Raw genomic sequence first — 144,179 nt, forward strand, 5'->3', positions numbered from 1 at the left:
GTGGTGGGAAACAATAGTAAGAAAGCAAACAGCATCTAGAATCACTAAGTCATTAAATCATTTTAAGTCTGGTGACTATCACCCTTTCAATTGTCTTTACGCACAGACATATGGTTTATGTAAAGAGAAAATTTTACATGCTGCTTCTCTGTTGTTTCCCTTCCCCCCATTGTGGGGGCTTCGTTTATATCTCTACATTGCTCCATAGAGCTCCACTCGCCCTCCTGCTGTGTATGCACACACGCATGCTTGCACACGCGGTGTAAACAAAATGGTATGTGTACTTCCACACTTTCCTCCATGTTGTCATACAGAGAACATTTGTTTATGCAAAAATAGGATCATACTATAGATACTTCTCTGCAGCCTGCTTTTCTCATTTAACAAGACCATGTGGAAAAATCTTCTAAATCAACTAGTACAGATTAGGTGGTCAATGTACAATTTTTATTCAACCATGCACCTGTTCACCATTGACAGGCATTACCTGTCTTTCTAGAGTTTTGCTATAGCAACCAATGATGCCTTCTGTCTATCTATCCATCTGTACACACACACACACAGATATCCCAATATATTTGTCCTTCCCCATCCAAACAGTGGGATTGCTGGGTCCAGGAGAATGTGTATTTGATTGACTGATTGATTGATTGTAGAGACAAGGTCTCACTATGCTGCCCAGGCTGGTCTCAAACTCCTAGCTTCAAGTGATCCTCCTGCCTTAACTTCCCAAAGTGCTGCGATTAGGGGTATGAGCCACTGCACCTGGCCAAGAATGTGTATTTTTAATTTTAACAGATTTTGCCAGGTTGCTTTCCAAAACAGTTATAACAATTCACATTTCCTTCAGAAATACAAGAGAACTTCCTTCCCATCCCTGACCCCCATTCTTTCTCAAGAGTCTTAGCCTTTTGAATTTTTGCCATCAGGGGAGAAATGCAGGCTCACTGTAACATCGGCTTGTATCTTTCCCACTGCTGATGAGGCTGAGTGTCTTAGTAGATAAGCACTGGATTCTGAAGCCAGTCTACCCGAGTTTGAATTCCAGCTTCAACACTTACTAGTTATTGTGACCTTAGGAAAGTTATTTACCCTCTATGTGCCAGTTTCCTCATCTCTATAAAGAAGATAATAATAGTTCCCATCTCATAGGGCTGTTGTGGGGGATTAATTATTAGAATAGTTCCTGGCATGTAGTAACCACTAAAAAAATAATTGTTTTAAATGTTTATTGTTATATATGTTAAATATGTTTATATATTTAAATATGGCTATTCGGATATGCTCTTTTGTGTAATGACTATATTCTTTGCTCATTTTCTATTGGGTCATTTGTCTTTTTTCCTCCCTATCAAGTTTCAGACTGTATTTCACCTCTTTCATTAAATATTTTAATGTTTTCTTCACGTAGGTCATGTACTTTTCATATTAAATTTACATAATTTTTTCCTAGGTCCTCCTTGAAGGGAAAAAATAAGTGAATAAATAAATAAATGTATATAATTCGTCACTACAATGAATAGATTACTTTTTATTATTTCCATTGCTAACTGATTATAACTATTATAGAAAGGTATTGATTTTTAAATATTTGTGTGGTATTGAGCCATCAAATTCTCTTATCTGGTAAAGCTTGTTATGAATTTTGGGTTTTCTAGTTATATAATATTATCTAAAGAAAGGATTTTATTCCTTTTTTCCCAGTGTGTATACTGGTTATTCTCTTTTTCTCTTTTGATGTCAGAACTTTCAAAACAGTGATGAACTGCAGGTGGCCCTGTCTTGTTCTTGATTTTAGTAAAGTAAGAAATGCTTTGTGGACAACAGCTTTGGTCTGTACCCATGAAATTCCATCTCACTTGTGATCTTCTGTTCTGGATTGCCTGTGCTGTGGAGTTCAGACTTGTTTAGCCAGTATCCACAATCCAATAAGCCATTCTTTTACAATAAATCTCTTTACGCACACACATGCATGTACACACACACACTGGTTCTGCTTTTCTGGTTGAACTCTGATACAAATACTAATTGTTTAGAAAGCTGTGATAACATTTGGACAAAGCAAGGATATTTTGAGCATCAAAATCAAATTTTAAAACTTAGAATTAAAATTTAGAACATCAGCTACTCATTTTTAATATAAGATTTACATTTCACATGTGATTCTACCACTAGAAAAACTAGAAATCTGTTTAAGGCAAATTATTTAAATCCACACATTTTAAAGTCCTTTATACATAAATTAACTACAGCCGTATAAAGTTTCATATGAAAAGTTCTGTGCAAAATAATAATATTTGACACATTTATACATTTTCAAAAATTTACTTTCATTCTTAGGACGGATTGCAATAGCCAAATTTAGTTTGTTTGTTTTTTAATGCCATGTAAGAGTACATAGAGTACCTTTAAAATGAATGCAAACATATTAAGGATTAGTTTAATAACACACAATATATATGAAAATATTTCTATTTGGGGATAATTTCAGAACATTTTTCAGATCTTGAATTTGGTGATATATGAGCTTATATTTAGTATTTCTTGGTCAAATACACACTCTCAATATAAGTATATATACACACTCCCTCTACACACATGTATTCATATAATCAAACTTTCAGTTTTCCTTACTTCCCTTTGGTTTTGGAGGTTTGTGAAGTGGTTCATAAATATGTCGTCTGTAAATATTCATATACCGGAAGTAGCTCAAAACAAGAAGAGTGAAGAACAGTAGCATCAGGATAAAGAGGAAAGCAGCTACCAGGTAGGCACCTGGACTGAAATAAGATGAAAAAAAAAGTCGTTAGAAGTCATCCTTCACATTCTGGTTGTTAACTTACTTATTCAAACAACTTTTAAATAGCTAGCTACTATGCCTGCAACAGAGAACAAAGACATGATGATTAATAAATGAGACATGACATCTACCCTCAAAGTGTTTACCTCTTAGTGTTTGAGGCTGACCAGGGAGGAAAATAGAGAGTGTGATCAACACAATGAGACAAGGAAGCGTAAAGTTTTGTGGGAGCCACCATCATGGAACGCCTTCCAGGGGAGGGGACCTTTGACTTGAGCATGGGTAGGAGTTAGCTTGCCATGAGAAGGAGTGGGAGGAGTGAGCTGGGACTGGAGGAAGAGACTAAGGTGGGAACAGTGTTTGGGGCAAGGGAGATATACATACAAAGGCATTGGAAGCATGAGAACCTCAAGGCCACTCCCAGACATTGTAGAACTGAAACTAGTACGGTATGACCAGGGCTCAGGTCCAGCTGGAGCAGTGAGAGGTGAGGAATGGTAGGTGGGCAGGGGCCAGAGGAGAAAGACAGCTGAGAGCAAGCTAGAGAGTATGGGTTTTAGCTTAAAGGCAAGAGGGAGTTTCTGAGGGATGGTATAGGACTGACATTTTAGAAGGATGATTCTGATGGTAGCGTGAAGAATGGATGAAAGGGAAGCACAGCTGTGAAGGCAGAACTACCCTCTCTTGCTGGTGGGTACTTGGGTGGACGTACCTTACCACTCACCTAAATCAAATATACCAACCTAATGAGGAAGAGAAGTCACTGCAAAGGGCTACATGCATTTCCAGAAGTTACTTAGAAACAACCCTCGCTTTATCTCATTTGCAGATTATTCACCCCATTAACCTTCCATTAGCACAAAAAACCCAGGAGTCAGGAATATTTATAGCAGAGCCATGAGCAACTTAATTGATTTTCTTCCACTTTTGTTTAACATTTTACAAAATAAACCCAAATCCCAAACACCAGGCCGGGGGCAGAGAAGCAAAGTCATTTAAGGTGCTAATTTTAGTAGTCAGACTTTGAACTCTGTTCTCCAAGGGAAGAGAGCAAAATGGGCATTTTCTGAGGCATTTCCGAGTCCAGGGAGATGCCTTCCCCAGCTGTGTCCCCGATGCATCAGAATGACAGTCGGTGGTTGGGAGCTGACTCAGGCTTAGAGCGGAGGGCACAGCCACTGTCACCTCCCAATCCCCACCGCTGCCTTCTGCAGGCGGAGGTGAAAGACACGTTTGATAGGAAGACAGTGGCTTTGAGTGGGATGGAACAAAAGGAGACTCTTGCTGCTGTAACAGTTCTTAGGAATTCCTTCCTGCTGTATCCCTGGTATAATACACACATATAACTTTTAGGATGTCTATATAGGGCAGAAGGAAAATAGCAAGTTTCTGTCATTCGGGAAGACAGATTTCATAGATAGTGAAAAAAAATCTAAACATAGACATATAAAAGCCATTGATTTTGCAATGAACACTTCATGCTAATTTTATTTTGTTTTGAGCCTTCATTGCCATTATATACCATGTAATAATATTTTTTATGCTAGGATTTAGGCTGGGGGACCCTGAAGAGCCATGGCATGGGCTCTGTTTTTAGCGGCCACTCTCCTTTGGACAGTCTCTCCTTAAAGCCTGGTGGGTGCTGCTCGTTACCTGGGAATCACTCCAAAGGTCTCTATCGCAAATACAGCTGTTAGGTTACAGAAACTGCAAATTAGAAAAATAACATTCAAGATTAGATTAAGTCCCATGTATTTTAAAGCTCCCTCCGCATCCCTATGGTAACAATCCAATCATAGATAATCTTAGTTAAGGTGTCATTTTCTTGACAAGGGACAGAATTAATAGTATCTATTTTCCCACTTTTCCTAAGAGGAAAGATGGCCTGGGGCATAATCATGGGCAGGGGCTAAATGTTTGGCTGCATGGCCAAGACTTGGGAAAAAAACAAGAGTTGGTGTGAAGAAATTGTAGGGAAAATGTATGTAGATGAACTTCTTGGAATGAGATGAGATTATTAGAATATTTGAGTCTCATATGAATTTTTTTTTTTTTTTTTTTTTTGAGACAGAGTCTCACTCTGTTGCCCAGGCTAGAGTGAGTGCCGTGGCGTCAGCCTAGCTCACAGCAACCTCAAACTCCTGAGCTCAAGCGATCCTCCTGTCTCAGCCTCCCGAGTAGCTGGGACTACAGGCATGCACCACCATGCCCGGCTAATTTTTTCTATATATATTTTTAGCTGTCCATATAATTTCTTTCTATTTTTAGTAGAGGTGGGGTCTCGCTCTTGCTCAGGCTGGTCTCAAACTCCTGAGCTCAAACGATCCGCCCACCTCGGCCTCCCAGAGTGCTAGGATTACAGGCGTGAGCCACCGCGCGCGGCCTCATATGAATGTTTATCGAAAGACCTTTATCAGAGAGGAGGCTCTTAATTTATCACCTGACCACCATATGGTTAGCCTCTTTCTCCAGCCACTCAAATGCTTGCTCATTGTTTATGGGCTCATAAACAACGTGGCCATGGTGCCTGGGATGGCTTTATACGCAGGGCTTTCCCTCACCAAGGGTGACCTGGATACTACCACTACAAAGTGCCATGCAGTAGTCCTCCTCCCTGACCCTGGGGGACACATTCCAAGACCCCCAGTGGATGCCTGAAACCACGGACAGTACCAAACCCTATGCATGTTTTTTCCTTTACATACATACCTGTGATAAAGTTTAATTTATAAATCAGGCACAGTAAGAGACTAACAACAGTAACTAATGATAAAATAGAATCATTATAACACTATGACGGCATCACTACTCTGTGCTTCGGGGCCATTGTGAAGTAAAACAAGGGTGACCGAACACAAGTGCTATGATACCACGACAATTGATAACCAAGAGGGCTACTAAGTGACTAATGAGTGGGTAGCGTATACAGCATTGATATGCTAGACGAAGGAATAATTCACATCCCAGGCAGGACGGAGCATGATGGTGCAAAATTTCATCACCCTACTCAGAATGCTGTGCAATTTAAAACTTATGGGTTGTTCATTTCTGGAATTTTCCATTTAACGTGTTTGGGCCTCAGTTGACTGCGGGTAATGGAAACCATGGAAAGTGAAACCGTGGATATGGGGGATACTCTATGCAGGCCTACCTGTTTTATTCTGCTTCGCAGATACTGTGTTTTTTCACACACTGGAGCTTTGTGGGAACCCTGTGTTGCGCAAGTCTGTTGGTGCCATTTTTCCAACAGCATGTGCTCACTTTGTGTCTCTGTGTTACATCTTGGTAATTCTTACAACATTTGAAACTTTTTCATCATCATTATATCTATTATGGTGTTCTGTGATCAGTGATCTTTGCTGTTACTATTGAAATTGTTTCTGGGCGCCACGAACTGTGCTCCCGTGAGACAGCAAACTGAATCGATACATGTTGTGTGTGTTCTCACGGCTCCGCTGACCCCATTCTCCCGTCTCTCTCCCTCTTCTCGGGCCCCCCTATCCCCTGAGACACAACAATATGGAAATTAGGCTAATAAATAACCCTACAATGGCCTGTGAGTGTGCAGGTGAAAGGAAAAGTTGCGTGTCTCTCACTTCATTTCAAACGCTAGAAACGATGAAGCTTAGTGAGGAAGGCACGTCAAAAGCTGAGACAGGCTGAACGCTAGGCCTCCTGCACCAAACGGGAATGCAAAGGAAAAGTTCTTGTAGGAAATTAAAAGTTCTACTCCAGTGAACACATGAATAAGAAAGTGAAACAGCCTTACTGCTGATATGGAGAAAGTCTGAATGGTCTGGATAGAAGATCAAACCAGCCACTACATTCTCTGAAACCAAAGCCTAACATGGAGGAAGCCTCTTCGTCTCTTCAATTCTATGAGGGCTGAGAGAGGTGAGGAAGCTGCAGAAGAAAAGTTTGACGCTGGCAAAGGTTCGTTCCTGAGGTTTAAGGAAAGATGCCATCTGCATAACATAAAACTGCACGGTGAAGCAGCAAGTGCTAATCTAAAAGCTGCAGCAAGCTATCTAGATGATCTAGCTAAGATCACTGATGAAGGTAACCACACAAGCAACAGATTTTCAATGTAGATGAAACAGCCATATGTCTGAAGAAGATGCCATCTAGGACTTCCATAGCTAGAGAGGAAAAGTCAATGCCTGCTCTCCAAGCTTCCAGGGACAGGCTGACTCTCTTGTTGGGGGCGAATGTAGCTGGTGACTTTAAATTGAAGCCAATGCTCATTGACCATTATGAAAATCCTAGGGCCTTTAAGAATTGTGCTAAATCTCCTCTGCCTGTGCTCTATAAACTGGAATAACAAAGCCTGGATGACAGCACATCTGTTTATAACACAGTTTATTAAATGCCTTAAACACACTCTTGAGACCTACTATTCAGAAAAAAAGATTTCTTTCAAAATATTACTGTTCATTAACTATGCACCTGGTCACTCAAGACCTGTACAAGGAGATGAATGTTGTTCTCATGCCAGCTAACACAACATCCATTCTGCAGCCCGTGGATCAAGGAGTAATTTCGACTTTCAAATCTTATTATTTAAGAAATACATTTCCTTAGGCTATAGCTGCCATAGATATATTTCATTCCATTCCTTGGATGGATCTGGGCAAAGTCAATTGAAAATCTTCTGGAAAGGATTCACCATTCTAGATGTCATTAAAAATATTTGTGATTCATGGGAGGAGGTCAAAATATGAACACTGACAGGAGTTTGGAAGAAATTGATTCCAACCCTCATGGATGACTTTTAGGAGTTCAAGACTTCAGTGGAGGAAGTAGCTGCAGATGTGGTGGAAACAGCAAGAAAAGTAAAATAAAGTAGAATTAGAAGTGGAACCTGAAGATGAGACTGAATTGCTGTAATCTCGTGATAAAACTTGAACAGATGAGGAATTGCTTCTTAGGGATGAGCAAAAGAAAGTGGTTTCTTGAGATGGAATCTATTGGTGAAGTTGCTGTGAATATCCCTGAAATGACAGAGGACTTAGAATATTGCATAAACTTAGTTGATAAAGCAGCAGCAGGGTTTCACAGGATTGACTTCGATTTTGAAAGAAGTTCTACTGTGGGTAAAATGCTATCAAACAGCATTGCACACTGCAGAGAAATCTTTCATGAAATGAAGAGTCCATCGATACAGCAAACTTCATTGTTGTCTTATTTTAAGAAATTGCCGCGGCCACCCAGCCTTCAGCAGCCACCCCCCTGATCAGTCAGCAGCCACCAACATCAAGGCAAGATTCTCCACGAGCAAAGAGATTATGACTCAACAAAGGTTCATAGGATTGTTAGCATTTTTTAGCAATAAAGCATTTTTAAATTAGATATGTACATTTTTATTTTTTTATTTTGTATTTTTTGAAACAGAGTCTTGCTCTGTCACCCGGGCTAGAGTGCCGTGGCATCAGCCTAGCTCACTGCAACCTCAAACTCCTGGGCTCAAGCCATCCTCCTGTCTCAGCCTCCCGAGTAGCTGGGACTACAGGCGCGCACCACCATGCCCAGCTAATTTTTCTATTTTTGGTAGAGACAGGGTCTTCATTCCTGCTCAGGCTGATCTCAAACTCCTAAGCTCAAGCGATCCTCCTGCTTCAGCCTCCCACAGTTCTAGAATTGCAGGCGTGAGCCACCATGCCCGGCCTGTTTTTTTAGACATAATGCTATGGCGCACTTAACAGTCTACAGTATAGTATATACATAATGTTTATACGCACTGGGGAACAAAAATATTTGCGTGATTTGTTTTATTGCCACATTCACTTTATTGTGGTGGTCTGGAATTGAACCAGCAGTATATCCAAGGTGTGCCTGTATTTGCCAGCAGCAGCAACGGACCATAAAGCTTCCATAGGTAGATAATCCAGTGGTATCAGATAGCTACCGGCTGCCAGATTGACTATATCATAGAAGGGACGGTGATTTATTCTTCCTGTGACATGTCTGGCATTTGAATTTGCCTTTTCTGTATAGCTTTTCCCTGCCAACACCATACATGGACACACTAAATGTCATATATATTGTCATGTTATCCCACATAATATTGCTTCTAACCAAATAACTCAATTTTATAGCAAAAGAAGGCACAGGGCTGATACTCATGGAGTTCATTGGTTTCATAGAATAGTAGCATGGATTTTCAAAGATTCTACTTATTATTACGGTTACCTAGGACACCTGTTGTTCTGGTGTAAATATTAATAAAGTTTCATTTACTCTCAGAAGTGTTCTGGTTTGGATGATAAATTATATAGCAATAAAAGCTCTAAAGCTAGCAGAAAAGGTCACCTGTGAGGTTGGAGAATTCTCCTTAGAATGAGGTAGATACTCTGAGTCATAAACTTAGTCGCTGGTGTTTCTCCCACAGCCAGAATACGTGAGTCTGAGCATCAAAGTGATACACCTGAGAGTGGGATTTCACTTGCTAAGAGCTCAGATTCCTTAGGAATGAAAATTAAGGTCATTCTGCTGGGAAACAAACCTGAAGTGCTGGCTAAAGACATAGGGAATATAGGTTGGGAAATGGAGAAAGTGAAAACTACCAACTATAGCCTCATGACCACATACAGATATTCAGAATATAATATCTGTACCTGTCTTCTACCTTGCTGTCATATATTTGAACTAATTTTCAGCTTTCCCCTTATCAATAATACTAATGGGCCGGGCGCAGTGGCTCATGCCTGTAATCCCAGTACTCTGGGAGGCTGAGGTGGGCAGATTGTTTGAGCTCAGGAGTTCAAGACCAGCCTGAGCAAGAGCGAGACCCCGTCTCTACTAAAAATAGAAAGAAATTATACGGACAGTTAAAAATATATATAGAAAAAATTAGCCAAGCATGGTGGCGCATGCCTGTAGTCCCAGCTACTCGGGAGGCTAAGGCAGAAGGGTCGCTTGAGCCCAGGAGTTTGAGGTTGTGGTGAGCTAGGGTGATGCCACGGTGCTCTAGTCCGGGCAACAGAGTGAGACTCTGTCTCAAAAAAAAAAAAATAATAATAATAATGATTATATCTGAAAAATATCTCACGTATTTGCTCTGATTTAACCTTTGTTGTTTTGTGTGTGTCCCCCCTCAATCCTCCTTTTCCAAGCAGCTTAATTATAAGTACCCAGAAGGTTGAGATTGTGTTTATATTTGGATCTATCATGGCAATTGAATATAGTAAAGTATTCAGAATGTAATTGCAAATTGGTTAATTAGCATTTAACATAAAATCTTCTGCCCCCCTTGAATGTTTAGTGTGATCGCTACGAATTGAAAAGGCAAATATGTAAATAACAAGAATAACAAGAATTAGACATCCAGGTGGCATCAAATTAAATTTAAAAAAATAAAAATTTAATTTTGAGGAACTAATGCTAAAACTACTATAATAAAACATTTACGCTCACCTGTAGTTTGGATCCAGGATCTTCACACGAAACACATACATTCCAGAATGGCCGAGGGGCCAAAATATATGGTTATTATTAGAACTGTTGATAATCTCATATGGTTGTGTTAAGTCTCCTGGTTTTCCAATAGCATAAGAAAAACAGTGTCTATAGTTCTGAACAAGAGACAAAGACAAGAACCTTAAAGTCATTTTCTGACTTTAATAAACAAAATTATAATCTCATATATTTGTCTTGAAAAATTATTTGAAGGTAATGGCTATTTCATCTATTCTATCATTGCAGTGTTCTATAGCATTTTTAGAGGCTATACTGGGTAAAAGTTTGGTAAAAAGTGAAGCTTAGTGACAGCAAATGTTGTATTTATTAACAAATTAGGATGTCAGGGGTATTTCAGTATATTATTTTCCTAAAGCATAAAGTCCTCCAAAACTGCTTAACTGGGGACAGAAACTATTTTGATCATAAGGTATGGACATAACAGTCAAGATGGTATATCCTTAGGTTTTTATCTTCCCCTAGGACTTTTATTTACCTCCACACCACTACTGTGTCTCTCTGTGGGCCTCAAGATACAAACTCTCTCCTGTTCCCTTTTTAAAATGCCCAGATGAAACAAGCCTATATATTTTTTAAAGTCACTATATTAAAACTAAGAAAATGAAATAAAATATTGTTAAAACTTGCAGATATCTGACCCTACTATTACATAGCATTGCTTCTGGGTTCTTTAAGGCCCATATTTGCTTTCAAACTCTACTTAAAGGACTCCCCCTCTACCACTTCTGCTCACTAGAAGCTCCTCCTTTGAAGGAAACAAGAAGCCTTGTGAGGCGGTTACTTTGGATGTGTCTGAGCTTTCATCTATCTACATCCTTCCTATTTGCTATGGTTTGAATGTGTCCCTCAAAGTTCATGTGTTGGAAACTTGATCTCCAATGTGAAGGTGTTGGGAGGTGGGAAAAAATGGATCCCATTAGCTCTTTGGGTCATAGGGGCATCATCCTCATGCATGGATTAATCACGTGGGTTCCTTATAAAAGGATGAGTTCAGCCTCTCTTGCTGGCCCTTGCCCTTGCCCTCACCCTTTCTTGTCTTTTGGCAAGATGAGGTGATGCAGCAAGAAGGCCCTCACCAGATGCCAGTGCCTCAATTTTGGACTTCCCAGCCTCCAGAATCATGAGCTAATAAGCTTCTGTTCATTATAAATTACTCAGTCTCAAGTATTCTATTATAGCAGCATGAAACAGACTAAGACAATGGTATTTTTCTTTTTTCTACCTTGAAGTATATCTATCTCTTCCATGAATAACTTCCCAGTCAACAGAACCTTAGGATCAATCAGCTCTTGTATAGTTTCAAAGGTACAGAAGAGACCCTTTAACCCCATGGGAAAAAAATATTATCATGATTAGATGGTGACAATGATAAGCTCCAGAACAAAGCTTACTGTTTATTGTTGTATCCCCATTCTGGCAAACAGTAGGTGGTCAACATACATTTGTTGAATTAATGTTGAGCCTTAATTTGACACGTTGTTAAAGTTAGGGTTTTTTTTGTTTTTTTTTTTTTAATATTTGTGATCCAGGTGCACTCTCTGTATCTCCATCTTTCTCTGTACCTAAGTTGAATGACCTGATAATAGGTGTCTTGGGTTAGCTTTATCCACCCAAATAAAAAACTTACTGAGAGTTCTATTTCTTTTTTTTGAGTCAGGGTCTCGCTCTGTTGCTCAGGCTGGAGTGCAGCGAAGCGATCATAGCTCACTGCAGCCATGACCTCCTGGGCTCAAGCAGTCCTCCTGCCTCAGCCTCTTTGGTAGCTGAGAGTATAGGCTTATGACAGTATTATTTCTGATCCACTCCTCATTTGGTCAGGCCATTTGGTATGCTAGGCAACCATTCTCTAGCTTCTCTGCAGGCCTTTCTATTGACCATACCACCCAGAGTTTTCTCTGAAATTTTTCAAAACTGCTTTATTCAGATGTGAAGTACAATTCTGATTACACTTGTCTTTGATTCCCTGGATATCATGAAATATGAGGATATGGACATATCCCACTTACTGTTACTTCCATTCCAATAATCAATAGCAGTCATGCACTGCATAATGATTTTCCAGTCAATGACAGATCATATATATGATAGTGGTCCCATAAGATTACAATGGAGCTGAAAAATTCCTATTGCATAAATACTTACAACTGTGTTACTATTTCCTTACACTATTCAGTACAGTAACATGCTGTACATGTTCATAGCCTAGGAGCAATAGGCTGTACTGTCTAGGTTTGTATAAGTATACTGTATGATGTTTGCACAATGACAAAATTGCCTAACAAAGCATTTCTTAGAACACATCACCATCGTTAAGCAATGCATGACTGTATTCCTCATTTCTCCTAGGAGATGAAATTGTCATCAAGGTCTGTAGTTAGAAGTATACTTTTAATTAAATGAGAATTCCAGCATCACCTCTTCCTGAGAGCAGTGTTTGTAGATACTTGCCTTGTTTTTTGGTCTACCCAGAGTCCATTAACATTTTCAATAGAACCTTGATTCCTTTTGGGTATCATCAGAGTGGGAGGGTAGTTCCAAGTCCTCACCTTTCATTACAGAGGCTGATAGGCACAGATTCTTTTGCTCCCTACACTGGGATATAGGTGGGCCCTGGTAGGGGCAGCTCATAATCTGAATTCTATCAATCAAAGTTCTCTTCCAGGAATTTGTTTTTTTTTTTTTTTTTTTTTTTGAGACAGAGTCTCACTTTGTTGCCCGGGCTAGAGTGAGTGCCATGGCGTCAGCCTAGCTCACAGCAACCTCAAACTCCTGGGCTCAAGCTATCCTACTGCCTCAGCCTCCCGAGTAGCTGGGACTACAGGCACGCGCCACCATGCCCGGCTAATTTTTTCTATATATATTTTAGTTGTCCATATAATTTCTTTCTATTTTTAGTAGAGACGGGGTCTTGCTCTTGCTCAGGCTGGTCTCGAACTCCTGACCTTGAGCGATCCACCCGCCTCGGCCTCCCAGAGTGCTGGGATGACAGGCGTGAGCCACCGCGCCCGGCCACTTCCAGGAATTTGAATTAACAATGAGGGATGCAACAATGGGAGTAATGTTTCAAGATAATTCATCACAGTGGCAGTGCCCCAGCCAGGTTGAAGGAGAATTGTCTGGAGTCATAAAATTTTAGGCTACAAGGCATTTCAGGTAAAAATGCAATGTGTTACAAACTGAAGTTAGACCACCAAGATGAGGAGAAGGATATAATGCTTAATTTACATAATATAATCCCTACCATTTATATTCTGCTAACCACAAGTATCAGTAGCCAAGGACTTCTCAGTCTAGTATTTTCAGCCAGATCCAGAAACTCAAACCCCATCCTGTGTTATATGTATGTAGCCCACCGCTTGGGCCCCATTTTCTGCCTTTCCCTCTCAATCTCCAACATCAACTTGGAAGAGCCTGTGAAAATGCCACTTTTGCTTAGGAATCCTTCAGTTTTTTTCCCTGAGAATTTATAGTCTCTAGAGCTACTCCCCAGATCTTTTATGCAAGTGTCATTCATCCTTGTAGAATCAGAAGGACTATGTAGCAATCAGCGCAGCTCCAAGAACTGGAAGTCTGTTTCATTTCCCGTGTGCATTTCAGGAAGAAAGCACCCCTGATGGCCATGCTGAGTTAATATACAGTGACACCCTTCAGTGAGAGTAGCCTGATTCGCTAGGATGTAACTAGTCGTTGCGGGTACCTGCTTTCTATGATATTCAGAGTCCAGACTGAATTTACCTTTTTGGCGGTGAGCTTTGTGTTTCTAATACAGTAGTATTGAACATCTAGGCACTGGCATGGCACTCCAGAATGTTTCTAGAATGTAAGCCATTATTTCAATGATTCTTAGATATAGTTCCTACATCAGCGGTATCACCTGGGAACTTGATAGAAATGCAAATTTGGGGGCCCAACCCCAGATGTGCTGAATCCGAAACTCTGGGGATGGGACTCAGCAATCTAACAGGCCCTCCTGGTGATTCTGATATGTGCTAAGGGTTGAGAACCACTGTGCTGTATCACGCTGATGGAGGCAAGCTCCATGACTGTTCATTGCCCACCTGGCTCATTGCTCTTTTGGAGTATGTTATTTTGGCAGAATCTTAGGCATTGAGGTGCCCTCTGTAAGATTTTGGGATGTAGAGTATATTTACCCTATCCCCAACTCCAGACCCGTGGATGCCCTTCAACAAAAAGTCAGCAGGTTAAGTTTTGTTTTAACCGATTTCACTACTAGTTTAATTCCTTATGATTTTTAAGCAGTGGAATGGTACTGTTTATAACAGGTACATAATCTACAATTAATTAATTAGTTCCACAAATATTTACTGAGCACCTAGAATGGGTTAGATGCTGGAGATATAGCAGTGAACAAAAACAAACAAAATTCCCATCCCTCATGGAGCTTACGTGAATCAACGGAAGATGAAACAGAAATTAAGGTGAAGCATTTTGAAATACTATAATATAATTCAATAGAAAAATCGGTTTTGATTTAACAAAACAGATGTAAATCCAAAGCGTTTTCATCAAGTTTTTGTTAATACCAAATTCATTATTTGAAATAAAGCATTTGCAAGCTGAAGTCACCTTTTCATACCAGAGATTGTGACTGCAAAATTGGTTATGTATCTTCCTTCTCCATCAGTTATTGCCCAGATTTCTGAATTTGCAAGGTAATGTTTTTCTTACCTGAGGTCCCCAGACTTCTTCTAACGGGAGGTGCTTGTTCAGCTTAATCATTGACTTCCAGGTCTGTGCTTCATTTAAACAACCATTCTGTCAAAAGATTGCATATATGTGGCTATGTAGAAGTTTTCACATCAATTTATTCCTCAGTACTTAATATATTTTGATGCCTTTGAAAATCTTATGTTTTTAAAAATTTCATTATTTAAATGTTTGCTGTTATACAGGGGACAATTAACTTTTGTATGTGGACCTCGTATCAAGGGAACTTGATAAACTCACTTATTAATTCTAATTGTTTCACATGAACAGTTGCGTCTCCTGTGAATATGAGTTTTATTTCTTCCTTTCCCATCCTTATATCTTTTATTTATTTTTTGCCTTATTACAAAGATCTTCAGAAACAACGTTGTATAGAAGTTGTGATAATAGCCACCCCTTGTTTTGTTCCTGGTTTCCGAGGCAAGGTTTTCTAATTCTCACCATTAACTACATTTGCTGTAATTTTTTTCTGTTTATATTTTATTAGGTTAAAGAAGTTACTATTTATTTATAATTTTCTAAGATTTGTTTTTTACATGTTATGTGTAAGTGATAAATTTTTAGTCAAATAACTATTCCTCAACTATTACAATAATCTTATGCCTTTTCTTCTTTATTCTGTTAATATAGTGAATTACTTCGATTTTCAAAAAATATACCAACTCTTCATTCATGAAATAAAACTTGGTCTGGATGTATTATTCTTTAATATATTGCTGCATTTGATTTGTTAATATTTTGTTCAGAATCTATGTTTATAATTTTTCTTCTCTTTTAAGGTCTTTAAGAGTCACAAAATGAGTTGGGAAGTCCCACCTTCCGCCCACTCAATTCTTTGGAAGAGTTTTTACAAGGCCAAAGAAAAATTTTCCTTAAATGTTTGGTAGACTTCAGGAAAATCATCTGGGTTTAGAGTTTTCTATTTTTTTTTTTTTCTTGTAACACAAGAAACTTTGGTGAGTTGTGTCTGATGACGCAGGGAATGAACCTGGGTCTGGTCAGTCCTCTGCACCCAGGGCCCACGTGGCAGCTGTCCTTCCTTGGCAAGACTTTGGTGGTGGTGCAGTCTTTGATCAGGATGTGCGTTAATCTCTGATTTTCTCTTAGTGACGTTACCAGCTATTGATGCTCAATGTCTATATCCAATTAGTTCACTGGGGTTGTAAAATGGGATGTTCCAATTTTATCATTTCCTTTTCATTTATCAACTGGAATAATTTTATAAAGAGATGCTTCCCCTCATCTACTATTTGGTTACCCCATAGTATAGTTCATAACAACAACAACAAAAAAAGATAATTTCAGCTAGACACGATGGCTCCCGCCTGTAATCCTAGCACTTTGGGAGGCTGAGGTGGGAGGTTTGCTTGAAGCCAGGAGTTCGAGGTTGCAGTGAGCTATGATGAGGCCACTGCACTCGAGCCTGGGCAACAGAGCGAGACCTTGTCTCAAAGAAGAGAAAAGCTTTAAGACTTTCACTATTGAATATGATACTCTCTGTGATGATAATCTAATTTTATTTCCCTTATATACTGCTTGCGTCTTTGCCTAGATGCCTGATTGGGTTAGTTGTTCTGGTTTGATATTCTCAAGTACATGGTATATTCTTTCAAAATCTTTTTTAGGAGGGGATGTTTTGTTGAATTAAAGTGTTAGTATTGGTTTCATTCCTTTGCTTTGTTTTTCTTTTTCAGGCATTCCACTCATCTGTGGATTGTCTATATTCAGTATTTGTCAATGGAAGCCTAATGCATGTCCATTTGATTTAGCACACGTGTAGTAAATGTCCTAAGGCCAAAGGCAGACTCATAAATAATCAAATATTAAATACAGTTTGGAGGGAAAAGAAAATATTCATATATAATTGCATCATCCTACTATAAACATTTTATTTTTTCTGTCTCCTTTACGGCTGTATTATGTGGCTTCTTTTTTCATAAATGAATTTTAGTAGTCATAGAATGTAATATAGAGGTTTCTATATTAACAATTTAATATAGAAAAAACATGTTTTTTCTACCCACTGCTGCCTGGTTCTATTTTCTTTAGATCATTTGTATATAGTTTTAAATTTGAAAGACATGTCTAACAGCATGCTAAATTCTGTTAGATTCAAAGACGTCTTACCTGCTTCATGGTAGTATTAAAGCTATAGTCATCCCTGCCATGTATTTCCCACACTATGAAATTCACTTTGACATCTTCAATAAAGCCGTCATCATTGAATCTGAAAGAAACAACAATCACAAAAATAATAGTTTCGTGTAAAATAGAGGGGTTGAGAGTTCAGCTTTTGAGTTAAATGGGCTTAAGTTTAAATCTTGTCTTTGTCACTAAATAGCTTTGTGACTCTGGGGACGTCTCATTTTGCTGATCTGTCAAATAAGAATAGTGCCTACTGTATGGTCTAATTTTGACAGCTGAATGAAATAACAGGTGTCAGAATAGGTGCACTAAATACCTAATAGTAACAAAGTAGAAAATGTTCGCTTTTTTAACAGTTGGAACCGTACGTTCTCTGCACTTTGATAGGGACCATAGATTGATAAGGGGAGGGTAGCCTGAGCCCTGCTGTTCTGGACGTTAGCCAGGAGAAAGACGGAAGGATGTCATGAATGGAGAAAGCTGTCATTTGATCAACAAGTATTCACTGGTTGCTTCTCATGTACTAGAGAGTGAGATCACTGAATCACCACAGTGAGAACTGAGATGCTGGCAGGTCCCCTGGGAGGAACGGGCTGGAAGATGTGGCTGAGTCTCAAAGGAGCAGCAGCTTTGGTAAGTCGAGGCGGGGCTGAGAAGCAGTAGTGTTGCTGGGGCGACAGTCATGCACAGCCCTTGCTCCCAGAATGGAAGGTGACTTCTACCAACGGCAAAGAGTGCAACATGGACACAATACCCCTCCCATGATCCTGGGACTGGATACGTAAGTCCCACTGAGCTTAGACGATTTACCTCAATCAAACTCAGTGGGTTTTAAAACACATGTGGTACTTCATATAAGATTATTTTTTTCCTGCTACCATATGAAAATAGGGACTTGAGACCCAAACTAAAGTTCAGTGATTGATAAAGTCATACCTTTGCACACCAGAACTTGTGACTGTAAAACTGGTTACGTATCTTCCTTTTCCATCAGTTACTACCCTTATTTCTGAAGGAAAGTGTCCCCCACACCTCTTGGGAGGAAATTCTCATTGGAGACCTTGGTCTCAGGCACTTGGCTCTAGGCTGCTGACTTTTCGACTGTTGCCCCACTTTCTGATATAATTTCTTGTTTCACAGCTCTGTGTCTATTCGTAAAAAAAACAATAGGCTCTTTACAGTGTCTTGTTTGTCACTGCCCAGATCTCTGCTTCCCCTTGTAGTAGTTGTATCTGGCTTTTAGGTCTCCTACTGCTTGCTACCGTCTAACCCTGGTTATAAGAAGCTGTTATTGTCCCAGTCTCACAAATTGGGTACAAAAATTTTAAATGTCAAAAAGTGATATCTGAGAAGTTATTTTATTTCCATCCTAATTAGTTTGGAGAAATCATAAAGAGATGGACTCAGAAGGTGAGTTCTCACATAGGCATGACTAGGTAGGCATTGGGTTATTAGTGCTTTACTTCTTTCTTGGTGGCGGAGGAGGGTCACAGGGAATTCTAAAATTCAAATGAGAGCTCTGCACAGAAAAATACACCTGTGTGTGGGCACGCACACATTTTTGTATATAGTTTCAGAGATTGGGTCAAGCTTTTAGCAAAACTCTAATTCTAGCAGCTTTGGAAGAAGCAGGATGTTTTATTGCATCTTCCAAAAGTCATCAGATTCTTGAATTCTTGAATTATTAAGAAGTACTTACAACCCGTACGTTTTACTTAAAAACAAAAACATCTTAATTGAACTGAACTGGCATCTTCCTCAACTCTCACAAGAGAAGTAAGCTACAGTGCCATCTAGTGGCAATAAGGAAAAATTGCATGACTCATAATTGCTGGGCTTATAATCATCTTTGGTAATGTTTTATTTATTTCATTGAAAATATAGGACAAAAATACAATCTATGTAGGCATACTTTATTTTCATTAATGTTCATTAATGTAAAATATGATACTAATTAAACCTGAGAAATTCAGAAATGTCACTAGTTGGCAACTCTTCCCTACAATTTGTAATTTCTCCACTATGGCAGTTTCACTTTTGACACTGGGAAGGAGAGAACTCTCTGTTGATCTACAAATCCACTAGACACAATCCTTGTGGAGAGCCCACTGTATTAACCATGTCTTTTATTTTCTGCATTTCGATGCTTTAACGTCTGGGGCCTTGCTGACCCTAGAAGGACTGCCTGGGTTAGCCAATTCCTAGAGATAGTAAGCAGCTCTTCCAGGAGCCCCTTTCCCATGGAAACCCACCAGTCCAGAGCCCACACCCCCAGCCACCTCCTTTATGGGCTCTCATAGTCTGGGCTGCTATCCATCTGCCCTAATCACCCCAGAACCAGATTGCAGACAACTAGGGATAGCTCCTATTCCCCAGAGCCCCCTGAAATTATTCAAACGAGCCAACACCAAACCTACTTATCCTACCTTGCCTATTCTTAAACTACAAAAGGCATCTTACCCACACTTTCCCCCTCACTCCCTCTGCCTCTGCCCGACCCCGGTGTTTCCCCATGTGGCCCTGTGTGGCATGGCCTTACCTCCGGTTTCTAGGGATCTGTATGTATAATAAACTTCCTCCTTCATGACAGTCATTTCTGTGTCTGTATGTCTTACCACACCTGATCTAAACAGATCCTGGATACCCTTAAAACACCCTTCATACTTGCTCTTGAACTCCCTGCGTGGTAACAGAACAATTGCGTTTCATTGTCTCCTCTGGGGTGGTTTCTGTGGCACAAATTCTAGTTGGGGACAGGACAAAAATACATTCATCATCAAATGCGAAGTCCTGGGACCGTGATCCACCTGGGATCGTGGGACTTACGTTCCCAGCTGGATCACACTCCCAGGACTTGCTTCACTCTTCCGCGCATTTGATGGTGAAAAATTCTGTCCAGCTGTTCCTGAGCCACTCCCTATAGAGGTAAGGCATTTATTGCAATCCGGAGGCCCAGGCTACAGACGAATTTCCCAACAGCCACCCCTGCCACTGATTCTCAAAGCTTAATTAATTGAAGTCTGCCTGATTCTCAAAGCTAATTAATTAATTAGCACCTAAATTTTGCTTCCAGTAATTTATCCTAATGGCATAACCGGACCAGTGTCTGAATATGTACATAAACAGATATTTTATAAGATAATAGCAAAACATTTAGAAACATGGGTCATTTATCACTTATATTTTTTCTATATTTTAAATTTTGTGATGAGCCCTGTTACTTTTATAACCATAATCCAAGAATTAAAAAGTCACAGAGGAAAGCAAACAAATATAAAATTACTTGGAAAAGTCTTCCTATTAGCATTTTATTCATATTATTGTTACGAAATGTTTATAAGAATTAGGTCAGGGATGTTATTTTTGGATCTCCTTAATGTACGTATCAGCAATCTAGTTTTTTTCCTTACAAGCTTTCATTTATTATTGGCACAGAGAAAGAAAAATCGTGTCACTTGGGGAAGATAGTTCTTAGCAAATAGGCAGAGTTCTGGGAGAGATTTGGAGAGGGTTAAGGAAGAGCTCAGATGTTTCCAGCAGGCCTGAGAAGGCTCTCAGCTCTCTCACCCATTTGAGTCTCAGCTGTTAAATTGCAACCTCCTCCAACATGTAAAGACCAGGGTTGCCCAACTTGGTATAACTAGCACTGAAAACCAACATCTTAAGTCCTCAAAAATTTATTAATAAATGCATGATTAATTAATGCTTTTATCTTGAAACTTTTAAAATAAGTTGAAAATTTTGATGAGAATATACTTACAGTTGAATCACAGGTTGAAACTTTTCTGTGAACTGAAGTTTTAACGGGCAGCCATATTCTTCCCAATCATACCTTACTTTCTAGAAAAGGAAAAGTGCTTTAGTTATTTTATATATTTGGTCTATTAACAAAATTATAATTTTCTGTTAAAATTTTTTTTTCTTTAGTGCCCAGCCTCAGAAGCTAAAAATTGTAATCTTCTTACCAAGTTTTGAGATGGTCGGTGCCTCAGATATGACCTGTAAAAAAGATATTAATTATTAAAAAAAACCGATATTCATTATTTATGTCTCTTTCCTCTTTTCAAACTTAAAAACTAGAACGATGACTTTGTCTAGGTAAGGAAGTATCACCAAAGTCAAATAGATAAACATAAGTATAAAATACTGAGCGCTGACTATGTTTCAGGCACTTTCTTTCTACACCTATTTCCATACGTAGTAATGCATTCTTACAACAACCGACACGGTGTGAATTATTGTCCTCCGTTCGTAGATATGGAACCATTCTCAGAAATTGTTCAAGGCTACAAACCTTGCTTTCCTACCAAGAAGGATGCGTGATCATAAAGCCCAGGTTCACTGTGCTATTCCAATGCAGTTCTTTCCAGAATATTAACAGATGAAAGAATAAGATCCTTCCAGAGTCAGTAACAATAGATGCATACTTTAGATTTCTCACTATGATGGAATCCTTCCCCTTCATGAACTCCCGGGTTTATTCCTTCACGTATTCCCTTCATATTATTCCCTCACATGTTTCCTGTCTTGTCAGTCCTCAAATTCGAGTCACTGTTACCAGCCACAAACTCCGTATGTCTCATCATGCTTCAGGGGACAGACTCAAGAAATTCCTGCCATCGAGGATAGAGTCTGTCTCATATTATTACCCTCGAGGCCCAGCTACCACACAGACAATGAAAGGTGGTGCCCTCACCAACTATTAAACGTTTTCTTCTCACCCCTTCTCTGTCACCTACTGACTCCACCAAGCATCGCAGTCTGGAACATCTAGGCTCTTCCATCCCTCCACCCTGCCTTAAAGTTTAATGAAATCACGTAAGGGATACGCCTAGTGGTTAAACATGCTTTAATTAGAATAAATAATTTAATTGGAATAAATAAATTCTGTTTAATTAAATGGAATTAGACAATTTCTTAGCTTTTCAAAGGCTCATGTAAATATTTCAGATGTGGACTTCTATACCTTTGACAGCCTAATATTTTAAATTTTTTTTAGAAAGATCTTTATCTTACAAAAGTAAAAGTCAGATTTTGTTTAGTGATATCGTTAACAAATTGCACTATTAAAAATAAATGTGTATAAGATTAAATATAAAATACAGAAAAAGATGAGTTAGTAGAATATTTGATGTCGGGACTTTCCTGGTAAATGTATAACTTCTAACTAGCTTAACTATAGTCATGCAGAATTTGTGAAGAATTATGTAGGGAAAAAAATTCTTGTGTTTCTTCCTTAAATGAGAGGGAATAATATAGGATTTGAGGCTACACATGTGTAAATGAGGCTTACTTTGTTTATCCAATTAAATTGAAGGAGGAGACTAGGGCTCTCTCTTTCTCTTGCATGTTTCAGAAAAGTTAGTTATAGTGTCTATGCATTTTGCTTAATGCTAAAACTGACTGCACAGTGTCAAGCCAGACACAAGGATGCTAACAGGAATTCAATGAATGAGTAACGATTGTAAATTATTGGTACTACATTAATATAAAACTCAGTCTTATGTTAAAAAGTTTTCTTACTTTTCAATCACGTAAGTAAAATCGTGTTGAAGACATCCTTTTTTACTAAATCTACAAAACATAAAACATAATAAATTTGTAGTATCATTCCTTATATATTTACAAAAACATTTAATCATTTAACAAAGTGATTCTCCAACTGGAGAGCATCACAGAATCATCATTTACTGAATTGGAATCTCCAGGGTTAGTGTGTGGCCCCAGCATTTCTATTTAAAAAAAAAAAAAATCAATTCCACAAATGGTTCAGAAAACACCAGAATTTGAAATCTGCTGATTTACCTCTTATATTTGATACATGTTTATTAAAAATTCATAGAAAAGTGGGGGGTGGGCAGGGAGAGGATGCTCAAAAGATACAAAATTTCAGTTAGAAGGAAGACATTCAAGAGATCTATCCTATGACATAATGACTATAGTTAATAATATATTGCATTCTTGAAAAATGCTACAAGAGTGGATGTAAAGTGTTCTCACCACAAAAAAGATAACAATGTGAGGTAATGCATATGTTGATTAGCTAGAATTAGTCATTCCACAATGTATTTTAAAACATCATGTTGCACACTGCAAACACATGCAATTTTATCTGTCAATTTAAAAAACAAAAACACAAACAACAACAACAACAACAAAAAAAACCCAAACAGAAAGCAACGAATGTTGGCAAGGATGTGGAGAAACTGGAACGCGCATACATGGCTGGTGGTAATGTAAAATGTCACACTGCTGCGGAGAACAGTGTGGTGGCTCCTCAACAAGGTAAACAGAGGATGACCACATGACTCAGCAATTCCACTTCGAGGTACATACTCACAATAAGTGAAGACAGGTGTTCAAACAAAAACTTGTACACAGATATTCATAGCTGCTCTGTTCACAAAAGCCAAAAGGCAGAAACATCCCAAATATTCATGAACTGATGAATGGATAAACAAAATATGGTTTATCCATACAATGAAATATTACTCAACCATAAAAGGGAATGAAGCACTGATGCCACAGCACAGGTGAACCTCAAAAACGTGCTAAGTGAAAGAAGCCAGACACAAACGGTCATATATTACATGATTCCATTTATATGAAATATCCAGAATAGGCAAATCCGTAGAGACAGTAGATTAATGGTTGCCAGTGGTTCGTGGAAAGCGAGTATGAGGAGTGACTGCTTACTGGGTACAGAGTTTCCTTTTGGGGTGATGAAAATACTTTAGAACTAGGCTGGGCGTGGTGGCTCACACCTGTAAATCTAGCACTCTGGGAGGCTGAGGTGGGAGGATCACTTGAGCTCAGGAGTTCGAGACCAGCCTGGGCAAGAGTAAGACCCCCGTCTCTGTTTAAAAAAAAAAAAAATTAAATTAAAAAGAAGAAGAAGAAATACTTTGGAACTAGATAGTGGTGCTAGAGGCACAATATTGTGAAGGTCCTTCATGCCACTGAATTGTACACTTTAAAATGGTAACTTTATGTTGTGTGAATTTCATCACAATTTTTAAAAAGTCACCGTTCTAAAACACACACACACACACACACACACACACACACATAAAAATTCACAGAAAATCTATCAAAATAAAGACAAATTTCTTTGGACTGTTTTATTCCACATAAACTTTTTTTAAAAAAAAAACAAGATTTCTAGTTGCTACTAGAAACTCAGTGGTGCAGGTTAAGGATTCATGTAATTTCTAGTTAGGGTTCATACAGACAGAGGATATAATGATCTATGAAATTACACAGTTTTCAGTTAAAGTTATCCAGTTCACCACTTTAGCTTGCTGCTTCCAGCGTAACTTAGAAGGAACCCTAGTCACCATCATTTCTAGATTGATATTAGAGGTCTAGACCATCCCCCACTCTGAACCCAAATTGGATCCCAAGAGATGACAGCTCTCCTTCATCAACAACTCTTCTGAAGGGCCATGGACCCCACACTGTTCCAGGTCTCCCTTGGTGACTATGAAAATCACGGGCCCCTTGCAACCTGAGTCCAAGATATTAAAGCTGTTTTTAGAGTTCCAGAGCAATGGGTTATTGACTAAGAGGCCCACGGTAAGGTCTTGAAATCTGTGTTTTTTAAACATGCTCTCCAGGTGATTCTGATGAGCAGCTAAGCTTGACAATTACTATCTGGAGCCTCCCAGAAATAGGTTGGTTCAAGCTGCTTTGTCTCCCACACTGGAAGGAATTCTGCATGCAGTGGTGCTGGGAATTGGTTTTGGCAACATGTTGCTTACAGCAGACGTCCTCAAACATTAATGCCCCTACTAATCTCCTGGAAATTTTTAAAAAATGCAGAATCTGACTCAGCAGGTGTGGGATGAGGCCTGAGATTCTGTGGTTATAACAAGTTCCCAGATGATGCCATTGCTGCTCCACAGGCCAAATTCTCAGGAGCAAAGATGTAAATAATCCTAGAAATAGGATAATGGGAGGTACAGGCTATATACATTTTTTTTTTTTTTTTAGACAGGATTTTGCTTTGTACCCAGGCTGGAGTGCAGTGGCATGAGCATAGCTCATTGTAAACTCAAATTCCTGGGCTCCAGTGATCCTCTTGCCTCCTCAGCCGTCCGAGTAGCTGGGACTGCAGGTGTGCACCACAATGCCCGGCTTTTCTCACACACACACACACACACGCACACTTTCTTTCTTTTTTTTTTTTTTTTGAGAGGGTGTCTAGCTGTGTTGCCCAGGCTGGTTCTGAACTCCTAGGCTCAAGCGATCCTTCCATCTCCGCTTCCCAAAGTGCTGGGATTACAGGCGTGAGCCAGCATGCCCAGCCCAGTTAGTCTTTTTGTGTTTCCTGGAAAAGGAATTATGAATGCCAAGGTGTTAGGAAATGCAAATTTAGCAAATGCTAAATGAGATGCAAATATGTAATTATTGATCTAGCAAGTGATTATTAACATTCAGTAATAATCAGAAGATGATCAGTATGACAGAGGAATGGATGAGAGCAAGTCATTTCACAAATACTCAGATGAGAGTTAATGTTCCCCCCCCCCTGCAACCCCACTCCCAACCAAAGGAGAGGAATCACAACAAATTGCTGTCTCCATTACACATTTAACCGCAGCTACACAGATTAGCACATATACACGCGGCCCGTGTCTCTCCCATGTAGAAGACAGAGCGCCATGGCCGATGGAAGACACAAAATCCAGTGTGCTCCACTGTGAACCATAGCAGGATCGATGAAATTCACACCGTGGGATTCCCTGGAGGAACCACTGGTGGTTCTGTTAGGTTTGCTCTAAAAAATTTCCCATAGCAAACGGTGCAGGAAACTGAGGCTCCTCTGCTCTGGGGGTAGCAATCCTCCGACGCAACTGAAGTTACAAGTGGTTTGAGTAGGGCGGAAACCAGAGGTCGGCGTTTCTCCCTCTCATTTCTCTGGGAATGAGCTGTACGCTGAAGAGCTGATGAAATGATGAAAGATAGAAACTGGCTTATTAAAAGGAAAGGTGGAGAGAAATGCTGGCAATACAGAAAGAGCTTTTTTTTTTTTTTTTCCTTTTTAGTATGATGCGAATGTGTTTGACTTGGCAAAAATTGAAAGTGGACATAAATGTCAATTTAATTCTGGATTTCATTGTGGATGTGTCCGTCATTAGGCTAATATTATCACTAGTAATTATCGTCGAGTTCACCATTTGTCTTAAAACCAAAAGCGTATAAGACAGGTCAAATGGAAATATACTTGCCCTTTAACCGTAATGTATTTATAAATATCACATCCAACAGCCATTTGGAACACCTAAAATGGAGTAATTTAGGTAGTGAGTTCAGTTGTTCCGATTCATATGATCCAAAATCTTATGACAGCTAAAACTAGTTACATTTTAGATTTGAGATAACCTTTTAAATGTAGGGCCCTGTTATACTACTGCTCTGTGCTGTTTTCTTTCTCTTTGAGCGCTTTTTCTTTGCTACCTTTGTCTTTACTGCTCATGAGGCCCAAAGGTTGGATCTCTGCTTTCTTACCTATCCCAGGGAATTGACCCAATCTCATCTTTTACTCACCTCTACAACCGTGACTCCTGACTTCATGCTTCCAGCTTGCACCTCTGACTCAGTTGGCGGGTTTTATTCATTCATTTATTAATTTATTTTTTTTTTTTGAGACAGAGTCTCGCTCTGTTGCCCGGGCTAGAGTGCCGTGGCGTCAGCCTAGCTCACAGCAACCTCAAACTCCTGGACTCAAGCGATCCTCCTGCCTAAGCCTCCCGAGTAGCTGGGACTATAGGCATGTGCCACTATGCCCAGCTAATTTTTTCTATATATATATTTTTAGTTGTCCAGCTAATTTCTTTCTATTTTTTTAGTAGAGACAGGGTCTCGCTCTTGCTCAGGCTGGTCTGGAATGCCTGAGCTCAAACGATCCGCCCGCCTCAGCCTCCCAGAGTGCTAGGATTACAGGTGTGAGCCCCCGTGCCCGGCCTCAGCTGGTGGGTTTTAAAATCTAGCTACTAATTTGACATTTTTCCCTACTTTAGTAGACCAATATTTTTTCAGGGTATTGAGTAGCATCATGTAAAATAGCAGCCTACCCTTGTTGTTCCTGCTTTAAGCAGCACTACCCTGTATTCAAAGGAGCACTGGCAGCAGGCCAATTATTTAATATTAACCCCCTGTCCTAGTTCAATGGATATTTATTTTAAGCATTACTCGCAACTAACTGCTTGTTTAAAGAAAAGCACATCTGTTCTTTGTTTGAAAACAAACTACCTGTGGATACTATAGTGCAACGTGCAAGAAGTTAGACATCAGGCTGCAGCATCTGCCGCAGGTGAGACGCCTTGTTAACACAGCCCGTGCTTCTCTGTAAGCAAACTTGGGGGCACAGTGAGGAAGGCAAGCGCAAAATCCGACAATAGCATCACACAGACATGCTGTGCCATCATGCCTTGTTTCATGGGCCGGAAATGCCCAGGAAAGGCATTTAATGTGGAAAAGGCTAGCATTAAAACAACCAAATAGGCCGGGCGCGGTGGCTCACACCTGTAATCCTAGCACTCTGGGAGGCCGAGGTGGGAAGATCGCTTGAGGTCAGGAGTATGAGACCAGCCTGAGCAAGAGTGAGACCCTCGTTTCTCCTAAAAATAGAAAGAAATTAGCTGGACAACTAAAAATATATAGAGAAAAATTAGCCGGGCATGGTGGCACATGCCTGTAGTCCCACCTACTCGGGAAGCTGAGGCAGGAGGATCGCTTAAACCCAGGAGTTTGAGGTTGCTGTGAGCTAGGATGACACCAGCCATGGCACTCTAGCCCGGCTGACAGAATGAGACTCTGTCTCCAAAAAAAAATCACCCAACCAAATAAAATCCCACTGGAGTCTGATGCAATAAGTATATTGCATTTACCTCCGAAAACACCTCTACTGTTAGTAGCAATATTGCCTTTCTCTTTTAACAGATTCAATACTTTTGCAGTAAGAACAGAGTAGAATAAATATTACATACAAAAATTAAATTAAAATAGAGTTTTGTGTAGCTGTGCTAAGAAGATAGGTTATATCCAGTAGCTGGAATGTAGCAAAAATTTCAATCTAAAGTGGAAAGACTATTAACTTCATTAAAACTCTGTTATTAAGAAAATGAACTTGCTATAACCAGTGAGTATGAAGAAAAGACAAAAAAAAAAAAGAAAAAAAAAAAGAAAATGAACTGTTGCAAAATGCCAAATGTCTTATCCTGCCTGTAAATGTTTAGGCATGTCTTGCTTAAAATTAATATACAGTTTATATAGAATAAAAATACAATTAATTACTATATAAACATGAAAGGAAGGCTTACCAAGATAGCAAGTGTTAAAAATAAAGTGGATGAATGCTTTAGATTTACTTACAAGAACTGCCAATGTTTCACTCAGGGGTTCATGGCTTCTTTTTAACCAGTCCTGGTTCTCCCTCAACTGGGTGGCTACATCTCTGTCTGCCTGGCTCCAGGACCCCTGCCCCTCCACTAGGCTAAGTGGGGTCTAGACGCTTGCATTCTGGCTTAACATGTCCCTGTATATCACACATGTCCACAAGGCACCTCTGGAAGAACCCTAATACTCCTGACCCTGTGAGAAGGACTAGGAAGTCAGGAAGACGGGGATGGAGGAATGACGTCCAGCCAAGTTCAGTGGATACGAAGAGTCGTCCCTGCTAAACCAAGACTTTTCAGGCTTCATTTCAAAGACATGCTCCACACTGGGAGTTCATGGATCTTATTTCCTGAATCATCTGATTTTACCCACGGGACTTGATTTGTTCTCTTAACAACTGCACCCACAGTCCTCACCACCCATTATCATTACATCTTTGCTTTCCCCTCAAATGTGTTCAGAGAGATGGGCCTGCCCTTTGTCTTTATTAAATTATCCATATAACCTACAGGATTGGCTCAGGTCCTCAAATCTCTCATAGTCAGGACCCACCATTACCTGATGACCTCACTTGTAAAATTTCTTCTCTTCCTCGTCCTCACTGACAAAAATAACCCCCAGACTCAGAATCAACAACCTCGGCTAGGATTAAAAATATGAGTTGACCTGCAGGTGGATGTTGAAAAGGAGTTGTAGGTATGGAGGGTGGGAAGCATGAATAAGCCTGTTTTCTAGAGTACCTACTGCTACAGGGCCGACACACGCTTCCCAGGACTGGACACCTAATTAGAGAGACTCTGACGTACAGCCTAAATGAAAACATTTCTCTTCGGTGCAGAGACAGGGCAGGACAGCTCCTGCCTTAGCTGAGAGTCTGACATAGCAAATTCTCTCTAACTGGACTGAACAACTGATCCGAGACAGGGATTCTGAAGTCCCTCAACACAAATGCTGGTAGACAAGAGTTGTAGTCATCCCTCCCAGGGAAAATTCATCCTGGAAGGAATTAATAAGGCCCTCTGGGGGCTGCCTGCCTTTCTGCATTTCCAGTTCTTGGTGCATGGTTAAACCAAGAACTTGATGCAGCCTTGTTGGAGCTGCCGGTTCTACTTGCTGCTCTGCTGCGGGCTGTGAAGACTAAGTGACAAAGACAGCAGCTCTTACTCAAAGAGCACAGTCCATTGCCATTTGATCCAGCAGGTTTAACAAGGGCCTAACTTCCTCCAACTGGAGCAGAAGTCTGTAGGCCTTGGTTCTGTGGACATACAGAGCTGGGCCCTGTGTCTCTACAATGTTTATCTGGGAGGCTGATGACTTGTACGTATGAGAGCACCAAGAATGGAACCTGTGGTTGAAAGCGTATCTTGTGATTACGTACAGGTTTTGATTTCTTTGGCTAGAGGACCTGCCTCTAAAAGACCACGTTTTCCTACTGTCTAAAAGGGCTATTGCATATTTCTCCATTCTATTTCAGTTGGTGGGTCAATATAAACTACCTGCAGTGGGCCCAGAGGGTGGCTGGATTTGAACTGTCCTTGTCTGCAGGGTGCCAAAGAGGAAAAAGAAGGAAGAAACCAGTAATGTCAGATAATTACTCTGTGACAGGCACTGTTTTGGATACTTTGCATAAATGATCTCATTTAATACTCTCAGCAACCCCATAAGATAGCTGTTATGTTTCCCTTTTTACAAATGAGGCTGCTGAGACTCAGAGTGTTTAAATAGTTTGTCCAAGCCAGTACGTGGTAGGGCTTGGATCTGAACTCAGGTTAGATGGACTTGCCTTTGTAATGCCTTGGCTGGGCAGGATAGAGTGAATAGGGATTCCCTAACAAATCTAGAGATTAGAGAGGGGTAAAGAAAACCACAGTGCTTTAGGAAGGCATCCATAAAGAAATAGGGTCATGCATTTATAGATAGAAAACCTAGACTTAGCCTAGGGCAGGAACTCCTGGGGTTGCAGTTTCTTGCTTCCTAACCAGTTACAGTGGGTGGGTGGCATGGTGGGCAGACTGGAGTTATTGACATGCCACTGAAGGCAATTTCCTGGGGAAGCAGTGTGTGTCAGCAGTCCTCAGGGATGGATCACATCTGCCTTAGTTCAAGGCTCCCTCTAAACTCACGGAACCTTGCTCTGGTAGGAACAGGTTCCTTGTGCTGGCGTCCTGGAGAGGAGGGACTAAGTCCTATTTCACTTAGTATTCCTTATGTATAACACAGTGCCTGATAAACAGTGGGTGCTCAATATATGTTTACTGAATGTTAGGCTGAGAAGGAATAGAGAACAGGCATCCCCAAATATGGAACATAGACTCAAAGGAGGGAGTTGTTAAGAATGTGTGTTTAGTTTCATAATACTCATGGTTACCTGAACACCCTGATGCTATTACATACCTCTGTGCTTTTGCCTGTGCCCTTCCTGGAATTCCCTTTGCATCTGCCTGCTGAACTTCACTTATTCTTCAATAGTCACATTAGGTATCCCTTTCTTTTCACCTTTCAATTGCTCCCACTTTCCTCTGGGCAATTTGATAACTGTGCATCCCACATTCTCTTAAGGTAGCTTACGTTTGCCTCTGGGAGAGGTAGTCTGTCTTTCCATCTTTGTAACTCCCGTTACCTAGCACTCAGACTGAAACGCAGAAACATAGCAGGCAGCAATACATTGTTTCTGGATGAATGACATTTTGAATGAATGAATGCAGGATAAATAATGAACATGACGGTCGGTCTTCTTCGACAAACTGTATCCAATTTAAATTGTCCCCATTAATTTCAGTTTTCCTTTACACGGTTTTATTTATCTTCAAATCTTCAAAAACTAACAGTTTTACATTTTTCTATGTGTTTATAGAGCCCACTTTAGATGATAAACTCACGGAAGGCAGAAATCTTATCTTCCGTCTGCAACATGAAATAATGCTATCTTTACAGTGAAACATGACAAAATGTTGCTAAGTAGTAGGGGAGTGGTATTGTATGGAGATAATAGGAATTATTTAGTTTACCACCTATATACTCTTGGAGGAAATTGTTGGTCTTTACTACTATGTCACTTACCTTGTGGGCTCTTGTGCACGTTTTTGAATATGCACTAGGTCGAAGTTGGATAAGCAGGAGGCCGGTGTTCTTGTCTCTAGGAAAAACAATCCACACAGGTTATCGCAGGGTTAGGGGAGAAGTAGACCTGACTCTGCCTTTCTGTGGAGCAAACGAAAAGTCCCACGTACTCTATGTCATTGAACCACCACGAGGAAGTCTAGAGGCCTGGTGCTGGTGGTAACTGCTCGCTGCTTCTGTTAAGGCAGCTAGCTCTGCACTGTGGTCACATGGCAAAGTGGCTCTCACCTCATGGCACCCCAGATTTTGGCCACCACCGGGTTGGCACAATGGGAAACAGAAATGAGCACTATTTTATAAAGACCCTCAGTCCCTGGACCATGGGGCTCTGCTGCTGCTATTAATATCTTGACCTACTGGCTTCCTGATGGTATTGCAAAATGGTAGCCGCGACGTGTGTTCTTCCTCGATCCCCTACGGATTTTCCCCTTCTATCTATCACAACTTTGGAACCATAAAGAGTAAGTTGTCAAATTAGTTTTCTGAACCACATAAAGCTGCATAATTTGATCTGGCTGGAATTGAAAGGGAGGTCAGACATAATGCCTTTCTCAACTAAAAAGTACACACGAATCGTTTCGTGCTCGGGCAAAATGTCAGGGCTCAAAATGAACACAAGGGGAAATTTTGAAAGCTTGAGTCATACTCCACCCCTGCTAAGGTTTTTAATTTTTGAAAACACTGGACAGAAACAAACATGAAAAAAAAAAAAAATCCTGGACAACTTTATGTGCATTCTATAGCAACAGAAATCTCAGTAAATATCCACAAAACCAAAAATACTCAAAGGAACCTACACCATTAGAAATATAAAGCAAAAAGTCAATGGATGAAGGGGAAAGGAACAAGTTGAGCCTACTCCGTTTAGACTACTGTGTCTAACGTGGCATTTTCTCCCTACCCTTCCAGATCAGACTCTACGACGTCATTCTGTTTTCTTAACAGCACTTGTCAGTATTTGGAATTATCTTGCTTATTTGATTACTTGCTGTTTGTCTTCTCTCACTGGAGATATGTTTCATGACACCAGTACTTTATGTTCCTTGTTCACCGTGTATTTGGAACACCTAAAAAGCGCTTGGCATAGAGCGGATATGCAAATTCACTTGGAGTAGCAGCAGACTAAAGAAAAATGGAACTTTTTCCTAGGGAAAAAAAAATGCTATTTTCCCGGAAAATATTGCCAGGCTGTAATGGTAACCACATAAATGCCTTAACACAGGACTCCAAGTTGGTTGTCTCCCTTCAGAAATTAAATGCTTAAGTGCTACCTTATTCCAGCAGTCAAACATGATGTTTTATCTGACTTTACTCACAGTTGAAGACTTTCTGTGATATTAGAGTTCTTGTTTTTGCTTAACGATAGTATGCAGAAACTTTCAGATGGGAATTAGTGACACAGCATGCTTGAAAATTATGGAATTAATAAATGGCCCATTTTTTGCATCTTCCTTTGGATGAATGAGAACCTTCAGATGGGTCATGTTTCCATTAAACTACAAGGAGTACTTTACATTTTACACACGTAAATACTAATTTTACATCTGTCCACTTAAAGGAATTTGAAATTTGGATATTTAAACAGATATGAAGCCATTTAAATAAATACCTACAAATCAATAACCTAAGTAGCATATTTAATACTGAGTAAGCTCTTTGAAAAGTCATACTTACTGCAAGTGGAAGTAATTATCTACTCCCTCATAATTTATATTCTGAGAAAAGGTTAGATTCTGAAAAAGAGAATTAAAAAGTTTATTTAAAGCAGGAAAATTAGGGATGGGGATCTCACTTTAGTAGCATTTGGTTTTCCATATCCAGGCATGTAAAATGCCTTCACTAGGATATGTAATAATGTTGAACACTTGTAAAGCAAGATTGATTGGTGGATGGACCGATGTATAGATATATAAGAAAGCAACTATAGTAAAATGTTAATGGAGAATCGAGGTAGAGGTGTTAATTGCAAAATTCTTTCAACTTTCTGTATGCTTGAAATTTTTCATAATAAAATGTTATAGAATTATAAATGCAATTTACATCCTCCCCAAGAATCTCACATAAAAGTTAGTAATTCTGATAGAAATATTTATATGTATTTGTCAAGAGGTATAGACTAAAATATTCATTGTAGCATTATTCAGAGTAGCCCCAAAATAGAAAAACCCCAATGTTCACCAACAGTAAAATAAATAAGTATATATTATAGTACATTCATACAGAGGAACACTATAGGGCAGTGAGTATGAATTACAGCTACACTAAACAACATGGACTTTCACAAGCATAATAGTCAAAGAAAAAAAGGAAGACATAAAAACATGTATGTGTATATTATGTATGTATGTGTGTTTAACATATATGTAATGATTCCATTCATATAAAGTTCAAAAATAGACAAACTTAAGCTATATTATTTAGTGATGCATACCTATTAATAGACAAAAGTCAGACTGGTGTTTAGCTTTTGGAAGAGGGAGAAGATTATGATCAGGGAAATACGAGGGGACGTTGGGTGCTTCTAATATTCTATTTTTTTATTTGAATGGTGATTACATGGGTGTTTTGTTTATGATAATTTGCTAAATTATTCATAAATGTTTTATCCACTTTTGTATATGGGTGTTATATTCATTTTTTTTTTTTTACAAAAAGGAATGATGATGCTTATCACCATGCTAGACAATAATCTGTGAAGTCTGTAAGTTCTAGTGACCCAATCTGCATCGTATAAACAAGGTGCTATAACAATAATATGATTCCTTAAATCAAAAATGCCATCGATATAAGACTCATCCTGATTTCAGAGATGTTAAATGTAAAAAAAAGTGCCTTAGGGTTGATGAAATATGGTGGTGGTAGTGGTAGTAGCAACAGGGGCAACAGTGGTGGTAGCTGCAGTCATGATACACATACTGTATGTGCCAGGTGCCTTCCTAGGTCCTTTATGTATATTAACTCGTTTAATCCTCATAAAAACCTATTATGCCCAATTTACAGATGAGAAAATTAAGGCACAGAGAGATTTAAAAATTTGCTCAATGTCATCAGGTAATAAATGATAGAGCCAGCATTTTATTAAAAATGCAAATTTTGATGTTTCATAGTCATTGGTCGTTTACGTATTTTGATGGGTAACTAGTGTTTTGAGGGGGGAAGTTGCAAATGGACAAATATACAGTTGACCCTTGAATAATACTAGTTTGAACCCCAGTGGTCCACTTACACGTGGATGTTTTTTCAATAAATATATCAGAAAGGTTTTTTTTGAGATTTTCAAAAATTTGAAAAAAAAAAAAACAAAACCTCACAAACCGTGTAGCCTAGAAATATTGAAAAAAAAATTAAGGAAAAGGTACGTTATAAATGCATAAAGAGACTCTGCCACGTGAAGAAGCCAGGTCTGGAGGATAAGAGGACGCATGGAGCAGAGACAAGCATTCTGTCTGCGGCCCCTCGGACTAATGAGGCTATCTTAGACCATCAGTTGCAGAAGAATGGCCAGATCACCACAGCCACATCAATGAATCCAGATGGAACCAGCAGAACTGCCCAGCTACTCAGGGCCCAAATTGTTGCCCCATAGAATTGGTCGTTGTGTAAAGGAATTAGGTTTTGAGGTAGTTTATTATACAAGAGATGACAGAAGTCTACAGAAAAGCCATGCATTAAAAAAAAAAAAAAATAGGAAATGAACAATGCAATTGACAATCAAGGAGTTTTGAAGGAATGTGTTTTTAGGTGGCAAAGTAGCCTTGGATATCAAAAGCAAAAATTGTGACTTGAGAATTAATGGCTTATTACATTATTATTTATTAAAAACTCATAGGTGCCGGGCAGGGTGGCTCACGCCTGTAATCCTAGCACTCTGGGAGCCTGAGGTGGGAGGATTGCTTGAGCTCAGGAGTTCGAGACCAGCCTGAGCAAGAGTGAGACACCTGTCTCTACTGAAAATAGAAAAATTAGCCGGGCACGGTGGCACATGCCTGTAGTCCCAGCTACTTGGAAGGCTGAGGCAGGAGGATCGCTTGAGCCCAGGAGTTTGAGGTTGCTGTGAGATAGGCTGATGCCACGGCACTCTAGCCTGGGCAACAGAGTGAAATTTATTTAAAATTAAAATTTTATTTAAAAATAAAAATAAAAGCATAGTCCTCAATATTTCCCCAGCTGAACCTAGAAGGGAAATCAAATCCACTTATTAAAAATGTTTATATTATACTTTTATATTGATTAAAATTAAAGAAATTAAAATATCAAATTACCAGAGTTTTAGTGCAGTGTCCAAAGGCAATTTCATAGTGAGTGTATTGGCTTATTTGCAATACTTCTGGGCCATAGAGTTCCACAATAGTGTACAGACCAGTATTTTCTGGATAAACTAATTGACTCCACAGATTCAGCATATCTCCCTTGTCCAAAAAGTAAAAAATGCGACCAATATCATTATTAAATGCAGTGAATGGGCATTTGTCTTTTGTCTTGAACGCTATACTATGTGCTTCCAGCTTTAAGGGATATTCCTGTGCATGTATTGTGCCATTGTCGAAAGCATACAGGAGATATATATGACCAGATGTATTTAAGAGAAAGGTGGATCTTATCATGCTGTTTACCCACACGTGCAGCTTGACTGCATCTGTAATACTAGTCTTGAAATAAAATATTATATTATTTTCCATTTTCACCACGATATTTCCAAAATAATCTGGAAAAAAAGAGAGAAAAGTTTGGGTGATTCTAACCAACCATAAACCACGCTGTTTTATTTAAGTGTACTTTTAACCAAAAGAATTTCTTTTATAATGAAGTAAGTACTTATGTACTTTGAGAAAATTAGAGTGTGCAGGCACGAACCTTCACACTAAATTGGAGAACTTCTCACGTCAGTGCAGAGTATTATTTTCTTAATGAATGCATTTTCTCCTTATACTTACTATATCACTTTTACATATCACATCATTTACACAGAGAAAAGAGCTAGAATAAGTGTATTAAGTAATACTGAGGATGAGCATGGCGGGAATGGTATTATTAGAAAGTGTTGGTTATGGACTAAATTGGGTCCCTCTCAAATTTTTATGTTGAAACCCTAATCCCCAGTGACCACATTTGGAGATAGGGACTTTAAGGAGGCAATTAAGGTTAAATGAGATTGTAAGCAGGGGGTCCTAATCCAACAGGACCGGTGTCCTTACAAGAAGAGGAAGAAACACCGGAATAGAGGCCTCACCCCAGAAACCAATCCTGACGGGACCTTAACCTTGGACTTCTAGCCCTCAGAAATGTGAGAAAATAAATTTCTGTTGTTTAAGTCACCCCAGTCTGGTATTTTGGCATGGCAGCCCTAGCAGACTGACACGATTGGGATGAAGAAATAGGGGTGACGGGGGCAGGAATGGTGTGAAGCACAGCCTACCTCTGCAGCTTCACTCAGAGCAGACAAGCAATTTTCTCCACCTGATAATTCTGCCTTAAGTCTTAGTGGCTCATAGAGGGCAACTCTCTGAACCTCTTTGGCTTTGTAAAACGACCAGTTGGACTAACTGACTTCATAGCTTCCTTTCAAGCTATGACATTCTCTGTGTACAGCCTAGGGGTACACCCTCTGTAATTTTCAAAAGACAACACTCAGAGAGGACTGGCGGAAAGGAGGAAGGTGAATTCATAGAGTCAGGGAGGTTGAGGTTGTGTGGTGCTCACACATCTTACATGTGGAATCTGAATAAATCAGCAGCCTCTTTACAAGTTACCACAAATTATATTCTACTCAAATCTAACCTAATCAGAAATATGTGCAAGTGGATTGCAAGGTGGAAAGGGAGAAACATGTGGGTGGAGGACATAATAAAATATATCTCTATGTTGAATGAAAGAGTGATTGCAGGATAGATACAGTGTAATGATAATATAAAATGTAAAACCTCATGAAACAAAACAATATATTGTTTCTGGATTATATATAATGTCCAAATTGCTTCACGATGTGATCTCTCTTTTCCTTACCAAGGTTTACTTCTCACCACATTTTGCCTTACACTCCATTATCTGGTCATACTGACCTAATTTCGGTTCCCTAACCTTGCCATGTGCTTGCTCACCTCCAGATCTTTGCACATGCTGTATTCTCAACTTGGAATGCTACCTCAATCTCCTATCCTAACCAGTGAAATCATTTTTCTAATATACAGACTCTACCCCTGGTTTTCAGTTGAGAAGTAATTTCCTCCACCTTCTATTTTTCAGAGCCCAATAAATCTGGATTTGATGCTCCTTATATATATACTTACATGGCACCTTCTCTTTTGCTGATCACATCGCTGGTTAAAAACATTATTAAATGACCTTTGGATTAAATATGAAGATTAGATGAAAATTAAGAATGATTTAAGGCCGGGTGTGGTGGCTCACGCCTGTAATCCTAGCACTTTGGGAGGCCGAGGCGGGTGGATCGCTCAAGGTCAGGAGTTCGAGACCAGCCTGAGCAAGAGCGAGACCCCGTCTCTACTAAAAATAGAAAGAAATTATATGGACAACTAAAAATATATATATAGAAAAATTAGCCGGGCATAGTGGCGCATGCCTGTAGTCCCAGCTACTCGGGAGGCTGAGGCAGGAGGATCGCTTGAGCCCAGGAGTTTGAGGTTGCTGTGAGCTAGGCTGACGCCACGGCACTCACTCTAGCCTGGGCAACAAAGTGAGACTCTGTCTCAAAAAAAAAAAAAAAAAAAAAAGAATGATTTAAAAGATAATGACAATAAGATCACCGTATGTAAAATTTCACGGGATGCAGCTAAAGACATACAGAGAAGGTAGGTCAAGGTGCAACTTTCTTCGGTCGCCCCAAATCCGGGTTCATCCGACACCAGCTGCCTAAGTTCGACCCCAACGAGATCATAGTCGTTTACCTGAGGTGCACCGGTGGCGAAGTTGGTGCCATGCTGGCTCTGGCCCCCAAGATTAGCCCCCTGGGTCTGTCTCCAAAAAAGGTTGGTGATGACATTGCCAAGGCAACCGGTGACTGGAAGGGTCTGAGGATTACAGTGAAACTAACTATTCAGAACAGACAGGCCCAGATCGAAGTGGAACCTTCTGCCCCTGCCCTGATCATCAAAGCCCTCAAGGAACCACCAAGAGACAGAAAGAAACAGAAAAACATTAAACAGAACAGAAATATCACTTTTGATGAGATTGTCGACATTGCCAGACAGATGTGGCACCAATCTTTAGCCAGAGAACTCTCTGGAACCAGTAAAGAGATTGTGGGGGCTGCCCAGTCTGTGGGCTGCAATGTTGATGGCCGCCACCCACATGACATCATAATCAACAGTGGTGCAGTGGAATGCCCAGCTATTAAAAAGTACAAAGGAAAATATTTCAAAAAAGGATCATTTAACACCCCCCCAAAAAAAGACGTACAGAGAAAAGTTCATAGCCTTATGCTTGTTGATAGCGTTAAATGCTTAGAAAACAAGAAAGACTGAAAATAAATGAACGAATCATTTAACTTAAGGAGCAGGCAGCAGACCGCTAAAGTTAGAAAAAGAAAGCAGAAGTGAAGAATCAACAATGACAAAAGCAGAAATTAAGGAATTAAATAAAAAGTAGAGTTGATAAATAAAATGAAGATAGCTTTTTAAAAGGAAAACAAAAACAAAAACCCCTAAAAATAATAAACAATCTCTTGCAAGCCAAACTAACAATGGGGTGGGGCACAAACAATATTATAAATGAGAAACGGGATATAATTACCGGCACATAAGAAATCTAAGAGTTAACAAGGGAAATTTTGGCCAATAAATTAGAAAATCTAGATAAATGATTTCCTAGGAAAATACAAATTTCTAAAATGGACTCAAGAGGGAATGAATAATAAAATCAAGAATAACTACTATTAATTGAAGGTTTACCACCTGTCAAGCATTGTTTCAGTTTTTTACATACAATCCCTTACCTACTCAACATGCCAGTCCTGTATTGGAGATTAGAAAACAGAAGCTCGGAGAGATCAAATGACTTGTTCGCAGATTTCAACACAAACCTATCTAAATCTGCTATGGGTTGAACTCTATGTCCCCTCCAAAAGATGTGTTGCAGTTCTAACCCCCAGGACTACCTCAGAATGTGGTCTTATTTAGAAACAGGATCATTATAGATGCAGCTAGTTAAGATGAAGTCACATTGGAGGAGGAAGGACCTCTAATCCAGTATGACTGTTGTCCTTATAACAAGATGGTCATGTGATGACAGAGACGCAGGGAGAAAGCTGTGATGACAAGGCAGAGATTGGAATGGTGCAGCTGCAAGCCAGGAATGGCAAGGATTTGCCAGCAAGTCACCAAAAACTGGGAAGAACCAAAGGAAGATTCCCCTACAGGTTTCTGAGGGAATAAGGCCCTGTAAACACCGTGGTCTCTGACTTCTAGCCTCCAGAACTGTGAAACAATAAATTTCTGTTGTTTTAAGCCACCTGGTTTGCGGTATTTTGTTATGGGAACCCCGGGAAACGAATACAATAACACAGCAATAACATCAGCACCTGGCTGATGTACGTATAAGTTGGTTAGTTAGAATCTGCTGATTGACCAAAGTGAACCACCAAAAAAAAAAAAAAAAAAAGAAAAAGAAAAGAAAAAGAACTTGAGTTTGTGAGATCATAGTTAACATCAGTTGAATTTAAAATCTATTCATTTTTTCTCAGCTTTAACTGTTGGCAAAAGTAAGCAAAAAAATTATAAAAAAGAATAATAAAAATAAAATCTATTCATTTTTCGGTGGTTAAAAAGTAGACCTTTAACAAACAAAAGCACCATATATTGGTGCATTAAGAATTGTTGCATCATTTTAAGGAAGATGTCTGCAATAAAATCTAGAATAACTGTAGCAGAATGAGAATTGAGAATGCCTTACCTACAAAAACTTCATGAATAACACTCTCATTTGATAACACTGATAGATTTCCATTTTCTGTAGGTGTCTGTAAGACCCCAGTAAGAGTGAAATTATGATAACAATAGTAGATCCTATGCTTGTCATACAGTACCAATTCCGGTGTTGCGGAAAATAGAAAACGTGGAACTAAAAAACTATCAATAGGGACATCTAACTTAAAGTCTTGGAACACCCACTGTTTTGTATCTTCATTGTATGTCACTATAAAAATATTTTTGGTGACAGTACACGTAACGCAGTAATTTAATAACACGGCAAGTTCCAGAGGGTGTCCCGTGTACTCCATATTGTGTACAGTCAGAGTAGCAGATGGTGATAGCTTTAGAAGTATTTTCAGTTCTGCAGTAGTTATTATTCTGACAAATTCAAGAGGAGTATATCCAAGGTAAACTTCGTTTTCTGTCCAGATTACCATGGTGCTTCTTCTTCCTTTATTCTGTGACAAAATTGAAAACAATTAGAAACATTTTTGATTTTAGAGACAAGTCTAACAACTCCTGTCTTCTAATTTGGCATCTGTAAAAATAAAAGGTAGTAACTACTAAGATTCATTTATTTCAGTATATTTTTGCATAAATTCTTCAGGCATAGAAATAGAGTAAATAGAAATATATCATATTACATGTAATCATAAAAATAAATTATGCCAATAATTTTATTTTCTTTTTGTCTGTCTGTTTTTTGAGATAGGTTCTCACTCTGTTGTCCCAGCTAGAGTGCAGTGGCATGATCAGAGCTCACTGCAACCTCAAACTCCTGGGCTCAAGTGATCCTCCTGCCTCAGCCTCCCAAGTAGCTGAGACTTCAGGCCTGTGGCACCATGCCCAGCTAATTTCTTTCTATTTTCAGTAGAGATGGGGTCTTGCTCTTGCTGAGGCTGATCTGGAACTCCTAAGCTCAAGCGATCCTTCTGCCTCAGCCTCCCAGAGTGCTAGGATCATAGGCCTGAGCCACCACACCCAGCCCTGACAGTTTTCTTTATTGGGAAGTTTTTAATAACAAACGCAATTCCTTTAATTGATATGGATATTCATGTTGTCTATTTCTTCTTGAGTAAGCACACCTTGCCCACTCCGGTTCCTCTCCATGCCCATTCCTCAGTGAAAATGATAGGTAACCAGTAAGACCTCTCATCTTGCATTCCAACATCAAGCAGTCTGGTCTGCTGACCCCACCTGCAGGGCTGTGTGTGGGCCAGGCGGGGTGGGGGACAGAGACCAGCCCTGGCCTATCAAACCCGAGATGGCCTGCTCCATAAAAGGCGCCTGGTGTCTGGATGGGAATGAAAGAGACACCGGGTACTCAAGACCTCAATCCCCAGAATATGACTCCTTGGTATGAAGAGTATTTTGAATTAAAGGCCCTTAGAGATCAACAGGCCTTGGAAGGGGCTTCCCCTCTATCTGCATAAACCAGGCGGACCTCTCAATAAGAACAATTCACTTCCCTTCCCCTCCCTGTTATCTCAATATATTGCAGGAAAGAAGATCAAGAATGCGACCAGAACTGGTCCAAATCATTTTAAGTCTCTCAGGTGAATTTACAAGTCCATCTGTTTCCCCCCATCCATTCATTCTCCCAAGTATCTATTCATTCTCCCTAGCAATCAGTTATTGTCCCTAAACAGAATTACCTATATTCCTCATCTCCTCCTCCCCTTAAAAGGAGGGTAACTAAATTTCTGGACCCCACTGGGATAGGGGGTAATCACTCTATGACTCTCCCTGTGTGCATGGTAAATAAACTTCTTTCTCTTATTAATCTGCCTCAATTGTGCATTGATCTTTCAGTGAACTTTTGGCGGGAAAGGGGAAGATTCCCCTCACCTTCACAGTACCAAAGAGAAATGCATACAGCTCAGATTCATCACAAAGCAAAAGTCTGTGCAATGACCATACAGATTAAAATATAGAATATTGCCAAAACTTCCAAATTACTACTCCTGCCCTCTCCCAATCACTACCTTTTCTTTCTAGGATAACCACTATGCTAAATTTTATAGTAAAAACTTCCTTGCTTTTAGTTTTACTATCTCTTGCCATTTGATAGACTATGTTTTTCCTTATTTCTGTTTTCTGTTTCATTTACTTAAATCTATTAAACACATTTTATGTTCTGTCAATTCCAATACCTGATGTCTTTACGGGAATGATTCTGCTCTTTGTTATTTCTGCCGACTCCCATGGTACCTTGTTTCTTTGCATGTTTTACCATTTTTGAATGTGGCTTCAATATTGTGGGAACATTCTTTATAGAAATTTTTCAAAGCATGACTTGAAGATTTATTTTTCCAGACAGGATTTGTGTTTTCTTCTTGCTTGATGCTTGGCTTAATGTTTTTTTTTAACCATGTACGTACTGTGAATTTGGGCTCCAAAATGCATGCATATGAGTTGGCATCTCCTCATGAATTCTAAACAGAAACTTTTCCCCCTCCTAAGAATTAAATTTGAGATAGACTTAATTGTGTTGGAAACTCTTTGAAGGCCCTTGCTGTATGCAAAAAATTATCATCAGATGCCCTACTTTGCTCAGGCCCAAGGCGTGGTATCCTGGCACCAGAGGTCTACTTACCTGGAATCAGCATAGGACCTGAAGGTAGCCGAGATTTCGGAGTTTGCCTGTGCCTTTGGACTCGTGCTCAGGATATCTTCCTTTCTTCCACGATTTCCCTTACTTTCCACACACAAGCTCAGAAATGTACTTAAAAGAAGGTTTAACATTTTACACAGCATTTTAGGCGTTTTGTAATAGGAAAGATTCCAGACATCTTACCACCACATTTGTTGGACGTGGGAGATTTAATCCATTTTTGAGAGCTTCTGGAGTCTTTGGGGAAAGTAATTTTTGGGGGGCCTTTTGGCCATATGAAGGTAAAACAAAGCTTCCTTAATATGACAGAACTGCACGATAACATACAAGATTAATTTTAGTTTTTGTTGTTGGAGGTGCATCTCTACTATAAAGAGGCCTCTGAGAAGCAGGGTCAGAAACATCAAGCTGTTTATAGCCTTAGATAAAATAACTGTGCAAAAGCTACATAGCAGAGTCTCTGATACATTACTGAATAAATGGTATGGTAAATATATATAAATGTGTATGTGTGATATACATATATATAATCTTTTACTAACCTTGAGTAAATATTTGATCCAACACCATTTTCTTGATGTCACGCCCATAATTCCACCATCAGGAATATTTTCATTTCTTCCCAGTCTTTTAAATGCATGAAAAGTTTTTACGTAAAGAATGCCATTTATTACAAAATATATTCCATCATACAACAGGGTCACACGAGTCACACTCTGTCTTTCATCGTCACTCAGAACGTTTGGAGGCACTCGGATTCTAGTCCAGGTACGGAAGGAATCATTTGTTTGATAGGTCTCCGTATCAGATACTACAACAGCTAGTGAAGCAAGACAAGGGTTCCAGGAAGATATTAACTGACTACCAGTTTGTGAAGAGAGGGGTAAAAAACCAGGAAACTCAGGCGTGGTCAACAAAGGAGTAGTCAGCAGGAAAAAAGTATCTGAAATAAAGCAATCTTGAAAAGTCACTTTATTTCCTCTAATCTCCTTTAGCACATCATCTATTGTCACTGGTACCGTGATACGCCAGGTCCTATGCAGAGGAAAAAAAAAAAAAAAGAATAAAATGATCTCTCCCTCCTCTGATCCGTCTTGCACAGTATTGACACTTACCATCTTAAAAAAATTTTTTTAATCAACATAAACCTGGGTAAAACAAATAAAATAATACTATAATGCTACCGCTGCCAGATCTTGACTCTTACAGCTTTCTTCTGCAATATCTCCACATTTTCAAATAAATACTCTTTTTTCCCTCTTTTTTTTTGTGTACCAATCACACAGAATCAAATACTCTCATACTGCTCTTTCTTAACATAGAATTTTTATACATCATCTATAGCCTTCTCACATGGCAGATGAAGCTGTATCTCTCATATATCATGCCTACCCATACATTTTCTTCCCATCTCTCAAATTAATTATATTAACTTTTTAGTTAAATCAACGGAGTGTTTATATTGTTACAACCACGTTAAATATTGCTTACTGCTGAGCCAGTTCTACTATGATTATTTTTTCTTTTTTAAATTTTTCCTGGAGTTAATAATTATTTCATTAAAAATTTTTAGTTTTCTAATAGGTAGTTAAAATAGTGTTTCTACTATTTCCCCTGTGATGAACAGAGAGGTAATCTAGTACTTGTTTCATTACTCTCTGGGTCTAAGCCACCATTTACTGATCTTTCTTGTTTTGCTAAAGCATGTTCTTCAGTACCTTCCTGTGAAAGGGTGTATGAACATACATTTTTTTGGAGACCCTGAATATCTGAAAATATCTTTATTTCACACACCTGATGGAGAGTAGGTTAGGGATGTAACAGAGGGAATGGCCTGGAAAAAAAATGGCAAAAATATTTTCTGTCTCTTTAAAACATCCTCCACTCCTTGTTGAGAACTAAAGCCTGTGTCCCTGCCTCACACCAGTGGTTGGGAGGGGCAGGATAAATCTTTGTTTATTTGTGTGACAGGAGATGGCCTAGCAGGACCTGGTTAAGGGAGGTCCTGGGTGGAGGTCACGAGATTGTCTTCAGTGGAGATGGGATGATCAGAATTATCAACTGTAGTTAAACAGTAATTGCCTAAGAAGCTGAGAACCCATCCTTTAAAAGGTCTGTATTTCTGCAAATGTGGTGGTGGGTTAAGTCAAGAAATAAATGTTTATAAAGCCAAAATTGTAAGGGGCACCTCCTACCACCATGTAGTTCAAAAATAATCACCAATATGGTGGCTCCTGAGTGCTTTTATACTGCATGGTTTATTGTTGTGCATTTGTATGATTATTGTATACTTTACAGATTTTATTTTATAATAACTTGTATTCATTCATTCATTTTCAACCGCACTTATTCCAGTTCAGTGTTGCAGGTGACTGGAGCAGCAGCTGAGGGCTCAAGACAGGAACTAACCCTGGAGACACCACTCCATGGCAGGGAGTACTCACACTGGGGGAGGGACCATGCGGACATGGCAATGAGCCTCACACACACAGCTTTGGGATGTGGGAGGAAACTGGAATACCCAGAGAAAACCCACACAGACGTGAGGAGAATAGGCAAACTCCATACCGACAGTGCCCTTGGATGAAAATCGGTTTTTTCCTCCTCAATATTATAAAGAAACAACATTATTTGTATGTCACCTTCTCTGCTTGGAATACTTCCCCAATTGGCAAACTTTTATTTCTTTTCAATAATGCAGATATCACCTCGTTAGGAAAGTCCTCCCTGATGCCCTCTCCTCTAAACCAGAGTTTAGAGGTGCGCACTCTTTGAGTTCCACCAAACCTTGGGCTCACCTTTATTTGTTTGCTTTTCTCTCTCAACTACTGTAAGGTCACTGAACACAGAACTTTGTCTTTAGCTGTAAGCACCTTACCCTTTGCCTTACTGCTCAACAGACTAAGAAAAGCTGGCTACCCACCTTGTGATAACCTACCAATTTTAACAGTCACAGATGTTACTTCTCAGGTAGAATTTGTGGTGCGTGTGTGTGTGTGTGTGTGTGTGTGTGTGTATGTGTAGGTAGAATTTGTGGTGCGTGTGTGTGTGTGTGTGCGCGCGCGCGCGCGCGCTGTTTTGGCAGCAATTGAGACATCCGTCACACCATGTGGCTCACTATTACGAACCAGCAGGAAACGTTCTGAGATATTGACAGGATTGCCACCGTTCAAATGAAACTCTTGGACTGAAGTTTAGGTATTAACACAAACTGTAAAACTATAATCCAAGAGTGTGATTGCCATTTTCCTGAATTGGTAATTAATTGTGATTATCACAATTTTTTTGTATGTCATAAAAGAAGGCACTTGTAAATTACATATAAGCTATATTCCATAAAATTACATAAGGGTTTTTAAATCTCTTTTAAGTTGCTGATTTATTTTTTTGAATTTGAAATCTGAATTTTATATTTGAAATTTAAAAATTAAATACCCATCATTCATGTTCCTATCTGGGAAATAAACTTTTTTCCTCAAAATTGTATATATTGTAGGCTCCTGTCCCAACGTAGCCAACTGTGTGGAGAGTACCATGGAATTCTGTAAAAACAAAATAAAATTTTTCTTTTAACTCTTTCCATAGCCAAAGTATTCTGAAATTACATCATGTGTTATTTTAGTTACTATATTTTCGTATTTGTAAATTTACCACATTTTCAAGATTCAGCTTTGTTTTTACTACCATACAGCCTCCTCTCCATTAGAATTTTATGAATTACAAATAAGGCACAATATAGTTTCCAACATGCCAAAAACACCATTCACAATCAGAATCTTGAATGAATGATCTGAAACTATGGGAACCCTTAAATAAATAACCCTAGTTATTTGGGAGGCTGAGGCAGGAGGATAGCTCGAATACAGGAGTTTGAGGTTAGTGAGCTATGGTGTCGCCATTGTACTCTAGCCCAGGCAACAGAGCGAGACCCTGTCTCAAAAATAAATGTAAGATTACATTATGAAAAACCTTATGCCAAAAATTGGAAAATTTACTTAGAATAAACAAATCTCTTTTTTTAAAAACAGTAATATATCACAATGACTTTAGAAAAAAACTAAAAAATCCCAGTGTTATTATCCTTAGAATGGACAAATTTCTAAAAACTTGCCAAAGTAGCTTACCAAACTGACTCAAGTAGAAATGGGAAATCTGCCTAATCCTACAAGCATTAAAAAGTGTAAGAGTCTACGCTGTTGGTAAAGGAAAGACATTAGGAGGTTTTAAGGAAATGATATGGTCATGAAAAAACAGGGAGACATGAAAACGTTCAAAGCTTTAAAATTTGTAAACTTTAACAACCTAAATATTCATCAACAGTAGAATGGATAATTTGTGGTCTACTGAAACAAATGGAATGCCATACAGCAATGAAAACAAACAAATTATAGGTATACACAACACGGATGAAACTTACAAACATAATGGTGACCAAAAAAAAAAAAAAACAAAGCAAAATGTAAACTGTATATAAAACATGATTCTATTTATATAAAGTAAAACAAACAAAAACTCACTAAACTGTATTTGCTTAGGAATGCATGTGGTAAACTAAAAAGAAAAGTAGAGCAATTATTACCACAAAATTCAGAATAACAGTTACCTCTAAGGCAGAGGTAGAAATTATATTCATATAAGCACATATGGGGCTTTCTGTACTATTGTCAGTGTTTTATTTCTTGATAGTGGTTATATATCTATTTACTTTATGATTATTCATTAAACTGTATACTTAGCTTTTATGGTTTTTTCTGTATATTATAATTCACAATTAAAAATGGCAATAAAAGGAAAATAAAGCTCTGAAACTTTTAATATTTTTTAACCAAACTGTACAAAGCCGTTATCCCGTACCCCACCTCTGAGCCTCATCCTACTGCTGGTCCTCTTTTCTTTGGTGTGGACACTGGCAACCGGGTGAGGCTCAGAGAGAGAATGAAATGAAAAGGGAGGACAGGTTGAGGTTCACAGATGGACTAAAATACAGGAATGCGTTAAAGATAAGAGATTATTTGGTGTTCAAAGTCTGGGATGGTTAAGGAAGAGAATGAAGAATGAGGAGTCAGGGATAGAACCAGGGGTTGGGTGTCTGTTACACACATTACTGGACAATTTACATTTTGCCAGAGCTACTTTTTGATGATTGGTCAACACTGAGGCATCAAAATAACTCCCTCAGACTGCTCACATGAAAAAAATCCTGATTTGGTCATGGCAGGCATCTTGGAGGCAGTGATACCTGACTGGAGACCTATAGCACGAGTAGAAGTTACCTAGATGGAGAAAAGCAATGGACAATTGATGCAGAGGGAAGAGCACAGGCAAAGACACAGATAAACGGAACAGCAAGCGTGTGCAGAGGGCAGAGTCCAGTTGCTGGAGGCAAGATACGTGGAGAGCTGAGGCCAGAGAAGGTTGGTAGAGACAAGTATCAAGGGCTTTGTATGCCATGTTACGAGCTGAGGAGTTAAAAGTCTATGCTGTTTGTAATGGGAGCCATAGAAAGGTTTTAAGGAAATTACATGGTCATGGATAAACATGGAGATGGAAAAACAAAAGTATTAGTTATACATGAATTAAATAATGTTCAAATTGCATATTTTCACTTTAAAAGATTAGAAATTAAGTTATAATCATGCTTAAAGTATTTAATTATCATCAATTAATTTTATTCCCTCTAAAGTTGATTGCCACATAAAATAATTAATTGCTTGTCATTCTGATTTATCAGTCCATCTCTTGTGAATCGGATTACCATGAGTCATGATAACATGCTATTAAAAATCAGACAGATCTTGACTCATTAAGATGTCAACAGTCCCGTGAAAAACTAATAGCTAACTGCTCTTTTTAGATTTATCTTTAATATATTTTAATTGTAACAAGATAGAATTTAATTCGTGAAAGATGTAAATTTGTAACAAATAAAAGAAAGGACTTATTTATTCACTGTGTTGCACCTTTAGAAAATTGATTTGTTTCAAGTGATAAAGGAGTCAATCAGGAATTAGACCGATTTTTGAAGGAAGGCTTCAATACAGATGCTCAAAGAACATCTTTAAAGTATTTGAATGCTCAGCCCTCCTTCATAAACAAGGTTCACAGAAAATATAAAATATACTCAATAAGAATTCTAAAGAAAGGTTTATAATTATAGTGATTGAGCACAAGTTCAAAACCATTATAATGGCAAAACCAAAATGGATAACAAAAATGTAGTTAGTTAGCTCTGCGCAGCTTAAAATCCTATCTACTGATGATAAATTATTCACAGTCCTTAAAAAAGAAAGGCAGCATACTATTTTATCTATGACAATAATCATGTTTCCACCTACTCGTGAAGGTTCTTCTGCATTCCTTAGCAACTCATCAGGATTTGCATGTTCTGGATCGAATACCCATATAATGATAACCTATAAAATAAAATATGTTTGCATTTCTTTATATTTTGTACAAATTTCATTTTTAGTTGTGGAAAAACATAATGATAAAAATATTGTTTATTTTAAAATTTTTTATTATCCCATTTTTAAAAATGAAAAGCCATTTTCCGTAAGTGAAACCATTCAAAGACATATGAAGACTTAGTAACATCCCCCTGCACTGCTTAAGTAACTAAAGTTAAAATTTCATATGAATGTTTATATATCTTTCTGTACACACATAAATAGGCACAGCAATGTTTGGAAGTTTGGGGAACTTCCCCTTTGGTCCCAGTAGCTACTGCTATTGTGTTGTGCAAATCTACTATAACTTCATCAATTTTTGTTTGCTTAATTCAACACATCCTTGCTAGAAAAGTAAGCCTTAAAAAAGCCTTGCACTGAAAACACTTATCATACCATGTTGGCACAACTAGAGAATTCTCATACGTTGCTAGTGGGGGTGTAAAATGCTATGAACCTTTTGAAAAACTGTTCCAAGATTTCATTTCTAGGATGTTCAAGAACAGGCAAAACTAATCTTTTATCTCTGAAACAGGGAGCTGTTAGACTAGGAACTTTGTAGAGTGATGGAAATGTTCTGTTTCTTGATCTGTGTGTGGTGGTTATGTAAATGTGCGTGTGTGTGTGTGTGTGTGTGTGTGTGCGCGCGCGCGCGCAAAAAAGAGAGAATTCATCAAACTTTATACTTATGTACTCTTCCATATTAAAAAAAATCCTTGTTTTAGGATCACATTATCTCAGTTTTCCCTTGTACTTCTTCCAGTTTCTGAATTGTTTATTTTTAATAAATACAAACTCATTCTTGTATCTTTCGGCATTTTTATTCTTTATATCATTATATGGCAGCCTTCTTCATCCTATTAAACCTGTTTGCTTCAGACTGTATACTGTCCTTATATATTGTCACACTAGCTTCCTCCCTTCTTCTCGCCCTCTCTCCCTTCCTTTACATTTTCTTGTATGTTTGTAAGAACTCTTTGTTTTGCTGGACTTCAGGTACACAAGTACAGAATCAGAATAATCACAATTCTTGGTTCATGACACATGACCCTCTTTTATGTAATTATTTAAATTTTACACTAAAGTGAAAACCAGGAACTCACTACCCAATGCAAGAAATAAAACCTTACAAGTATCTTTCATTCACCTAGGTAATGTAAATTTACAAGATAATGTGGAATCATTTCTAAAAATGGTTGCAACAATTTACATCCTCACCAGCTCTTTCAAAATAGCTGTGTAGTGTCATCTAGCTTGTGAAAATTTTTATAGCCTTGTTGTCAAAACTGACTTTGTTTATAGTATATTTGCAATATGAAAATTTTTAATTTTTATAGTATCAATTATGACTACATTTTATTTATAGATTCTGGGATTTCCCTTGATTGTATTAATATAAGGTTCTCCCAGCTTCAATATTCTCCGGAAATTTTTTTTCTTTTTACTGTTAAGTCTTGTATGCAATTGGAATTTATTTTTTGTATATGGTGTAAGAGACGATTCCACTTTTATTTTCTTCCAGGAGGATAGCTCATATACCATATTACTCCATATAAATGTTAAGATATTTTTACAAGGCCGGGCGCGGTGGCTCACGCCTGTAATCCTAGCACTCTGGGAGGCCGAGGCGGGTGGATCGCTCGAGGTCAGGAGTTCGAGACCAGCCTGAGCAAGAGCGAGACCCCGTCTCTACTAAAAATAGAAAGAAATTATATGGACAACTAAAACATATATACAAAAAATTAGCCGGGCATGGTGGCGCATGCCTGTAGTCCCAGCTACTCGGGAGGCTGAGGCAGTAGGATCGCTTAAGCCCAGGAGTTTGAGGTTGCTGTGAGCTAGGCTGACGCCACGGCACTCACTCTAGCCCGGGCAACAGAGCGAGACTCTGTCTCAAAAAAAAAAAAAAAAAAAAAAAAAAAAAAAAGACATTAACAATGGTAATAGTAAGCATATATGTCTACTTCCTGATTTTAATTGAATTAGAAATATTTCATAATTTATAATAATTATTGTTAGCTATTTGGGAAATAAATGTTTTTATTAGAATTAAGTAGTTCCTTCTACAATAATTTGACTTAGTCTATTCATTAGGAATGGCTGTGGAAATTTTATTGATATAATTTTTTTATTATGTTGATACAATGGATATTTTTGTCAGTTTTCCTGATATTGAACCAATGTTGCATTTTTGGCAGACTGGTCCTTTTGAATTTTTTCATTTGCTACAGTGATGGATTCCATTTGCTAATATTTTATGTAGAGCTTTGCACCTATATATACAAGTGTATTGGTCTATAATTTTTTCAGCCCTCCCTCCTTTCCTTCCTTCCTGCCTTCCTTCCTTTTTCTTTGCCTATTTGCGGTATTAAAGTTGTGTTGGATTCAGAAAATGAATTGCTGGAACTATCCATCTTTCTTTACGATGGGGGAGGGATATTGCATATGGGGAATAATACATCCTCACACAGATATGAGCTTGGAAAAGGGTGAACATCATGGACCCCCTGAATAGGTCTTATGGAGCCCTAGAGGTCCTCAAAATATACCTTGAGTACCACTATTCCAAGCAAATTTTATTGTAAAGTTAGTTTGAAAAATTCCTTATCTGGTAAATATGGAAGATAAGAAGGGAAAAATATAGTAGCGATATATGAAGGATATACAAAATTTTAAAAATACTTTACGTGGGTTAAATTTTCAAAGAAAGGTCTGTTGGGAAAAAGAGGAAACATATTTCAGTAAACAGTATGTTCAATGTTAGTTGAATATTCTACTTTCAATATACATGTTTCTAAACTTTTGAATATTCTCTTTATATTCCATTACAGATATATAAACAATTAAAGACTAAATGTAAAAAACCCTACATATGTCTATTTATTTATCAATATATGTATTGATTCTCATTTTTCATCACAGAAGGCTGAGTGGCTTGAATGTGCATGCTTCTTTAACCATGCTGCAAATTCACATAATCAAAGTTGAATGATATTATCATTCCACATGAAAAAACCTACATGTTTTAATTTATGTCAAATTCAAATTCATCTTTTAACACTACAAATCTTTCATTCACCATCCCTGAAAGAAACAATATTCATTTGTATGTTTAGTTGTATGTTTTTTAGTAAGTGGTTTTTTCACTTTAAAGTTACTTGTACTTTTTATCATTTATAATCTCTAGGAGTCAATACCTCAGGACTATGCTCTTCCATTTGCTGATTGCTGCACAGTGCCTGGTACATTATCATACACAAAATGAAAATATTTTTTGAATCAGTAAATGAGCATGCAGTGATTTTCCGAAACCATATAGTGAACATAATATATGTTCAATCTGATATGTCAGAAAGCTCCTAAACATAGGTACTATAAATCTTCAAAGGTAAACTGTGCCCAGAGTTCAATGAAGTCCAAGGTCTATCAAAAAGACCCCTGGCTTTAGGGCTGATATGTCCTGCCTTGTGTTATGCTACTTGTCAGCGGCCCAAGAAAGAAAAGAAGTGAGTCAAGAGTGGTATTAGATGAGTAGTGAAGGAAGGAAAGACTTTCAAGAAGAAATGAATGATACTCACTATTAAATGTGGTACAGAAGTCAAGTAGTAAGAGGTCCAAAAAAAAAAAATCCATTAAATTTGGCAATTAACTTCTCCAAATTTTTACCATCCAAGTTCATGTTTTCTCATCTATAAAGAATTACACTTACATGGATATTATGAAAATTGAGAAAGATAATGTACATAAAAATATGAACACATATCAGTACCGCTAACCGACTGTACCACTAGAGCTCCAAAATATGAACATATAGACAAAGTATCTGTTCAAATGATGGTTGCCACTGTTACGTTTACTATTTGTTCTTCAGTTATTTCTTTGGCAATATATTTGTGAATATCTTGGTTGGTGAATGAAAGTTTGTATGGAAACCATAATACAGATAATCCGTTTGTGGTTAATTACAAGTTGAAGCTAAATACTCTTTAAAAGCATTAATTACCTTTATATTCAACACTGCTTTACTTACATAATTCTATAATGCCACATAAAGCAAGTATGAGAACTGTCCACATATAAATAGCGTTCTTCTTCATCCTAAACGAACATGCAAAACAATTATGATATATTACCTTCAAAATAAATACAAATGTGGATATAGGCATAAAAGTCACAGAAGAACTAAGTTACTTATCTAATATTAGAGGAAGAATACATAAATTTCAGAATATAATTTAAAAATATACATATAATATTAGTTCAATTCTTTAGTTATTCTCTGTAATTAAGAATGTACTATCACGAGTAACAAATTTAGAAGCTATTTTGATGGCTTACTATCCTTGTTTCTATTTTATTTGTCTTCCTCACTGAAATACAATTCAATTCATTTTCTCATTCATTGGTTCTCAACTTGGGTAATTTTGCTCCAGGACTTGTGACAATGCTTGGAGACGCTTTTGGTTGTTACAACTGAGTGCTTTTGAGTATATTTTAAAAGTCAGATGTACCTCCTCAGCTGGTTGTAGGATCTGATGACACTGTACATAAATGACAAAAATACTCCCACATATATGCATGTATGTGTATTTTTTATATAATATTACACATTTACATGGGCTTCTAACATAAATAAAAAGGAAAGGAGTCCTCTACTTCCTCATGAGTTGTATTCTTGAAACTGGTAAAATACTAATAGACTCAAAAAGACAAATTCAAATACTTTTTACTCCATAGGGCTTAAAAAATGAATTAATATTCTTCTGGTCTCTGCCACATCACTCTGTCTACTTGTGCCTTGAAAATAAAGTTTTTTAATTAAAGAGAAGGCACAAGCCCTAAGTAAAGGAAGGATTTGTCACATGGAATCTCTCTAGCAGTAGCTTCAGACACACTTGTGTGGGAACATCAGCTGTGAGGTATGTGGCCAGTACTTTGTTACAAATTATTAAAGTGCCAATGTCTTAAAAAGCTTTACTTTGGTTTTGGGTTTCTGGCTCTTTTTTTTTTTTTTGTAAACTAGAGAGGATTCAACATCACTGTAGTTCATTTGCATTCACATATTTTCTAGAACTGAAGAAAATGCAGTAGAGTAAAAACAAATCTGCTAGAAATTGCTCTTGATCCTGGGTACTGGCATAGGAGTGTATGATATAAGACCCATTCACCTGAGAGTATTATTATCAATAAGGTAGTGGCTATCGACTTTACCATACTTATTAATAAAAAGGCTAAGGTAAAAATTGTATACCATTTCATAATTTATAATTGACATGAGACATATATAAAAATTGACATACCGACAATAATTCAAAAATAGTTCTTGTTTATAGTTACAATGAATACTATTTAAAGCAAGATAAGTTACGTTGAAAAGCTCAAAAGAATGGCAAAATAAAACGTAACAGAGATGAATATTCAAGATTTAATAACTTATTAAAATCAACTTACTGGGCCCGTAACAATTGGTTTTATAGCCTGAATACCAGGAGCAGAACAACGCAATTCTGTTGTGGGTGATCTAGTGTTTAAAAAAAAAGAGAAAGAAGAAATAACTATAGATGCATATAAGGTTAATAAAAATTTTCCTTTTATTTTTTAAGCCTAAAAATTTCCATTATATGCTAAGAGAAATTTTTAAATATAATAACATTTTACTTCTAATCCTAGTTCAAAGTGATTTTTGTCTTTCTTTTCATATCTATTTAATGGAAGGAAATTTACATCAAATCTCAGCCTTGAATCTCAATGTCCACACTATGTGAATGCTCTTCTACTTGTAAATATACACATTGATCTTACCTTTTATCTTGCAAAGAACAAGTTTCTGGCACACTCCACTCAGAAAATGATGTTCCTTCATACTCTAACTTAATCTAAAAAAGAAAGTAAGAGTTCAAACAAAAAATATGCTTCAAAATTTTCCCCTCAGTGTTCATTTGTAGGGTTCAACATTCTGGGTCCTTATTATTCAAAAAACAATCACTAAAATTCAATTCCTTTGAAACTGTATAAAGTAATATGACAAACAAAAAGTAAATTAACCCTTCTGGGACACTTCAGTAGTCTCTCAAAAAACTATAAGCCTTTAATTTTATTTTACTTCAAAAAGAATCTATGTTAGACTTTAAAGATAAAGGAAAATCTTTAGGCCTTCCAACAAAAGATCAAATAAGATACAACAGCATCAGACTTTTCAAAAGCAACACAGAAAGCAAAGTAACAAGGAAGTATCTTTTAAAAATAAATTCAAGAAAATAAAGTGTGATCCAAAGATTTTATTTCCTGCCAAAGAAACATTTTTAATAGCAAGAATTTAGGGATCTTCCCCCATAACCCAGACATCTCCCATGAGGTCCCACTTCTAACACTGTGGATCAAATATTAACATGAGGTTTTTGGGGAGGAACATCCAAACTATATTGGATTGGATATTGTTGCCCGGGGAATAGGTGGAAATCAAATGATACATTAAAAACTAAGAAACCAGACAGTAAAAGAGTAAATAAGAGCCCGAGACACTAAACATGTTCAAAAGGTATAGATACAAAGGTAACCACTAAAACAAAAATACAAACTTTCCAAAATACAGAAAGATACTTTTTTAAAAAGAGAAAATTAATCTGGCTGAGAAAGAAACACAGTAACTATAATATACATAATTATAAGATAAAGTAATATGAGAATTGAGACCAAAGATATCAGTCACATAAGTAAATGTGAATGAGCTTAACTCACAAAGACTCAATACACGCTGTCCACAAGAGAAACATCCAAAGAAAAAAGCGACCCAGACAGTGTAAAGATACAGTAATGGGAGAAAATCTAGGTGACTTTGGGTTTGGCACCGACATCTTAGATACAACACAAAAATTTATCCAAAAAAATGATAAATTAGACTTCATTAAAATTTAAAAAATTCCTATAACGTTTGGAGTCTGGTTTCTGGGTTGCTATTTTGTCGGGGTCTGGGAAGGGGAAATCGGCTGGACCAGGTCGGCCTTCGAGAAGCCTCAGATTATTGCCCATATCCAGAAGGGCCTCAACTACATGGTGTGTGACTGCAAGTGGGTGCCCTGCAGCGCCACATTTGTGACCACGGGCAACTTCGCACGGGGCAGCAGCATCATTCAGCTGCATGAGATCCAGCTGGGGGACCTGAAGCTGCTTCGAGCGCTGGGTGTCGGGTGGAGGCAACACAGTTCCAGGATCTGGATTGCCGTTGGGGGCGAGTGTGGATCGGGGGTCTGCGTGCCTCTGCCAAAGCCTTCGTCCAGCATCCCCTAAAAGCACAGCTTTAGCTGCGCGGGACCAGAGAAGCTGATGGCAGATTGAAGAAATGTTTCTGATTTAAAACCTTTCTTTTGAGTTCTGAATTCTCCTTGGTGGGCTAGTTCTCCTGCCACCCCCAGCACGGTCCAGCGCGACGTCTCTGGGAAGTGACGCTAAAATTTCGTGTCTCTTGGCCGGGCGCGGTGGCTCACGCCTGTAATCCTAGCACTCTGGGAGGCCAAGGTGGGCGGATCGTTTGAGCTCAGGAGTTCGAGACCAACCTGAGCAAGAGCGAGACCCCATCTCTACTAAAAATAGAAAGAAATTATATGGACAGCTAAAAATATATATAGAAAAAATTAGCCGGGCATGGTGGTGCATGCCTGTAGTCCCAGCTACTCGGGAGGCTGAGACAGGAGGATCGCTTGAGCTCAGGAGTTTGAGGTTGCTGTGAGCTAGGCTGACGCCACGGCACTCACTCTAGCCTGGGCAACAGAGTGAGACTCTGTCTCAAAAAAAAAAAAAAAAAAAAAAAAAAATTTCGTGTCTCAATTCGAGGACTTTTTGGGCACTTCGCAGCTGTTTGCGGAGAGTCTTGTTAGTAAGCCCATGTTAGTAAATGCCTTTTCATGCAAGGAGATCAAAAGCAGGCACCAGGATGCCTGCCAGTGTAGCGACAACCTGACACATTAATTCATTTGACAAGTATCAATTGAGTGCCTGTTATTCCCAGTCATAGGAAGGGCAATGTCCCTGATCTCATGGAGTTTTCTAGTGGGAGAGATAATCAGTTCAATAATCAAACCAAGGATGCATAAATACAAACCGAGATGAGTTGTCTTAACACAAAGGAACACAGTTCTTTGAGAGTAAAAACAGAATTGGGTTAAATAGAAGGTAACTAGGCCAAACTAGGAGCAGAGTATGAGGTTTCCAGAGGAAACAGCATGTGTGGAAGCTCAGTGGTAGGAGAGAGTTTGTCTCCTTAAAAAAAACTAGAGGCGTAAGCAGGAACCAGACATTGGAAGATCTGTACAGGACATTTAAAGGATTTATGCCTTTTTTTCTCAGAAACATGGGACATCATTGACAGACTTTAAGCAGGTAGTGGCAAGATCAGATTTACAAGTTTTGTAAAGATCAGTAGTGAAAGAATTAGAGAATAATGATAATAGCTAGCATTTTTTACAGGTGTTTATAGTTTTTAAAATGTCTTGACTTGGGTTACCTGAAAAAAATGGTCATAATCAGGTGTTGAGGGTTGTAATCAATTACAAGTGCTGGGAAGGTTGAGAACTCCAGGGGATCAAAAGCTAGGGAGAGAATAGGCTTGGAGGAGATAAGGGTTAAACTGGTAGACAAGAGATGAATACAATTTAGGTAGGTAAGCCTAGAACAGAAGGTGTGTAAGGCCCCGTCACACTTTAAGTTTCCCTGAATGCTCCTTTTCTTATTCAGTTTGTTTTCTCTAGCCAGCAACTCTACTCAGCGTTTCCAAACAGCCTGTTCTTTTCTACCTTTCCTTATGTTTTTCATCACTTAGCTCTGAGTCACCTGTTGCTATTCTAATGTTCAGATTATCTGATATATGACACCCTTCCTGATTCTTACACAAAGTAACTTTTCTTTACATTACATTCCTATAGTACTTTTTATACATTCTGTCCCGTTGTTGTTTATCTCTAATTAGATTATAAACTCCTGGAGAGTAAGGGCAATGCCTTTCTTTAGTGTGGTTTGTAAGGAGCACTCAGTAAATTACTTGTTAAAAGAAAAAAAAGTAAATAAATAAAATTAAAAAACTCTGCTTTGTAAAAGTCACTGTTACGAGAATGAAAAGGCAAGCCACAGACTGGGAGAGAACATCTGCAAAATTACTCATATCTGACGAAAGACTGGTATCCAGAATATACCAAAAACTCTTAAAACTCAACAATAAGCAAAAACTCAATTTAAAAAAATGGGCAAAAAGTCTGAACAGACACCTCACCAAAGAAGATATACAGATGACAAATGAGTACATGAAAAGCAGCTCAACATCATATGTCATCAGGGAATTGCAAATTAAAACAATGAGATACTACGATATATACCTATTGAACTCACAAAAATCCAGAACACTGACAATACCGAATGCTGACAAGGATATGGAGCAATAGCAACTCTCCTTCATTGCTGATGGGAATGCAAAATGGTACAGACACTTTGATAGTTTGGCAGTTTCTTACAAAACATATTCTTACCATATAATCCAGTAATTTTACCCCTTGGTATTTTCCCAAAGGAGCTGAAAACTTATGTCCACACATAAACCTGCACATGAATGTTTATTGAAGCTTTATCCGTAATTGCCAAAACTTGGGAGCAGCCAAGCTGTCTTTCACTATGTGAACGGATAAATAAGCTGTGGCACATCCAGACAATGGAATATTGTTCAGCACTAAAATGAAATGAGCTATCAAGCCATATCAATATGCACATGGAAGATACTTAAATGCTATTGCTAAGTGAAAAAAGCCAATTTGAAAAGGCTACATGTGGTATGATTCCAACTATATGACATTCTGGAAAAGGCAAAATTATGGAGAAAGTATTTAATTACAAGACCAGTGGTTGCCAGGGGTTGAGGGAAGGGAGGGTTGAAAAGGCAGAGCACAGAGCATTTTTTGGGCAGTGAGACTATCCTATATGATACTGTAATGGAAGAAACATGCCATTAAACATTTGTCCAAACACATAGAAGGTACAACACAAAGAGTGAATCCTAGTGTAAACTACTGGAGTTCAGTTAATAATGTATCAATATTGGCTTATCAATTGTAACGAATGTAACACACTAATACAAGATGTTAGTAATAGGGGAAACGGGGGAGGTTTTATGGGTGCTCTCTATACGGTCTACCCATTTTTATGTAAACTTAAAACTGCTCTAAAAAATAAAGTCTATTAACTATAAAAAAATTTAAAAAATAAAAAGTGATGGGAGAAGGTAGAAGTTAAGATAGTTCCAATTTATATCTGGTGTATAATTATTAATAGCACCCACATTCTCAATATTTTAGACAATATATATGGTAATTCTATCTGTAACACTATTTTGTGAATATTATTAATAAATAACAGAAACACTCAAAACAGCACTCTTTTTGCTACACACATATTTAGGGACGTGTTGAAGAGGGGACCTATTAATATATTAGGATGATGAATGGGGTGAAGGAAATGAAACAGAAATAAGAGTGACACTGAGCTGTAAAACTGAATATGATGAACTCTGCTCTCAGTTTCAAAAAATTTAATACTTAACTATGGTTTTCAAAAAAATTCAATACTTACTGTACTTCTGGTACTAAAAATGTTATAGTTTGGGCTGTTACTATAATACCTGTGGAGGAAAAAGACAAATATGAATGTTAAAACTAATTTATTCTCCAAATATGAGAGATTCTATTATGGTCAGGGCATACCTGGGCTCCCAAGAGCTTTACCTTTCTGTCCAAGTCTCTTCCTGCAAAGTAAACTGAGGGCAAAAATTTGGGCTATCAGTGACCTCTGCCCATCACTCTAGGTGTGTTAGGGTTTGCTCAGTATCTCAAGACAAGAAAATGAGATGAGAAGTAAATACTCATCTTTTTACTCCTTTTTTTGGTATGCTGAAAACTGTTGAAGACCACTGGCTCTAACTCCTTCACTTACAAACTGAGTTAAAATCAGAATAATAAAGATTGGAATTTCAAAAACCAGTATTTCTTAAACACTGAAATAAAGAGCAAATTTCTGTCAGTCCTTGTTCATTATCACTTTTGTACAATTATCCGAGGTATTTTAATTTCTGTCTATATGATCCATCTAAAATAGCACTCACTGTCCAACAGAAATATAATGCAAGCCATCTATGTAATTACAAATTTTCTAGTAGCCACCAAAAGTGTGAGAACAGGTGAAATGAAATTAACCTTAATAATATATTTTATCCAACGTGTAATCAGTACAAAACAATTACCAGCTTATGTCAGATGCCTAAGAGTATGACGTATCCACGCCAGTTCCTGGATAGGTACAGAAGGATGAATAGGTAAGGGATTTGGGAGAAAATGGTTTACCCAAAGAACATATTCTATTAATATACACGCTGGGTAGAGAGAGGAAAGTGGAGTCAAACAGGGACTTATCTGTTGGGAACTGAAGGAAGGGGTAAAGGTCAAGAATGCTCTTAAATATCGAGGGCGTGGTAGAATGGGAATACAGGAAGAGGAATTAGGAAAGATACATTCTTGTGTAGATATATCATACCATTTAAGCCTCACAACCACCCCAGCTTTTATTATTTCCATTTCACAGAGAAGAAATGTCACAGAGTAGTAATTATTTCTTACAGCAAACACAGAATATTCGTGGAATGGGATTTTCTCGTTAACCATCTGTTTTAACCTACGTGGAAAATCTAAAATATTTCGCCACACCTTCCAACGCAGCGGTTACCGAATAGGGAACAAAACTCAAACGTGCATTGACGATCTCTCTCAGAACCTGTAAACATTTTTATTCCCCAGATCAACTCACTTCGAACAGGAAGTGTATTTCCGCACACTTGTGCAGTGTTTACATTTTGCAAAAGCACTTTTCTCCCAAATCACTCAGCTTCAACTACCTCATATACACCGCCAACGACCTATCTACCCCAGGAAAGCGCCTCCTCCCTGCCAATCTCTGGCGACGACGTTTTGGTTTTCGTTTGCTCGTCTCTTTGGTTCAGAGGGGCTCGGTCCTTCAGAGGACAGCAGTGTGAGGGCGCCGCGACCCTCCTGCGGGGACTTGAGCGGGGTAGCAAAGGGCTAACAGCATCCCCTCACTTTCCGCCCTCGGTTTTCATTTTCACGGAGAACTCGGGCGGGAGCGGCGGGACGCAGGCGCTGGCGTTCGGGGAGCTGAGGGGACGAGGCGGGCGAGCGGCCCCAGGACGGTGGCGGTGGGGAGGCGGGCATAGGGACCCGGCCCGCCCGCCTCCAGAGGCGACTCCCGCCAGGTCCGCCCGCCCGCAACTGGTGTCTCTACCTCCACAGGGCCGAGCCGCAGCAGCTCAGCCACGACAAGAGCACCGCCACTCCCCAGGCAGACATGGCGCCGGCTCCGCCTCCGCCCAACCGCCTCCGCCGCGCCCGCCGGGAAACGTGATGGGCGTCGGCCCGCAGGCGCTTTTAGGCCCGGGCGCTGCTGGGCGGGGTCGGCCTGAGCACCGGCGAGGAAACTGTGCGCGCGCGCGCGCCTGTGTGTGTGTGTGTGTGTGTGTGTGTGTGTGTGTGTGAGAAAAAGTACGTGCGCGCGTGCGCGTGCCCGTGTGTGCGTGTGCGTGTGCGTGTGAGAGAGAGAAAGAGGGTACGTGCGCGCGCGCTGGGCTCCTCCAGGGTCCTCAAAGTTAGAAACTGGAGTGCGAAAATACAAAACATTTTAGGAACGGCGGAACCGTGCTTTTCTGATGTAAGACAGCAAAAACCCTTCGAAAAATCTGAGCTGCCTGAGTGAAGGTGAAACTTTTAGGTTTATCTTTTAGCCCCAATCTTCGTGTGACTGTATGTAGACACTGCAATAGCCAATACATTGTCTGGCAGTGCTTTCCTGGGAGCAGGCACGCCATAAATGATTTTTAAAAAACTGAACACAAACCTGTGCTTATTTAGTATCTACTATATGCTCAACAGTACCTTGGGCAGTAGAGTATAAAATATGACCGCATTCTTGCTTACAAATGGTTTGTGATAAAGTCAAGATAAACAAACACCAGTTATGTAGTATTGTAATTTACTTACTTATTGATAGACCAAATAATTGGAATCCTTGTGGGCTGCAACTGTATCTTTATTCCTCCTATGTTATCAGTGCCCAGTACAGCCTTAGGTTATGGTGCATTATCAAATGTTTACTTAACACATTAAATAGAAATAATAAAATACTAAAATGCGCTCCAGGGACCATTAGGGAACATAACAGTATATACGATTTGGGAGACACATATAATGTGATTCTAGTCCCACTTTTTTCCGAAGCAACTTTCATTAGAATTAGACGTCACCGTTAAAATAATTTGTATTGCAGTCAGAAAAGCATTACATCAACAGTAGGTGTACTCCACAGTCTAGCCACAATTGAAACACTCAGAAGAGTGGAACATACAGAAAGGGCATGGGCTCTGCATTCAGGCTGTCTAGGTACTAATTCAAGCCTCCCTAGAACTAGTTACCGAGATCTTAAATCCTGTAAAATAAGGACAAGACAGGAACACCTACCTTATACCGTGTGGGGATTAAAAAACCAAGTGCATTACAGGATCTGCATATATGTACTATATGACACAGGTAATTCACTCCTCTCTGAGCCTTTGAGTAAATAAATGTTCAAATGGGAAGGGTTAAGATTCTACTTTAGCTATAGCTTTTCAGGTCTGACGACCTCTACCTTATTGCCTTACTTTTGAGTTTGTCTTTTTTGATCCCTGTTCCTATTTCTATTACTTCTAGACCTTTAATTTCCAATTCTAAACGTATACGTTCAAATTCCAACCTGTTTGTATTTTGCAATTCCACACTTTGTATTTTGGACACGCTATCTCATTCCTCAATAAAGATAAATCTTAAAAAAATTCCACAAAACGAACGCTTACACGGACGCTTTAAGAGTCAAACCTGCAGATGGCCGCCTGGGTGGCGCCAGAATACGCCGCCGTAGCCGCCGCGTTGCATGCCGGGAGTTGTAGTCCGACGCTCGGCACGCAGCTCCGCCCCTCTCCAGTTTGAAAGCCGGAGGAAGAGCGGGTAGGCGGGACGTTGAGGGCGAAGCGCGCTCGAAGCCCCGCCCCCGCCCTTTTCCGCTCCCTGGGTTCGCACAGGAGTGGCGCGCCTGGCCGCGGAAGGGGCGTGGCCTCGGTCCGGGGTGGCGGCGGTTGCCGCCACCAGGGCTTCTTCCTGCGGGCGGTGCTGCAGAGGCCGGCCTGCGCGAGGCAGTCATGGTCCCCGCTTGAGTGGGCTGTGCGACGAGCGGGGCGGGGCCTGGCTGGAGGGTGGCGGCCCGGCGGGGACGGGGGCGGGGCCGGCCTCTGGCTCCTTCTTCCTCCGCATGTGGCTGGCGGCCGCAGAGCGGTTCAGTTCGCGCACTCTTCGCCGACGGTGTCCCCTCCCGGCTCTCCTCGCGTCAGTGGAGCCATGTCGTTCGACGAGACCAAGCCGGCGGCATCCTCCCTGCCCAACGGCGACTACGGCCGCCCTAGGGCGCGGCCCGGAGGAAACCGGGTGACGGTGGTGCTGGGCGCGCAGTGGGGCGACGAAGGCAAAGGGAAGGTGGTGGATCTGCTGGCACAGGACGCCGACATCGTGTGCCGCTGCCAGGTGAGGCGACGGCGCCCTGACGGGGAGCGGGGCTGGGAGCTCGGGCTTCCTGCCTTCTAGTGCCCAGCAACTCGGGCCCAGAACCGGGACCCACCGGCCAAAATGAGGTGTCACCTTGAGGTTCTCTCCTCTTGCTCCGAGCTGCGGCGACGTGGAGAAATGGCGGGAGGTCAGGAACCCCTAACCTGGGGGCTTGGGTGAAGCTTGGGGTGGCTTGGGAGGAAAATGCGGGATGATGGGGAGCCTTTGAGAGATGTGCGATGCCCGGGGAGTTGCAGTTTTCGGTGTGGGCATCGGCGCTCGGCCCCAGGACTCGGGCCAGGGTGGAGGTGGGATGCGGTCGGAGTTTGAGGAGCTGCCGCCCGAGGCCTGCTCCCAACTCTCCTGGCTGCGGGCGGAGACCCGGCGCTGCCGCACGACCTGCCTGCCCATCACCCACCCACCCACAGGGCGGCAGAGTGGGAGTGGATCGTTCCCAAATGCCCTGAAACCTAGACTCGCCACTCCCCCACCTGCAGGCCCCTGGCATGCAGCGCTTTGCCTCCTCCGGTCCACTTTGTTGACATCAGAACCCACCTTTGGGCTCGGAATGTTTTAGAGCCCTGTTTGTTTTTTTGTTTTTGTTTTGTGGTTTTGTTGTTGTTGTTGTTTTTGGTACTCCGTAAATTAATATTAAGGGGAGATTACTTTCACTCGTTGGTCCCAGAGGCGGGGGGAAATGCCAGCTCTGTTAAAAAGAGTGAGGAAAGTAAATACATGGGCATCAAATCGGGTGTTTAGAACTATTTACATTGTCATGGTCACATTGAAAGTGAACTTTCGGGAAATGGGTTGGTAACGTATTTCTTAACGGGAAACACGTGGTTTCAGTGTACACTTTCTTCCTATTTGTCGTTTATTTGGAAGCAGCCTAGAGGGGAGGCCTTTGTAATGACTCTCATAATAATCCTCAATTTCAGAATTCGAAATAGATGAGCAATAACCACGTTCAAAACAAAATATATTATTCGAAGCTAACTGCGATCTGTTAAGGTTGCAAGAATATTTCTTGTTGTTGAACATACATGGCACAACATGATGATGCCATGCTGTAGATGTTCAAAGTTGGTAGGCCCACTTGATTGGAAGCTTTCTACCTAAAATGGAATATCATTTGAGCATGCAGGAACAGGGAAAACACAGGTATGTAAAAAGCCAAGTGCAAATATTCTCTGACTTTTCTTGGTTTTTTGTTCTTTTTGCATGCAGAAATCCACTTTGCCCATTTTTTGGCTACGATAGCTATTATACCAATTGCCTCTTAGTACAACCACCAGCACCAGCACTACCACCTCTCCCTCCCTCCCTTTCCATCCTTCTATTCCTCCACCTCTCCGGCAACATACATACTGTACCTTACTTAATAGCACTCTTAAGTGCTAGTAAGCAATAGCAACACCATCGAATTCTCACCCCACACTGCCTTAGGTGCTGCTCCAGAAGCCCATTCTTTACCTTCCTTTTGTCTTAAAATCCGATCTGGCATGCGGTGGGGAAAGACATAAGAATACCTAACCTTTGCTGCCTAGAAGGGGAGAGAGGCTGATCAGCCTGTTTGTCCCCTTCACTCTGTCATTCTTGACATCCTCTTTACTTACTTGGTGGAGCTACGTTATGGATTGTAAGAAGGTTTTGGGGACATAACCATTATGGCACTTATTCAATTTTAGTATTTCATTGAAAAATATTGGAACTAGTTTGTAGATGGGAAAAGGTGTTACTGTGTTACTGGGAAAGTAATATTGAAGGAAGTCATGAGCCAATCTGAAATGATGCCCTTGGAAAATTTAGAGAAGTGATTGAGAAGGAACCAAGTTTGGCTTTAAAACGTTAGCTGAAGATAGTAGCAAGGCAAATGAGGAGACTTTCCTCACCTGTAAGTTTTTGACCTAATACCCTACCTTCCTTATAGAATCTTTATATTCTTCTAGTGCCTTTTAAGAGCAGATCATTAGGATTCTTTATTGGTCTTGTTAGTGAAAAGTAGGTAAGTAACGAATAGATTTAAGCATATCTCTGGTGATTCACCTTGGTAACTTTATATTTAGTCAGCTCTAGTAAACTGACATCTACTTAATGAAGTTCTCCTAGGTTATAAAATTGAAGAATATGGAATGTTGAAATTCTCAATGAGTGTATAAAGAGAGCTGGAAAAGTCAACATTGAGAAAGACATTTTGATATTGGATTGCCTTCTTTGATGTTTCAAGTTTTTGTGTTATTAAAACGTTGTCCTTCGTTAGAGTTTAATTTTTTTGTGTTTTTTGCCATATGCATCTCATGAACTCAAATTTTGTACAGCATTGCTTCTCCAGAAGTAGTATATCTATAATGTATCCATATTTCAACAGTGGAATCAAAGAATTTCTCCCAATATAAATTGTGGTTTTGAAAAGAAAAACTGACACATTGCATTCAATTATGTACCCTAATATATAAAATGTCTTTTTGGAAAGAATAGATGCAAAGCTACTGGCATTTTCATTATTATAGCACTTAAGGCCTACGGCTTTCAGATTCAGGATTTATGAAGAATTTTGGTAGGTACTCTAGATCCATAAATAAGTATATAAGACCTGCATCAAAGGACAGCTGCTACTGATGACTTAATTTTAAATCGATATGTCTTTTAAGAAAAAGAATAATTAAGTATAGGACCAATTCCAGACAGAGGTCATTCATCTAGTAAACACATATATACAAGCTTGCCATAAAAATAAACACAATAAAAAATGTTACTAATTTGTAGCTAGATACTGGTATCTGCTGAGGGTCTGAAACCAGCCGTTAGTAAGTGATAAAGAAGTGAAAAAGACATAACAGCAGCAAACTGAGACTTTCTCCTTGAAATAGAAAAGGAAGTAACTTTAGTGTTATTAAGGCCTTGATCTTGTACAGCTAAAATGATCTCCCAGACTACTTCCCATAATATTAAAGGTAGTAGATAATTAGCATTTAAGGTAAACCATTCTTCCAGGTTTATAACAGTTGCTATTTCTGTTTCCTATCAGGGTTGGTTTTTTTTTTAGTATATGTGCTGCCAAAGTGAGCACAATCAGGGTTGCTTTTACACAGTTTATAGTATTTCCCTAGTATGAAAGTATTTACCAGTGTCTGGTATACTGTTCTTGGTTAAATCTTGTTCTCTTTGGTTACTGTGCTTTTCCTATTAGAATATAAGTTTTCTCAAACCGGGGAGCTTGTTCCTTTTTTTTTTTTTTTTTTTTCTTTCATAGCACCTGTACTATGTGAGGCAGAAAGAAAATACTCAACAAATGGATTCTGGGTGGCTGGATCACCCTTTTGAAATCAGTAGTTTAACCCTTTTCTGTCAATTACTTTAACATCTTTCTGGACAGTTTGACTGTTGGCATGATTTTAAGGTGGAATCCCCAGCATTTCTTGGATTAACATTTGTTATTTAGTATTTTAACTAGTATTTCTTACGTTTACCATTATGTTCAAAGGTTTTAATTGTTTATATTAAGTTTTATCTCTTGTATCTATGAGAAAATGGATAACTGATATTTGTATCTTTTTCACGTATCTCTTCAGCGTATTTCAGCTGAGTGTCATATCCAGTTCTAGTAACTAGTTTTTCTCAGCTGAGGGCAGTAAATCTCCAAGTTTGGTCAATGAATATGTCCCACGTTGTTCACTATTTAAGCCTATTATAATTAATATATGTGTTATACCGTCATCTCTACTTCTGAAGCATGAATTTTTAAGTTATATGAGACCATCTCAGTAGTATCTGATCAAAATTGTTGTTTCTTTTTTTTTTTTTTTTTTTTTTTTTTTGTTGAGACAGAGTCTCACTTTGTTGCCCAGGCTAGAGTGAGTGCCGTGGCGTCAGCTTAGCTCACAGCAACCTCAAACTCCTGGGCTTAAGCGATCCTACTGCCTCAGCCTCCCGAGTAGCTGGGACTACAGGCATGCGCCACTATGCCCGGCTAATTTTTTCTATATAGATTTTTAGGTGTCCATATAATGTCTTTCTATTTTTAGTAGAGACGGGGTCTCGCTCAGGCTGGTCTCGAACTCCTGACCTTGAGCAATCCACCCGCCTCGGCCTCCCAGAGTGCTAGGATTACAGGCGTGAGCCACCGCGCCCGGCCCAAAATTGTTGTTTCTTTAATTTTCGTGGTAGTGAATGGATTAGTTGAATAGGTTCAAGTATCTCTAGGAAAAACTGTTGCCTAGAACAAATCTAGAGTGAACCAGTAAATTGATATGTACTTAATATTAATAGCTTACTTATATTGTTACTGGATACAAATCCAGCTATATTATCTCTCAGGAGCTATGTTCAGATTTTGACACCAAAGATTAGTGTGGATGAGCTGTTATATACATATTGATAAGTGAAAATTGGTGACTTTGATCAATAGAAAAAGAGACATTGAAATGTTTGATATTGCTGCTGAAAGTGATGAAAAGAACAATAAATGAATAGGAGTTCCCATGGCTACTCCGGCCCTAGGGTAAGATGGTTCTTTACACTGAACCAACTTTTAATTATATTTGATTCAGTATAATAAAATTCTTTTTGAAAAGGAGACCCATGAAATTTCTAAAAATGAGATTTTTGTTTATATTGTTTAAAATCCATTTTAAAGGAATAATTTTATTAGTGATTTAAAAAATCTTTTCTGACTTGAGATCTTTAGTTTAATTTCAGTATATTATTAAGAAAATACCTTCATGAATGTAGTGATTAGGTGAATTTTTATCAAGCATTGACTCAGAGCTGTGTAACATCATTGGTTTATACATTTTTTGGTTGCATGTCTCATACTCCCATCTATGATGCCGGGTTAGCAAGTGTGTATATTAGAGTTTGGTACGAAGGGTCTAAATCTTCTTAATTAGGAACCTAAGGTCCTCCAAGGCAATGCCCCTTTCCACTTTCATTGTGAGAATTTGTTTCATAATGGCAATTTAAGGTATTAAATACAAGGTCCCGGAGATTTTCATTATTTGTGTGACATTTACGTATGTATGAAACTTGGTCATGCTTTAACAAGGACTTTATTTTTAAAAAAAGGGAAGAAAGAAAGAAACTGGAAGGTAGCTGTAATAATGTAAGGTAAAGTGGGCATCTTTAAGCCTTTAAAAGATAACTGAGCAGTGCACTTAGATGTCTTTGCTAAAAAGAAATTCAGACACCCTGTATATGTTTTCTCTTCCTATCTAGTGTGTCTGGTTACTGCTGAATAGTTTAATTTGATCAACTTACTGGTAGTAACTTAACCTGCTCTATCCTTGTTTATAATGACTTTATTGCTGTAGATTGGTGAGTGCTTTAGTTTTGGTGAATAGAGAAATGTTTCATCTGGAAGGGGGAAGACACAGGTCTTACAGTCTTTACCAAGAAAGCAGCACAGGTAGTAAGCATTGACTCAAAAGATTGTTAGTCTCTTAAAAAGCTTGAAGACTAGATAAAATATGGCAACCCATTTTTGGTTGCTGGTATAGTTCAAATGCCTGGGGTCTGAGGCATTGCTGCTCTCTGCTGTAATCCACGGAGTGAACTCTAACTTCTTAATTGATATTCAATTTGTGCTCTGTGATTACAGTACATTGCTCATGTATTCAGAACAAAAAGGACAAAGAGAAGACACACAGACTATTTTAGTGGCCCGAGAAATGCCTCTGGGCTATATGCATGCAATTGTCAGCCCTTGGCATTTAGGCCTCTTCTGTTGCTGAAGGAGAGATACCATTGTTTCAGGTTTATAACACTGTCCAGAGGTGGGTCACTGCCTTTATTTGGGGCAGTGAGGAAGGGAGTGATTTGGAGAACGAAAAGGCCTAATAGCAAACCAAGTTAAGAACCAAGAGTCACTTTCGTTAACTAACGTTATTTCATACCCTCCCATAATTTTTTTTAACCTCCCTGGACCTTTGGAGCTTCTAAATTAGAAACTTACACATATTAACATTTTATGATCCAAAATTTTATTTTAGAATTGAGCTTGACAGCTTTTCATTCTGAGAAGCCATGGAAAGAAAATTCAAAACACTTGTCTTCTGACCCCCTCAAACTTAACATCAAATTAGGAAGAAAAGAATGCTTGAGAAACTGAGAATAGTTACAAAATAACTAGTACTATTGTATCATTCCTATACCCTGCAGGTATTGTCCTTGATAGTTTAAATGTTATTAATATTTAGCAGTTAATCATTCTTATATTCAGTTATTAATACAAGATGTGTATTGCTCAGGGAGCAAGGTATATACGTACTATGTTGTAATACATTTGTTTTGTGAATCATGTGGATTCTTTGTTTGCAATCAATGGAAAGAAATTATCTTAAGCAAAATGGGGATTTGTTTGAAGAAAGAGCAAAATGGCCAAGCCTTAGGCTGGCCTAAGACAAAAGCTGCTCCTTTTCTAGCATTTTTGGGAACTCATGACTGGTGATAAATTGGTATAATAAAAGTGAATAATATTCAGTTTGTAAAAAAACAACCTTGGATCAAGTTAAACTAGTCATTCTCAGGGGATACAGGTTTGATTGGTATTTTTTAATGTCACATAAGGATGTTGTTAAAGTTGTTATTTATGGCAAATATAATCCTAGTTTGTTGTTTACTTTTAAGAGTTAGTTAATATTGTGTAGAACTTTAAACATATATGTAATCAATTGACTTGTGTTTCCTTCTGTGCTTTTTTAGATTTAGAAATTAGGGCAGGGTAAAGTGGCTCATGACTGTAATCCTAGCACTTTAGGAGGCTGAGGTGGGAGGATCACTTGAGGACAGGATATTGAAACCAGCCTGAGCAATATAGGGAAACCCTCGTCTCTACAAAACCAAAAAAGAAAAAAAGTAAACTTAGAAAAATGATTTGGTGACTTAATATTCCATCCTCTTTGTATCTAATTTTTATGATTTCATTTTGTACATTTTACTGCTTATTTGCTACATGGGCACAAACTTCATAGAGTGAAAGTTTTACCATGAGTTTATGGTATGATTCTCGGTGTTAGAGATTCCTTGACCGAGCAGTACATTATTTTATCCAGAGGTGAGCAGGTTCTAAGGATCTGCCACTAACCAAACTCACAAGGCTGATTTATAAATTAGAGTCCCAGGATAAACAGTATTTGGGGGAATAACTTGGGGGAGATTCTGATTATTGAGTCCATGTAAGAATACAAATTTCAGATCACAAAGTTGTTTGACACACTCTGAGAACAATGAGAATTATATCAATATTTACATTAAGTTAGGATAACTGGATAGATTACTCTTTTCTATCTTAGAGACATGTTCGTATAGATAAAATGTCATGGATAATTGTTAGTAATTAGATTGCTGCATATCTTACATAGTACCAAAGACAGGCTAATGGCTATCTGTACATTTTTTACTTTTCTTTGTCTTTTAAAACGGAACATGACTTTCTGTCTTTCAGAAACCTGAATTCTCCAGTTTCCAGATACTTCAGGATAATCACTCAAGTGTACCGTAGTATGAAAAGGAGAGAGCAAAACTATTATAAAGGCTTTAACAAATCAGTATACATGGCAAACATTTGGGCTTCCTTAAATTATATTGACATTTTAGCAAGAATTGATTAGTTTACTTTGTAAGGAGATATGTTATTTGTCATATTTATTGTCAGGCTCAATTTTCCCCTATCTTATATTTCAGGGAGGAAATAATGCTGGCCATACAGTTGTTGTAGATTCTGTGGAATATGATTTTCATCTTTTACCCAGTGGAATAATTAATCCAAATGTTACTGCATTCATTGGTAAGTATATAAACTGAACTGGTTGGTCATTTTTCCCTCCTAATTGATCATGGTATTCATTTTTATTATCAAAACCAACTTCTTCTGTCACCAAATGGTTCATTGGTCCCTTACTAATTTTGACCTTGATATCTTCTAGAGTATACCTCACTTTGGCTATCTGTAACTCTTAGATCTTTTAGCAGTAATACTTTTTGGAATGATTACTTTGCATTTATCTGTGATCACTGGCAATCTTAATTCTATAAAGAAGTATAAAGCATCCGGTTTTCCGGATGCTTTTAACTGTGACTCACAGTAAGAAATGCAAGAGGTTCATGGATTGATTCTGAACCCTTACCACGTGTGATGTAATCTGTTATTTTCTATTCTACTTTTTAATATTTTAAAATATTAGTCACAACCCACTAAATTGATTTTATGACTACTAATAGAGTGTGATTCCCCAATTTGGAAGACACTGAGCTGGAAGCCAGGCATAGTGGCACACACTTGTAGTCCCAGCTACTTGGGAGGCTGAGGTGGGAGATGGCTTGAGGCCAGGAGTTCGAGACTGTCATGTGCTATGATTGTGCCTGTGAATAGCCACTGCCTTCCAACCTGAGCAACACAGGGAGACTCCATCTCTGGGGGGGAAAAAAACAAAACATTGATCTAGAGTCTTCTGTGAACATTCCATTTGCCTAAAACTACATAACTTTCAAAGTGTTTCTTTCAAAATAACATGTTTCACTTTGTTTCAAAGAAATTTCAAATTATGTTGAATGTAATTTTAGTGTTCTATGTTCTCTGTATTATATTCTCTTATATATTTATATTATACTACTATTTAAAACTTGGAATCATTTCCGTCATAACTCCCTGATAAATCAGAATGTCATATAAATTGTATACATCTATGCTATAATTATAGATGTTTAAGATTGGAATTTGTCTGTTTTCCTTTAGGAAATGGCGTGGTAATTCATCTGCCTGGATTGTTTGAAGAAGCAGAGAAAAATGTTCAAAAAGGAAAAGGTATGGAAGAATGAGTCTGCCTAGTAAACAGTTATTTTTTGTAAAGTTTTGTTAGGATCTTGTGCCAGACAAACTTAACATTTTTGTCTTATACTTTAAAATTTTAGGTTACTATAGGTTATTAAATTTTATTCATTATAGTCATTATTTTAAACAAGATGTAATAATGTCATTTATAAGTCCTGATTTTTTTTACACGTAGGTCACCTGCAAACTTTTTTTTTTTTTTTTTTTCCTTTTTTGAGACAGAGTCTCACTCTGTTGCCTGGGCTAGAGTGCCATGGCATCAGCCTAGCTCACAGCAACCTCAAACTCCTGGGCTCAAGCGATCCTCCTGCCTCAGCCTCCTGAGTAGCTGGGACTACAGACTTTGCACCACCATGCCCGGCTAATTTTTTCTATATATTTTTAGTTGTCCAGCTAATTGCTTTCTATTTTTAGTAGAGATGGTGTCTCACTCTTGCTCAGGCTGGTCTCGAACTCCTGAGTTCAAACAATCCATTTGCCTCAGCCTCCCAGAGTGCTAGGATTACAGGTGTGAGCCACCAGGCCCGGCCTGCAAACTTTATCTTAAGGTAGCTAGAATTACTATATATTGGTGGCAAAACTCTAGGAAATTCCTGAGTTGGACACTGTCAGTCTTGTTTCCTATTGTCTCTAGAGCTTTCCTGCGGTTACCACAAGCCAGGGGCAAAAAGGGGTTGTTTAAGTCCTTCCTCCTAAATGCGAGAAATACTGCTTTTATGCAATATATCCATTCCCATCTCCTTAAGAGAAATAACCTTGCATTCCTGCCTTTACTGATCTCTTGGATTTTTAGAGTTCTGTTTACATCCAACTTAGCTACCTCATTAGGTTATGAGGGGAATTTGACACTATAAATACAGGTTGAACATCCCTAATTCAAAAATCTGAAATGTGAAATGCTCTAAAATCTGAAACTTGTTGAACACAGCCATGACAACACAAGTGAAAACTTCCACACCTGACCTCATACAATGGGTTGGAGTCAAAATGCAGGCATGTAACACACAGGTTTATTCAGCGTCCCCAAGGGAAAAAATACCTCACCCCCTTTAGCTGTGATGTATCTTTTCCACACACGCCCAGATTCCCCCATGCCAGCACACCCACAAAGGGTAATAAAGTGGCACATGTGCGGGCTGGATGCGCCAACAGCATTAATAAATATAGCATACAGTAAGCTTTTAATCACAGCGCAGCACCGTAGGTCGAGGCTGAAAGCCTGCCATTGTTTCTGTTGCTGTTCAACAGCTGACACACAGGTATTCTGGTAGTGCTACTGTGCTGCTTCGCTACCCTGAACACGTTAGTTTTCACTGTATTAGTGGTATGTCATATTTTTTACTGTTAAGTACTTATGTGTGAATAAGTGTAAGAAATTGATTGCTTATTGGTAGCATATATATTCAAAGTCAGGGATGACGGTGATGCCAGACGACCACAGATTATTTATTGTCTTCACAGGTGGCTGAGATAGTGACATCTTTGCTTTCTGATGGCTTGATATACACAAATCTTGTTTCATGCACAAAATTACTTAAAATACTGTATAAAATTAATTTCAGGCTGCATGTATAAGGTGTATATAAAACATAAATGAATTTCGTGTTTAGACTTTGGTCTTATCCCCAAGAGGTCTCATTTATATGATGATATTCTAGCATCTGAAATCTGAAAGACTTCTGGTTCCAAGCATTTGAAATAAGGGATACTCAACCCAAAATACACAATTGAGGAAAATCATTAGTATAGTTTCCCCTTAGATTAGCTCAAATTTAAACTATTGAATTATATTAGTGTTGTTAAAGTTTATTGTTCAGGTTTAAAAGTACCAGTCTGTCCTGAAGTGTTCCGAACAACTAAACGTGACTTTACAGAACCCTGTCTTTGCTACTAGCTCTGTTGTACTCCCTGCGTTTGTACTTATGTTCTAGTCTCTGCTTTTCAAATCGGTCAGGGGAGGGGCCCCTGCTGCTCTCTGCTCTGCTTCATCCCTTCTAGCATTAATGATTTGGTCCCACTCCGCTTTTCATTCTGGACTATCTGACCCTGCTGAATCTGCTTTACTGAACTTCTTTGTATGATTTTCTTTATTATATCCCCTAAACTAACTTTAGATTACGTATTTACATGTCATAACAACTGTAGAGGGGGGTGTTTAATATTCCAAGTTTACCTTTTAGTACATTACGTTTAGTACATTAGCAAAGAGGTTCTCCTCCTTAATCTGTAAGGAATAAATTTTCTAAACAAATTTTTGGATATTATTAAAGGTAACAACTAATTTTTAATACTCCAAGATTAATTTTGAAAATGTTTGGAGCTTGGCGGTTTATCCTCAGAACTCATATAGCCTACTGTAAAGTACTGTCTTTAATGAAAAACATCTGTTTGCATTCGTTTACTCAGGTAACAATCATTTTTTGGAACATTCATTGAATAATAGGCCCCATGCTATGAAAATTCACAGCCTCTACAGTTACAGTTACAAAATACTGTAAACTGTCTCTTAATCTTGTCAGTGCACAGTTAAAAGGAATAGATATATCTCATTACAATTCACTGTAATAAGTGCAGTAATTGACAGTACTTTGGAGGAATTAGTGAGAATATCATTATTTTCTTTAATCATGTTTTTATAATTATCTTTTGAGAAAGGGCACCATTCCCTTAACCATTCCTAAAATTAACTCCTTTCTCTCACATTGCTCCTTGCTATGTTCCTAAGCCCCCACCCCCCACCCGAACAGCAAAAAAATGTTAGTTTCATACCGTTTACTTTTTGGATTCCTGGAAGTATTTTATGTGGATGTGACTGGTTTGAGTTTGGAGTTTTTTAGAGCGAGACACTTGGAGTGTGACTGATGTGGATATAGAATGAATGACAAGTAAGAAAACTTGTTAGATGTGATGTTTCCTGTCCAGAAGAAAAGATACAAAAATGATTGCTTCATTAAAAACAATTTCAGACATTATATTTCTAAAGAAATTAAGATTTAAAAACTGTTATGTAAAATATTTGATTAAATATATCTTTTCCCCCCTTCTCTCTAGGGCTAGAAGGCTGGGAAAAAAGGCTTATTATATCTGACAGAGCTCATATTGGTAAGGAGGACATATTGCATTTATTTATAACTATCATTTCATCAGAAATTTATTAAATGACAGCATTTGTTAACCAATTTTATCTTTTATTTTTATTTAACCTAAGTAGGATGGATTGTAATAATTGGGTTCCAAATATAAAACAGTCTTATTAATTTTTTTCTTTTTTCTGTTTTAACAAGAGCCAGGCTAAAATTTACCTATTTCTGAAGAAAAGCTTAGCTAAGCAAATTTGTAATATAAGTAGTATTTCATGAGCCATCTCTAATTCTGTTAAAAGATAAGCCATATCAAAATGCAAAGAATGTTTATTTACACATGTAATGCTTATGTAAAAGTAAGTCTAACATTTGGCAAATGTGTAGAATGATTCTGTGCCTAAAATGTAGTAATTACTGCTTTTTAGCTTTTATTTATTTATTTCAATAGTTTTTCTTAAAGTACAGTTTTGTTACATGAATATGTTATGTAGTGGTGAGGTCTGGGCTTTTAGTGAACCCATCACCCAAATTATGTACATTGTACCCAATAGGTGAGTTTTTACCCCTCATCCACCTCCTACCCACCATTGGAGTCTTCAATGCCTAGTAATAATTACTGCTTTTTAAATGATTCAGACTTTATTCAGACTACTCTTCTCCTCCATTAATTAGAGCAAACTGGATTCTAAAATTATTTATTTCAACCACTACCAATAAATTTGGGGGTTTCTTACCTATTATCCTATTTCTGGAGCTATAGAATGACATGGTTAAGAGATTGTTTACTTCAAATAAGTTATTTTATTGGCTTACTAGTACAGTTTACTTCAAATAAGTTATTTTATTGGGTTGCTAAGATTATACACAGGAATAACCAGGAAAGAGAAATAAGAAGTATAAACGCTGTAGTATAACCACATAGTGCAAACCAACTATATGATTGATCCAAACTCTTAAATTATATTTAAATATGTACGTGTCCTGAGGCAATAGCTGCTCTAGTTTTAGCAATCGACCTCTATTTAAAAGGCAGCCTCTTCAAGGTTCTTACAGTATTTCTCGGTCAAGCACAGAAATTAAATAACAGTGCCTCTAGATAAGAGCTGTGGACTTAACTCCTGTGCATATTTTCATATTTATTTGCAATATAATCTTCTGCCATGATCACTTTTAAAAATTTATTTAATTTTTCATAATACAAAGAGACCGAAGGGATTTATAAATACAATATGATTTGCTTTCCTATATTATCTTTGTTTCGACAACTGTGATTTTGTTTTATTTCCCTCAGTATTTGATTTTCATCAAGCTGCTGATGGCATCCAGGAACAGCAGAGACAAGAACAAGCAGGAAAAAAGTATGATTTTGTGTGTGGGGGCGGGGGGGCAGGGTACAGTTTAAGCATATCCAGATCTTATATTTAAATTCCAAGTCCTAAGTTTAAGAAAAATAAGTATTGGGATATCCTGTTTAGCTTTTAAAGAAAATCAATAGGATTGTAAAAATACGCTTATAGAAAACAGCATAAACAGAAAATAGTCATATGTAACTTTATTCTTTGTGCTGATCTGACCAGGAGACCTATCACTTCTTTCTCATCTGACTCAAAGCTTGTTTTGATTTGTTTTTAAGTTTGGGCACCACAAAAAAGGGCATTGGCCCAGTTTATTCTTCCAAAGCCGCCCGAAGTGGCCTTAGGATGTGCGATCTTGTTTCTGACTTTGATGGCTTCTCTGAGAGGTAACTAAGTTGCGTTTCAAAGTTGAAAGAATGAATGGGTTTTTAGAATGTTTAAAATCCAGGGTGCAAAATGGTAAAATCAGTATTCTAGTTAAATAGTGGCGGTTGGCTTTTTTAAAATTTGAAGTACTGGTTATTTTTGTTGCATTTATTGGTCCTTAATTTCCAATTAACTTCATGAAAAATAACATGATGATGCTTTAATAGTAGTATCCTAGGAAGACAAAGCCAGAGTTATATTTAAGGATCAGATGTAGAATGGTTTGCTGAGGAATAGAATGATTCCAGGGGGTAAGGCAGTATTTTGGGGTTGGAGTTTAATCCTTGGATTTTCGGGTCCAAAGACTCCGTTATGTCCTCCCATTAGCCTCTCAGGTACTGGTGAATTGTTATATACCAGGCCTTACCTTGAAAAATAGAAATGCCACATTGACACATACTTTCTGTATACAAATCTCCGTGGGAAACCCAATAATCATCAGAAAGCTAAACAGTGATTTAGTCATAGGGAGTTAGTTGGCTGTGTTTAATAATAAGTTGGCATCAAAGGTATAATAACATGCTGTATCCCTTTTCAATCAACTGTTTATATTTGCCTGCACTGGCAGGATACCTCCACTGAAGAATATCAGAGACAAACTCTTTTATGAGCATCATGTAGACCGTCCCTTTTTGTTTTTCATACAGTGTAATACAGTGAATTCAGATTTAAGTCTTTTGTGTTTACAGATTGCAGTCCTTGCATCCTTCTTTCCTCCTCCACACACATCACCCTAATTATATTGTTGATATTCCCAAACTTGAGTAAAAAATATTTTGAGTATATCGTTTATTCATGTGGCTGATCTCCTTTATTAGATTTTATTTCTTAGAAGGTAACTTTGGTTTCATTTATCAGCTGCAGAAATCATTTGAATTGTACAATATTATTTGAGATACTTTTTTAAAGAGAGGTAATATCTTGATTTATCTGTATTTCTCAGGTTCAAAGTTCTAGCTAACCATTACAAATGTATATATCCCACTTTGGAAATAGACATTGAAGGTGAATTACAAAGACTCAAGGTAATGCTTTCAGACCTCTTTAATGTTTTTTTTTAACACTTTTTTGCCAAAGTGGCATCTAGATCTTTCATTTATTCCGGCCGTGTGTAAGAACTGGTAAAGGAAATCGTTTGTCCTGGATATGGTATATTTGAGTGACTTCACACAATATGGCTTAGACAGAGTTTTGAGTGGGGAGCAGGAGCAGGAGCAGTACCTGAAGATAAAAGCAGACAAGAAGGGACGTCTTACATGCAATGATAGGACATTTGGCTTTTATCCTGGAGATAATGAAAAGCTATGGGGTAATTTTGAGCAGAAAGAAGACTAGATTTGTATTACATAAAAATCACTGATAGCAACTGGAAGATAGGTCAACAAAGAGATGAGTCAAAGATAACTTTTCAAGCTAACCAGCTCACTTAGAAATGATACCCCCTAGGGTCAGTTTCTTTAACACTGTATTCTTAAGAGACAAATAAGGTAATTGGCCAAAGATTAGGCCTCCGTTGGCAACTTTTAGTTGTCAGTGGTGCCTAAGCTAGTCAGCAGTTGAGGTTCCTGTCTTCTCCACCCTTCTATTCCCCACTATCTTTGGTGAATCTCAAATCTGATGATTACTCCTTCCATCTATCAATTCCAAATCTGACTAGGAATCTACAAATGTCATATGCCATTTTAGGATGTTTGCAGACCTTAGGTCTGCCCGCTTACTAAGTTCTAAAAAATAATGACCTCCAAGGAACATTCTGAATGTTAGGTATTTGTATTTCAGTGCACTGATTGTTGCTTAGAATAGACTGCCATTTTCTTTTCTTTGTGTTATGCAACAAATATTTTAAATTTCTTACTAGCCACTTGAAAACATTTATGTGCTAAAGTATGAGTATGGCTTTTTGATTCCATTTTATAAATGTTCCATGTGAATATAAAGATGAACAATTATAAACAGAATTGTGTAATAAGATTCTTATAGGTAATATATATTAACCAGGACCTTAAGGAACAAGGCGACTTGATGAATGGTGTGGTCATTTCAGGCAAAAAAAAAAAAAAGGACTAAAACAGGAATAAGCAAGTGATTGGAGACTAGAGCCGAGGAGGGACCATACATTCATAAATGGGTATTACATACCGAGGCGGGTTCATGAGTGGATTCCAGAATTTCCATACTAGTCTAAATATTTAAGCATAGTTGAAACTAGGTTTTATTACAGCTGTACACCATAGGCCTTAGGGGAAGATCTTGTTTATATTATATTTTAAGTTGAATTCTAAAATTGAGTAGTATTACTAACACTTTAAATATGTTTTGAGAAATTTTTATAATGCTCATGTATAAAATAGTACTTGATGTTACATACTAGTAATACTGCAGAGATATTTCAATAATGGAACACAATGAAAAAGAATAATACAGTCGATCACTGCTATTTACATGCTTGGCAGTGTAACTTGTGGCCCTCACTACATTTTGAGAACCATTGATGCACGTTTCAAAATTCATGGTTACGTGAATTATAAATATAGCTTTTCGGATACCTCACAGAGTTTAAAAGCACAATGTATAGTATACATAGTCATTTCTTTTTATTTTCTTGAAAGCTGGTTTATGGAGTATGAGTACTTTTGCATTTGTCAAGTTTCCGTCATTAAGTCGGGTAATTTATACTTATATTGGTTATGTTGTAAATTGTTTTTTGTCTTTGTGTATAGGGTTATATGGAAAGGATTAAACCAATGGTGAGAGATGGGGTTTATTTCCTATATGAGGCCCTGCATGGACCGCCAAAGAAAATCTTGGTAGAAGGGGCAAATGCAGCACTGTTAGATATTGATTTTGGTAAGTGAGATATGATTAAGGAGCTTAACTGAGCCCCCCTAACTACTTAAGATGTAAATAATTAATGTTAGCATTAAGGAGTTTTAAAACAATACACAAGCTTTATTCAGGAATGCTGGAAGTTTGTCATCTTATGCCAATCATTTTTTAAAGGAATATTTTGGAAAACACAATACATGTGTTAAGTTTTCTAGTCCATTAGAAGAATGAAATCATTTGGGTTCAATACATTGTGGTTTTCATTGTTTGGTTCTCATGGTTCAATTGCAGACCTCATTTTCCTTGAACTGTAAGATGGTAAGATGAAGTCTATGAAAGAATCTTCATCTTTAATTAAACATTTTTTTAAAATATACATTATTATTGAACATGCATATTCTAAGATTTATATAACTCTAATTATATTAATTATTAGGTTGGTACAAAAGTAATTGCAGTTTTAGCATTGTTGAAATTTGCTGTTTGCTGTTGGAATACATTCTTAAATAAATGTGGTGATGTTATACATCATTTTAATGTGCATTTCTCGCTTTATGGTTTTTTGGTAATGACTTATTACTTGCTGTTTATTTTATATTTATTTTAGACTATGAAAATGATGTTAGACAAAAAGCAAATTCAGGCAATTTTCTTATTTGAGTTCAAAATGGCTCATAAAGCAGCTGAGACAACTCGCAACATCCACAACACCAGGAACTGCTAACGAACGTACAGTGCGGTGGCAGTTCAGGAAGTTTCGCAAAGGAGACGAGAGCCTTGAAAATGAGGAGCACAGTGGCGGCCATCGGAAGTTGACGACAACCAATTGAGAGCATTCGTTGAAGCTGATCCTCTTACAACTGCAAGAGAAGTTGCTGAAGAACTCAAGGTCAACCATTCTATGGGTCATTCGGCACTTGAAGCAAATTGGAAAGGTGAAAAAGCTCAGCTCCATAAGTGGGTGTCCCATGAGCTGACCAAAAATTTAAAAAATCGTCGTTTTGAAGTGTTGTCTTCTCTTCTTGTGTGCAATGATGAACCATTTCTCAATCGGATTGTGACGTGTGACGAAAAATGGGTTTTATATGACAGCCAGCGACGACCAGCTCAGTGGTTGGACTGAAAAGCTGCACAGCACTTCCCAAAGCTAAACTTGGACCAAGAAACGGTCACGGTCACTATTTGCTGGTCTGCTGCCGGCCTGATCCACTACAGCCTTCTGAATCCTGGCGAAACCATTCCATCTGAGAAGTCTGCTCAGCAAATCCATGAGATGCTCCGAAAACTGCAACGCCTGCAGCCGGCATTGGACAGTAGAAAGGGCCCAGTTCTTCTCCACGACAATGCCTGACATGTTGCGCAACCAACGCTTCAAAAGTTGAACGAATTGGGCTATGACGAAGTTCCTTATCCGCCGTATTTACCTGACCTCTCGCCAACTGACTACCCTTTTTTCAAACCACTTCTTCAAGCATCTCAACAACTTTTTGCAGGGAAAACACTTCCACAACCAGCAGGATGCAGAAAATGCTTTCCAAGAGTTCATAGAATCCCGAAGCACAGATTTTTACGCTACAGGGATAAACAAACTTATTTCTCACTGGCAAAAATGTGTTGATTGTAATGGTTCCTATTTTGATTAATAAAGATGAGTTTGAGCCTAGTTATAAAGATTTAAAATTCACGGTCAGAAACTACAATTACTTTTACACCAACCTAATAACTCACTGGGCATGAGACCCTCTGGATGGATTCTGAGCATTTCCTCCATCTTCAAAAGGTTAATGCTTAACTTCTTCAAACTACTGCCCCATTGGTCTGTTGACCATTTCATCTAAACATGATTTCTCATGATTACTGTGATTCTTCTCAGCTCTTACTGACAGTTGATTGGCTTATGACTCCAAGTAAACCAATTAAAGAAACCATATTTCTGTTTAGTAGGTAGGTGGTTTTGATACCATAATATATCTTGCCAATCTGGAAAGAAAGCAAAATGTCTAATTAGCAGAGGGAATAGTTAAGTATGAAGGGGATCTTTGGGGCCAAAAAATTATGCCGCTTTTATAACTCTTGTAATGTGGGGGTTATCTCCTGAGCAGAGATTAAAAGCTGGGGAAACGTTGGATACCACAAAATACTTAGTGTATTGCTGTCACTCCAGGTTGCTGCTTAAATATTCATGTCAGCGATTCATTTGTTTTAAACTAACAGGAGACCTAAAATACACAGACGGGTTCCGACATTGAATTCTTTCATAGTCCATTAAGTGGGTACCTTCCATATAGCGCTGAGTGAGTAACTGCGTGCATCCAAGGAGCCTCTCCAGTGTAAGCACTTCAGTTAAAGCTCTAACCACCTACGCATTTATCTTATTACAGAAAAAGAGAAAAATAAAACACGGAGGCTTTGAGAGGGTGGTTAACAGTTATGTTCAAATGTGTCAGATACCCAGAATATATTCAAATGCAGAATTCCAATGGTTATTCTGTTTTAAGATGTGTATGTATATGTATACTGTATTGTACTGTTTGTTTCTGTTTTTAGGGACTTATCCTTTTGTAACTTCTTCAAACTGTACTGTCGGAGGTGTTTGTACCGGCTTGGGTATGCCCCCTCAAAATGTTGGGGAAGTGTATGGAGTTGTGAAAGTTTATACAACTAGAGTTGGCATTGGTGCCTTTCCTACAGAGCAAGACAATGTAAGTATGTTTCTCTGTAAATCTAATTCAAAAAGTATTAAATATTCAAGGCTGGGCACAGTGGCTCACGCCTGCAATCCCAGCAGTTTGGGAGGCTGAGAAGGGGGGATGATCGCTTGGGGCCAGGCTTCAACACCAGCCTGGGCAAGACCCCATCTCTACATTAAACAAACAAAAAAAATAGCCAGGTGTAGTGGTACAGGCTTGTAGCCCTAGCTATTCAGGAGGCTGAAGCAGGAGGATCACTTGAGCGCAGGAATTTCGAGACTGTAGTGAGCTATGATGGTACCACTGTGCTTCAGCTTGGGTGACAGCAAGACCCTGTCTCTGAAAAATATAGATAGATAGGTAAATATTCATGCTTCAGTTTTTTTCCTTAGTGGATTCTTATCTCCTGTGTCTTTCACTTCATTTGCAAGATTGATCACAACAATATTTTTAAAAAATAGATATAATGATGCCAGAGTATAAGAAGTAATGAAATCCAGCTTTAATCAGAAAGGTGCAAATTAGGGAATAGGTAGATATAGATAGGAAAAACAGGTTGTAGGGAGTGGCTGTGGCTTAGATCTTTGAGCATTGTTTTCAATCTTAATTTTCTTCTAAGGGGCACTGTGATATCAGCAACTACTTATTAGATGTGTTTGTCTTATTGTTTCCAGGAAAAACATGAAACTAGTTCTTGGAAGAATTGGCTAGATTTGTCTATTTTAATAAATACTTGTTAACTTATTCATAATAGGCAGCATTTAATTGATTTTTTTATCTGTCAATCTAAATTTTAGGAAGCTACCCACATAACATCATAAAAAATATTCTTAAAAATATGATAAAATATGAAGCTCAGAAGGGGATTTTTTTTATTGCTCTTTTGCTTTATTAACTCAGGGAAATTTTTTTTTAATGACCCTTTTCTTGTAGTGGGCACATCGATTTTTTTTTTTAACTTTCTATTTCACTAATCTATTCTCTTTTAAATTATTTTTTTCCAAAAATGATAAAACCTCCTTATAGCCACGAAATAACTACAAAGACTTACACCACCTGTTTGTTAAAAAAAGACAAAGTAAAAATACCCCACCACAAATCTTGCCCAAAGACACTAAACATCCTACATACTCCCTACATCCTGCATACACACAAGACCAAAAAAAAAGGAACCCATTCTTAACCCCTAGTTTATTATGCTCTTAATACTAAAATCTCCATTCTAAAAGAGGCTTATATGCCAATTTTTAGTCATACAATATATGTGCCAATATAATTTCTCACTGCACTTAAATGCCCTACACTCCACCCGAAATATATAATACTCATTTCACATATTATTCATTTCACTTCTAAAAAGAACCCTGACCCCATCAGCCAGAGAGATAAATTTAAGACAATCTGGTCCTCCCACCTTCTGGTTGACATCCTCCACAATAAATTTTCTTTCTTCCTTGACAATCCTCATTGTCTCTATAATTAACTTTTTATACGGTGAACAACTAAGCCTAGAAAAACCCCCTTAGTGGGTTCATTAACAGATCTGTTCCACATAATGCCTCCCTCAGATAAAATCCATCATCTCTATGGAATTCTATCTTCAATTTAGTTATTTTCTGAAAGATGTCTATCTCAAAGTGGCTTTGACATGATGTCTAGTATAATTCCATTAGATTTATAGCATTGGTATTCTAATCCTAAAGTTCTATTTCTGTTCTGTAGGAAATTGGAGAATTATTACAAAAAAGGGGTAGAGAGTTTGGTGTAACTACTGGAAGGAAAAGAAGATGTGGCTGGTTGGACCTTGTTTTGCTCAAATACGCTCATATGATCAATGGATTTACTGCGTGAGTATTCTTCAGAAATATTCATTTCAGGAAATCATAGACAATTCATGACCTCAGGTTTAATTTTGTGGAGAGCAAACTTGAGGTAGTACCCTAATTGGAAAATGTCACTCTTTATCCACCAAAATGAAATTGTAGATTCAAGTAGGAGCAGACCAAGACACAGGGAAAGGGTACTCGAGGAAAGGGACCCCAAGTTACCTTCCTAGACAGCTAAGGTTGGTAGGAAGCAATCGTGATACTCTTCCATGTTTATAGAGGGAGGCAAAATAGGTGGGTGGGTGGCTGGATGGATGGGTCAACAGAGCACACACAGTGCATACGTGGGGGGCAGGAGGAGTCACAGAGCACGGTGATTTAGTGCATGGGCTTCATGTCTGAGTTCCTGGATTCAAATCTCAGATCTGTGCATTGTGCTTGTGTGGCTGGGTGACTTCATCATTCTGTGCCTCAGTTTCATCGTCTTAAAATCTAGATAGTGGTATTACCTCCTTCACAGGGGTGTTTTGAAAATGAGCTGAGAAATGTAGTAAGAGCTATAGCACACTGCCTGGCTCCCCGAAATGCTCAGTAAAAGTTAGTTGTTATTAACACATATACATAAGTATGTAAATAAATGTATTCATATCTGTATTAATTAGGCTGAGCATCTAGCAAATAGCAGAATAAAGGATGAAAATTTATGGACGAGAATCCCAAACCTAGTGTTTTATCTAATGTCCACAGATTTTTCCCTAAAAAACCTGTTTTCCAGTCAATCGGGAAAATTCTGATGTATCATGAAGAGGTCCTTGATGTGGTTTTCTCATTCTTCTTTGACTATTTCTGACCACGAGGGTGGAGGTGAAGGGGATGGCGTGTGTGTAAATGTACATATAGCTTATGATCATCCATGCGGAGCAGTGAGTTCTGCTGTGTCCCACGGCCACAGAGTGCGTCCTTGACTGCAGGCAGCCCCCCCCCCCCCAAATATGTGTTGTTAGTCACAACAAAGCTGAGCAAGACTGTGGATCCACCAGTGAAAATCTGGTATAATTACTAGAAAAGTAACTCGGCGGTGGGTCAGTTGGGTCCCTTTTTTATAATTAAGAATATACAGCAGTCCATTGTCCTCTAGTCTTATATGTGTGGCACGCTTTGTAATTTAATTCTAACCAGTTTTCAGAGTTGCTTTGAAACTTGCTAGCTTTGCGTGAATTTTTCTTTATTCCCTCATCAATCAAATTAGATGTTAGGGCCTTTAAGAGTTTGCTATTTTAACAATGCCTTTTCTTCCAAAATTAGGTTGGCACTTACCAAGTTGGATATTTTGGACATGTTTAAAGAAATCAAAGTTGGAGTTGCTTACAAGTTAGATGGTGAAATCATACCTCATTTCCCAGGTACCTATTTAGGCATTATCTAAAGGGTATTATAAAGCGAATGTATTAGAGCAATTTCATAAAGCTCTTTGGTATAATTTCTGATGTATAGATAGCCACAGGCTTGATACGCCCTTTGTGAACAGTGCAAGTGTGTTTGCTTGTTATTAGCATTTGGTTCATAGGTGCTGGGTCACAACAGGCATGTGCTCAAACTCAAAATAGGAAGGAATGAACATGGCACCTCTGAGCACAGCTGCGCCTGAGTCTCATTTTCCCTGTTTGGAAAGTAATTTCCATGGATGTGTTTCTCCCTTCCTAGGGAACACTGGGCTAAGAGGGAACTGCCCTGCCTTGGTGAGCTGGCTGGTGCTCAGCCCATTAACCCACCCTATCCTTCAAGCCCCACGAATGATTTTCTCTAACCTCTATTCTGTGCCTAAAGTGGGTGGTTATAGGGAGACTTCCTCCTTGAAGCAATGTGTTTTTTCAGGGATATCTTTAGTTATATGATTTCTTCGGTTACTCAGGAAGTTACATAACTGTTTCCAGCTTCCAGAACTCGAGACAGTTAATTTTTTAGTTTTGTCATCTAATAAGGACTAGGAATATGCTAAATGAAGGAGTCTTGACTAGCTTAATGTAACTTGGTGAGCTGGTAGGTTTTGTGACTTCCTCATGACAACCAGTTCTTAGGAATTGAGGATAGCTGTAAGTTCTTAGAAATTAAACATGTTCTTTTTCCTTTTCACTTACAGAAAAAAAGATTTCTGTTGACACCATAGAATAATATTCACTTAGAAAACTGGCTGTTCCAATATATGTTATGTCCTGATTCTTAATTCTGTTTACAAAGTATTTCAAGAGTTATGAACTCAAACACCAAAGAGAATAGTATAACCAAAATAGTGATATGTTATAGAGACTCAGATTCTGTTATCTGCTTCTGAATATAGTTTAGTTTTAGGGGGGCAATTGAATGATCGACTGATTATCTTGAATTTGTATAGCTTGGGGTTTTGTGCTTTGTTAGTGTGGTTATGTGGAAAGCCCAGGATGTTCCCAAACCTTTCTCACCTGGAATGTCAGTTTCCAGTCTCTTCTGTGGATTTTGGCAGTGCTTGGTTTTAGACCTCAGTATGGGGAGTTTGCAGTAGGTTCTACTCGAGGGGATGGTTTTAATTCTCAGGGAGCCGCCTCTCTGTTGCCTCCCCTGGATGCCAGGCAGGTTAACAAGGCAAGTTAATGAAATCTCTCCAGTTCAGCAGTGCTGGGGCTCCGGTGTGTCCCGTCCCTTCCTTCCACCCACACTGCTTGACTCACAGTCTGTATCCCACCCTCAGCTGTGCAGCAGCCGATGTCTAGTAAGCCTCCCATAATCCCACTCTGTGCACGTAGAGTCCTACCTTAGCCATGGGACTCTCATGGGGGCTGCTGGCAGTGGGGGCAGGGAGGGTCCTCTCTTCACCGCTCCCTCCTCTCCGATACCTGACCCTGCTGATTCTAGCTGCCTCTGCTTCCCTGAAATCAGATATCCACATCCCCAGGGAAGGGGAGCTGCCATTCTCTGTTGACTCTGGTGTCCTGAACTGTGGTCAGGAAATTGTCCCTAGGCAGAAAGTTGAGTGACTTCAGGACATGCTCGTGAGTTTTGTCTCCCAGGGACCATGGTTTTGTGCTGCCTATAGTCAACTTCCTAAAAAAGGCTGTCATATATTTTGAGAGCGAGTCGAACTGTTCTATTTTATCATGACTAGAAATGGAAGCCCCACTGAGTCCCCGAATTCCTCCTACCATGTATTGCAGCAGTTCTGGCATATCACTTGGTATGACTCATCGCTTTTTCTCAGCTGCCAGGAACATCCCTAGCAGTATGTTTCCATCGACTCCATCGTGCGTCGTGGTGTGCTGTCCTCCCATTCCAATGCACTCCGACTCCACTTTGTTCCACCACCCGCTGCTCGCCTGGACCCAGGACCCCTCAGATCCGGTTCTTTACCTGCTCTCTTGGTGCTTACTGGCAAATGTTGGCTCGCCCTGCAGATCTTTCAGAACATAGTCCCTTTCCTCCCTTAACAGGCCCCGCACTTCCTTAGCCAGGTTATGTTGGGATCTGACCTTAGACACTGTTTGCTGGTGAGGCAGGAAGGTAAAGGGAGACCTGAGACGGACACAGGCTGACTTGCAAGGCGGCGGCCTCTGCATCATCTTAGAGCAACGGGAAGCCTTAGCCTGTCATAAGAAACAGTGGGGCATTCTGCACACCAAGGGGTTCAGTGAATCTGGTGGCTCAGGATTTTCGAGTGCGTCAAGCCAGATGTTCCATCCAGTGTCTCAGGGTCCCACTTTTTCCCAACCAGGGCTCTGGCCTTGTCATGGCAGACTTGTTGAATTTGAGAATTCAGCATTTTCTGGAGCTTTGCTAAATGTATGATTGAGTTCCCATTCTAATAATCTTTTTCTGCTGTCTGCTACAGAAGTTGAGAGTCTCTCTAAATACTGCCAGGAAGGCCCTCTGATTTTCACACTTTGCTTTAAACTGATGAAAGACGTTAGTCTTTCATTGTCTTTCTCCAATTCGTGAATGGTATTCATCGAGAGCCATCCAGTTCCATTGCTCCATTGTGCTCATTTCTCAGTGCTTCAGACATCTCCAGTGCCTTGCTTTCCACCAGTATGGCATGAAAAGTTTTAGAAATTGTATTTCTACAACATGTCAGAGGCTGTGCATGCTCTGCGCACCACCAGTGACAGTCCTCGTGGCCAGCCAGCTGGCCCGTGGTTGAGCCTCTTGGTTCCCATGGTAGAGCCATCTTCCTTTGACACTCCTGGCGTCAGCTGTCTTATACTGAGTTCCCTAGCTAGGCAAGACTGGTATAGTTGCATAAAAAAGCCTTCAGCTGATCCCATGGAGAACTCTGGAGCTAGAGTACCCCTTCAGACTGGTCCCAAATTAAGGTTAGTGGCCAGATTGTTTGTATTCCCCCATCCACAAGTTACTAGATAAGAGTGGCTCCCGGGGGCGGTCTCCTCAGTGGAGGGTGAGTCCTAGGGAGGCTCTGGACTGGGCGTGGTCAGTGGACGAAAACTCCCATAGCTTTCAGCCTTGAAGAGAAATCTGTACCATGTACCATAGCAGCCACTATATTGTCCGTCAAAGAAACGATTCTTCATGATCTACAGTACATTTGAAGTTTCCATGAGGGGATACAGAGAAAATGGTTAGGTGGAATAATGCAGAAAATTTCAGTCGAAACAATACAAGATCTCTCATAAGAGAGCAGGCATGCAAGTCGTCTTTCTGTGAGGTTGCTGCTATTGTACAGATCCATAATCCCTAATGGGTGGTACAGAAATTCAAAAAACCTCTAAAAATGAGAAGTTTTAAGTTTGGTACCAAAACTCCTTTGACGGCAAAACGTGATTTGAACTAATGTTAGAATTACATAATCTGTATCCACTTATAGTGAATGATCGTATGTGTTGCTGCAGAAATATGTTTGATTATAGAATACTACCCTAGATGGTATATGCACTGTTTTACCTTTCTAAAACCTGAAGAATTCTAAATTCCAAAACTCATCTGGCTATAAGGATTTTTGATAAGAGATTGTGAACATGTGGTGTATAAAAAAGTTTTTTGATAATAGGCAGTGCATACCATGAACAAATACACTCTTTCGCTTTTAGCAAAACAAGAAGTCTTAAATAAAGTTGAAGTTCAGTATAAGACCCTGCCAGGATGGAACACAGACATATCCAGTGCAAGAACGTTTAAAGACCTACCTGTTAATGCACAAAATTATGTTCGATTTATTGAAGACCAGCTTCAAATTCCAGGTAAACATAAACATTTTATGAGCAGCTATCTTTACTTTTCTACTTCTAATTTACCTATCTGCCTTTGAAATAGAATAAAGGAAAGATCATTATTACTTTACAATGATGCTCATGATTTGCATAAATGCCCAGGAAAATATAAAATAATAATTTTTTTCCTCAGAGTAAATACAGTGTTCGTCTTTAATAGAAGGAAATAAATTACTTCTCACCCTTTCTGACCTTGTCTTTAATTCTGTTAGCCTGTTTTTTACCCTGTGACATTCATTCTCGTTCCTTTCTCCTTAATAACAAATCCTCTTGTATCTTCATCACCACCAAAAATGGTTTATGGATGTTTTAATTTGGGTCAAATCACCCTTGAGAGTTCGGAGAGTTTCTTGAATAGACGTTAGGAAATAATAGGTACATAAAATTGGAGGTCTTGCTAGAAAAAAAAAAAATGTGAGAAAAGAATAAAGAATGGATAAAACTTGTATATTAAAAAAAATATATAAGATGATGAAGGAGTTAGACATAGCAAAGTTATAGCAGTATCTAGTTATGTGAAATCATTGTCTTAACATATTGCTTTTTCCTTTTACCCTTTTATTTGCATTGATGGAAATTCGAAAGATGAGAAAAAGTGAAGTGGGTGGGAAGTTATCTTCCATGTAAAATCCATTATGTACTTGTTCTGATTTTGTATTTGTGGTTCATTTCAAACATGACTCATGTTTTCTAAATTGCTAGCTGCCCCTCCCAAGTTGATGTCAAATTTAGTAAGCAATGTTTGCTTATTGCTCTTAATCAGTATTTTTTGAAATATAAACAGCGGTGAGTCTAACAAAGACCTACCATAAAGCTTGATCTTAACAGTACCTTATGGAACACAGTAATTAACCTAAAACCATGTGGTATGGGTTATTGGATTCCCATAGACTGGTGTAGTGGGCAGTTTCTAAGGCTACGTAAATTCCAATCATATTCTCTTCTAGATATTTCTACCTTTTTGAGGTATGAAAGTTACATAGGCATTTCAGTATCCTCTTAGCATTATCCGTTTATCAAAGAAGCTTATCTTTCCTAGTTATCAGAAACTTGATCAAAGGCTCTGCAGGTCTATGATTGTCTGGGCCAATATTTTAGTATTCTAGTCATTAGGAATTAGGAAATTGAAAATAACGTGCAATTAAAACAGGGAACAGAAAGGCAAACTATGCTGTTTTAGATCTTGTCTGCACATTCTGTTTAGAGATAGGCATGGTCTGCTAACAGAATAGGAAACAGCAAAAAGACACGTGGGGAAAAGTCACATGGTGATGCTGAGAAAAGTGGGGGACCACCCACCCCTTTTTTTTTTTTTTTTTTTTTTGAGACAGAGTCTCACTCTTGTCCGGGCTAGAGTGCTGTGGTATCAGCCTAGCTCACAGCAACCTCAAACTCCTGGGCTTAAGCGATCCTCCTGCCTCAGCCTCCCGAGTAGCTGGGACTACAGACCTGTGCCACCATGCCCGGCTAATTTTTTCTATATATATTTTTAGTTGTCTGGTTAACTTCTTTCTATTTTTTTTAGTAGAGACGGGGTCTTGCTCTTGCTCAGGCTGGTCTCGAACTCCTGACCTCAAGTGATCCTCCGCCCCAGCCTCCCAGAGTGCTAGGATTACAGGCATGAGCCACCGAGCCTGGCCTGAGACCACCTGTCTTAATCCCCAAAATTGAAAATTATAAACGAATTAATGCTATTCTTATTCTTTTTGTTTGATTCTAGTGAAATGGATCGGTGTGGGTAAATCCAGAGAGTCTATGATTCAGCTCTTTTAAAGATTGCTGGTAACGTAAGAAACACTCCTTGAGAGGGAGGGAAAAGACTTCCTTAAATATTTCATTCCTGACCTGCAAATTCAAGAATAAAGACATTGAAGTGAGTTTTAAGCCCCGCGGGTGTTGCCAGTCTTAATGGATGGCTCTAGTGGAGGTAAACTTCGGCATATTCCGGCGTCGGCTTTTCCTCGGCTGGCTCCACGGCCAGATCCCCTGTTGCTCCTGCTGCTCACGGTGCCACATCTTCTGTTGATGTCTAGTGATAGGATAATCCATGTCGTTTCAAATCTAGAATAGAATTACTTTTGATGTAGTTTTTCTTCATTATTGTCATTGTGTGTTCTTAGATTTTACCCCTATTATAATAGCTGATAAGAACGATCAATGCAGTTTTGCACATATATTTTTACATTCTGATCATTCAATTCTGTCGTTGTATTCTTTGTTGTTAGAAAAATGATGAAAAGATAGGGGTTCTGTAAACTTTCGTAATGCTATAAATTCTGTTTAAATTGTGAACTGTTTATTTTCTGCTGAGACCATTGCAAAATTGAGCTTTGGAGGGGGCGGGAGAGGAGGGGGTTATATTCATGGGTCCTTTAATTTGTACAGAACACAGAACTTATTTCTCTCTGTAAATTATTTAATACATTGGACATTTAATTAAATGTTCAAAGAGAAAAGATGTTCCCCAAAGCAACAATCTTAATGTTAAAAGTAATTAGCCATTAAAAGATCTGTTGTGATATTTGGTGGATATTTTTCTTTAATTTCAGACATTACCTCTGAAATATATAGCTTTTCTTTTTTATCTTACTGTTATTTCTAAATCTAGTGGATTGGTTTCTCAACATTGTGCCTGCCAACATGCCTACAAAATCGCCTGTAAGTGTCCAGATGAACCCAAATTGTTGGCCATAATTTCGATCATGCCTTTATTTCTCCTTTCCTGAAAAGAAAAGGTATTATTCTGACAATTAGGCTTAACATATTGTGTTGCAGATTACCCTTCAATGAACTATTTCAAATGTTTATAATTTAAATTTATTTTATTATACCATCAATAGCTGATTAAAAAGAACCAAATATTTCTAGTATGCTTTGTGTATTGTGTTTTTGTTGTGATAAGAGAAGTAATAGTCATACTATTATACGGGAAGGAGCTTCATCTCTGCAGTGTGTGGGGATAAGGTAGGGAGAGACCAAAAATAGAATCTTTAAAAGGCTCTAAATATCTTTTATCTTCACTATATATTTTTATTAGTAATTGGTTCAAGAAAAATTCTGAAATAGGAGCAGCCTTGGTGGACTCAATAAGTAAAGAACAATAGTACAGTTGATCCTACAAGCTCACTACTGATCAATAATGATCTATATGTAAAAATAATTTATATTTATAATAAATAATTTCTATTCTAATAGAAATTGAATGGGCTTTTAAAGTCCACATTCTTATCTTCACTACAAGCTTTGCATTATTGAAATCTATTTTTAGTTATGGTTCAGAAGCAGATATTAAAAACCCATTCTTGTTGGGCACTGTGGCTCACACCTATAATCCCAGCACTTCAGGAGGCTGAGGTGGGAGGATTGCTTGACGCCAGGAGTTCGAGACCAGCCTGGACAACATAGTGAGATCCTATCTCTACCACAAAAAAAAATTACCCAGCCATGGGAGCATGTACCTGTAGTCTCAGCTACTTTGAGAGGCTGAGGCAGGAGGATCACTGGTGCCCAGGAGTTTAAGGTTTCAGTGAGCTATGATTGCGCTACTGAACTCCAACCTGGGTGATAGAGTGAGACCCTGTCTCTTAAAAAAAATTTAAAAACATCATGAACTGAGTGTTATCTGACTCACCAACTCATAAAGTTGGATGTACACAGCAACGCAACATTCCACCATCAAATGGAAGTGTTATGTACACGATTAGGCCCTAACCAGCCCTGAAAGCCCAAGTAAGTCACATGAAGAAGTGGTCCAAATGTCCCTAGTCCCCAGTTCTGCTGCCTTCTCTCGCTCAGCCTGCACCCATGGCCTCATGGCAAGTGCCTACAATCAGTGGAGACAGGGAAAGAAAACTCGGTCCTACTTTACAGATGGTTCTGTATGTTATGTGGACACCATCTTAAAGTGAGCAGCTGAAGCACTCCAGCTGTTCTCTGTAAGGAAAATGGAGATGGGGTGGAATACCCATCTTCTCCTGTCCTTTGACACCCACATTCCTAGTTCTTGGGCCTTCAAACTTGGACTTGGGACTTACCCCATTGGCCCCCCCAGTTCTCAGATCTTTGGACTTGGACTGGAAACATACCACCAGCTTCCGTGGGTTTCCAGCGTGTAGACGACAGATCATGGCACTTCTCAGCCTCCACAATCACGTGAACCAATAATCCATCAAAATAAATCCATATCTATATGTATTGTATATATGTGAGTGTGCACGTGTGTGTGTGTGTGTGTGTGTGTATCCATTTCTCTGGGGAACCCTAACTAATAAAAGTTGTTTTGTTAGTTTGTTTTATGTTCTTTTGTGTTCCTTGAATTCTGTTTCCCCTGGGGTCATTTCTTCTTTTTATTTTGGTCTGGGTTTTTTTATTTTTTTATTATTTTACTTTTATAGAGACAAGGTCTTCCTCTGTCACCCAGGATGGAGTGCAGTGGCACAATCATAGCTCACAGTAATGTCAGATTCCTTGAATCAGGCACTCCTCCCACCTCAGTCTCCCAAGTAGCTAGGGCTACAGGTGTACACCTGGCTAATTTTTTTTCCCCTGGTGGAGACAGGGTCTCACTTTGTTGCCCAGGCTGGTCTCAAACTTGTGGCCTCAAGCAATCCTCCCACTTTGGCCTCCCAGAGTACTGGGATTATAGGTGTGAGTCACCGTGCCCAGCCTGGTCTTTGTTTTTTATGTTGCATTATTTTTTCAAGTATCTGGTGATCAATCATTGGGTGGCCCTTCACATGTAAGACTAAGGCAACGGAAAGCTCTATGAGACTCTGCGTTCTTGGGGGAAGTTAACTGATAGGCTTCCTTTGGAGTGAATAAGCAGAGAGCCAACTAGTATGCTGGAAGGGGGTGTCCCCAGCAGCCAGAATATAAGATTCTTTTCTTTAGGATCATTTTCTTTCTTTAGAGAAGATCCTCCAGCCTTTTCCTAGGGAGTTGCTGCCTGGGTGTCAGGCTTGCTTCTTGCCAAGATAGCGGTGTTAAACTCTTCTATATAGAGACTGCCACTTAATCCTTTTGACCAGTCCTGCATCTCACTACAGCCCTAAGCTATACCTGGGTTTCCGCATCCCTTCAAGGGTCTGTCTTGTCAACCATCTTCCTCCTTGACTCTGTCCCCAGGCTTCTTTTTCTTCTCCCCCCAACAGTGATGATGCAATTACTAAGCTGATGCAATTATATTCTTATGTGGTCCCACATACAACCATTGGACTAAGTATAAGATGATTTGCCAGTATCAGCAGCAAGACGGGTAGTGGGGCTAAGAACATACGACAAGTTCTCTTAAGGCTGGATATTGACTTCCTGTTCCAGGCTGACAATCTGAAAATATGCAACATGGAAATATTTTAGGATTATAGCCATCTCTGTACACACTTAGATTAAAAGGAGTTCTGCTACCATTAGCTTAGTCTAAATGAGTCACCTAAGAATGCCAAATGTCATGTTGTTTGAATGCCATGGTTATTTTAGTTTAAAAGCACTTCTTTCAAAGCCGCTTCCCCTGCTCACAACGGTAGAACTCTGGCAGCGAATTAAGTGGTCTAGGATTCGATGAAATGGTGGCTAATTTCTGGTCCCAATCTGGAATTGAAAACAAATTAATGATTTATTTTAAGATGACTCATTCTATCCTGTCAACAGTTGTACACAATAACAAAAATAATTGATGGGATTTAAGACGAAGGAATATATTTAAAATATGGAAAAAAGGAATTAAAGTGTTATCTCTTTGGTTCAGTTTCTGGTTAAGGGGCATATTACTGAATTATGCAAAAATGTAAATAAAATAAAATCACAAATTTGCATTTTGATATCCTAATTCTAGACCCCAAACCCTTTTACTCCTACATTATCAACAGACCACTTTGTATCATTTTTGTATCAAACTTCACTTTTTGCCATCCCTAAACTCATGCTCATTGGAGTTAACTTATATTTTAAAACGTCCTTTCTATGATCCTAGCAGTTCTGCTTATCTAAAAGGTAAGACTTCAAGGGCTTGAGTTGAATACAATAATCATTGTTCAATGAACCAAAGACCAGGGTGTTTCAATGATAGCATTGCTAACAAAACTTTATGTTTTTGGGTGCTTTACTTACATTAAGTCACACATTCACAGTAACTCAGAAGTACACTGATACTATGAAATCCATTGAGGTGCACCCCACCTCTGACTCAGAATTAGGCTCCAAAGTACCTAATCTTTTCACTGTTCTATTCTACCTTCCTTAACACTTCAATAGCATTTCAAAAAACAAACATTTCTTAATATTAAGAATGGCTAACATTTCATTAATCTAGGAAGTACGACTGGAAATGCCATCTTTGGAGGCTTCTTAAGTTAAACTTAATTTAATTCAGTGTGACCTTGTCCGTAGTCAGTAACCATGTGACTTCTCCAGGTTTATTATCGAGTCAAAGAGTAACTATGGCCTTCTTGAGAATCACATTGTATTTCAGGGAAATGTGTTAATGTGGTTTAGAAGTATAAGGAATCCTGCTCAACAGCTCTTCGTGATCCTTGTTGGAGGATTTACAGTGGGATTAAATTATACACATATTTAAACCAGGTGAATCCAACAAGAAATGTTCTGAGAACAGCAGATGGTACCAAGCCTGAAATGTGCTATACAGATTGGGGATAGTGTGGAAAGAACGTGTGAAATGATTATTTGGATTTCCTGACCATTCGACAAAGTACAATTACCGTTCACGTGGGTTTGTGGTGGTGACTCCTTCGAAAGTCATGATGGAAAAATAAAGAGTTAATTGAGAACTATGGAGAAACGTGAACCAACTTGCTGAGAATTCCAAAGTCTTTATTCTAAATACTTCAATGATTTCATGTAATTTAATGTCATTACTCCTTAATGGTTTAAGAGATTTTGGAGAATAACTGTATTTGGTTTTTACCTTATGCACTGGTTTTAGAAGTTCCTCTCAATGTAAGATGCAGACCAGCCTTTTGCCCACCTGATTGTTGTGTATAAAAATAATTGCTCCCTAAGTATCCCCCAAATTCATCTAAATCTCCTGCTACCACTCATCACCTGTTGCCTAAATTACTGGTTCTCAAACTTGGCTGCACAATGGAATTATCTGAAGAGTTTTATTATAAATAACTGTTGATGCCTGGAAGCCCCACCCTCCCACCAAACCAAGAGATTCTGATTTGATTGGCATTGGGTAGATCGTGGGCATCTGAGTTTTTTAAAACTCCAACTGCTGGGCTCAAGCGACCCCCCTGCCTCAGCCTTCCAAGTAGCTGGGACTACAGGCACGCGCCTCCATGCCCGGCTAATTTTTCTATTTTTGGTAGAGATGGGGTCTTGCTCTTGCTCAGGCTGGTCTCGAACTCCTGACCTCAAGTGATCCTCCCACCTTGGCCTCCCAAAGTGCTGGGATTACAGGCGTGAGCCACCACGCCTGGCCTTGTGCATTTTCTGTTAGTACCATCCTTTCTCACTCTAAACGCTCTTCTATATGAGTCTTCTTTCCACCTCCCCCAAAACTTCCTGGCATATCTGGATTCGGCTGGACTAACAGTTTACCAGACACTTGCTTAAGTAGGTTTTTAAAGTCTCTAAGCCTCAATTCCCTTTTGTGCTAAATGGAGCTAACAACAATAATAATAATACCTATTCCATGGGGACTATTCCGACTAATTGTCACAATGAGTGTTTCCACACGTGCATGAGTGTGTCACTTAGCACAGTTCTAGGCACATGACAGATATTTTAAATCCCAACAACTCTCCTAAAATATAGGCCTTGAGTCCTCATTTCATAGAGGAGCAAACCGGTTCAGAGAAGCCAATATGTTGCCCAACAGCACGTAGCTGGAATGCTCCAGGCCTGCGGTGCTAAGATGCCTCAATCCCTGCTGCTACTTCACACCGCTCCATCCTGCATTGGCTGCAATGATCTGTTAGCTTCTCGCCTGCCGTCCGTGCCTTCTCCAACCCGTCGTAAGCAGAGCTGACGACTCCCATCCTCTAAAGCAGACTGGGCCACTGCCTTGACTGTGGTCCTGCAATGGCTCTGATTGTCCAAATTCGACTTCCCAACGCCATCAGCTGCTCTGCAGTCACAGGCATTCTCTCCTCCTACTCTGCCACTCCACGTTTTAGTTTCCACGTGCCCCTTCTAGTCAGGCCTGTGTCTACATCGCTGGAGTCCTCCCTGCTCTCCCACAAGCCTCTCCATCCCCCCACCGTCCTCTGTTGCAGGGTCTCCTGCCCTGTGCTGTCCTGTGTCCTCTCCACTGTGCAAACCTGACCCATCGAGGCCCAGCTCCGGCCCCGATTCATGCAGGCTGCTCTCCTGCCTGTCCCAGGCCCCCGTGATCTCATCTCTGAACTCCTGCTCCTCGGTGTGGTATATTCAGTCATCCCCTGAGAGGTTGATGCGTCGAGTCTCATCTTCCCAACTGGACAGTGAGCTGCCTATGGGGCTGAAACCACAGCTTGGACTTGCCATGCACCAAGCACAATGCTGGGTACATAGCAGATGGTAAATATTTAATTGCTTTGCTAAACATTCACCTGGTTTAATAGACTTGGAAAGAATAAGGAACTTCTAAAATAAGCAAGGGAAAACACCTTTTGTGTCTGTGTAACAAGATTTCCTCATAGCACAGGAACTGCACACAACGTCCCATTACCTGGATTCCCTCACGCAAAGGACAAACAGCCCAGCCAGTTCTGTGAGGACGGGAGTCCCACTGACACTTCCCAACCACCTCTTCTCTGAAGCCCCTCAGCCTGCACAGCTTCTACCCGCCCCCGGGCCTCACGCTTCCCTTAGCCCTAACCTCTGGCCCCCTTTACAACTCCCTTCCTTCACCACGACCCTCCAAGGCACCCTCAGAGACCCCATCCCTGCCACCCTGCACTCTGGCCCAGCACCTCCTTCCCTAATCTTGGCCCCCGGCCTCCTCCCGAGTCCCTCAGCTCCCTCCCTTCTCAGGCTCCAACCTTCCCTGGGCTTCCAGAACCTGGCTTTGCCCTGCTTATAACCTCTCATCCCAAAGCCCTGCTGTCAGTCTCTGGCCCCCATCCCAGCCTCATCCCTGGCTCAACCCTCCCAAGATCCACCTGTCTCCCCAACCCCGTCCCCACTCTGTGATTCCTGCTGTTTGCTGTCCCCTGGGGACCTGGGGCCCAGCGCAGGCCACCTCATCTGGCATTCCATCTGAGCTGTGGCTCCTTTCTCTGGGAAGAAAAGAAGGAACATAGATCCTTCCCTTATATATATATATATATATATATATATATTTTTTTTTTTTTTTTTTCAGTAAAAAGGAAGTGACTCGCTGTACACATGACAGTCAGCTGTGACAGGCAGTGCAGCTTCAGAGTCAAGTACTTGGGAGTGAAATCCGGGCCGGGTCTGAATTCTGCTTCTCCTGCCTCCCAGCCGTGTGGCCTGAGGCTAATGACCCGTCTCTGCAGCGTGGCTTCCCCTACTGCAAAACGGGAAAATGACGTTAACAGCACCTATCTCAAACTAAATATGTGCCCGCCAGGGTGTAAAAGCCCCTGAAACGCTGGCGCCTGCTCATTTAGAATGTCCGTCGATGAAGTCATTCAGGCAAAAGCCTCAAATCCAGAGCGCCAATGACAGCAGGAACATAGAGCTGTTTCAAGTGATGTCTGCGTGTCAACTCCAGGGTCCTCCCTGCCTGGCGGGGAGCCTCAGTCCCTTTCTGCACAATCTGCCGCAGCATAGACAAACACCACGAGGGGAATTTAGAGTTTTCGAAACATACCTCCAAATGTCAAATAATGATCACAAAGTCATTCAAAATCAGGAATAAGTAAGCAGCCTCAACAGCATGTTTAAGCTCCGTAATGGTTTTGTCCCGTGACAAGGGGCTCCATGAAGAGTAGGCAGACAGGAGCCTGCTTCCTAATGAGGACATTTACACCTTGTCATCCCTGACTGTCTCATGTGCAGGGAGCTAGGGAGGGAGGAACCTCAGCCACCACCCCACATTCTTCCTGCACCCAGACACACACACGTACCTCCATACCCCCAGCTTGACTGGTCCCAATGAGACGGCCAGACGGCCAGCCCACCAGAGATGCTGATCTGTGCCCCAGGAAAGGCTAATCAGAGAGCTGAGGGCAGTTAGCCTGACTTACCAATCTGGTAAAATGGCAGGTCGTAGTCTCTTTGGTAAGTGGTTTCTCTGTACCATGTTGCAGCAGGCTTTGAATGTCTTCGGAAACAAATATATCGAATGAGCGTTTGTTGGTCTAGTTGAGGCTGATACTGACTTTTTCTCTTGGGTGGAATTGTCAAGTCTATGAACGGCCTACATGGAAAGAGAAATAGTTTGCTGAACACCCAGCAGGAAGAAAGCGTTCCATTTTCTCATCCGCTGAAATGCATTTCCCGGAAGTGGCCACAAGGCTGTCAAGATGTAATAGTATTGGCAAAACGCCCATAGCTCCCAGGCCAGCCCTGGCAAAGTTGCAAATACGTGGCTCAGGCATCTCAGTCCCCTGTTTTTCCCTTTAGCATCTCTCCTCCTCCCCAGGCACAGGTTACAGAAGGTGACCGACATCACAACCTCCACTAGATCTGCCTGTGCATGGATACTTCCTGTACTCCAGATCTCCCTGGTACCTTTCCCCATTGTCATCTTCCCATGCATGTCTGGTTGCCTCAGGGAACCAATGCATTCTTTTGGCCAGACCAACCACTATGGTGCGTCTTGGGCTTTGATGGACCTCAAATCAGTTATAACCTTCCTGTACCCCTACTCAGATAGGTACCCTTGGAAGATAAAAGTAAAGAGCCAAGATGTAATGGCAAAATATCTTCATAGACTTATAGGAGTATACTTACATTCACTAGCACAACTTATTTGAGATGTGAACGTAAGTATGCATTCAGTGGTACCATTTTGGTGATCTATATTAAGACCTTAAAAAATGAGCATATATTTTGTCCTAGCAATTCCAGCAAATAGGGATGTCAGTAGAGACTTAGCTATAAGAATGTTGATCAAAGTGGGTTTTTTTGGTTGGTTGGTTGGTTGGTTGGTTTTTGAGACAAAGCCTCACTCAGGGCAATTGTCAGAGATCACGTAGACCACAACGTGGCAGGTGCCTCTAGGCAGCTGGGCCATGAGCAGGTCTGGTTGTAAGGTTCTGTCATTTCTTTCCTTGTCTGTTCTCTGGCAGAGAACACAGTGCTAATAGTTTAATATAGTACGGATTTGAGTTAGAACAAAGAGCCTTGGACTGAGAATCAGAAATTTGGACAGATGTAAGCCCAACTTTTAAACCAACTAAGTGTGTGAGCTCAGGCAAGACATGTCACTTCTCTGGCCTACATTTCATTCATCTAAGTGGATCAGAATGACCGCTAAAGCTACTTCCTGTTTGATCATCTATTACATTCGGACGAATGCTGTTTTAAACCATAGATGCCACAGTTCCCTTCTCTTTGCATGGAGTTGACTGTATTGAAGGCAATTAAGAGAAGAGAAATTTGTGAAATACACTAGATGATGAGCTCGAATAATAGCAATCATATGTTTAGTGCTTACTATATTTTGGAATTTTACATCAGTTATTTTCTTTAACAGATAACACAACTGATACTCGGAGAAGGAATAAAAATTGCCCAACACAAAGCATTTGTAAGTTACTCAAATTGCTGCTTTTAACTACCGTGGTTTCCAGCCTCCTGAAACTAGAAAATAGGATAAAAGTGCCTATGGTTTTTGCTTTTGTTAAAACCACACCTCAAAGATCAGAAATCATTTAGGCTAAATTCATAATGTGACTGAGAAAAAAACTGAGTCTCAGTGATTTTAAGTTATTTGACCAAGCTGACATTCTAAACTCACAGTATTTCTTTAACGATTTAGTAAAATTCTATATTTGTTGTTGATTGTAAAAGGAATACATGCTCCTTAGAGAAAGTCTGGAAAATAGAGAAAAAAACTAAAAAATAAAATACTAAAAATCTTACCACTCATAAAAAAAGTTATTAACAGTTGGGTGTATTTTCCAACCTTTTTTATCCACTAAATAACATTTATTGCTATCATTAGCATTATTACAAATTGTGTATCCCTTTTTTTTTTTTTTTTTGCATTTATCATTCTAACTTCAGTAACATTCTTGGAAATGGAGATTTAGGCAGGTATCTCACCGGGGAGCTCGCTTTGCGCTGTAATCTAAATGGAGTCTTGCCAGCTGCCCCGGGGAATGGCCTCGGAGGTCCTTTCCTTGGTGCGCAACAAATACACTAGTGGAGAAAGTGAAGAAGTGAAAAAAAAGCGATTATTACAATTAATTCCTTACAGAAGGATACCAGCTGTAGTATGATAGAAAAAATATATTTGGTCTTTGTCCGCAGTCCCTGGCACTGAGCATCTAAAACCTGTGGAATTTCCTGATCGGATTGTCTTTTGTTATTCCAAACAAGCCCCTTTTCCTGTACCTGAGTTTATGGAAATTGCAGGCCTCCCCTCCCCCACCATAACCTCTGGCATCTGTAATAACCTGTCATTTATTTTCAGGATTCATACGGAAATATTTCACATGTCAGGTATTAGGTTCAAAATATTAAGAAAAAAAGACATTAAGAGGATATAGAATATCATTGAAGCAAATGTTGATAATTGCTAAAAGGTGGGAATGGGTCCCTGGGGGTTTATTATACTATTTTTTTTCCACTTTTGATATGTTTACAAAATTTCATAATTTTTTTTTTAATGGTAATAACTAAGTATAAAAGGACTTAGAAGCAGCACGGTGATGTCACAGCACAAGGTGTTTGGGAAAGGGACTCTAGTCCTGCCTGGGATGCTGGGTCGTGAAGAAGTTTTGAGGCATAAACGTGAACGAATAGGAATGAATGCTTCCGGGGTGCGAAATAGCAATATAGCGATATAGCAACCCTATAATGCTGCTTAAACATTGTGTGTAGTTGGTTTATATTATTTACAGATTTTAATTCAGAAGAGTAGTGCAGACATTACAAAATATTTGTTATTAAAAAAAAAACAAAGGGTGTTGTGTCTGAAAGATTGAGAACCACTGACGTAGCTAAGATTGTTAAGAGGATTCGTGACATGCTGTAGAAAGATCTCCTCTGTTGGCAGCGTGGAAAACAAATCTGAGGCCAATCTGACCAGCGAGACTGGCTGGGAAGCCAGCGTAGTGCTTTCTTCGGGACACCAGGAAGCTCTGGACTCCATGGGGGGATGTGGATGGAGAGGAGAGGGCTGGTTGGGGATACTTGAGGGAACAGGATTGAGGGTAAAAGACAGGAACTACCCAAGACAAGGCCTAGGCTTCAGGCATCGGGAAGGATCCTACCGCCTCCCCGGGAGAGGGAACACGGGAAGGTGACCGTTCCTGGGAAGGAGACTTTACAGAGCTTGTGATGCCTGCAGATGTGGCGAATTTTGGATCTCCCAGATTCCGAGTGCTCCGTAGATGCCATAAAAGGTCACAGAAAAGGGGAAGCGTGAGTAGAAAGTGGCACAGAGATTTGCATGAAGTATCTCACTCGATGTGTGTCAGACGATGAATGGAAACAGACTCTGCCTTCAGTTTGACCACCATCACCGAATGCACACAACGTCCCCTGCCTTCTAGGTTCTGCAGGTCCAAGCTAAGAGGCAAGCAGTGCTTGTCCCCAGAATGCTCTTTACGTGCTGAAATAGTGATCTGAATACAGAGTCAGCAGGGCACAGGAGCGGGAAGGGTGTCCAGGATTTGGGCTGGCCGATGGGACGGGGCAGAGATGCCAGGTGAAGGGACTCGCAGAAGCAAAGACCCGGACGGAGCTGGGCTCGGAGCAGGGTGTGCAAGGGCCGGGGCGGGCCTGGACGTCCAGTGTGAAAGGCGAGCGGGGTGTGGGGCCGGTTCTGTCGCTGTCTGTGCAAACAGGACCTCTGGGAGCTCCGATCTGCAGAAAAACCACAGGCTGCCTGGGCCTGCCCGGCGCCTGGGATAATATGACCGAGCGACAAGGAGTAAATAGCAACAGGGGATTAAGTCATCAGAAGAAAGAGGAACTGGTACGGTGAGGGGAACAAATGACGGTTCCGAATGCACGGAGGTGGGAGCCATGGCTTCGTCAGGCAGCCATCCAGCTTCTGAAGCACCACCTTGGAATGTCACCCTCGGGCCACATTACGGTTAGTGAAGCACCCGCCGAGTTCTAAACGGACACTCTGGTTGCTCACAGGTGCTGTGCGGTCTGCAGGAGGCTGCGTTTGACCGTGGATTCTTCCCCGAAACGCACACGACCAGTGCATGCTGAGCACAGGTGAGCACACGACGCCCTGCCCCTCGGATGCGGCCTGTAAAAGCCCTTCCAGCACTAAGTGACTGACACTCCCTGCCCGCGGCCCCTGGGGCGTGTCTCGAGGCAGGTTTGGGCAGGAGCGGAGGGCGAGTGAGAAAATGCGTGTAGCGGGGTCAGGCGGGCTGGAGACGTGCAGAAGAGGATTTTTACTTCCTAAGGGGACATGTCTGGCCTGGCCAGAGGCTGTGCCGTGCCCGGGCTCCACGGATGACCGTGAAAACACACGCACACTCCCCGGGACTGCCCAGGACTCTGCCCTGACCGATTCTATTGAGTTGGCTTCTAAGGTTCCAGAACCAGCCACGGAAAGAAAGCCCTTCCCCTCGGGTGGGAGCAGGCAGTTGGCCGTGTCTGATTCCACCCTGCATTATTTACAAGGCCCCGATCGCTTGGCTCTTTGAGGTGATGTGTTCAGTCCACACAAGAGCACACCTGTTCCCGGGGAGGGCAAGCGTAACCGGAGCAGGATCTGGGCTTAGCCTCGGACACGATTCAGTGCACACAGGAGAGGTCAAGGGTGCTCGTCCCTGCAGAGCCCGGAGCCGCGGCCCGAGGCAGCCCGGGTTACTGTGATGATGTCTGTTACATCCCTGCTCTGCCTCATGCTTTACAAAGCGTTTTTACAGAGATGATCTCATTTAATTTTCACAGTCACCTTGCAAGGTAAGTATTATTAACTCTGTTTTATAAGAGCAGGCTGAGCCTCAGAGAAGTTAAATGGACTTTCTAAATATCCTCCAGCTAGTAAATGCCAGAAACATGAATCAAACCCGGTTCACTCAACACCATGTCAGATCCAGAGACATCAATGTGTGTGCATGATGATTTCCTTTTTCCAGAAGAGTTTGGCCTTATTGCTATTTTTTGTATGGACTCTGGGATTCTCCCACTTACGGGCAGACAAGGAGGAGACATCGTACACCGAAAAAATAAGGAGGCCGGGAGTGGTGGCTCACACCTGTAATCCTAGCCCTCTGGGAGGCCGAGGCGGGAGGATTGCTCGAGGTCAGGAGTTCGAGACCAGCCTGAGCAAGAGCGAGACCCCGTCATGGAACGCCAGGTGGGAACAGCCCAGGGAGATTTGTTTCCTTTGTCCCCAGATGAGACCACCATTAAATAGGCCTCACAGTGGACAAAACCGATCTCACGCACAGAAAGAACAAAGAGGGGGAGGGAGGAATCAAGAAATACTGGCATCAACCCCTGTTCCTCTCCACCCTCTTCCTCCTCCTGGTGGTTCCAGGGAAGACTGTACTTTCCCTGAAAAGAGGATTCTTAACATACCTATGAAGGAAGCATCTTCCCACTCACTCCTTCACTAGTTCCTGGGAGCAAAAGGGCTTCTCTTTGTTGACCTAACTCTGTTAAAATTAATAAATACTAAAATAAACGTGAGGCTTGCTCAAATCCACGAAACCAGTGAGGCTGGAAGAGGCTGACCCCGAAATCAGAGTGCAAGGGTTGCGGCCCGCAGGTTCATCGCTTCTACATCTCTGCAGGTCCCGTAGCAGATGGTGAAGGGAGAGGGGGGTTGGGATTTACAGATTGTCATCTGATATCACATTTAGCACAATAAAACATGTCTAGTGTCATAGATGAACTTGGAGAAAGAGTGAAACTCCTCCCCAGTTTCCATCTGAGCAGTCAGCTCCCGTACTGAGGAAGCATTGGAGTGGCTTGTTTTACCCTAAGCAGAGTGAAGGGGTCCCGTCCAAAATTTGGGCTTGGGTCCCTCATACTTCACGCTAAAGCCCTTCCCAAGCAAAAACCAATATCCTTCCAATCTTTTGGGAATTTGGAGTTGCCTGTTTGCTTGGGTTCTGCGACGAGTGTGGGATTTCTTTTTTGAAAAACTTTCTTTAAATGCAGTGAGGCTTTCCTGAACCCTCTGGCTGTGGTCTCTCGGTCAGGGAGCAGCCGGGCGGGCGAGCAGTTCTGGTTCCCCAGGAGCCTGCCTGACTGGCCTCAGCTCCGGCAGGTTCCGCATCTGGAAAAACATTACCTGGGTGGGATCACTGGGCGGCGCTCTACAAATTCTCGCAGTCGGATGGCGGTCATGCTGGATGGATCTGCAAAACAGAAGTACAGCATGAAGGTTCATTTTGCAATTTCATCCCTATGTCCAGGAGTGAGCCATCTAGTAGGACAAAGTCCATCTGGAAAGACATCACAGTAGGAAAACTGACACAGTGGAAGGAGCCTCTATAGATTCTTCTAGACTATTTAGGGAAAGAAAGAAAAAACTAGTAAAGGAGCAAGAAGCAATGGCAAGCATAAGCTAAAGACACGGATAAACTTTTCTTTAAAAGCCAAGGATGGCTGGGCGTGGTGGCTCACGCCTGTAATCCTAGCACTCTGGGAGGCTGAGGAGGGAAGATTGCCTGAGCTCAGGAGTTCGAGACCAGCCTGAGCAAGAGTGAGACCCTGTCTCCACTAGAAATAGAAAAAATTAACCAGGTGTGGTGGTGCGTGCCTGTAGTCCCAGCTACTTGGAGGCTGAAGCAGGAGGATCACTTAGAGCCCAGGAGTGTGAAGTTGCTGTGAGCTATGATGATGCCACGGCACTCTAGCCCGGGCAACAGAGTGAGACTCTGTCTCAAAAAAAAAAAAAAAAAAAATTTGTTTAAAAAAAAAATTTTTGTTAAAAAAAAAAAAAAGGGTGCTGTGCTCATGATGTCAGCTGGGCAGTCTCCGTTCTCACTTCCTAGTGGGCCTTCCTCCCGCACAAGCGTGCAAGCCAAGCACTAGCGTTCTGGGTATGAATCAGCGTCCTGCAGTCAGCGGTACTTGCTTGGGATTTGGAAGGTGGAAACAAGGCAGGGGCCGTTTCCTGCTGCTTTGACTTTTTCTACAGGCAAGCAAGGTTGAGAGGCTACAGTGCTTTTCTGCAGCAGAACTCCAGTGTCTCAGCTCCGCATCTGCGGGGATGTCCAGAAGCAACTGCCGTGAGGGTAATGGCTCAACTCTGTGTCCCAGGGTTCAAATTCCCGGCTTCCTGGGGGTGGACAGGGAGCTAATGGCAGTCCCAGGGGCGTTGGGAGTAGGTTCTTGAACTCAGTTGATCTGGAAACAGCTTCCTGATTTGGGCAGACATAGCTGCGTCCTATGACCCAAATAAGTGACAGAGGCAAAAATCTCAATCAATGGAGGTTTATTAAGCCAAATTGAGGATGTGTCCAGGAAAAACACGAACAGGCAGACCTGTGTGTGGCTGTTTCTCCGAAGGGGAAGTTGGAAGCTTCAGCACTTAAAGTCATACAGAGGGAAAGAAAAAAAAAAGCAGGGGGGAGGGAGCTGGTGAGGAAAAATGATTACATTCTTGTAAGACCCAGGAAATCTACATTTTACATGAAATAAAGAGAAGGTTAGAAGAGAAAAAGGGAGTGAAGGAAGCATCGGTTATGTAGATGTCCCTGGGTACCTGGAAGAATGTCTCATGCTGTGTGTCCCCTGTTTTGTTACCTGTAAGGATAAACTCGCAATCCATTATTAGTGTGGAATGGAACAGACTTCAGTTTCAGGTGCTAGACGTGGTTGCAATTTGCATATCCTTGCTTACGGGAGATCAGCAAGAAATTTCCTTAATCACTGATCTGTGGGGCCCATTCTTCACAGGTGCCCGAGGCCTTTGCCTTCTCTTTTGCATAAGGAGCTGGGGGGTGGCCCTGAGATTTTGGTTTTCTTTTTACAGCCAGTGATGGGTCATTTTTGTGGAAGTGTGCTAGAAGCTTCCTGCCCCCGCCCCAGAGCCTACTCCTCTAGCCCTTCTGATGATTTTATAAGCACCTCATTCTCTGTATCATACCCATGTCTATTTCCTATGCTGACCCGGAACTGAAACCTAGACTATGTATTGTTTCTAGTCTAAAACGTCATATTACAAGGGATTATTTACTGGAGAACAGGGCTTGCCACAAGCAAACGACTACATTTAAATGTTCGCAGAAGGCCGGGCGTGGTGGCTCACGCCTGTAATCCTAGCACTCTGGGAGGCCGAGGTGGGCGGATCGTTTGAGCTCAGGAGTTCGAGACCAGCCTGAGCAAGAGCGAGACCCCATCTCTACCAAAAATAGAAAGAAATTATCTGGACAGCTAAAAATATATATAGAAAAATTAGCCGGGCATGGTGGCGCATGCCTGTAGTCCCAGCTACTCGGGAGGCTGAGACAGGAGGATCGCCTGAGCTCAGGAGTTTGAGGTTGCTGTGAGCTAGGCTGAAGCCACGGCACTCACTCTAGCCCGGGCAACAGAGTGAGACTCTGTCTCAAAAAAAAAAACACAAAAAAACAAACAAAAAAAAAAAACAGCAGTTCCTGTTATGAGCATGGATTATGTGTCAGGTAATAAGTATTAACTCCTATTAGCCTCCCAGCAGCCCTACAAAGTTTTATCACTATTTTCTTCCCAAGAAAACCGAGGTACTAAGAAGCCCAAGTAACATGTACAAGCCCAGGTTACCAAGGAACCAGGCTTGGAACCCGCAGGCTCCAGAAACGTCTGCAGTGACCACTAGGCTCTATTGAAGCAATCACAAAGCTCCCAGACCATCAGCCAAAACAAAACTAGGACTATTCAAAAGAAGCAGTAACCAGGAGACAGAAAGGACTGGAAAAAAAGTGTGTGATGCCTCCCTCTCTTCCCTTTTATAGTCAAAACTTAACTCCTTGCCCACAAGCTGGCTAGCCACTTTATTTCACCTCTGAGTGTGTTTTTCAAAGCAACTAGACACTTTCCAACAGCATTACATTCTAACAGAATGGTTGGTTATCCAGCCAAGCCTGTTCATTATATAATGTATTTGTGCTTTTTGATGCATTTTTACTGTTGTGATTATTTAAAAAAAAAAAATGAAAGAAAGAATGAATGGACAAAAGAGAAAATCTGGGTAAACACAGTGGAGTTCTTGCTTAATTGGATGCCCCAAACTCAGAAAGCTTTGTGACTGTTGAGATTTTACTTCGCTAGAAGTGATACGCTGGACACAAGAATGCGAGGTATTCAGGACATTTGAGCTCATAACAAAGACGGCCCCAGCTATGCCTTTGATGAGCATGATTGCTCAGTGCCTAGAAATTCTGAATCAGCCTCACAGGGAATAAACAGATCGTGGTTGTCATGCTTTGGCCTGAGCTCCCAAAACAATCACAGGACCTAGTCTGTGAGTGGTTACAGACCCTTAGAGAATTTCCTCTACTTATACAAGGGATACCAAATGACACTTTGTGTCATTAGTTATCTCTTGGACACATAAGACAATGTAGTTCGCAGTGAGATGTATCAGGACTTTTTTATTTTAGTCAATCTTAAAAAATGTAGCCACAGACAAATCTGAATGTGGCAACTTAAGTATGAACATATGGTAAACTTATCACCGTTTCCACATCCACAGCCAATGCTATACAACTGTTGTTCTCAGCACCAGCAACAATGTAACTTTCATCTCCCCTAAAATATATAATTTTTTAGTTGCTTAATAGAAGATTCTCACTCAGATGTGCCCCAAATAAAATTCTTCCAGAGCAAACAAGAGTTCTATTTGTACCCTTATCCTAATGTTCATTCAATTTCAAATTAACCCTAGGATACCTTTTTTTTTTTTTTTGAGTCATGGTCTCTCTCTGTCCCCCAGGCTAGAGTGTGATGGTGTCATGATAGCTCACTGCAACCTCAAACTCCTGGGCTCAAGCCATCCTCCTGCCTCAGCCTCCCATCCCCCCAGTTGCTGGGACTACAGGTATGCGCCACAATGCCTGGCTGATTTTTCTATTTTTAGTAGAGACGGGGTCTCGGTCTTGCTCAGGCTGGTCTCGAACTCCTGAGCTCAAGCAATCCTCCTACCTCGGCCTCCCAGAGTGCTAGGATTACAGGCATGTGCCTGGCCAGGGTTTTCATTTAATAATATATCATGAAACTCTTCCCACATTGCTACAGAATATCTTTTTTTTTCTTTTTGTTTTTGAGACAGTCTCACTCTGTTGCCTGGGCTAGAGTGCCGTGGTGTCAGCCTAGATCACAGCAACCTCCTGGGCTCAAGTGATCCTCCTGCCTCAGCCTCCCAAGTAGCTGGGACTACAGGCATGTGCCACCGTGCCTGGCTAATTTTTTCTATATATATATATTTTAGTTGTCCAGCTAATTTCTTTCTATTTTTAGTAGAGACGGGGGTCTCGCTCTTGCTCAGGCTGTTCTCGAACTCCTGAGCTCAGACCATCCACCTGCCTCGGCCTCCCAGAGTGCTAGGATTACAGGCGTGAGTCACCACACCCAGCCTGATGCATACTTTGGAATGAATGAATCAATCAGTCAGCCAACTAGGTAACCTGGTAATTTAGTTAACAGGTTTTTGTTTTTTTTTTTTTCAGCATATTACAGGGGTACAAATGTTTAGGTTACATATATTGCCTTTGTCCCGCCCAAGTCAGGGCTTCAAGCGTGTCCATCCCCCCGACGGTGCACACCGCACCCATTAGTTATGAAGTTAAGAGTTTTAAAACTTTGGTCTTCTTATAGAAAAATTAGCTGGGTGGTGGTGATGCAAGAGGCTAAGACAGGAGGATTGCTTGAGCCCAGGAGTTTGAGGTTGCTGTGAGCCACGGCACTCCAGCTCAGGCGACAGAGCAAGACTCTTGTCTCAAAACAAAACAAAACAAAACAAAAAACAAACAAACAAACAAACAAAAAACTTTAGTTTTCTTGTACCATAGGGAACCAGATATCTTATTTATATCTGTACCTCATTTCTAAAAAAAAAAAAAAAAGTTGCGCTAAAACTATTGCAATGATTCTAAGTTGAGAGGGATGAAAATTCACTTCCTAAAAGAAATTTTGGCTTGACAAAGAGTTTTGCCACCAAGTTTCCTTAAATTGTGAGTTCCTGTCTCTAGAACGCTCAAAATGCAATCAACTACTTAGCGATACAGCCACCGGGTACAAAGAGAGTGGGGCCCCTGCAGTTACAAACTTACTGGGCGTTACCTGCTTGGGCCGCAGCGGTGGAGACCTCCTTGTTCTTAACAGCAGCGCTCTGGGACGGCAATTATTTCCGCCTCTGGTGCGGGGGTACCGCGGAGACACCCCTCAGAGCTGTAGGACTGGACCCCTTTACATCACTCAAAGGGTATTGTGATGACGCCCCGTGGGCTGGACAGTTTTGCTGGGCAATGGCTTTCAGGTTTTGGGTTTACAAAAAGTAGAGATTTTTTGGGTCTCTGTGGCGGCCCAGCCATACATGTAAGAGAGGGCAACAGTTAGTGTGAACAGGAAAATCATGCAGGCAAATAATCCAGACTATCTCATGATTAGAACATTCTTTTCTAAGAAAGATTGTTCTGAGGACGACGTAAGGTCAGAGATCTGGGCGGTGCTGAACTGGGAGGCCTGGAAACGTTCAGTCTCTGGCCCATGGTCACACAGGCTGTAAAGAAAAGATGGGCTCTGAACCCGGGTCTGTGTGGCCTCAAAGTCCCTTCCTCCGTGGAGCGTGCTTCAGGCTGTGTGCAGCGTAGTGGGGAGAACGTGGCTCGCGGGACTTGGGTTAGGGCCCTGGCTTTGCACACGGCACAACGGGTGTGTCTGATCTCTCTGGGCCTCTGCTTCCTCCACCGACGGCATGGTGCCCCTCTGAGCCACCAGCCGCAGATCCTTGCCCCGTAACCCAGGCAGCCTGCTCTGTGGCTTCCTGCCCTGTAGGCTCATGAGATGCCTGAGTCATGTGGGCGAGAACTCTGGGAGGACTTTACTGCCGAACAGAGCAGGCAATGCTGGGGAGGTTCCCCCAGAGAGAAAGGACACTCCAGGTGACCATAAACACTCCCCGCCCCTCCCCTCGCCTGTGGGCCTGCGGTTCCATCCCCTCCCATCTCCTGTTGGCCCCAACGCCACCGCCCTTTGTCCCAGGATTGGGTGACTCAGCTCTTGCAGGGAGAACTGACGGAGGCTGAGGTTGCCAGAGGAAACCAAACAATTCTTATTTACCAAACTGTCAAAATCCTATCATTGCAATTAAGGAGATAGGCAATTAACTGTGCCTTAATTACAGCAGCTGCCACTTCTTCTGAATGCTGTAATTTGCAGAGAGAATGGGAGGAGACTTTACATTAATGTGTGTCTTTAAACAACGAAAAACATTGATGGAGCCTGGAGAAGATCGTCAGCGGCGGTGCGAGGCCCCGCCTGAGAAGAGACATTGTCACGGGATGTGCTTACGGAGCGCCATGGTTTCTCCCTTTGCTTTTGCTGCCTAGTGGCTGCATTCGTGATAAATGCCACAGCGACATTACATCTCCTATTCTGTGCACGGTACGATTTACCGATCTCAATAGCGATATCGTCTGTGAAACCTTCTGCAATTGTCAGTTTTAAAACAGTTTTAAACAATGAGTCTGGGCTTACAGACAGAGAAACAAGGTTTTAGTTTTTTTTTTTTTTTTTGAAATGGGGTCTCACTGTGTTGCCCAGGCTGGAAACAAACTTTTAAATTCAGGAATTTAAAAGCGAGTGAGATTGGCATCTGTGCAACTACTCTGTCAGGTAGGTTTTCTCATCACACTTTATATATGAGGAAGCTGAGGCTCAGAGAAGGTAAGAAACTTGTTCAGGGTCACACAGCAAGCTAGGAAGTGGCCAAGGTGATTTCAAGCCCAGGTGTGACTCCAGAGTTTGCTTTTCCCCCAAAGGGTGGCTGGCTACATGGGGTGCCAGGTACCATAGTGAGGGACCCCCAAACAGGGGAGAGGACAGAGCCACGGCAGATCCGGGAGGAGCAGCACTTAGAAGTCACCGTGTGGCAGGACAGGTGGTTGGCAGGTAGGGGCCCAGACTCGGCTGCTGCTCCTCGGAGCTCTGTCTCAGTCCCTGGGAAGCCGCAGGTGGGACAGTAATGACAAAGCTTCACACCGGCCTGACCGGGCTTCACACCCCTGCTCCTCCGCTTCTCAGCCAGGGGCCCTTGGGAAACATCCTTATTGTCTCTGGGCTCCAATAGCTTCAATGTTGTCCATTTGTACATTGGGGGTTGGATCAGCCTTGCACGACCACTGTATGTGAAGGGAGAACACACGGCCCAGAGCCTGGAATAGCGGCTGCCGTGTGGAAGGCACGTGGCAAATGTCAGCACATCCCTCCTCTTCCCCAGAAAGGGACTGGGCAGGGCCTTGGATGGGGGAGGCAGGGGAGGTGCTGGGTGGTGACCAGAAAAAGGTCTAATGGGGGTGGGGAACCTGCGGCTTTGGGGTCACATGTGGCCTTCTGGATTCTTGAGTGTGGCCTTTTGACTGAATCCAAATTTTACAGAACAAATCGTTTGATTAAAAGGGGTGCAGCAGAGAAAGATGAAGGTTTTCTTGCCCCCTTTGGTGCTTAAAAAAGAACAATCTTGAAATCCGAGGGCCGTAGGTTCCCCACCCCTGCTGGGATCCCGGAGAGTCGAGTTCAGGGTTGTCAAAGGCTTTCTGCTTTGGATCAGAACGAATCCAGGAACGAATCCAGGACCCGTGCGGGAGACTCAAGGGCTTAGCCGTGGGGCTGGGCCGGCTCCAACCCTAGGGCGCCAGCCGGGTGGCCCCGGCCTGAGCTTGCCCTTGGCAAGTCCTCACTTCTCTGTCCTTGGACTCGCTGTTCCGGCACCTGCAGGGAGGTCACGACTGCCTTGATCAGAGGACTAAGCGAGGGTGTGGCTCAGTGCCTCCAACGCCCTCCACCTGAGGCTGGTTCTCTCGGGACAATCTCTTCTCTTGTCTGATAGAACTTTGATCTCTCTTCCGGAAAAACATTAGAGTTTTCAATGCAATTCATTAATTTAGAGATAAAATTCTGTAAGAGCAAAGTAGACGCCTGTAAGTAGACTCCTTCACAGGAGAATTGAATGCAACCTGAGGGTTACCGGGTCACCTGCGTTAGTATAGACGGGGCCACCCCGGGGACATGGGGCCTGCCCCCCTGCCATCTCTCGCCTCCTCTTTGCTCCTCTGACCAAAGCCAGCATCCAGGCAAGAAGCTGACATTAGTCGTCTGGATCCTAATGGAATCCCAGGTTTCTGTAGCCTCTCCCAGGGCGATGGTGCATTTTAGCTGAACTGAGTGGAGGTGGCTGGTGACCACAGCCGGGGGTGGGGGGTGACCTATGGGGATTGTCCAACCCCACCAGAAGAGGCAGCTGCTAACTAGCTCTAAACTATCGCGGTGCCGTTGTGGGAAAATGGTCCATTATCGTGAGGTCTTCCCATTTTCCCAAAGAAAACAGATTTTTAATGGGATCTTTCTTGAATTCTAGTGCACCGAGCAAGCTAAGCAAAGCATAGAGTTGAGTGTACCCTATTGGCCATCAGTTTGCAACCCTGTGAATTAAAAGTAAAAAAACTACTTAGGTGCATCAAAGAAAAACAAATGGTTACCTCTCTTCTTTAATCCTATTTTGCTTTTCCTGCTGTGTTACATTCTTTGCTTTTGAAAAGGTCCCCATGTCAATTATTCATGATAATGTCATTGAAATTCTTGATTTACAGGTAGAACACCACTAGCAGAATCCACTCCAGGTGGTGCACGAGGAAAGCCTTCAACACCTACGACACAGGCCTCCAGTGCCAGAGAAAGCCCACCTGGCTGGGGCGTGTGTTCATGTTGCCCTTTCCTGCTGTTTTCTCCTAAGGCTCCTACATAGTCTCTTTGGCAATGAGAAAGTATCTAAGAGAGTCCTACCCTTTTCATAGACATCTCTGTGCCTTGGAGCCCGGCAGTCCCGGCTCATCGCCAGGACTTCCAAGCCTGGGCGTGGTGGAAGGTGTGTCAATGCCCTGGGAGAGGTCACCCTGGGACACAGGTGTGGCCCTCATCAGTCAAGCAGAAGAATGGGACTTGTCTAGGACTTCAAGGGTTTTACATATTTGCAGAGTTAATCCATTCTTTATTTGTGAAGCTGAAAGTATTATTATTATTATTGTTTTATTTTATTTTATTTTTTTGGAGACACAGTCACGCTCTGTTGCCCAGGCTAGAGAACCGTGGCGTCAGCCTAGCTCACAGCAACCTCAAACTCCTGGGCTCCAGCGATCCTTCTGCCTCAGCCTCCCGAGTAGCTGGGACTACAGGCATGCGCCATCATGCCCGGCTAATTTTTTCTATGCATATGTTTAGTTGTCCAGCTAATTTCTTTCTATTTTTAGTAGAGACAGGGTCTCGCTCTTGCTCAGGCTGGTCTCAAACTCTTGAGCTCAAGCAATCCTCCTGCCTTGGCCTCCCAGAGTGCCAGGATTACAGGCGTGAGCCACCGCGCCCGGCCCGTTGTCTGGTGAATAAGGACTCCTTGCTCTGATGCTGTGCTCTTGTCTCCTACTCCAGCTCCGACACCACACTCCACGCGCACGAGACTATTTGTAGTTCCTGGAACACATCGTAAAGTTTGTTGCAATACTTTTATTGCTCCAGCTTGTGATGACCTTTGTTTTATTTTCCACTTGTTAAATTTCATTCATTCACTTCCTTAAATAATTATTAAGTATTGGGAATACAAATAAGAACAAATGTGGATCTTGTCCTTATGGAGTTTAGAATCTAAAAAGGGAGGCAGACATATAAACAAGCTCTGTCTGTCTGCCTGGTTAACTCTTCATTCTCTTTAACAATTCTAGATTCCTGTCCTCTGGAAAGCTTTTTTTTTTTTTTTTTTTTTTTGAGACAGGGTCTTACTTTGTCACCCAGACTAGAGTGCAGTTGTGTCATCAAAGCTCACTGTAACCTCAAATTCCTGGGTTCAAGTGATCTTGCTGCCTCAGGCTCCCGAGTAGCTGGGACTACAGGTGTGCACCACCACGCCCAGCTAATTTTTCTATTTTTAGTGGAGACGGGGGTCTCACTCTTGCTCAGGCTGGTCTCGAACTCCTGAGCTCAAGCAACTGTCCCACCTCGGCCTCCCAGAATGCTAGGATTACAGGTGTGAGCCACCGGGCCCGGCCATCGTTGGATTGTTGATCAGAGGTAAGAGAGATATCACTAGGTCTGGAAGAAGCAGTGGTTTCTGGGTGGATACTAAGAAAAGGAAAAATGACCACATTTAAGATGTAAGAAGACCGACCGGCCTCACCTTGAGAGGAAGTTTACGTCATCTCACTGTGTCTCCCTTGTATTTCCCTTTGTGACTCCAACAAATACTGACATTCAATCTAGATGAAAAAATACCCTAGGAAAAAGGGAGGGAATATTACTATAATATGAAATGAAACGTATAAGTCTGCCCTACTTAGAAGACAAGAAAACGGTAGCTCCTCGTCGTCAAGTGTGGCTGCACAAAGCACCACAGCAAATACATGACGTCCAAATGTCCTGTGGCTTCCTGTGAAGGAATTGACTCATATATCTCAATGTCTCATATTAAAATAACCTATATGTCTATTACATTGCATATTTTTTCTTACATGGCTAAGCTTACTGAAATATTGACTTTTCCTGCATCTACTGATTGCCTTGCAAACAACTTGGAACATCAGTCCTCTGCCAACTGGCATTTTATGTCCTGTAATATATCAATTTTACTGATAAAAAAGTACTTCAGCTTTTAAAAAAAAAGTCCTTAAAATTGGGCTGTGATTTATGATCTATGCAATGTGTATAGCAAGAACTACAATATGCTCTAGTGGGGTAGATAGGCGTAGTCCCGGTGGGCTAGTAACAGAGTATCACAGACGGGGAGGCTTAAACACAGACATTTATTGTTTCTCGGTTTTGGAGGCTAGAGGTCCAAGATCAAGGTGTCAGCAGGGTTGGTTCTGCTGAGGGCTGTGGGGGAGAATCAGTTCCACACCTCTCTCCTGGCTGCTGCTGATTGGTCCACACCTCTCTCCTGGCTGCTGCTGATTGGTCGACACCTCTCTCCTGGCTGCTGCTGATTGGCTGGCACTCTGGCGTTCCTTGGCTTGTAGAGGCATCACCTCGATCTTTGCCTTCATGTTCACCTGGTGTTTTCCCTGTGTCTCTTTACAATGTCTTGTGTGCATGCGTGTGTGTGTGTGTGTGTGTGTGTGCGCGTGTGTGTGTCCACATTTATAATAACACAGTCATAACGGATTAGGGGTCCACCCTACTGACCTCATCTTAATTAATTACATCTGGAACAATCCCATTTCCAAGTAAGATCCCATTTTGAAGTAATAGGGGTGACAACTTCAACATAGGAATTTTAGGGGGGAAGGGGGGGCTACAATTTAACCTTTAACAACAAGTATGCTGGGCATAGAGTGCGGCCGATACGTGGGGCCTGCAGCGTGGAGGGGAGAGGTGAGCGAGACCAGAAAGAGACCTTGGCAAGATTTTCAATAAAATAATAAGAATAATCATCATCATAATGGCAAACATTGGTTGCGCAGGTATATCTTCTCTTTCCAATTGCTTTCTTCAGTACCTTGTGTGTTTTAGCATATTGAACCCCCATCATTTCTATAGATATGGAAACTGAGGCACAAAGAGCATGCTTTGCTTCATTTTGAAACTTCCCTGAAATTTCTCCGAAAGGGACTTATTTTTTTAAAAAAACAAGGAAATGATGAAGGAAAGTCACATTTTCTGTGGTGGAGAAGCTGCTTTCATCAGGTTTCTGGGAGCCAGAGGCACGTGACTCCTGGGTAACCGGCCTGAATTGTTTTCTCTCTCCTTAGAGTCGACTGGTCAGGGAGCTTTGAGTCAGGCTTGAGTCATTGTTGTGGCATGTTCTCCAACCAGAAAGCAAACTTTGTTTTTCAAGCCACCAAGGAAATGTTTGAATAAAGTGAATGTACTTCTGCAGTAGTCATCTCTGATTCTTTTTTTTTTTTTTTTTTTTTTGAGACAGAGTCTCACTTTGTTGCCCAGGCTAGAGTGAGTGCCGTGGCATCAGCTCACAGCAACCTCAAACTCCTGAGCTCAAGGGATCCTCCTGTCTCAGCCTCCCGAGTAGTTGGGACTACAGGCATGCACCACCATGCCCGGCTAATTTTTTCTATATATATTTTTAGCTGTCCATATAATTTCTTTCTATTTTTAGTAGAGATGGGGTCTCGCTCTTGCTCAGGCTGGTCTCGAACTCCTGAGCTCAAAGGATCCGCCCACCTCGGCCTCCCAGAGTGCTAGGATTACAGGCGTGAGCCACCGCGCCCGGCCAGTCATCTCTGATTCATTATTTTTTTTTGAATAGTTTGCTCACGCATGTTATTCTGTTTGCCACCGAGTTTGTGCACCGGGTGTTCTCCACACTTAAAGGTGGCCTCGTGCTGTCTTTCCGGCTTTGCTCTTTGAATGTCTTCTCGAGAGCTAATCAAAAATTCACTCATCATTCCAAAGCTGGGCAAACCAGTCCAACGAGGCCTCAGTGCAAGAGGAAAAAGGGAGAGAAACCAAGTGAGAAATTATTCTTGTCTGATTATTGATATAAGAGCTATGGTTTTATATAAATACTGCTTCCAGTCCTTCTGAATTGCTCCCTAAACCCAAAAAGTCCAACCAGGCCTGGGACGGAGAAAATCTAGAGAAGGAAGAGCGAGAGTTCAAAGTCATTTCTGTTAAGGTTTTTAGTTTTGTTTCTGTTTTTCTAGACCTGGGGACATTACCCAGAGATGGTAATGCTAATGACACTGTTTCGTATAAAAACATTGAACAGCTTCTCCCAAATGGAGACTGGGCCATCGGATGATGCACTTTCTCTGCTTTGATGAAAGTACATTTTGAACCCTTTCCCATCTGATAACTGAGCAAATAAAAAAAAAAAAAAAGCACTTTCAGTGATCACAGAGCCGTAAAAGCACACATTAGGAGTGACCTTAGCAATCAGCTAGTCCATCCTCCGTGTGTCAGGAGAGACAGAAGGCAAGGAAACAGCCATGACTCGCCGAGATCACAAAGCCTGATCTTCTGAATTAGACCCTATATTCTTTTATCCATTGAATGTCTGTGATTAAAAGTCACAGTGGGGTGGGAATTTGCAAACCATAAAAATTGAGGTGTAAGAGAGTTTTTTAAAAATAACACGTATGTTGGCCGGGTGCAGTGACTCATGCTTGTAATCCCAGCACTCTGGGAGGTCGAGGTGGGAGGACTGCTTGAGCTCAGGAGTTTGAGATCAGCCTGAGCAAGAGTGAGACGTTGTCTCTACTAAAAATAGAAAAACTTAGCTGGGCGTGGTGGCGTGTACCTGTAGTCCCAGCTACTCGGGAGGCTGAGGCAGAAGGATCGCTTGAGCCCAGGAGTTTGAGGTTGCTGTGAGCTAGGCTGACACCCTGGCACTCTAGCCCGGGCAACAGAGCAAGACTGTCTCAAAAAAAAAAAAAAAGGAAAGAAAAGAAAAGAAATTTGTCAGAGCTGGGAACACCATTGAGACTTTTCAGGGACTTAGAAATCAGGAAAACCCTTGATGGGTCTGAATATGCATTGGCCTCTGTACTGGCCTAGGAAGGCAAGTTTAAATTTTCGGAGGATTTGTAGGTTGGATTTCATTATTGCTTTCTTCAGGGCTGTCAATTCTCAATGTTTCTTTCATTTTTCCTCATATACCCCGTCTCATGGAGTCAGCACCCAGCTCACGGAGAATCTGTCCTCCCCAGAGAGAGCAAGTTCATCCCAATAGAGGCTTGCCCAAGCTTGGAAAATCCTAAAACCACCAATTGACACTAACGTTCTCCATGTCTCACTGGGCCATCGACCTGGCCACACCGTCACGCCTCACCCCACTCCTCTGGGACTGTGACACAGGCCTTGTCATACGCCATCATTTGTACTTCATTTCAGTTGTCTGCCAACCCCGTTCTATGGGTCTATTGTGACATGTAAACTCCATTTTTGATGTATTTTTATTTAATTGGGCAGTCCAATTTTGCTTGGCTGTCTAACTCTGTTTTCGTTTCCTCTTTGTTACTCCTCCTTTCCTGGTTCCTTGGGTTCATGACGCCTTTTCATATTGTCACAGGCAGCCATGTGGCAGGTCCCCATTCACCTTGTCAGTCCCTTCGGATAACCAAAGAGCTTTGCCTTGGAAATGAACAATAGAGTTGCCAGAGAAAATGCCGGACACCACGCGACATTTGGAACACACTTTACAGGACGCCACATGCTATTTGGAATACACGTATGCCAGAAATTGTTCGTTGTTTATCTGAAATTCAAATTTAATTTGAATTCAGTTTTGGCACTTGTGTTTTTATTTGCTAGATCTCGCCACCCTAAATACAACCGCCCCTGTACCTCAGGGACATTGGCAACGTACAAACGGGGCCCATGTGCAACTCACAACCTCGTGTGCCTTTCTTTTCTATCTTTAAAAACCAATGTCCTTTTATTGCTAAGAACATTGGGAGTGGTGGAAATAACGAGATAAGCACAGATTATTACACTGCTGTATCGATAAAATTTAGTTCAAAATTAGATTAATTTTTCTTTGGACTTAAAAGCAAAATGGAAAAAAAAAAAAAAAACACCCCAAAACCCAAAACCCACAAACTCAGGCCTCCTCTTTGAGCTTTCTTACCCAAGGCTGATGTTATCTGCCCCTGAACGCTCTGGAACCTCACCCTCACTGCACGGACTGGAATCTCCACAGACCACAAATGTACCACGGCTATACACACATTGTTTCCGTCTTGGGAGTCAAAATGACCCCCTACAGCCTCACAGCCCATGGGTTTAGGCTGAACTTTGAGACAGTTTCTTTTTATTCACATCTGTGATGGCCTCACTCAAATGAAACCAAGCAACCTGGACACTCTGATCAGTGGCTGTGAAAACATGGGCCAGATTCCTTCGCGGCAAAGACTTTCTGTGAGCAATGCTTTTTAATAAACGCCCTCTGTGCAAAGGAGCTATTCCTCCCGGTGAAACTCTTTTAAGAACTGAACCAGAGTGGTTGAAGGGTGGTTTCATTCACTTTTTTTTTTTAAGAGATAGGGTCTTGCTATGTTGCCCAGGTTGGAGTGCAGGTGTGATCAAAGGACATTACAGCCTTAACTCCTGAGCTCAAATGATCCTCCAGCCTCAGCCTCCTGAGCAGCTGGGAATACAGGCGCACAACACTCTGCCCACCTCATTTACTTTTTACCTACTTTCAGAACCTCAAATGGTAACTAACTTGTCAAGTGATCAGCATATCTACAAAGGCGAAATGTAAACTTAATGTGTCACATTGTTCTTCCAGAATCCTACTGGGTAGGAATTTCCAAAAATTGTTCCCAAGTACTTCCAATCAAAATTGTCAACCTTCTGTATCCTGAACTTCCAGATTCTATTTCTAAATAAGCGTGAGAACTATTGCACCTAGGTTAGAACATTTGTTTCTGAACATATGACCCATGGGAGCATGATGTTTTCATTCCTATTCCTTGTCTTTTGGGCCCACCACAAATCCTGGTATTTAAGGTTCTTAAGTTAAATACTTCTGCCACGGAAGATGCAATGTAAATACCAGTTAAATAATCACGAAAGAGAGACCATATGTCCAAGCAGACAGCATGCATCTTGATGGGGGCCCGAGCACGTTAAGATCAATCATGTCCAGACTGCAAGGTGTGGGAAGGTGGGGTGCGCCGTCCCCATTACCCTGCAGATCCGGGCTCTGGGAGTGCTGCTGGCTGAGCGCCTTCAGCTGCCAGTCGTCTCCAGAAATTGACCTTGGCTGCACCGATCCCCTTGCCTAAGGTCACGTCCTCTTCCCGGGGCAGGCTGTGGCCAATGACTGTTCACTGCAGGGCCAAAAAGGCTCAGACCACTTGTCCCAAATCGTGACAACTCTGAAGGGCCATCGCAGTATCAGAGCTACCCATGGGGTCAGCGGGGGCCTTTGTTGAGACCACAACACAGTCCAACTTCTCGTTCTGATCACTTCCTGCCCTTTCTCCCGGGGTGTGAATCCCAAGAGCACTCTAATAAGCTTCCTACATGCTAATTGCCATCTCAGAGTCTGTTTCCCAGGGAATCAATCAACCCACAACTGGCGATAACAGGAATATTCCATGAAAGCAGATGCTAAAACGGGATTCTGTAGCTGAATCACCTGAGGTTCCGGCTGGCAACGAGGACTTCGTAACTGCGGGTAGGTGGGGCACAGCTTAGCCCCGGTAAAACGTAGCAGCGCATCTGTTAAGACTTTTGCCAGCAGTGAACGTGGATGGCAAATGAGTGGAAGGAAATACAGTAGCAGGTGAAATGTATTGGGCATTTGAGAACTATGCGGGGCACGGCATAGAAGGACAATGGAATTAGATGACTGTTGCAGGGGGCAGTTGATGCTTTGAGAACTTACAAGCCGAGTGTGAAAACCAGAGACCTTGGCAGCATATAAGAGAATCCCAATCTGCAGTAGCCAGAGGGCAGAAAAAGCTGAGGATCAGGCACAGGAGTTAATCATAGAGGAGCAGAATTCTAGAAAGGGTTGAACTTTCAGCTTAGGTAAGTCTGCTCTGCCCAGGTCAGGGCTCTGATTAGAAAAAAATGGAGTCTGGAGATAGGAAGTTGGGACGTTTGGGCTGATGTGTTTGAAAATCCCAATTCCCCAGAACCCTCTGAGCCTGAGTGATTGGTTTCCTCGTCCGTATGAAGGGCTGGCACCCAGCCACTAGCTCGAACACAGTGCAGTGGCTGTGTCCCTGCAGGACAGCGTCACCCTCCTCAGCGTCTGCCCCTACCTGGCCTCCTGGCCATGAACTATGTTCTGTGCCCCAACTGGGCAAGTGCCAGACCTGGACAGGAGAAAAAGGACTCCACACAGAAGGAGCTGCGGGGGGCGCCAACGTCCCCTGCGGGAGCCCGGAGAGCACACGTGGAGCTGGGTGCTGAGATGCTGAATCAGGGAGTGAGGGGTAGGGCGGGACGTGGGGGGTTGTACTGACTGTTTTTTCTTACTCCTGATGCTCTGGCATTTGGGGTCTTAATCCTGGAGAGACTCCCAGGGCTAGATAATTCCTAGAGATGGCAAATGATCCCGCTGTGAGCATGCATTTGATATACAAACCAACCAGCCCGAGCCCCACCCCAAACCAATCAAACTCTCAGCCAGGCGTGGTGGTGCACACCTGTAGTCTCAGCTACTCAGGAGGCTGAGGCAGGAGGATCGCGTGAGCCCAGGAGTTTGAGGCTGTAATGTGCAATGCTTGAGTCTGTGAATAGCCACTGCACTCCAGCCCGGGCAACGATACTGAGACTCTCATCTCTAAAAAAATAAAATAAAATTCTCATACATCGAGCCAATATGCCCCCTACCTTCAATCACCCCAGGGCCAGTTACTGGAAAACAGAGGACCACCCCTATAGCCCTGAGCCTGATGAAATTATTCAAACTACGCAATCCAATACTCACTTAGCATACTTACCCTGCCTCATCTTTCCTTCCTGAGAAAACCCCAGTTAAAGGCTCTGGGTCGTGCTCTCCCTCTTCTGAATCCCGACCCTCCCTGGTCCTTCCTTACTGGCCCTGAACGGTGCGCTGTGCCTCCTGCTTCTCGAGATCTGTGAGTATAAACTTCTTCCTTCACGTCGATCATTTCCATATCCGTTGTCTTGCCATATCCGGTTAAAACAAATGCTGGGTACATTTTTAACACAGGAGTGGAATGTAAAGTTCCAGCATATGATGTTGTCCTATGCCACGACTGCTATTGTTAACCGTGATTGCTTGGTCATGTTGGTGTCTTCCAGATTTCTCCTCCATAGTCACCATTTTCCCCTTTATAATTGATAAATCGGTTCTTATCAATGATGATCAGATGATCAGATGATCCTTATCTGAGTAAATCATCACCAAAATGATGTCATGTGGTGGTCTTCTCTTTCTGTCATCCCTTCTATATTTATGACTTGGCATTTTCCTGTAAGAAAGAGCTTTCATTCCCTCCTCCATGTATTTAGTTTTTTGTTAATTTATTTAGCAATATGAATTCCAATTTTATTTAATAGGTTGAAATCTGGCACTATCATGTTTATTTTGATGTTTAGATTGTCCCAGATTTAGCCAATGGGATCTCCAAGGTGGTTCCTATGTCCTTTTGACATGTCCCCATCATTCTTTTTTTTTTTTTTTTTGAGACAGAGTCTTGCTCTGTGGCCTGGGCTAGAGTGCCGTGGTATCAGCCTAGCTCACAGCAACCTCCAACTCCTGGGCTCAAGCCATCCTCCTGCCTCAGCCTCCCGAGTAGCTGGGACTACAAGGGCACACCACCACATCCAGCTAACTTTTTCTATTTTTAGTAGAGATGGGGTCTCACTCTTGCTCAGGCTGGTCTCGAACTCCTGACCTCGAGCGATCCTCCCGCCTTGGCCTCCCAGAGTGCTAGGATTACAGGCAGGAGCCACCACGCCTGGCCAACCCTAGGATTTTTAAATCCTAGTTTTTCTACTTTTTAGCTACATGTCCTAAGGCAGCTTATCCTTTGAGCATCTATTTCATCACCTTTAAAATGTGCATAACAATATAAACATCAGGGCTTTGCAGCCAGTGTTCAGGGGGAAATCAGGGTGACTGATCTCTGGCTGCTTCTAAGTTCCCATTCCTGCCAGAAGCAAACGTCCAGTGCAGATTTGGCAAAGACTCTGAGAAATGACCTTGTTTGTCTACACCGAACGACTTTCTTAGGAAAACACTGGATATCAGGAAGGAGGTAGCGCCAATGGCAAAAATAAATTCAGCCATAATAAACTTCCCATGACTTAGTGACCTGGAGAAAACCGATAAGGAATATCTGGTTTGCCCCTTTTCTGAAAGAAGAGAGAAACAAATTACATAATATGACAAGAATTACATACTTAAAGTCTCTCAGTGGATTCTGGCAGAAAGAATCTGGGATTCCAGGGGTTGGTCCTAATTCTCACAACTGCTTCATTTCAATTGTTAGTTTTCCCTGTTTTGTTAATTCCTGGGATTGGCTTGTAAATGACAACAACAACAAAACACCTGGGCAGGCTAACGGGGCAGGCTCTGACTGCCATCCCCACCTGTGACAACCTCTCTCCAGTGTCTCGGTGGCGACACTTTCTCTTTCCAGTGCGACCTGTCACTGGAAACAAGAACTGGTCCTCGCCTGCCTCTGAGACAGGACAAGCCTGTATTTTGGCAAAGACGCTGATTTTGCAGATCTGTCGTAAAACACATGATTTCAGTGGCGGTGGTGGCGTCTCTCCAGCCCAGCCCGGGAGGTTTTATTGCTGAAGAACTTCAAGAACCACCTTAAAAATCAGCCTCTGCTGAGGGAGGCCACGGAGGCCCAGGCCAGCCCTAGCGTCTCTAGCGGAGCCACTGCCCTGAAGCTTTGTTCTTTTCAGTCCAGTCCAAACAAACAGGTGACTTTCTGTTTTGCAGGTTTGGTTTCCGAAGGGGAGTCGGTCAGCGGTTGGGGAAACCACTTCAGTAATGGAGGCTGGCAGCCTCCAGGTGGCACCAGTGCGCCATTGTCCCTCACAATCTGCTGGGGGGCAGAATGAAGTTTTGCTCCCGTCCAATTCCCATGAGCACAACTGCCTCGATGACTTTTCCTAATGATTTTTCCTAATGATTTTTTCTCTGCTCACAGCCCTTCAGAGGCTTCCTGTTCTCTGCTGGAGAAAGCCAAGCTCTCAGTGAGATCGAGCTAGACCCAGTCTTGTCTGGGTCAGCAGGATGGTGGGAGAAGAGGCACGGGGGGCTTTTTGGTCTTAGAGCAGAGGGAGGGGAGGGTTTGAGTTCTGGGGAAAAGAACCAAAACAAAAACAATGAGAATGAGAAGGAACCTGGAATCCGTCTCCGACACCAGTGTCTTTGCAGAGACCACAAACTTCTCACACAAGAGCCACACGTAGGTGCTCATTACCCAGGTATTTAATCATCAAACGCGACACAGAGGGAGGTCTCTCCAAGAAGCACAGCATGGCCCCAGCCTTGCCACGCAGCTGTGACAGTGGCACATAGCAGCCACTCATCAGAGCCTCCTTGGCATAAATCAGCCTTTCCGGGAGACTCGCTAGTTTACGATTAGAAAACAACTTTATTATTTGTATCTTCCAACATATCTTGTTGGCTATTCTCTCTCCACTCCAGGACAATCTCTTGGGTGGGGCCCACAACTTCTTTGGTCACAGAAGTCCCAAGCTTTCAGGTATGGAAATAGTCTCACTTTTGAAGCTAAGGACAGAGCTTCAGTGTTTCAGCCAACGCAAGGCTGTTTTTGCAGCCGCTATTTTCCACCCGGTTCCGAGAGGGACATTTCAGTGTTTGGCCAAGACGAACTATCTCCCTGCTCCTCTCCCGGCCCCCAGAGCTTCCTTGTTTCAGTGGGAAACTGGGTGGTAACATGCGAAGACACAAGACTAGGTGACCTGGGTGCTCGGTGACCGGGGTGCTCACTCCCAGCTCTGTGTGACCATGAACACGTTAAGGCCCTCTGCGACCTTGACTGCTTAACCTACAGGGGGGAGTAATGCTCTCCGCTCCACAGGTGGTGAGATGAAGTGACACAAACTTGTGAACCCATGAAAGGAGCGTGGTGAGTGTGGGCAAATGGGGCAAGTGTCTGCAGTTTAGGCTCTGGAACTTTCCCCGGGGTCCAGCAGATTTCTTACATCCCGGCAGCCAAAGCGGGGACGTTTATTTTCTGTAGAATGGAAGTTTCTGGAGAGAAGGGTTGTGTTCAGTGACTCGCCTTAGTGCCCACCACAGTGCCTGGCACACAGGAGGAGCTCATAGATACACGTGGACTCATGTGGTGTGTGGTATAATGATGCTAAATATGTTGGCTATGCCGTTCCTTTCCTCATGTCCTGGTCCCTGGTCTCCATCTGCATCTGAGATTTGGTGCTGGCTTCATTCAAAGCACATTTGTTGATCCCTGGATTCCAGTGGAAGAAGTGAGGAGGGGCAGATAGGAAGACGAATGAGAAAGCTCATGACCTTTAAAAGTTTGAAGTCCTAAGGGAACAAAAGGATACAGATGTAAATCAATCCAACCCTTGTCTTTACTTTTTACAGGTGAGAAGGTATTACAAGTGTCATAGGGCTTAGGAAACACAAATCTCCATGCATTTACTGCATTTACCAAATTATGAATAAAAATGTAGACTAAAAATTTTTTTTTTTTTTTTTTAATTTTAGAGACACGGTCTCACTCTGTCTCCCAGGCTGGAGTGCAGTGGCACAATCAAAGCTCATTGTACACGCTTGAAGCTCTGATCTGGGGGGAAGGCAAGGGCAATAGACATAACCTAAACTTTTATACCCCCGTAATATGCTGAAATAAAAATAAATAAATAAATAAAAGCTCACTGTAGCCTCAAACTCCTCGGCTTAAGAGATCCTCTTAACTCAGCCTCCCAAGTAGCTGGAACTACAGGGATGTGCCACCACGCCTGGCTAATTTTTAAATTTTTTTTAGTGATGGGATCTCACTATGTTGTCCAGGCTGGTCTCCAACTCCTGGCCTCAATTGATCCTCCCACTTTGGCCTCCCAAAGTGCTGGGATTACAGGTGTGAGCCACTGTGCCTGCCCACCCACCCCCCCCAACAAATGTTTCTTAAATCCTCCTTTTGGAAGCTCTCAGTTTTGCCTGTTTTTATTTTTCCTCTTAAAGTCCTGGTTACAACACGTTTCTGGTTTCATGACAGCGGTCATTCCTGACAATGACATCGGATGCGCGCTTCTTACATTCTCACCCTGGAGATTCATTTGTAGTCAAGATTCCTTAAAGTTTAAACAGCCATCTAACTCAAAATGGGAATTATGAACAGCCAATTACACTGTCTTCCCTAAGGGGTCCAGTCTGCTGTGATGCATAACTTCTCCTCTCTGACTGCAAAGATTGAATGGACGGAAACTTTCAGATGAAGACAGTACCGATTTTGTGGGTTAAATGTAAATGCAGGCATTTGCACATGCAAATTCATAATGGGCAAGAAATTGACTGGAAAGAAATAGGACAACTGAGAGCCACAAGCTGGGCTGCAGAGTAGGTGGGAGCCGCGGAGCGTGAACAACAACAGCTCGATAAATAACTCAAAGTCGGTGGACGAGCTAAGGAGTTTAGAAGAGTGATATTGACAAGTGAGGCAGCTTGGAAATTTTGGAAAGAGAGCGATTCAAGAAACGCTGGAAGGGGGGTCGGGGAGGCTCAAGAGCATGTAGTTGGGGTGTCAGGCAGGCAACTGTCTGAGGAGTTTTGGATTCAATCAGGGGACTGAGCACAGAGCAGGGCTGGAGATAAGCTGGCTTCAGAAGCCTGGGTTCTGGTCCTGCCTCTGCTAAATGACACTGAGGGTCATCGCAACTGTTTAGACCCCGGTGTCCTCAGCCGCCTAGCAGAGGGTTAGACCAGACCAGTGGTCCTCTGTCATCAGTACAGATTAGAATCACCTGGGGAGCTTTGATACCCCACTGATGCCTGGGCTTTGGCCCCAGACATTCTGGTTTAATTGGGAAGGAGGCAGGCACAGGCATGGATGTATTTGAACTTCACTGAGATGTAATTCACATGCCATAAAATCCACCCTTTGAAGTGTACAATTCGATGGGTTTTATGTTACTCACAGAGTTGCGCAACCATCACCTGTATCGAATTTTGGAACATTTTCATCACCTACAAAAGATACCAATGTGCCTATTAGCGATTATTCCCTATGTCCCCACTGCCAGCTCTCAGCAGCCGCTATCTACCTTCTGCCTCTGTAGATTTGCCGGTCCTGGACGTTTGCATTATAAACGGAATCATTTGCTGCGAGGTTCTCTGTGATTGGCTTCTTTCACTCAGCATGATGGTTTCAAGTTTCCTTGACGTTGTAGCATGTATCAGTCCTTCATTCCTTTTCATGGCCAAATAATATTTCCTTCTGCTCCTATACCGTATTTCAAACATGCAGAGTTTGAAAGAATTCCAGGAAGTTCTAACGTGTTGCCACAATGAGGGACCAGTGGATGGTCCTTAAGACCCTGCTGGGCTCCACCGTGTGTGGGGGGACGACAGCGTGGCCAGAGCCAGCAGGAGGCTCTGTCTGGTGAAGCCAGTCCCCAACACCGTGGTGTGCGTGTCCTCATTTACTGAGAAGGAAAGAGTTTGCACCTCCAGGTTGTACCCTGTGTTGTGTAGAGCGATTGTTGCTGTACTCAGGGTGCGAGGCTGAGAGGAGGAAGACAGGAGCGTGGAGGCACAGGCTGGCCAGAGCCCCAGGCTGAAGAGATGCCCAGTCCGTCTCTGGTGAAGAGGCCATGGCGTCCCAGGTAAGTCCTGGGAACCTTCTTTTTGGGCAGGGCAGAAATAGGGGAAGGAGGTGCTTCTTTTTTTTTTTTTCTTTGGAGACAAGAGTCTTGCTCTGTTGCCCGGGCTAGAGTGCCGTGGTGTCAGCCTAGCTCACAGCAAACTCAGACTCCTGGGCTCAAGCCATCCTCCTGCCTCAGCCTCCCGAGTAGCTGGGACTATAGGCATGCACCACCATGCCCGGCTAATTTTTCTGTTTTTAGTAGAGACGGGGTCTCACTCTTGCTCAAGCTGGTCTTGAACTCCTGAGCTCAAGCCATCCTCCTGCCTCAGCCTCCCGGAGTGCTGGGATTACAGGCGTGAGCCACCACGCCCGGTTGGAAGGTGCTTCTAAAACCTGAAAATGATTCCGTGGGGTTCAAGAAGCGCCCTTGCTGTGCGAAAGACAGATTTAGTTGTGAAGGCATCGGTGATACACTGGTGGAGCCCGCTTGCTGCTGTGCCTCGGTTTGGCCCCTCGGCCCGCTGTCCGTTCAGCAGAAGACCCCAGCCAGCTTCTTGCCAATTAGACCGATTGGTGCCAACTCACTGAAATTGCCATTTGCTGCGTAAGAAAAGATGGTCACACCTGTTCCCATCCTGTTCCGAATCTTTATTGCACTCAGGGGTGCTATGGCAGCTGCTCAGACCATTAGCGGAAAGTGGGCTAATACTTCTGTTGTCCCTGCTTCTTTTCTTTTTAACCTGCAAAGAAACTGAGTGATTTTTTAACAAGATCAAAAAGCAAGATAAACACAGATGAAGGCACAGAACTCCCCAATGCAGCCAGGAAGAGACCACACATATCCTGGGGTTACCAGAAGGGACCCTGCTTTCCCTATCCGTGGCCCCCACCAACCTCCTCTCCATTCGGCAGCCCTGGTGATCTTTGCAAAACATAATTCAGATAATTCTTCTCCTTCTCCTCACCTTGACACTCCCCCAGTGGCTTTCCTACATTAGGATGAAACCCAAAACCCCTAACCCCATGGAAAGGCCTCGAAGATCTGCCCCAGCCGTCCACAATCACAACTCTCCCAGCTGTGCCCTGTCAGTTCCAGCCCTCGCTTGGTAAAGCACACCCAGCTTCTTCCTATCTCAGGCCCTTGCTCTTGACTTTCTCTCCCTTTCCCCTTCCAATGTATCTGTAACCTTCTGTCTCAGCTTCAATGTCGTTTCCTCGGAGACGCCTTCTCTTTCCCCTCCACCAGCTGCCTAAATGAAGGTCCGTTCTTACTTTTTCTCATGGCATCCTTTGATTGTATGAACAGCGCCTCCCCATTTGTGATTCTGTGTTTAGTGTGTTTGTTTAGCACCTGTCCCTCCACTAGACTGCAAGCTCTGTGTTGGATTTATTGCTACTGTGTTTCCCTGCACAGTGCCGGGCTGTGATTATGTACTCACTCAAAAGTACTTGTTGAAGAAGTGATTGGGTGCATGGGAGGATTCCTGAGGGCCCGGAGTCCTGGGGGTGGGGGTACTCTTCGGGACCATGACCGCCAGGGAGAGCTGGGAGGGCGGGGAGAGCCGTGGGAAGATTATAAGGAAAGGAGAGGATGAGGCCCAGAGACGTGTTAGTTACCCATGAACGGTGCGTAGAAATAGGAGGCTGGAACGGAGCGGGCGTTAAGGCCCAGGGAAGAGAGAGGCAGACACCGTACAAGTCATCAAGAAAACAGATTCAGCCGGGCGCGGTGGCTCACGCCTGTAATCCTAGCACTATGGGAGGCCGAGGCGGGAGGATCACTTGAGCTCAGGAGTTCAAGACCAGCCTGAGCAAGAGCGAGACCCTCATCTCTACTAAAAATAGAAAACTTAGCCAGACGTGGTGGCTCATGTCTGTAGTCCCTGCTATTCGGGAGGCTGAGGTGGGAGGATTGCTGGAGTCCAGAAGTTCAAGGCTGCAGTGAGCTGTGATTGTGCCTGGTGACAGAGCAACACCCTGTCTCTAAAAAGAAAAAAAAAAAAAGTACAGATAAACAAAAAACATCTGGGGGGTTCTTTTTCCTTTCTTCTGGTCTTTCTCCTTTGCATATTCATGTATCCAACCTCTATCAAGCACAAAGCACCAGGGGTCTTGGGTTCGAAGATGAAAGACAGTCATCCAATGAGGAGAGAGAAATACAGACCACCAGACCGAATGCTCCACTGGAGATACCTGCAGGCCACATTGGGGGAGTGGGAAGGAGCCCCAGGGGGAGAGTCAGGGAGAAGCTCCAGAGGAGGCTGGGCCTGGCTGATACCACCCACCGTGCAACCCTCCTCTCACCTCTCACCGTAAAATATCAGTCAATTTACAAAGAAAAAGGAGTCCCTTTGCAGTGGAGAAACCTAACGGACACCATCTTCGCCAAGTGACCGAAGTGAATATTATCAGTCGTGGGACAAACCAAAATTGTGAGCCACTCAGTGGGAGGCAAGGAGAGCCCAGCATCATTTCTGTGATGTTCTTGCCGAAGATGAGTAAACGGAATCCAGCTCTAAGGAAATGTCAGACAAACCCAGATGGAGGAGCAGTCTACAAAACAACCTTCAAGTGTGTCAAGGCCATGAAAGTCAAGGACAGACCGAGGAGCGATTCCCAACCGCTGGAGACCAAAGACACCTGACGTCTGTGTGGCAACTGCTGCAACTTGTGCTTCTGAACTGGACCTTTCTGCTGTGAAGGAGGCTGTTGGGATGGTTGGTGAAACTTGCGTGGAGTCTGAGGATTAGTGAGTAGGGATGGAACAGTGTTAGTTTCCTGAGGTTGATGTTTGCACTGAGGTTGTACAGGAGAACGTCCTTGTTTGTAGAAAATAGACACTAGGATGCGTGAGGAAGGTGATGCATTAGTTTGGCAAATTACTCTCAGTTGGTTCAAGAAAAAGTTTTTTTGCATTGTATTTGCATTGCATTGCATTGCATTTGCATTGCAACTTTTCTGTAAATTCGTGATTGTTTGAAAATATGCAATATTATTGAAAAAATTCTGACGGTTGGGTCCCCATTACATGTTGATTTAAATGGTGTGGGGTATGTCTTCCTCAGTTTGGGCTGCTATGACACAAATATGGACTGGGGGCTTCAACAACAGAAATTTATTTCTCATAGTGAGTCCAAGATCAGAGTGTCAACGCGGTCAGTTTCTGTTGAGGGCCTTCTTCCTGGTTCGCAGATGGACATCGTCTTGTGGGAGAGCACATGGCAGGGGACAAGGAGAAAGGAAGCAGCTCTCGCGTGTCCCTTCTTCTAAGGACACGGGTCCCATCCTGGGACTCCACCTTCATGACCTAATCACCTCCAAATACTGTCCCATTGAGGATTATGGTTTCAACATATGCATTTTGAGGGGACACAGCCATGCCTTCTGTAACGGGAGTACAGCCTGGTCTTTAGGATTTACCAAAAAAAACCTCCCCAGTTGGCTAATGTGCAGCTAAGTTTGAAAACCACTGGGTTAGATCATTTCTGCAAGATGGTCAGTTAACTTCTATGAACAGGTATTTCCCGTCATCTGAAAACCCAGCACTAGGCAGTGTACTCAGAGGGTGGCAGGCCATTGCCACCCCTCCTTGTAACCTCATAAAAAGCAGCTGTGTGAGATGGGGGAGGGTGAGCCTCCCTGTCGGGCATGTAGGTGCCAAGTGATGCCTGGGGCTGCCTCATACAGACCAGCAATGCCTTGGCAGTTCCAGCTGACCCCCTAAATCACAGAGAGGGTCTCGGACAACTAGCAAACTCATCTGTTAGATAAGACTGGGTCTCAAGCCCTCGCTTTGCCACTTGCTAGCTGGGTGACCTGGGTTATCCAGTGCTTGGGCCTCAAGTTCATCCCTCCTACTTCCTCATAGGATTATTGTGAGGATTAAATGAAGTCATTAGTGCATGAAAATCACCTAGCACAGTGCCCAGAATGGAATAAACATCAATTCATGCTAGCTATAATATTATGTAGGAAGACCTATGTGATTTCCTGAAAATATTAATGTCACGAAGAGTGTGTGTGTGTGTGTGTATATTTGTGTGTGTATGTGTGTGTGTATTTGTGTGTGTGTGTATTTGTGTGTGTGTATGTGTGTGTGTATGTGTGTGTGTGTATTTGTGTGTGTGTGTGTGTGTGTGTGTCCTGGGAGATATTACAGCCCAAGAAGAGGAATATGCCAACAACTATGTCTTTTTTTTTTTTTTTTTTAAAGACAGGGTCTTGCTCTGTTGCCCAGGCTAGAGTGCAGTGGTGTTATCATAGCTCACTGCAACCTCCAACTCCTGGGTGCAAGTGATTCTTCTGTCTCAGCCTCCTGAGTAGCTGGGGCAACACCACACCTGGCTAATTTTTCTATTTTTTATAGAGATGGGGTCTTGCTATGTTGCTCAGGCTGGTCTCGAACTCCTGGATTCAAGTGATCCTCCCTTCTCAGCCTCCCGAAGTGTTGGGATTACGGGCATGAGCCACCGTGCCCCGTCTACCAGCTACATCATCAAAAGAGCTGAGTCCCCAAGTGCTTGGGAATGACCTGGCCACCTGCCCTTCACCTCCTGCTGGCCAGCCTGGCAAACTCTTGTGAGGTGAGCGTGGGGTCCTCACTGTGGTCAAACCCCCTTTTTGCTCCAATCTCTTCCTGACCTCTGCATCAGAGCAAATCCCTGCTCTTGGGAGGTCCAGCGTCAAGAAGGAGTGGGTGGAATTAGTGGGGAAAAGAAGGCGGCAATGGCAGCAAGGAGCTCCAAGGACAGGTGTCATCTGCCTTTCCAGCTGAAGGTTTTGAAGGGCAGAGAGTCCACTTTTGACAGTGTGTCTTTGGGTTGGAGATTGCTGGTAGAAAGCTTCAGAGAACAGTTGTTTGAAGGGGAAAGGAGGTTAATTGTTTTAACTTGAGCAGAGCAAACTTGGAAAGTGAGAAATGCTCCCTATTCCAATAGGTCTCTGGTCCAAAACCACACCTGGCCTCGCATCCTTCTAATGATAATCCCCACAGAGTTCCAGGTGTTCAGCCCAGTGACTGATTGCGAGCCCTGCCGAGTTCAGAGGGACAGGATGGAGGCTATATATAAACCCGACGAAGTTTCAAAAGGTAAAAAGACGCATGACCGATTACATTGCTCCGGGAGGGTGCAGAAGCTTTTATTTCTGCCCTGGCTGACACCTTCCCTTTGTTCCTTCTTGGAAGATGAGGAGGTCCTGTGGCCACAGGTCCCCATCTGGGGAATGGGGTGAGATTTTCCCCCCTGCGGGAGCTCGTCTGCACGAGGCACCTTTGAAGGCCCCCGGGTAGGGCGGCTGGACACGCTCCGAGGAGCCGGTGCCAGTATTCCCAGTGGCAAAGGCGCCGGGGCCAGCTGACGCTTCAGGCGGTGTCTGCGAGAGGCAGGCAGCACCTGCGAGTCGCTGGGGAGGGTTGGCAGGCAGGGCTGCGACATGGCAGCAGCTGGGGGACAGGTCAGCAGGCAGCCCCCGAGTCGGGCAAGACGGGGCCTCTTGGAAGGTGGTGGCTGGCCTCCAGCGCTGCTCTCCGGCGCTGCTGCAGCCATGGAACCGCACGGCTCGACAGAAGGAGGCTGGAGCTCGGTCCTGCCAGGAGGAAGTAAACTCAGAAAAGTCATGAAAGGTGAACGCAGACTTGCTCAACCAGATACAAGCTCCAGAGTTGGGAGGCACCCCGTGAAAGCTCAGGGTCTGGGGCAAATTAGGGACCTTTGGTTTGTTTGTTTTCTTTCTTTGAGACAGGGTCTCACTCTGTTGCCTGGGCTAGAGGGCAGTGGTGTCATTGTACCTCAATGCAGCCTCAAACTCCTGGGCTCAAGCGATCCTCCTGCCTCAGCCTCCCAGGCCCCCTGAGTGCCTGGGACTACAGGCACCCAGGAGTGGCTAATTTTTTTTTTTTTTTTTTTGTCTTACTCTTACCCAGTCTGGTCTTAAATTCCTGGCCTCATAGGATCCTCCCACCTCAGCCTCCCAAAGTGCTGGGATCGCAGGCATGAGCCACCGTGCCCAACCAAATCATGGACTTTTGAAATAGAAAGGATATGAGTGATCCCTTCCTTAATTCCTTTCCTTTATAGACATGGGAACTCAGGCTCAACGAGTGTTCGTGACTTGCCCAAAGTCTCACTGCCAAGTATTATAGCCGTCGAATGACGGGTGGTTTCCTAGTCAAATGCTCTTTTCAATGTGACTTAGCCTCCCTAAATAGCTAAGCGTGTATCAAACATTTGCAATTTACTTTCTTACGAATACAGTTGGCTTAGAGAGGCAATGTGGCGTGGTGGACAGAAAGGGGAATGGAACTCTGGTCTTCTGGGTCCTTACCTGTGCTCTGCTCCTGGACCAGAAGCATATTCTTAGCAATGGCAGTTCGTGCAGTCATTAAAGGGTGGACTTACGCACAAAGTCAGCCCCAGCCCTGTAGGGGTGGGAGGCAGGAGGTGCCTCTCCCTTGAGGAGGCAGAGAACGACCCCGAGTGGGGAGGTGTGTGTCGGTCTCAGGCCCCGTGAGGGCTGGGATTCGTCTAGTCCTGAGTGTGACTTTCGGTCAACTCCCCTTCATTCCGGCCTCTGGGGCACACATTTCACAAACAAAACAAGGCCACCTTGGGGTGGGGTGCCTGGGGCTGTGGTCACTCTTCATCCAACCTCAAGGCCCCCTGGGCAGCAGCTGAAGTGTGAGGCGTGGGGTGGGGTGTGGTTGTCAAGAGCCGTGAGGACGAGTCTAGTGGCAGACACGGTGCCAGCTCAGCAGTGCTGCATCAGGGCCGAGGACGACCACAGTGACAAGGTCTGGGTGGTACCTGACCCCACCCCACAGCACCCATGGATTCTCCTATAGGAGAGGGGTCTCCAAACATACTGAACCAGGGATCCACAGTTTTGGGGTTAGGCAGTCTGGGTATTGTTTCTTGTTTGTGGCTTGTAATGGCTGGATGAGCTTGAGTGAGTCATTTCACCTCCAAACTGCAAAATGTGTAACAATGTCATAGAGTCACTTGGGTTATTGTAAGAATTAAATGAGGTAACATGGTAAAAATACCTCGGATAGTCCCAGAGTCTCCGGAGTTGCTTAACAAATGGTATTTCTTTCCATTTTGCCCTTAGGATTAAATATCATTGACATTTTCATCTATGCACTTAGTTATCTTCCATTTGGGCAAATAAGCATTACACACACACACACACACGCACACACACACACATGCACACATACACACATATTCTCTTGCATGTAAATTCCACAATCAAAGAATCATAGACTATTATTAGTGCTCAAAAGCACCTTAGAAATCCCCTAGTCCTGAGCTTTCCTCCCATGGGTGAGGCCCTGGAGAGGTGATCTGGTTTGGCCAGGGCTCTGCAGGTAAAAGATTCGAAGTCCTGTCCTGATCTCCAAAATCAGCTGTGGGATGTCTTGGGAGTCTGGTTCTGGTCTTTGGGGTTGGTAGCCAGAAGATCAGCTGTGTCTTTGAGATGCCAGAGTTGGGGATGGGGCACGGGTCTGGATGCGTTTATCTGGCTCAACCAGATGGTCTGATGATCATTTATTCCTCAAATATTTTTGGGATCATGGGATCATAATATGTCAAGTCTGGCCTCATGCAACTCTGGGGCAGCAGGGAGACTTGGAAACTATTACATGACAATCGCTGAGTACCATGATCAAGGGTTGCTCAATTTTGTGGGGGTTGGTGGGGAGAGGGAAGGGGCCAGGTCCCCCAGACTGGTTGTCCATACTTACACCAGCGAATTCCTGGGAGACCTGGAAAGGAACTGTCGCCTCACTCTTGTGTGTGTGCTCACACATCAGTTCTCCTTGTGACTGCCCACAGATCCGTAATCCAACTTGCACCTCTTTGACTTGGTAAGAGAGAAACAGGAACACAAAAAAGTGGAATAGAAAGAAACCATCCAATAGTTCAAAGCCCATTTCAGAAGAGCACCTAAACCTACTTTTTCTCTGTTTCCTATCCCTCCCCTTTGTTTTTCCTTTCTTTCTCTCTCTCTCTTTTATTTTCCTGCCAAAAATTTTTTTTACATTGATTTTGTAAACTGAGACTTTGCTGAATTTATTTATCAATTCTAGAAGTCTTTTTTGGGCATCTTTAGGGTTTTCTAGATACAAGATCATATCATTGGTGAATAGGGATAATTTGACTTCCTCTTTCCTGATTTGGATGCCCTCTATTTCTTTCTCTTGCCTGATTACTCTGGCTAAAACTTCCAGCACTATGTTGAATAGAAGAGGCAACAGTGGGCTCTCTTGTCTTGCCCCAGTTCTTAAGGGGGATGCTTTCAACTTTCTCCCATTTAGTATGATGTTTATGTGGTGAATTACATTTATTGATTTGCATAGGTTGAACCATCGTTGCATTCCTGGGGTGAAACCTTTGATCATGGTGGATTATTTTTTGACGTGCTGTTGAATTAGGTTTAATAGCATTTTGTTGAGGATTTTTGCATCTATGTTCATAAGGGATATTGGTCTGTAGTTTTCCTTTTTTCTTGCGTCCTTTCCTAGCTTTGGTATCAAGGTGATACTGGCTTCATAGAATGAGTTAGGGAGGTTTGCCTCCTTCTCAATGCTATGGAAGAGTTCTGCTGGTTCTTTGTAGGTCTGCTAGAATTCAGCTGTGAATCTGTCTGGGCTGGCTTTTTTTTTTTTTTGTACTGGGAGATTTTTTTGTTACCGTTTGAACCTCACTACTCATTATTGGTCTGTTCAGGATTTCTATTTCTTTCTGATGCAGGCTTTGAAGATTGTGTGTTTCCAAGAATTTATCCATTTCCCCTAGGTTTTCTAGTTTGTATGCATAGAGGTTTTCACAGTAGTCATGGATGATATTTCGTATTTCTGTGGTATCAGTTGTAATGTCTCCTTTTTAATTTCTGATCTCCTGTGTCTTTGCCAAGTAAACCAACCAACACAAACTGCGCTCCCACTCTTCAAAAGTAATGTTTAATTTTCCTGATTTTAAAATTACTTTGCTCATCATGGAGAGTTTGAAAATCATATAGAAGTGAAACACAAAAAAAGACAAGTCACTTAAAACCCCACAAACTCCCGAGTGATCTATGTTGAAATTCTAGTCTTCTTTTTAATTCAAGAAAAGAGCACTTATTTGAAAAAACAAACAAACAAACAAACAAACCAGAACTAATTCCAACCATAACATGCTGGCTGAATTTCCCTTTTTTTCTTAACCTTATCGCAGAAGCTTTCCTCTGGTTATTAATCATTCTTTAAAAAGAATTAATTTTTAACAGCTACATATTATTTCCTCCTTTAGCTCTTCCTTAATTTATTTAACCAGACCTTTGTTGCACATTTAGGTTTCCAGTTTTTGAATGTCATATGTAATTCTGTGATAAACATCCTTATACACCCATTCCTGGGTTAATCTCTGATTAACCCCGACGTCAAGGCTGTGACATTCCAGGTGACATTGTCTCCAAACCCCTAATTCTGGCATGGGTGAAAGCCAAAGGAATCCTAAATGTTTCTGCTAACTGATGGGGGGATGGGTCTCCCTGCCTCCTTTGCCTCTGGGTCTGGCCTCCTCCTGGGTCTGCCTCGGTCGGTCCTGGACCATGTTATCCTGACATGAGGCTGGTTCCTTCTTTGGATTTCACAGTAATAAAAACCCCACTCCCATGAAGCAGTACTGTTTAGAAAACCCTACTGAAGATTTTTGGGGTCTTGGGAGGTGCCACTTGGAGGTCCTCTCCCTCCCTCCCTCCCATTTCTGCTCGACACTGCCCAGTCCTGCCCCTTGGTTATGCAGAGCTGTGACCGCGTCCTTGGCAGGGGTGAGGCCACTTGGCACCGGGCCCTTAAGGGTGGGACTCACCTTCTACCCAACCATTTACTAAGGCATTTTTCTCATCAAAAAAAATTCTGGTGCCAGCAGTGAGTTAATTCTTGTGCTCAGAAGAGACTGTAGAATAGCAGGAGAATTACTAGGGCTAACAATATGGACACTAGGCATTGAAGGGTGTTTAAAGCCAAATACTAGATGTGGGGATAAGAACATAAATAACAGCAGAGTTATTTGATTGTTAACATTGTCAGACTCCAGAATCACCCCTTGGGTTTCCCCAAACAGCTGCACAGAAGCAGAGGCCAGACCCACCTTGCCCGTGATGAGTCACTTGCATCACCATTGTGCAGCACTGACATCCTCCGAGGGCTCCTTTGGTGGCTGGGTCTGGCTTGGGCTGTTTCCAGTAGATGAGGTAGCCGGATAGCCAAGCCCTAACACTAATGGGCACTTTGGGATTCTACGTAAACAACTTATTTCACCTCCCAAGACTCCTCTACATTCCTCATACCTTCAGGGGCATGTGAAGAAAGGCCAAAGAGACTGGCTTGACTTAAATCAGAAAAATGAAAACTGAGAGAATTTGGCAGTATGTATATTTAGGGAAGCAGATGACAATGTGACGTCCTTACTTTTCCTTATTCTGCGGTCAGGGCTTCCTACTATAGCAAGGTCAGGCATCACCACAGGTTCTGAGTCTCCAAAGTTTTCCCGAGCATGATGCCAGAATCTACTTCTCTCCAGGGAATCTTAATACCTATGTGTATATGTCTTGAAAGTTCACAAGTCCCTTTTTCTATGCATTATCTCATTTAAACTTCACACCACTCAAAGCATCACACTTTTATGACAACGTCCATTTTATAGAAGAGAAAACACGGTCATGAAAATGAAATGATTTCCTCAAGGACGATGCCACAAACAGTTGAGTGGCACCTGAATGTGGAACCAACATTTGACTCCAAATCCCACCCATGTTTCCCCCCAGACAATACAATCTATCCTTCTGAGATGTCTTCCATGAAAGCCCATCTAAATGTTTATGAAGGGCCGGGCGCGGTGGCTCACGCCTGTAATCCTAGCACTCTGGAAGGCCGAGGCGGGTGGATCATTCAAGGTCAGGAGTTCGAGACCAGCCTGAGCAAGAGCGAGACCCCATCTCTACTAAAAATAGAAAGAAATTATATGGACAACTAAAAATACATATAGAAAAAATTAGCTGGGCATGGTGGCACATGCCTGTAGTCCCAGCTACTCGGGAGGCTGAGGCAGGAGAATTGCTTAAGCCCAGGAGTTTGAGGTTGCTGTGAGCTGGGCTGACGCCACGGCACTCTAGCCCAGGCAACAGAGTGAGACTCTGTCTCAAAAAAAAAAAAAAAAAAAAAAAAGTTTATGAAGAAGCCCTGTGTTGGATGTCATGATGGCCTAGAATATAAGAAAAAGAAAAGAAAAAAAAAAAAAAAAACCCCCCCAAAAAGACAAAAAAAAAAACATAAAAAAAAAAATAAAAAGAACCCCTGTGTTTCATGACGCTCAGGTGATTTATCTAGAGTTGCGCATCCCTCACGTGGCCACAAGATGGCAGCGTAGCCTCGATGATGGCGGAGCTTGGCCCCCTTCCTCGCACCGGTAGAGGGCGGTCGTTCCTCGTTTCAAAAAGGGAGACATGGGGAAAAAAAAAAAAAACACCATCAAAAAAAAAAAAAAAACAGAGAAAAGAAAAACAAAACAAAAACAATCTCTCAGTGTCTACATTGATGAACTAGGATGGTGGGAGGTTTGTTTTTCTTTTCCCTTTCTCTTTTTTAAATTAGGCAGGAGAGTTCAAACAAACAAGTCTCCATTTTCACCTCTGTGTTTGCTTTTGGAGGCACGAGGTCAGGACTCGGGCCAGCCGCCTCGCCTGCATTATTCATCTGTCCAGCTCCAGCCCTGGAACAAATGTGAAGAAATGAAGTCGCTTCAGTCGAGGGAAAACACTGTTGTTATTGTTGCTGGTGACAGTTGCATTTGCCAACAAACATAAAAACATACTTTGGAACCCGAATGAGCTTGTCAGAGGGAACTTTTGTTCCATGTTTGGGCTGGGACGCGTCCAGAGAGAAATCAGGCTGGCATTTGAACTTCGGGCTGCAGGGAGAGAGCTGTGCACAGCAGCTACTGACCCGAAAGACCAGGCCATCAGCTGCAGTTTTCATCTGGGTGGTGGTTGACCACGGCCCTCTCTGCTCCTGGTTGCCAGCTGGGGTCACCGCCCTGCGTGGGTGTCCAGGGGAGGAGGCCAGGGCCTGCGGTCCAGGATGACGGGCTCGCCACCAAAAGGGATTAACAGGCTTTGGATTCTGAGTTTTTGGAAGGGGGTCCTCACTTTGGGGCTTTGGGATAGTGAAAATGGTCCCAGTTCTGCAGGATTTATTTCCCATTAGGTCTCAATTATCCCAAGACTGTTGGCAGCACCTTCAGGATCCCCTTGCTACGTGGATTAATTACTCTAGGGACAAAGCCATCCTAGTTGTCTGCTGGTGGGATTCAGGGTATGTGGACGCCCGTTCATGCCAGTCCAAGGAAGCACAATTCCGGAGGCCAATCTGCCTATTCCTGCTACTGTTGCATAATTCAAGTTGAAGTTCTCGTCCACAGCTGTCCGAGGGCCGCCTCCTCCCTCTGCAGATGGGAGAAGCTCACTCCGTGGACGGGACTTACACTGATACGGTGCCTATTTGGAAAGAAGAGATCGCGATGAATTACGACCCTGGTGAATAGCATTAAAACGCCATCAAGCCGAAGCTCTCTGTGAATTTTGCTCCTGTCGCCTCACATCGTCACTCCGCGAGGCTACGTACAGTGTCACTGCACACTGTGAATCGAGCCCTGAAGCTGGAAAGGCATCTCAGAGATTATCCGGTCCAAATGTCCGCGTCTAAGACAGCAAGGTCCCCGTAGGAGGGGTTTGAAAGATGTTCAACGATGGCCGAGCCCGTATTTCACAAATAAAGTAGCAGCCATTGTCCCTACTGTACACCTAGCTGGCGGCAGGCCAGGAGCTTGAGCACAGCTGTCTTAACGCTCGGGGTAGTGTCGCTTCCATTCCACTTTGCTGCCTGGCATTTTTGAAACCCTCATTTTTATTTTGCTGGTTTTTTTTTAAGACTTATTTTAATCTACAGTTTGCTTTAGAACTATACAGTAATACGAGAGAGGCAACCCAACGAGAGGCCTCTGGTTTTCCATCTTCAGATTCATTCGGGTCTCCATTCCAGCCACTGGGCTTTGCAAGCCTTAACTGACGCTGAGCTAAAAAGTTCAATTTCCAGCATTCGGCCTCAGATCTGTGGGTGCTTATGATAGAGGAATAGGAAGTATTCCGTAGACCAGGGGTTGACGAACTTTGAATGTCTAGACAGTCAACATGTTAGGCTTTGCAGGCCATGCAAGCTCTGTCACAACTACTCAATTTTGGGGTCTAGTAGCCATAAAAATACATCGAGAATGAGCATAGCTGTGCTCCAGTATAACTTCACTGAGAAAAACAGGCAGAAGGGGAAATGGATCTGGTCTTTGGGCCCAAGTTTGCTCAGCTCTGCAATAGAGGACTTGGTCTTTGTTTTCCATTTTGTTTTATTTTGGTTATTTTTTATATCTTCAATTGCCTTTAGTGGACTTGGTCTTTGACTGAGTATTTTCTAGTATATTCCAGATCTAAGCAAAGGTGTATCATCCATCTTGGCAGAGTATATCCACATTCCCAGTCAGTTATACCCACCTACCGTAAAAAATAGAATTCTTATTTTTTTCAATCAGGGATTGGACAACCCTTATAAGGAAATTAATTTGTACGGTGCTCTGGTGTTTACGTGCTGTGTGATCTGAGTTTGTGAGTTAGTGTCTTAGTCATCTTGGGCTACTTAACAGAATGCCACAGCCTGGGTGGTTTATTTTTTTTATTTTTATTTTTTGAGACAGAGTCTCACTCTGTTGCCCAGGCTAGAGTGCCGTGGCATCAGCCTAGCTCACAGCAACCTCAAACTCCTGGGCTGAAGCCATCCTCCTGCCTCAGCCTCCCGAGTAGCCGGGACTACAGGCACATGCCACCACGCCTGGCTAATTTTTTCTGTTTTTAGTAGAGATGGGGTCTCACTCTTGCTCAGGCTGGTCTGGAACTCAAGCGATCCTCCCGCCTCAGCCTCCCAGAGTGCTAGGATTACAGGCGTGAGCTACTGTGCCCGGCCATGCTGGGTG

The 144,179-nt window shown here is 41.5% G+C and overlaps 3 protein-coding genes, 1 non-coding gene and 1 pseudogene across 8 annotated transcripts; 3 read left to right on the forward strand and 2 right to left on the reverse strand.

Moving 5' to 3' along the window:
- Positions 1–2,620: 2,620 nt before the first annotated feature.
- Positions 2,621–62,048, reverse strand: CATSPERE (catsper channel auxiliary subunit epsilon). The gene is made up of 22 exons (XM_069484640.1): positions 61,984–62,048; positions 60,265–60,313; positions 55,459–55,532; positions 55,108–55,177; positions 53,687–53,754; positions 52,344–52,368; positions 49,546–49,623; positions 46,646–46,752; positions 43,753–44,245; positions 40,577–41,054; positions 35,932–36,374; positions 33,344–33,402; positions 31,610–31,685; positions 26,380–26,432; positions 22,673–22,723; positions 21,115–21,148; positions 20,910–20,989; positions 17,132–17,231; positions 14,966–15,052; positions 10,214–10,371; positions 4,454–4,507; positions 2,621–2,780 (listed from the first exon to the last, which is right to left on the reverse strand). Exons 1-22 carry the CDS (start codon positions 62,046–62,048, stop codon positions 2,621–2,623), a joined length of 2,862 nt encoding a protein of 953 aa, XP_069340741.1.
- Positions 36,472–39,150, forward strand: LOC138393352 (large ribosomal subunit protein uL11 pseudogene; annotated as a pseudogene).
- Positions 62,049–63,882: 1,834 nt separating the features above from the next.
- On the forward strand, positions 63,883–93,483 carry ADSS2 (adenylosuccinate synthase 2). 3 transcript variants are annotated; one of them, XM_069484641.1, is made up of 13 exons: positions 63,883–64,307; positions 72,009–72,111; positions 73,060–73,128; positions 76,207–76,257; positions 77,530–77,596; positions 77,872–77,979; positions 78,963–79,044; positions 80,740–80,866; positions 83,393–83,547; positions 85,258–85,382; positions 86,667–86,764; positions 90,443–90,583; positions 92,334–93,483. In XM_069484641.1, exons 1-13 carry the CDS (start codon positions 64,125–64,127, stop codon positions 92,384–92,386), a joined length of 1,362 nt encoding a protein of 453 aa, XP_069340742.1. In that variant the 5' UTR covers positions 63,883–64,124; the 3' UTR covers positions 92,387–93,483. The 3 variants fall into 3 exon arrangements, with proteins under 3 accessions (XP_069340742.1, XP_069340745.1, XP_069340744.1); XM_069484644.1 differs by having other exon boundaries at positions 63,928–64,307; positions 90,434–90,583; XM_069484643.1 differs by having other exon boundaries at positions 64,061–64,307; positions 76,213–76,257; positions 90,434–90,583; positions 92,334–93,166.
- A 2,621-nt stretch (positions 93,484–96,104) lies between these two features.
- Positions 96,105–107,017, reverse strand: SPMIP3 (sperm microtubule inner protein 3). Of its 3 annotated transcripts, none has more exons than XM_069484756.1 (4): positions 106,962–107,017; positions 102,791–102,886; positions 100,765–100,841; positions 96,105–96,199 (listed from the first exon to the last, which is right to left on the reverse strand). In XM_069484756.1, exons 1-4 carry the CDS (start codon positions 107,015–107,017, stop codon positions 96,105–96,107), a joined length of 324 nt encoding a protein of 107 aa, XP_069340857.1. The 3 variants fall into 3 exon arrangements, with proteins under 3 accessions (XP_069340857.1, XP_069340856.1, XP_069340858.1); XM_069484755.1 differs by having other exon boundaries at positions 100,765–100,937; XM_069484757.1 differs by lacking the exon at positions 100,765–100,841 and having other exon boundaries at positions 96,160–96,199.
- Positions 107,018–119,622: 12,605 nt separating this feature from the next.
- LOC138393533 (small nucleolar RNA MBII-202) lies at positions 119,623–119,676 on the forward strand. Its single transcript, XR_011235212.1, has one exon. It is a non-coding gene; the product is annotated as a small nucleolar RNA MBII-202 (small nucleolar RNA).
- The last annotated feature ends 24,503 nt before the right edge of the window (positions 119,677–144,179 follow it).

The sequence above is a fragment of the Eulemur rufifrons genome, chromosome 11 (assembly GCF_041146395.1).
Source record: "Eulemur rufifrons isolate Redbay chromosome 11, OSU_ERuf_1, whole genome shotgun sequence".
Classification (NCBI taxonomy): domain Eukaryota; kingdom Metazoa; phylum Chordata; class Mammalia; order Primates; family Lemuridae; genus Eulemur; species Eulemur rufifrons.

Coding starts and splice junctions, on each gene's coding strand:
- ADSS2 (XM_069484644.1), top strand. CDS start 64,125: ATGTCGTTCGACGAGACCAAGCCGGCGGCATCCTCCCTGCCCAACGGC. Junction 76,258..77,529: donor ATCTGACAGAGCTCATATTG/GTAAGGAGGACA, acceptor TATTTCCCTCAG/TATTTGATTTTCATCAAGCT. Junction 77,597..77,871: donor CAAGAACAAGCAGGAAAAAA/GTATGATTTTGT, acceptor TTTGTTTTTAAG/TTTGGGCACCACAAAAAAGG.
- CATSPERE (XM_069484640.1), bottom strand. CDS start 62,048: ATGTCTGCCTGGGGAGTGGCGGTGCTCTTGTCGTGGCTGAGCTGCTGC. Junction 41,055..43,752: donor GGATCAAATATTTACTCAAG/GTTAGTAAAAGA, acceptor ATTTTGTCACAG/AATAAAGGAAGAAGAAGCAC. Junction 26,433..31,609: donor CGTGCACAAGAGCCCACAAG/GTAAGTGACATA, acceptor ACTCCATTTTAG/GTGTTCCAAATGGCTGTTGG.
- SPMIP3 (XM_069484755.1), bottom strand. CDS start 107,017: ATGACCGCCATCCGACTGCGAGAATTTGTAGAGCGCCGCCCAGTGATC. Junction 102,887..106,961: donor CGCCCAGTGATCCCACCCAG/GTAATGTTTTTC, acceptor TTTCTCCACTAG/TGTATTTGTTGCGCACCAAG. Junction 100,938..102,790: donor AGCGCAAAGCGAGCTCCCCG/GTGAGATACCTG, acceptor CTTTCCATGTAG/GCCGTTCATAGACTTGACAA.